Here is a 144,179-nt window from a genome sequence, read left to right as displayed (position 1 = left end):
GTCACTAGTAGCTAGATCCTATACCCAACCCACAAACAAAGAACCATCAAATTCTTTCGGAGGATGGCAATGCCTAGTCAAAAGCCAAATACCAAAATGTAACAAAATGTCTAATTTCAAAGAAGTTCACTGCCCATTACCACCACCACCCAATCCATTCTTTTGCAGTAGCTCAGGCCTTAACTTATGGCTGATTATCATCAGCTGGATTTTGAGTTTCATATATAAAATTTCTGCCTGAGAACAGTTACCTGGATAATGTTTATGATCTTGAGATGTCATCATTTTAAACACAAATTCTGCCACTGATCTCCAGTATCATTTTATCTTGCTGTTGCCTTAACTATACTTTACCACTAAGTTTTTCGAACGGACTAGTAATGTTCACTATAGTAGTATTTGACTTTCAATTGCTCTTCAACTACTATGTTTGCTTGATTCTTATGCTGTGAATCAAATCCCTATACTGGACTGAACTTTGATTATAATTTGTCCATAAACTGTTATGTATGCATCTGACATCAAATGGATTGACCTTACCCACCATGGTAACCACTTTGTCTATGAGCAATCTTTTCCATTCTAGTCAGTTTGTGAGAATATAAACAACATGCTCTTAAAATGTGAGGTGTCTGTTCAGAGAAGTTTGTGTACCTATATTGTAGAGTTTCATTCATTAAGAACCTGAGTTTCAAACTAGAGTAACAACAGTGGGTAACTTCTTTGATCAGCTGTTAATTTTGATCATTGATTCTTAATTATATATTTCTTAGTGGCCTATGTCTAAGGAAAACAGAAACTTATTATAACTATAGAGCTTCTTTATTATAATTCCCTCTGATTACAAGTGCTTTAATTTATGTCCTATGCTGTCAGATCCCTTTTTTGTGAGACCTAAAGCTATAACGTGAGTCTACTACGGAGACAAAAAAAAATATTATACTCAGAATATCTGATTCCAAGACTCCCACATAATTTCTATTTCAGACAGAAAAAAATGTTTTCAGATTAATTCTACATCATAGCCACAAGCAACAACAGCATATTCACACAGTATCTTGTTCAAATATATTAGAAATGTTCATAATATAATAATTTGCTGCAATAAAATAATAAACTATAGGAAATTATATGAGCAAGACATTTAAACATGCATACTAATAGCACAATTTGAAGTATACAAACAGATTTGTTTATTATTTAAGGGATTTATATTTTGCCTTTTCATCAATCAAAATGTAATTGTCATATACTCTCAAATTTAAAATATTACCAATATGTCCTAAAGCTGAATATATGGCACAATATATAATATAGCTAAACAGAGACTACAAATCTTTTTTGTATGTCAAAGCAACTGGATAAAATAATTTCTGCCTATCCAAAATCATAGAATCGGAAGAGGTCATTTTGGTCAAGGGGCTAAATCCCCTGCACCACTCAAAAATTCAATTAAAGCATCACTAACAAAAGATTCTCTACTTAAACAACTCTAGTAAAGAGGAACTTCAACATCTCAAATATATATTGAATAAATATTGACTCAAAAAAATTCACTACTACCCACTGTCAGGGTTCCGATGATATCAAACATAAGAAAAGCTTTCCTAAGATTCAACTGGAATATATCCTTTTGGTAACATATTTTGGTTTGGACAGATTATGCTCTCTGGACTGTCAGAGAACCAGTATTCTGTGTGTCACACTCTTTTCGATGCTTGAAAAGTGTATCACATCTTGCTTAATTATCATTTCTTAAAGCTCAACATTTTAGGCTTAGTTTTCAGTCTCCTGACCATTGTCTAGACCAGGGGTAGGGAAACTTGGTTCTTCTATCACTTATGGACTTCAATGCCCAGAATTCCTGAGTGAGCCATAAAAGGTTCTCCATCCCTGGCCTATTGGTTTTTCAGTTGTGGGGGAAATCAATTTTTGACTTGAATGGGACTGTTTAATATACAAATGCAGGACATATTCTATTTGTATATTAAACAATCCATTCAAGTCAAAAATTGATTTCCCCCACAACTGAAAAACCAGTAGGCCAGGGATTAGGAAACTTTTTATGGCTCACTCATTAATTCTGGGAGTTGAAGTCCATAAGTGATAGAAGAGCCAAGTTTCTCTACCCCTGGTCTAGATCAGGAATCTCCAATCCCCGGTCCGTGGACTGGCACTGGGCCACAGCATGCCACAAACCAGGCCGTGCAAATAAGTGAAGCCCCATCTGCAGGATGCAGGCAGCACGCAAAACCACGGCCCCTCCAGTCCACGGAAAAAAGGTGGATAAAAGGTTGGGGGCCACTGGTCTAGATGACAATGATCAGATCTTTGCATTTACATCAGTTTGTCTGAATCTTTTTTCAAAAGTAGTTTCCAGAAGTAGACACTATAATGAAGACAGAGCCTGAACAATGTAGAATACAGTGGGATCAGATCAAATTATCCATCAAAGGATATGACCTTAGATTTGGGTGGTATAGATATTTGTGATAGAATAAAGTCAAGGTTAATGCAGATTTCAAAAATAATTATGTTAGATATGCCATATTGAAAATATGGGATAGAAACAAATCCAGCCATTGCACAAAAATATCTCTGCATCTCTCAGTCCAAGAAGCACTCTATAGATGAACTTGTCCCAACTAATGAGCAGCAGCGTCTCTCTGTCTTTGAATCTTGAGTAAAATAAATTTAAATTTACCAACAAAGAAATAAAGGGAGACTAGTATAGCTATTTCAAGCTGTTTAGTGGAAGTAGTATGCAATATACCCATATTTGGGTAGACCAGGTTGCCCTGATAGACCGGTCTCACTGAAAAAACACTTGAGTAAGATACTTGATTTGGAGAACGAAAACCTCCAAAATTTATATTTTATTATGAAAATATCACGATAAAGACTCCACTTTGAGTTCAATTAACCATTAATCAGTGGAATAACTTGCCTCCAGAAGTTGTGGGTGCTCAACACTGGATGTTTTTAAGAAGAGACTGGACAGACATTTGCCTGAAATTGTAGGGTCTTTTGCTTCAGCAGGGGGAAGACCTCCAGGGTCCCTTCTAACTTGTTATTTTGTTATTCTTTAATAAGATGGCATGGCTTCCAGGTTTCAGCTTGCAAAAGGTGCTTGAAAGCATGTGGGAGCATAAGTATAACACATATCTGTAACACCAAAAAGCTGCTGCTCCCTTTCCCAGGATAGCAAGTGGCAAACTCAAAAAGGCACCAATGGGGTACTGGAAGATGCTTTGAAGCAGGCATGGACACAACTTTAATAATTCATTAACTCAAGTACCTATTTTTCAGGGATTCAGGGAAAAGATATTACTTTTTTCCAGAGATACTCTCTCTATTACAGCAGGAACACCCAAAACAACTTTTCACTCCAAAGCAGAGCACATCCCTAATCTCATGCTATACAATTCCTCTGAAAATAGGAAGCACCAAAGCAACAAATAACTAATACATGTACAATATTTAAGATAAATTCAAGTATAAGACCAGATAGAGGCTAAGTCAAAGGAAAATACAATGTACTAGAAGACACAATAGAAACTAAATTTCAAGAGGATATGTTTGACTACATAATATACTTATTGTATATTACTGTGCAGAATCTGATCTGGAATATGTATATGCCTCCAGTATATTAAGAATCATGACAAAATATAATCTCTATAATTTGGAAACAAAATATTTATTTGATAATATAATACTTCAAAACACATTATCAATACATTCACTTCTTTGTGTGGGTCAAATTAATTTAACTGTTTTTTTCAAGGTATGAAAAAAATTAACAAATACCCTAGATGATATTAAAAGAGGCATAATTATGTGGGCGCACAAGAAAAATGCCAAACAAATACCTGGTGTTTTATTAAGCATACCATACAATGGATTCTTTGTACCTTTTCATATTCAGTTAAATTCCAGTTTGTGACCCTAAATATAATGCATGTGGCTTGAAATTGATTTCTGTCTTGGTTGCTAAGTGACTGCTTTGATTTAGAAATCTTGTTCATTGACACTGATTACTCAGTAGCAGAACTCCTAGAATTAGAATTCAAGTGACATATATATTAAGGAATAGATTCATGTAAATTTAACAACAAGGAATATCTTTCTTGAGGGCTTTGACTATCATTCTATCCAGAAAATATTATGATTAAAGAATCTGAGCCCCTATATTTTGCCACAGAACAATTTAGTGACATCCTCTAGATTATTTAAATAGCAAATATGTTGAAGATCAGGAGTGCAATATCAATTCATAAATATAGTTAGGACATGTTCACTTTCATTGTACAAAAACAATTTCAGAGAAGATAGCAGTCACTGTTATTAAGCAAATAAAGTACCTATAACCACAAAGCAATTATTCTGCAAGGCAACATTTAATTACTTAAATGCCAAATGCAATTTTAAAAGCAAGCTTACAATCTTAGCCTCCACCGTGACAATCAATATATCACTTTCTGTATTTATATTTCTTACTACTATTACACAGTTATTGTACAATTTACAAAAATATTGTGAAATCTCAAATAATTAGAGGGTAATCCAGTTGGTATATTGTAGTTGTTCAGGTAGATCTTCAGTATGCAACAGTAATAGATATGAGTTTTAATATATATTGGACTTTTAAAACTTTTAGGATTACAGGCTGCCTTGAGCATGTAAGTAGGTGGCATGCAAATTATTGTACTGTTAAACAAAAAAATGGATAGGGTTTTCTTTTCAAGAACATATTTATCAAGTAACACATGTCATTCTTCAACTACTACAAATGTTACACAACATAGGGACAATAATACAAATTGCTTGTTAAGCACCCTATATGCCTTAAATGTAATACAGGTAGTTCTGGATTTATGACAACTGAGACCAACATTTGTGTTGCTAAGTGAGACATTTGTTAAGTGAGTTTTGCCCCATTTTACACTTTTCTTGCCACAGTTGTTAAGTGAATCATTGTACTTGTTAAATTAGTAACATGGTTGTTAAGTGAATCTGGCTTCCCCATTGACTTTGCTTCTCAGAAGATGGCAAGAAGTGATCACATGACCCCGGTACACTGCAACCGTCATAAAAATGAGTCCGTTGTGAAGCATCTGAATTTTGATCACGTAACCACAGGGGATGCTGTAACAATTTTAAGTGTGTAAAATGGTCATGTCAATTTTTCAGTGATGTTGTAACTTTGAACGGTCACTAAAACTGTTGTAAGTTGAGGACTACCTGTACAGATTTCTGTTTCCTTTCCCAGTAGACATTTAAAACTTCTAAGCAAAATTACTTACTTAAAAGATAGAGACAGCATGAAATTAATATTCTTTTGCTGATAGAAGTCATTCATCAGCAAAATAGAATGATTTTCAATAATTCTGCCTCCTACCAAATAAAATATCTTTCGATCAGTTTGAAGATATGTGAATTATTCTTCCTATTCTACCAACAAATACTTTCATCAGCAGAAGGATATCAACTGGATATTATTATCATGCTGTACCCATATTGATTCATATTTGCAAAGCTCTATTGATCAAACGATCTGATCCTATCGTTAATTGTTCAGAAATAAGATTGCAGTGCTGGTAACTGAAATGTTTCCTTTAAGGAAAAAGAATGGTGCAAATTGTAGTCAGTGACATACATTTAGCATTTCTGAAATTCCATAAACAAATTTCAACAGTGGTCAGAACAGTTCATGGCTATGCAAATGGACAATAACAATAGGTAATTTTCTAAGGTTGAGCTGCATATCCACCTTGCCCTGATGCCAGGATGGCCCAGTTACAGTTTGGGAGACATGAATGCAAAATATCATCATCAATTGACTCCAAACTCATCTCAACAACCATCTATCTCTTCTACTTCGAATGATAACAAGAAAAGTGGCATGTCCCAAACACTGCAATGAACTGTTGAAATGCCCATCCTGAGCAAGCAATTCCTGTGCTGAATTGGATATTGGATTATATAACTTTTGAGATGACATTCTGATGGTATAGGTCTATGATGCTATGACTATTGGATGCTTTTTACTTATGCAGATAGAAACCGTATGTTTGCAAATAACAATGATTGGTGTTTGCTTTCCCAGCATGAATGGGTGAAGGAGGGAAATTTATCAATGGGAGTCTGTGGTAACTGCTGTCCCGACAGAACATCTAACCAAATTTTGACATTTGGAGAGTGATTTCCCAAGTCAATTTCATTTCTAGCTGATATCAGCATGGAAGACAGACAGCTTAAGGCCACTGTAGAATTGCTCTCAATCTTTTCAGCAGCACTATGCAATAGCATTCTATAAAAATAGGGATCTTTTCAAAGAAAAGCATCAGTGATCATTAATTGTAAAAGTATACTGTATTGTCCCACAGGGGAACACCAAGGTTAATATCATATGACCACAGGGATATAAAGGGATCTAAATAAAGGGTTATATAATGCTTCTGTTCTCTAAGCTCAAATAACATTAGTGGAAAATTTAACTGAGGGGGCAAATGTAGTATAAATACTGCAATGCAATATATATGTGACTCAATGTTTCATTAACACTTCTGTCAGAAGCATTGAAAATAAGAAGTGGGAACTGTTCACTAAAGATAGTATTAAAGAAAATCTTCACAACACAACACCCTGGGGAAATCAAATAGCGACAAAATATTCAACATCAGCATAGCATTCCTTTCCATAAAAAGAACTAAAACAGTAATGTCCATTCCTTATTTAAATTGCATAAATGAGGGCATGATGAAGAATAATAGCTTCATGTAAGCTGTCTATGCAGATTCTCAGTCATACTGAGAAGTTCTAGAACTTCGAGAATAATTCTAGAACCGAAGAAGCTTCAGTTGAAAGCTTTTTCAGGATGAAAAGCAAAACATTTTCAAGGGGAAAAAAAACTCTTGAGAAAGTCCAGTTGTCTTTTGAATAGCACCTTTGGGACTTTCTTAAGCTCTTTTAAGTACATCAGAGCAACACCTTTCAAATACTGCCAAGTGAAGAAATGAGTGCAATAAAACATGTTTTAACACACAAAAAGCATTAATAGTTGACAAGGTGAGTGTTGCTTTGGGTAAGTATTAATATAATGATTATATATTTAATTTGCACCATAAGCTTTACAACACATTGATGAATACGATTTGTTCAAAAAGAACAGAAAGTATTAAAATAAAAATCATTCATTCACTGTTACTCTTGTGTTGGCTTTATACCAGCCTGACACATTCCAAAACTTGAGTCTAGTAATCCTAATTAAAGGTGAAAACTAGAACCATTTGAGAGCTTACTTTTGGGAACAGGGAAATCTCCTTTATTGATCCCATCCAGATTCAAGAAATGGAAAGGGGGGTGGGAATACTCCCCTCTTCAAACCAGGTGGTGACAGCTTAGTCAAACAGCTATACTCAAGTGTTCCACAACTCAGGTAAAAAGCTTAAGAAAGTAGTGATCCCAGGGGTGCATTCAGCAGGCTTGTATTATGTTGTGTTTAACACCAAGATTTTGCTCCACTGCTCAACTAAAGATACAGATGATGCAAACTGCAGATTGCAAACTACTGATTGCAAAAAAAAAAAAAGTCACTCAAATAATACTGACAGGAAACTTTAATTGCCCCAATATCTGTTGAGAAACAAACATATTCCTTTCCGGAAATTCCTGATTTGTGTTGCTGACAACCTTGTCCATCAGAGAGTGCAGGAAAGGACAAAAGGATCAGATATTCTTTACTTGATATTGACCAGTAGGAAAAACTGAATTGAGGAAATGGAATATGCAAAAACACTAAGAAATCATGCAATTCTGAAGTTCTTAATTTCAGGGGAAAGTAAAATTGTGTGTAGTTAAATATATATCCTGAACTATAATGAAACAAAATTTAATAATCCTAGAGCAATTAGAAGCAGGGTCTCATTAAAGGAGAATTGGGGGGACGGGACCCAAGAGTTTCTGAAAAGAAGATAGATATAAAAATCAAACCTCCAAATAATTCCAATAAGGACAGCAGATAAAACCAATTTAGTTATCTAAAAGGCTAGGGTGGGATAGAAACATATATAGATGCTGTAAAGAGGACAGATCCCAGATCTCTTCTAAGCTTACAGACAAGTAGCCAGACATATAGAAAGCAAAACTAAAGCTTCAAATTGTCTGACACATATTTAATTTTTGTCCCATTTTCTCACTATACTCTGTCACTTTTATTATTAGTCTTTGCAGATATTTTGTATTTGGTTAATAGAGTAATGTCATAGGACACCATAGGACAGATTATTGATGTTTCTTCTTCCAATTTCAAAAGCATAGTCATCCTCTTTCAATTTAGCTTCCCTTAATATAAATTCAGCATGTAGGGTGAATAAATAGAATAAATAGGAGAACATAGTTTTGCCTTATTTCTTTGTCAATGTGGAGCCAGTCTTTCACAACATTCTGTCTATTGTGTTTTCTCATGAAAAACCATGGGATGTTTTGGGATTCCCATTCTCAGTATGTTCAACAGCTGGCCATGATACACAATAACTGAAGGAATTTCTACAATGAATGAAGCATGAAGTGACTTCTTTTTGGTACTCTTGGCTTTCTAAATTATCCTGCATGCCTTGTGCTCCTTAGCTTTCTCTAAAGTCAACTTGAGAGAGTGTGATGGCTCACGAGGTTAGGATGCTGGACTGACAATTAGTAGGTTTATGTTTGAGACCCATTTGCTACCTTGGGATGGGGTGAGCTCCCCTCATATATTCTAGCTCCTGCTGATCCAGCAGTTCAAATTGCCCACTTTTGTGAGTAAGTAGATGGGTACCATTTCAGAGGGCAACTTAATGGGGACATGAAAGGAGCCCCAAACTGGCAGTCCCCAGGCAACAGTGATGTCACCGTTCAGTCCTTTCAGCCTGAAAGTGCTTCAGTGCTCCTGACACAACTGTAGTAGTAGTAACCTGATCATCTGCATACAAAATTAGAGATATTGTATGATAGCTTGTATACTCTGTTAAATTTCCTTTTTTGGTAAAGGAATATAGAATGGCAATCTGATGGCCACTGTGTCAGTGTCCAAATGTTCTAGCTTAACTTGGTTAGAATCTTTACTGATTTCTTTTCTAGTGCTTGCCATATTTCAGTGGAAATATTTGTACAATATCTAACTACCCAGATAGACCATTTTTAATCCACCTATTACTATTACTCCTGGATTATCACCCTTTAAAAACTGACAACATAGACAGGTTTTGTATGGGAGTGTATGAAATCCAGTTGCATTTCACTGAGAGATTAGGCTCAAAATGCTTACTGATATTAGTTAGATTTGCATCCTGACTTTAAGGAGTTCTATATCTGCTTTAAGTATATCTTTTTTAATTTTTTGTTATTTCAATTGTTTTTAAAGGTCATTATCTTATAATTTCTTATATACTAATGAACATTATTGTAAATATTATAAAATACTATCTTATTCTAATTAAGATTAGTTTAGGTTTAATTAATTCTTTGGTATATAATGTGTCTTAAGTTTCATTGGGTTTAATCTTATAAATTTTAGCTTACTAGCCTCTCTATAGTGTACATGTTGTCATTATCATTTAATATTATACGTCTATTAATAAATAGTGTATTCAGTCAACACTTGATAATTTTGTCATCAATGCTTATTTTACACTTTTATTGTTCAAAGACAGAAATGACTATCTATAATAATGAATCAGAAAAAGCTAAATATTGCATCAGTGTCTTAGAAACATGTTTCTATGACATTTCTCAAAACAAAAGCTTTTATTAAAAGAAGCAAAAAGTCAAATTAAGAATTAGTTAATTCAAAATTTAAAAATGAATACACAACACACTATTATATATATTTAAATGACAAAAGACATTGTTAACTACTAGAAGTGAAAACATTTCAGTTAAAAAATTGTGCCTTTAGGAGGATTTTTAAAAACGGATTAGACCAGTGATTCTCAACCTGTGGTCCCTGGGCCACGGGGGGACAATGTCATCACAGGGGTCTGTGAAGGCTTGAAGAATTGTTATAATTTAAATCTTGAGTTAGGTTTTGGTGGTCTGTGGCCATGGTCTGTGACCACAAAAGGTATTTAAAGGGGGTCCATGGTGAAGAAATGTTTGAAAAACCACTTGATTAGATAAATGCATCAGAAATTATGATGAATGTTACAAAATATGATTCAAGAAAAATAAGATGTTTACTATTATGATTTCAGTTTATCAATTTATCAATTTCAGTTTGTTTCAATTCATGCTCCATTCTTTCATAAAAAATATCACTTCTTGAAACTGTAAAAAGAGATCTTTTGTTTCTTGGAGATCTGAATGGAACTCTTTTCCCAAATCTTGACAAATCTGTTCATATAAAAGTAACTTTGCTAAACTCCCCAAAATGTTTTAGACTCTACTGTATACCAGTGCTTTCCCTTTCAGACATATGGAGATGAATACATCTTTTGGACATTTTTGCCTTTTTTGTCTTTTGCCATTGTTCAGTTCATTTTTAACCATTTTAAATCACATTTCACCTCTCTCCAGAGAAACACATAGGATTATAAGTTTACTTTTTTTTGTCTGCTGTTGTATAACTGTGCTAGCCATTAATTCTTGATCATTGTAATTATATGGTATTCTCTCTTCTGTATATCTATGAATAAAACAAGAATAAAACTTGGATTAGAAACAGTAAAGTTTTTGTCTCTTGATTTCTTTCCTGTTCCACTTGGAGCATCTTCAAATATCTTGGAATGTATTACATGAACAACTTCAATGAGTAGATCAACTATCATTTCAATAATCAAAAACATGGCAAATAAATAAGCATTATAGAAATGTATACATCAAATTGAGGGTACTATGGACTGTTTTGATAATATGAACTGGCGTTCCAGATTCTAAAATACATACAAATCAGCTGAATTACTTTGTCATCATTATTTAATAACAGATTGTATTAATTAGGCAATATAATAAATCAAACAGTCAAATTTTTCTTGAGGTTAAATTTAAAGCATACACAAATGAAAAGTTTGGGAGATACAGCAAGAAAGCTGGGAAGAACAGGCATTACAAACTTTCTGATACCTGTTTATTCTCTGCCTGATGCTAGGGGCTTGAAATTATTTTCCTTCTTGTATGTTTGTCCTAAAAGGCAAAAATTGCAACCTCTCATTGAGTCTTCCTTTTTAACAAGCACTGAAAAATCTTTCCTGATACCTCAAACGATCTTTCTGAGCTCATTCTATACAAAGCCATAATACTGTGCATGGCAATGATTGGCCTACACAGAAACAGGCAACCTGGCTCTTCAAACAAGTCTTGGAGCTTCTGCCTTCAAGTTGAACAAGAGGCATGCATAAGCGCACCAACGTGCCTACTGTCCCTGTCCTATTTTTTTTTTCTTATATGTATCCATTTCATGTATTCATAACCATGCTTATACTTATACCTGTTATCTTATAATTGCTTGACAAAATAAATAAATATGTTTAAATCTAAGGTACAATCAAATAACAAAAGAGAAATTGTTTTGTAAAGTCTAATTCAGAACACTGAGAATATTTTAATCTTATAGTGGGATCTGTGTATATACATAGTTCTAAAATCTGATGCTTACAGAACACACAAAAATGGTTCAGCAGCTGCTATGCTATGGCAGCTGTTTCTCTTGTTCCCTACTGTCATGCTGTCCCTGTTTATTTCAACCATTTGTCAATCCATCTGTTATTTCAAACTATATTTCAAAAGCTTCTGGATGGAGAGGCTATTCAAGTTACAAACTACCTTTGGAAAAGCATCTGTCCCATCTGAACATTATGATAATCAAATTAAGGTTCTCTTTTCATCTCAATCCCCTCAAGTAAGCAATTAAGCCACGATTCAGTTTTCCTTTTTCACAAGAATGTGTGAAATTATATTATATATATTATTCACTTCTAGGAAGAAACATCATCATATAATACTACCTGGTTTCACATATGCTTCTGATAACACCTCATGCTGTTAGCCTAAAAAAAACACCACACCAGAACCTTCAATAGGAAGACATTCAGTGAAAACCGAGCTACTGCAATAGATGCGACTTGCAAAACTGCATTAAATCTTGGCGAAAAAATCGATACGACCCAGTCTATGTTTATTCAGAGACCTTTCAAAAAAAAAAAAAAGACGAATAGATTCAGCCCATTTTTCAAGTATTAAGTACAACCGCTTTTGAGCGACACCAAAATCAGTTGGCTTTGAATACTATTCAAGACATCATTGGTAAGAGCAGCCTCTATGGCTTAAAGAGCAACAGGCTATAGGGGCTTTTTCATCCGTTTTGTACAGTAGTTTCCCCCGCTCAGAGCCACAAGCCAGCCTCGTACCGTCGGGGTACAAAGGACGCACGTTCCCCCTCAGCCTCTCTCTCTCTCTCTCTCTCTCAGCAACGTTACTGTTCCGGGCGGAGCTGGCCATCTCCAGCTTACCACATCTCTTTTCCCTGCGCTCAGCATCGCGGCGGCCGTCTGTCTACGCCCATCGCCTCTACTGCCTTTGCTCGGAGCCAGGCTGCCGGCTCACTCCTGGGAAGAGCTGCCCAGGGGCGATGGGCGGCAGGGACCACCATGCTGGAAGGCAGGGAACCCGCCGCTCACCCCTCCAGAGAGCTGCGCGGGAAGCCCACCGTTTAAGCTCCCCACGGGCGGCATCCTCCGTGGCAGAAAAGCCCGAGGCGAGGATCGCGGGATCGGGCATCCAGAGACGCTGGCGCTCGCCTCCTCGCTTGCTCTCCACTCCCGCGGCAGTATCAGGGGAGGGGGGCTGACGTGATGCGGCAAGGATGGACAGGCGGAGGCCTCTGGAGCGGGCGGCGCACTTCTCTCACGCGCTCAGGCGCCAGGAAAGCGCCGGCTCGCCGAACCGACCGGGCTCCGGTATCCCCACTATCGACTGACCGCAGCACCTCACGCCGGCGCCACCGCCGCGATCAGCCCAGATTCCCTCAAAGCAACAGAAGCAAGGGTTGACTTTGCCCACCCGGGCACGTCTCGTCTAATGGGAAAGGGATGAAAAGAGGGAGGGGACGCTATCGCATTCGGCCCCTCCGGATAACAAACCGCTACTCACCGCTTGGACAGCAGCTTCGCCTGGCAGCGGGTACAACAGCGTCCCGGCTCGGGCGAAGCCACGCCCCCAAACCCGTCCCTATCCCACGTCTCGCCACGCCCCTTTTTCCATTCCAACCAGTTCTCCAGAATATTACTCAGCGCTCTTTCGATTGGTAGAAGGGACGCGCTGCTTCTGCTCCGCCGGGAAGGTGTTTTCTTAGCCCCGCCTCTCCCCATGCGGATAAAGGAATGACAGCACAGGGGCGGGCTTCTTACGTTGATGCTATATAGACGACCCTAAACGAAGAAAGCTGATGATTCCGTTGAACAGGTTCCCATACGTGTGCATGTGCGTGTAATGTATGCTTGTGTCATATGACACATGCATACGCATACAGAGACCCAGATACCTATGCATATAAAAAAATATATCCCAGTCAGGTACACTTCCTCCTCTCGTTGAGCGAGAAATCAAAAAAATTGGCATGCACGTTCTAGTGCATTTAATATATTTCCATTTATCAACTTGGTCTGAGACTTGTTTTGTTAAGCTACATCCATTATTTAGCAACTGCTGCTTGAAAAACTTGCTTTGAATAAATAGGCACTGATCAGGTTGTATTTATTGTACTTATAAATCACACAGTGTATCACGAAGGATAGTCTTGTTCCAATTTAGACAATACAGAAACTGTTATTCACTCAGATAGCTCTAAGCCATGTACAACAAAAACATCGAGGCAATGCAACAATAAAATGACTTAATTATATAAAATATAACACAATTTACAATTAATCATAATAGTTCCATTTCTGGCACAGGGAGCTCCACAACATTCACATCCTCAAAGATTCCCTGAAGCAGTGCTATTTTTACAAGCTTCTTTCTGTAGTAAGCTTCCTTCTTGTACACTGCCCCCCCCCCCCGCCAAAAAAAGGGAATACTTAACAACACAATGTAACTCCAAGTCAATCACACTTCTGTGAAATCAAACTGTCCACTTAGATAGCAACACTGATTGACAATCAATTTCACATGCTGTTGTGCAAATGGAATAGACAACAGGTGGAAAGCATAGGCAGTTAGCAAGACATCCCCAAAAAAGGAGTGGTTCTGCAGGTGGTGACCACAGACCACTTCTCAGTTCCTATGCTTTCTGGCTGATGGTTTGGTCACTTTTGAATGCTGGCGGTGCTTTCACTCTAGTGGTAGCATGAGACAGAGTCTACAACCCACACAAGTGGCTCAGGTAGTACAGCTCATCCAGGATGGCACATCAATGTGAGCTGTGGCAAGGTTTGCTGTGTCTGTCAGTGTAGTGTCCAGAGCATGGAGGTGCTACCAGGAGACAGGCCAGTACATCAGGAGATGTGGAGGAGGCCGTAGGAGGGCAACAACCCAGCATCAGGACCGCTACCTCCGCCTTTGTGAAAGGAGAGACAGGAGGAGCACTGCCAGAGCCCTGCAAAATGACCTCCAGCAGGCCACAAATGTGCATGTGGCTGCTCAAACGGTCAGAAAGAGACTCTATGAGGGTGGTATGAGGGCCCGGCGTCCACAGGTGGGGGTTGTGCTTACAGCCCAACACCATGCAGGACGTTTGGCATTTGCCAGAGAAACCAAGATTGGCAAATTCGCCACTGACATCCTGTGCTCTTCACAGATGAAAGCAGGTTCACACTGAGCACACTGACAGACATGACAGGGTCTGGAGACACCATGAGAATGTTCTGCTGCCTGCAACATCCTCCAGCATGACCGTTTTGGCAGTGGGTCAGTAATGGTGTGGGGTGGCATTTCTTTAGGGGGCCGCACAGCCCTCCATGTGCTCACCAGAGGTAGCCTGACTGCCTTTAGGTACCAAGATGAGATCCTCAGACCCCTTGTGAGACCATATGCTGGTGCAGTTGGCCCTGGGTTCCTCCTAATGCAAGACAATGCTAGACCTCATGTGGCTGGAGTGTGTCAGCAGTTCCTGCAAGACGAAGGCATTGATGCTATGGACTGGCCCGCCCGTTCCCCGGATCTGAATCCAATTGAGCACATCTGGGACATCATGTCTCGCTCCATCCACCAACGCCACGTTTTACCACAGACTGTCCAGGAGTTGGGGGATGCTTTAGTCCAGGTGTGGGAGGAGATCCCTCAGGAGACCATCCGCCACCTTATCAGGAGCAAATGCCCAGGCGTTGTAGGGAGGTCATACAGGCAAGTGGAGGCCACACACACTACTGAGCCTCATTTTGACTTGTTTTAAGGACATTACATCAATGTTGGATCAGCCTGTAGTGTTTTTTTCCACTTTAATTTTGAGTGTAACTCCAAATCCAGACCTCCATGGGTTGCTAAATTTGATTTCTATTGATAATTTTTGTGTGACTTTGTTGTCACCACATTCAACTATGTAATGAACAAAGTATTTAATAAGAATATTTCATTCATTCAGATCTAGGATGTCTTATTTTTGTATTCCCTTTATTTTTTTTTGAGCAGTGTATTAAGCCACATAAGATTATTCTATTTTAATTCTGAATTTATAGTTCTGAATTTTAATTAAATTCTGAATTTCAAGTAATTTAAATTCTGAATTTTAATTTAATCCAGAATCAATTCTGTAATAAGCTTATTCAGTAATAAGTCACATAAGCTTATTCTGTAATAAGCTTTTTTCCAATAATATGCCACAAGATCTGCTACAGTAAGCATTTCTGCTATTTAAAAAAACCTGGCCTCTATAGTTTTTCCACCTTGTGCCACTACTTCTAAGTGTATTGGTGAGAAATACGTGCATTAACTATACCATGAGGGTTTGTACATTGAGCAATCTAAACACAACCGTTTTATTTATAACTCAATCCAATATGAAATTTAATAAAAATTAATGCATATACAACATTGAAGTAAGGTACTTCATTAGGTATATCATCATTTATAAGTTGGCCTATTTTTAAATTGTTTTTACAGTTAGGCCTTTAATTACATTTTGACTACTAGTAAAGCAGAGAATATAAACAGTTTTGACTAAATGTTATAGATTAAATCATAAAGACATTTTTTTCTTAAGTTGGCTGAATTGACACTATATACTAGGCTAAAATAAGGCTGGCTACATTTACCCCAGTATGATGCAAACTACTAGCTCAGTGATTAATGTATGATTTAGAGCAGAATTCCCCAACCTTTCTGGCTTTGCAGACCAGTGGGGGAGAGGGGGGATGGTTCTGTGTGAGTGGTGGGCAAGTGCAGGCAAACAACTGCATTTGCACAAGCAGCGGGCATGTGCTCCTGCCACTCGTGCAAATAAAGCAGGTATAAATGTGCTCACCCACTACTCACTCAAGTGGGGATGCACACGCATGGGCCAGCCTGCCACTCCCGGTTCCAAACTGTTCAAGGCCCAGTAATGGACCACAGCCTGGGGGCTGGGGACCCAATTTAGAGTGCTCTGCAAGCTCAACTTGCTAATTCTCCTATGCTTTATGAATATACAACACATATAACATATTGAAGTACAAACTACCTAACTGTATTTTAGCCTAGGAGCGTTACAATAGCTCAACAATTAGATGCTATGCTTGTCAGGTGGAAAGCAGACAGCCCAGGTTCAAGTGCTGCACAATCGGGTGAGCTCCCATTATTCACCATCATTATTTGCTCCTATTACTCACTTTCGAACTGCCAACCTAGCAGATAAATAGGCAATGCTGACAGGAAGATTACTGCATTCCATGCTTCCATGATGGTGGAAGCATCTCAATGCAGGCTCCCTTGGCTGAGAACCGAGATGAGCAATGCGTCCTTGAGTCAGTGACAACTAGAAAGGGGAAACCTTTTAGTCTAATGTGTTCTGGAAACTCAACTACTATGAGTATTTTACAGTTCAATAGTTTCTATAAATTCAGATAATGGGGTAAGTAAACCCCCATAGGGTTTTATGTATTGTATTAAATGAACAGTTTTATAATTTATGCATGTTGAATTACACAAAAATCCTAATCTTGATTAACTTAACAAAACCTGTATAAAGCGTGCATTGTGTGTGTATGTCTGTTAGCGAAAACTATAGCTAACAAAAATCCAGGCAATCTGAGCTTTTTGGTGCCATTTAGAAGACATCTGGGTTTTGCTGTTTTAGGCTCTCCAAATTCGTAACTAAGCTGGTTTAGCTAAATATTTCATCTACAAAACCAGTTCAAATGGAAGGAATGAACTTCAGATATTACATGAAAAAGATGAATGAAGGAGACTGAAAGTTTTTCTTGTCCAGAAGTATCTGTACATTTAGTATCCTAAATGTACTAGGATAAACAACATGCTTGGCCTCCTGCTAGGACATGCTTTAATGTAAAGCACATCCTATCTGTGCAGCCAGGAACAAGAAATTAGTCTGATGCATTCTGCTTGAAATTATGGAGAAATTATTGCATTCTTGAACTTGGCAGGAGGAAACCAAGGGGAAGGAACTGAACATGTCCTACAGGTATTAGATGATTATTTCTCAGTCATTGGGAGCTCAAAGGAGATTCATATTGTTAGGTTTTCCATCCTATCTGCCTCTTTTCTCTGATTCACAGGAAGAAAAAGGAAATGGTTTATCTCTGGTTTACAGAACAGTTTCGTGGCAAGGCAGGAAAAAAAAGAGTAGCTCAATGAAATGAGCGGGAAAAACACTAAGGATGGACTGTGGCGCCTACCACCATTACAGTACTATAATGTAGTTCTGTGCACTGCTGTGTTCAATTAATCCCCCCTTCCAGCCGAAATTACCTTTCTCGCCTCTTTTTGTTAAAAACGACGGCGGGAGGGGGGAGTATTTATTCATGCCACAAATTGAACAAGGGTGCTACCTGCCATGCTATTCTTCGGGTAAGAAAATTCAAGGCCGAGAATGGAAAAAGAAATACTGCCGGAAAGAGACCACCCGCTGCCAGGAACAAAATAGAGTGCCACCCACTAGCACTGTAGTTGGAAAAAAAAAAAAAGACAACGTCGTGTATGAGAAAATTCAAAATAATCCGAGCCCGCCTCGTAGCCAGGAGACAAGAGCCGATCCACCACACCCAACCGCCGTGGATCCGCCTCCCGTCTCAAACTAATGACGCCTCTGTGGGCGCAGTCAGATCGTCTTGTCCTCCGCCCAGCCGAGGTGTTTCTGGGTACCGCGAGAACTGCTCTGTCGGCGGGTCACTATGCCGGTAGGGCCGGGATGGCTGAGGAGTTGCGCGAATTAGGCTCAGCCCTTCGGCCATCTCTGACGAAATGGCACCCCGAGACCGTCCGGTAGTGGCACCTCAGGCCGCCATGCGCAAACGCGGGGCTCGAAAGCGCCTCAAGTTTCGGGCCGAAGACGTCTGCTTAGAGCGGAGTGAGTAGCGAGGCCTGGGCATCGGGTCCGATGGCGGCCATTGTCCCCTGATCAGCTGCCCTGAACAGTCGCTTTCTTTCCGCAGTGACCGTGGCCGACTATGCAAATTCGGATCCTGCTGTAGTGAAATCTGGGCGGGTGAAAAAGGCTGTGGCCAATGCGGTGCAACAGGAAGGTGAGTCTGGCCAAAAATGTTCGCGGAGGTTTAAACTGAACACTCGACTTGGTTTTCTGAGTTTACATAGCATTCAGAAGCATAAAGGAGCTATTGTGACATTCCATGACAGAACAGGTGAATTTGTGGCTCAGGACACACAAGGCTATTAATGGTGATGCAGCAGTAAAACCTATTACACTTTGATCTTTTTAAAAATACGTTTTGCGATATTTGTGAAGAGTCCTATAGCATCTCTGGAAAACACTCAGGCAGTATCTTTCTTATGCAAGAAAATTACTTTTAACAGAGAGTATGCTTGCAAACTTTTCTGTACTATGTTTTTAGTATTTTGATTGATGTTTATTTTTTGTGTCAGTCATATTTTACGCAGTCAGAGTTCTAGGTGGCAAATATATCATAACTGCCTGTCAGATGTTAAGTAGATGTTTCCTGTTTATTCAAACTTTCAAACTCTCTTCCAGGATTGAATTTGTTCAAATTCATATAGGATATACTTTGAAAACAATATACAAATTGAATAGTGAACTTGATTAACAATATTTCTGCATAAATGTATTCAAAATAATATTTAATATGTCTCTTAATTGGATAGCTGTAGCAAATAAAATCAAAATGAAAAAGGCGTTACAGCCTGAATTTGGATGTTTATTTGTAGCTTCTAATCTAAAAGGATTGTTTGAAACATTCAGCACAGAACTGTTTAAACATATTTAGATTACAAATCTGACTATCAATTCTATTTTAGTAATCTAATAAAACCTTACGCAAGGGTACATTTTTTAAGAACTCACTGCCACTATCCAGAAATAATTTAAGAATCTATATAAAATATTAGTCTAAATTAATCTTGTCTCGTATCTATTTTCCTAGTAACATTTATATGAAAGGTGGAGGTGTGTTTCTTTCCCTGTTCTCAGGGAATAATAAGCATTTATCAATATGTATAATAAGACAAATTGTTTCCGTTTAAAGGACAATGAAATAAATGTGTTTAATAACAACATGAACATTTGACTTTTCACAATCATATTTTTCCCTTAAAGGAATAAGTTTTCACATTTTTTCTTATTGTCTATCTATGAGCTATCTTCAACACTTATGGATGTAGAGAGTTCACTCTTTATTAACTTCTAAACTATCAGCAACATTTTCTTGCATCATGATAGCACTTAATTTTCAAGGATAAACGAGCAAGAACATTTGCTTGAGAGAAGTTCCCAAAATAACAGAGAATACAAAAAGGTCATTTAATAGTGAATGCATTAACATTAGCCTAAAAATGGTTTAGGACAGAGCTGTCAAACTCCCAGCCCACGGGCCGGATGTGTCACACACTGGCCATGCCCATGCTCAGTTTAGCGAAGGGAGGGGAAAGTCCTGATGCGTAACATGACGACGACGTGACAATGTGAGTTTGACGCCCCTGGCTTAGTATCTCTTGCTTCTGGATTGAAATACTCACACATCGTTGCTATAGCTCTTCACTTTCTACTCAAGAACAAACAGAAGTCAAAGCATGCAAACCAAAACAGAGTCTTTAACAGACACAACTAAATAGTTAGTTTTTTTATTAAAAGCATACAGAATAGTCCAAAATTAAGCAAAGGTTCTGAGAACCAGATCAGGGTTGTCATCCAGGTAACATCCACACAGATCCAAGCCAGAGATCAGACAATTTTTTTCAACAAAGCAAAATGAGTTAGGGCTGTTTCCTAAATCAGGCAATAGCCAACTGTCACTAATCAAGAAATCTACTCCTTTGCTTGGCAAGAAGCCTCATAGAATGGCTCTGCTCTCCTCTCAACTCACTGGGGTGCAGAAGCTGGGAAGTCTTACATTATCTAACTGTTCTAGCTGTCTAGGTGCTGCTCTTTATTAGCCTCATATGATTATTAGCTTTGTGTCTCATGAGCTTGACATTCCATAGGTTTTGCTGGAGCTTTTTCTTCAAAGTCAGAACCAGCGGCTAAGTCCTAGTCTAAGTACTCACTTTCCTCAAAATTATTTAACCTGGCTAGCGAAATCATGTTTGTGGTTCCACAGGTGGGTCTTGCAGCAACACCATGGCAAGGGCTTTTTCTGTGACAGGGCATTTGACCAGAGGTTTTCCTCTTGGGATTGATGGACAAACAGTTTGGAAAAAAATCATGAAACTTTTTTTTTATAAGATAATCACAGTGAGAGGATGCACAAAGATTTAAACTTGCTAAGATGACCAAATTGACTTGTTTGATTAGAGAAAAGATAATATCTCCATTTATTGCTGAGTGGAAATCCTTATGGATTTTTTGTATAAAAAAAAACTTAAAATAAGCTTTGATGATTAGACAGGATAATTATTGAAAGAAAAGAATCATATAACTTTAGAGAAAGCTAATCTCTAATTGCACATATAACTGCTATAAAGAAGTTCACTTTATATCTTTTCTTCTATTTCTTTTTACTTTTTTCTTTCTTACTTTATATTCATTTGTATTTTTAACCTTCATTTGTAAAACTTTTAATAAAATTATTTTTAAAAAATATGAAAGATTATATGGGCATCTTTAAAATAACACGAGCTCTTGATGCTGCAGTACATGAAATATTTCTATTCCTTATAATTCTACTATGTTTAAATTTCAAAGTCAATCCTCACATCTTAAAAAAATAAGTTGATTTTTACAAGTATTGGCCAAACAAAATAAAATCCTTACACTAATAATGTTGGAAGTCTTGACCACTGTAGGTCACTATAGAAAAATGAAAGTCTACCATAATCTTAATATAGGAAAAAATATCAAAATGTTAGGACTACTTTTTCAGAATTTTTCACCTACCCTATATCTTGCTAATTCAGCTTGTGCAAATCACTATATTTGAGGGTTTTTTTCTTGTCGTAGTCTAACATCCATCTTGATCTTCTTTTATCCAGACACATGTCTCCACTATCCATTGATTAATATACTTGTTTTCAGGTCACTGCCCTTTTTTCCACTTCCTTTACCAGAATGGCTGTTGGCTACCTTTCCTTATACACTCCCTTGGTCCCTTTCTAATTAGCCTGTCTCTGCTTTCCTCCAGAATTCAGATTCTTTATCATCTCTCTCTTTCTCAAGCCTCATCTGCCTAGTTTTCCTTCATATGTCTTATAAACCAATGCTTGTTCTATAACTTTTGTCCAGATCTTCTGCTTTTAATGTCCATGCCTTAATTTGTCTGGTTCTTGGGATAACTTACATTTTTTCACTCTCTTGTGAAACTTACCTTCTTAAATGAACCTTAACCACATGTTTCTTAATGCAGGCCATGCCACCAGGCCATTGCAAGCAGCTAGAGGTTTCCCTGCCACAGGAATGGAGTCATAATAGACAAAAAGATTGTGTTTCATATAAAGGAATGCCGGTTGTCCCACATGACAATCAAAATGACAGGATGACCTTCACTACCTTACTTTGTGCCTACTGGCCCCAAAAAGAATTTGGTCTTGGATCTTCCAATTGTATCTTTTCTGGTGGTTTGGTTTATCACCATGAATTTATTTTTACATTCTTGATTCTAGGACATCTGCTAAGTTTTATATCTCAAATTCTTCCATTTGTTTATGATTGTAGTGAAATCACTATGTGGTTTGGAAGCATCTTTTGTACCCACTGATGAAATACTATCTGTGGCAGAGTCCTATGACAGTGGTGATGAAATAGATTCTAAATATTTCACCACTGATGAATATTTCATGGCTGATAAAAAAAAGAAAAGCAAGAGGCATAAAGGTAAGATCTGTTGTTTTAATTGTTACTTTAACATAATTTCACTTTAACAATAAAATACTTTTATCTCTTCAAATAAAGTAATGCTGCTTTCTTTTGAAGCATGGCCAGTTACATTGTTTGTTTTTTTATTTCAGAAAGCTCCGAGAGTGTGGTAGGCAAAGAATATCCAATTGACATATGGTTGATGTTGGCATCCTACTTACGCCCAGAAGACACAGTGAGTTTTTCTCTAATTTGCAAAAGAACCTGGACTGTTACTTGTACAGCCGTATTCTGGACCAGACTTTATAGAAGGTATGGCAGTTTGTAGAATCTTTATTCTATACTGTATATATTTTAATAGCTATGGGGCTTTTTATAGATTATTTGTGGTGGACAGCCTAATGAATAGTGTGCATAGGAATTTGTGTATAAAAGATCAACGTTTCAATACTTAATGATATATTTTGTTCTGAGATACAATTTTCCCAGACTTGTCCAGTGATTCTTTTATATTCTTTTTGATCAGAACAGTAAGAGATGACATGCATCAAAATATTAGCGCTGTGCCTCACTTCAGATTTGATATAAAAAGGTATCTCATAGCATCTCTCTGCAGCTCCATAACCAAGGAACACTTTTCCTGGTATCACCAGTAATTGCCACACAACCACAGAAAGCAATGCAACTGCTTTAAGGTTGCTTGTTTGGAAAACTAATGTGTTTACATTCTGATACTGCAAAGTGCTTTTTTGTCTTTGAATCCAAAGCCTGCATATCTGTATAAAATATGCATATATAATTGGTAGTATGGATTACAAAATATACATATGGTATAAAAACAAAACTGCATTATTGTCAAAGAGAAATTGCTGGGATTCATAGGAAGGTACTTGAGAGCTTGTAAATTAATAATTGCTACAGTTCTTTGGGCTTGCAGAACTTCTGTGGCTATGAAATCAACTTCCATTATATAACCTAAGTAATTGCACTGATTTGCTCGAATCAGTTAAAACAGATTGTTTTAGATTGATGACTATGGCATGATAGAAAATGAGTCATATGGTCCTCCCTGGCATATAACATAAATGTACAGGAATGGTTTCCATTAGAATTGGCAATGCTATATTGATAAGACAGGACATTGTGCAGGATTTTTTCTATTTATGAAACTTTCCTTCTCTAATCCTTCAGCAGGAAATTGAATTCAAACTTGTCTTTCTTTTAGGTAAACACAGTAATTCCTAACCTCAGATTTTTAGCTGCAACCTGTGATCTATCGGATCATTATTTCAAAACTGTTTGCTTATGAGAGCCCTCAATGACTGAGCCTTAATTCAGAAAAATATTAAGAGATATGTCTATTTCAAAGTTGAACTACATGGCACAATCAAATATCAGTGGTTGACAAAGTTGATCAGAGGAAATATGTTGTAGTATTTTGTATTATGTCATAAAATATTTTTAAAATTTGCCAGATTTCAATTTTAAGAAAATTGTGGATCCTGGAGTTTAGACACATTCTATTAGTCCATTTGAGGTACCTTGGTACAAAATTATTGTGCTGTGATGCACTGTTTCACCTAATTAGAGGTTATGGGAATAAGAATTTTAGTAGGGTATAGATGGCCTAGAAATATCATTTAATCTATAGGAGAGTGCCTGAATGCAGCTGACAGAGCAAAAAATGAAGCATTTGATAAAAAATAAATTAATGGGGATTAGAGAAGAGGCATTCTGCTAGTTGGATCATTCAACCAGAGTATCTTTCTAATAATCTCTTTCCTATGAGAGTTCAGAAACTACACCTTGACTTTCTGGAGGACTGCACTGTTATTATTTTGTTTTCAAGGAATTAAGGATGGAAATGTTGGCAGGAGGTCTTTAGTCCTCCATCAATGCAATTTCAGTGCCACAATAACTGGCAGTATGGTTCCATAAGCATCACAGAGAGGGGCAGTTAAAAGTGAGAATTAAAACAATTTGCTTCCCAAATGCTTCTTGCTTATATTCCTATCCCTTACTTTGGAAAAAAAATGCCACCAAAGTCAGCTGTTATGCTTCCATATTTCAGTGGCATGATCTCAGAATGCATTGTGTGCATTTCATCCCTATCTTATTCTTACAAATTTAATTTTTCTTATTTAGGCATTACAATAGGAGTGCATCCCTCCCAATCCGTTTACAACCAGAATCAATGGAAAAGATGTACTGCCTTCGTGCTTGTGTAATTCGTTCGTTATACCATACGTATAGACCTTTTGTTTCCCGGATAGCCAGAAATCCAACTATCCCAGAGGCTACTCCAAGCAGTCTAAAAAATTCAAAAGTAAGTAACAATTTGAGAAGAAGAATTATTCCACTGCTATTAGCAGATTTCTTTTAAGCTAGTGACAAGCATGCAAGTGGGTCCACTTCCCAATACATATTTTAGACAGATGTTATCGTTACTAGGGGTGGCTTTTTAGACCTCCACAAGCTTGTTAATAATGTTTTAGGTTTATTATGCTTGGCTGTTTATTCTACCAATACAGAAATCAAAATGTTGAACCTTAAAATAGGTTTATTATTTTTGGTTTCATGTTTGCGTATCCATTAAGCAATAAGCTAAATAATGTCTAACATCTGGATCAAGCAATTTACATGTATTACAAAATAAATTCAGCTCATTTAGGTCGGTTTAGTTGACACCCAATCCAGCACAAAAAATAGATTTGCATCTTAAATGCTTTGTATTCACATCACAACGGCTTTGGTGTCCACAGTTAGTATCATACTAACAATTTGTATATCCTTTTGTGGGTAAAATTGGCATTAAAAAGGAAATTAAATGTAAAAAATCTGTATTGCAGTAACAGTCTGTGACAATGTCACAAATTTGGTGACATTCCAAAAACAAATGAAATTATTCAGTTGCTCCTTAAAATTGTTGAAATGCACATCTTCCATATGTGTATGGCACTATCTTTGTACACTATATAGTCAAAGAGCCTCTAATCTTAGACTTTGTTTTTATTCATTTAGAATCTCCTCCCATTTGTGGAGTTTACCATAAATATTGAGCATGCAAAGTAGGAAGAGACTGGTATTTTTCTTTTTGGTTACTGAATCCAGCTTTTTCCTATTTAATTTCCCTTTCTCTTTCTCAGTGTAGCTTCTGTGGGACACTGGAGCTGTTGTTGTGTCAGCAAAAGTTGCCCTTAAAGACAGATCCACTGTTTGGAGCAGCATACCAGTTGGTACACATCTGAAGGGTAGGACAGCTGGCATGTGGATTATCTATGTTTTAGGAAATTCTTAAGCTACTTTCCTCCTTTTAACTAATATTCCAGGTTTCACAGACAAGAGGGCTAATTCTACTAGCGGCATCCCTCTGAATCTAATGCAGGTAGTCCTCTTTAGTGACTGCCTCATTTAGCAACTATTCACAGTTATGACAGTAATAAAAAGGTAACTTTGTGACCAAGCCTTGCATTTATAACCTCCTCATGTCTGTAAAGGAGAGGAAAGCTGAAGTAAGATTATAAGCATAGTTGCAATTTCTCTTAGTGACCATTTTGCTTGTGTTCACTAAATATGTACCTGTAATAATTGGCTTAATAAAGATGAGATGCTTACTACTGTAGTAAAAAAAATTATATTGCTGTGCATGTCTAGACTTTCTTTTGGCAAAAGAAATAATATTCTATCTGTTGTTTTGTTAGCAAGATCTGCCTCTGCTTATTAATTTATTTAAACTTGTATGCCCTCAATTCCCAATGCCCCTGAGTGGCTCACAACACAAAGAAATTACAACAAAACCAATAAAAGGATAAAAGATTAAGCTTGGGTTATATTGGTATTTTCACTGTAGAACAACTTTTGTCCTAAGAGGTGATATGTTACTTTTCAAATGTAATGGATGTTTAATAAAGCTATGAATGGGCATCTTGTATGACAGTTCTTCATAAACATCTGGAATGTCTGCCCTATTCTGGTTCCAATAATATCTTGATTTTTTTCTTGATAAAGCAAATAATGAGTGGTTCTTAGCAATATTTTGAAATCATTATCTCTAGATTCAATTGTGGAAATATTCTTTGAAGTTCATCCATAGAGCTTTCTTTTTCTTTCCATTTATCTATGTTCAAAAGAGGAAGTGCACAGTTATAATGATACCCTATTTTTGAAATTGATGCCAATGTTATTTACTTTATCCTCAAAGTGATTTGTTAAAAGATAGAAACTCCAGATTTGATTGTTTTAATACATTTATGTTTAATAATCCAAGATCTTAATTGCTTTATTTCTGCATAATGCTGTGTCCACACAACTCTTTCTCTCTTGCTCAACTAGTGCCTGCTCTTCTGGTCTAAAAGGATTAACCAGCAGTCTTCACTGTGGGAATTCAGCTTCAAATTCCAAAGGCAGGTATGAAAGCTAAATATTTGTGTTAATGTCAAAATTTCATATTTCAGAATAGCTCACTGGTATTTATACCTCCTTGTTATACCTATGCATATAACAGAGTGCATCTTGTTTGGCAAGATTCATGTCTAGATTACAGGCCAAAAAAGATTCTGTTCATAATGGGGAATAGTGGGGAATTTGGGGCATTTTGTAAAAATGTAGTGCTGCCCAATATGTTCATTTTCCTTGCTGTTGATCAGGCTAGTGCTATTCTTACCAAGTTGGAACATTCTCCTAAAATTGTGGCACAAAATGTCATTTCTCCCAAACCCCTTCATAAGAGACAAAACAGCATGAAATAGCATGTAGTAAAATGGATATAAACTGCATAAAATTTGTTATTGTGAGGGGTCGGGTGTTAATATCAAACTTTTGTGCAATAGTTCCCATAGGTTTATTTCCTCTAAAAGTAAAGCCGATAGATAGAAATTATTTGTAGTTTACCTAAAATATATAAGGCTGTTGTTCATTAATTCAGTGTGCTGTTAATTTTACTATTACGTGTCATATTCAGACTACACTCTTATTCATCTGAAATCATATCCATAGCAAAAGCAAGGGCCCATGTTCAAACAAATATAGCAATCTCTATTATAGCCAAGGTTTTTATATTAAACTATTAAATGTCACATTATTTCTCCAAAGAAAATATAACATATGTAAGTCTGTCCTGATCTTTCAAAGACAGGCCTACAAATTATCCTGATTTGGTACCTAATTCTTCTCCAAGCATATAATTTGAAAGTTTGTAGAAATGGAATCAGTTTCTGGTTAACTAAATGAAATATTTCTCTTCAGTCTCCCAAGTTCAAGAATAAAAGTTTGAAACAACTTCAACCACCTGTCCGATATGCAGATGTCCACATGAACCCTGACCAAGACTGCTGTCTGTTGCAGATAACTACTCTCGACTTTATATATATTCCTATAGTAATGGGCATGACAGTTACATTGGTAAGTATTGTGCTTTCTTTGCTAATTTTCTGGTCTTTATATCAGGAATTTTGTTCCCTTAACCTTGACCAAATAGTTTCTAAATTTGAAGTATTGTACTGGTAGTTCTTAGATTACAGTTCTAATTGGGACCAGGATTTCCATCACTAAGCGAAGTGGTTGTTAAGAGAAACGCCATGTCAATGCACTGCTTAGCAATGACCCAATTGTGGTCATTAGGTGAGGACTGTGTGGTCATTAGACAAGGATCTCACACTTCTGCCCTGTGTGAACTGCCTCCACTTTAACTCCTCTGCCCCCCCAGTGCTCTGCAGGCACTGCTGCACCCAGCTGACCTTCACTGTCTTCCTCCAACTGCTGATGAACACCCACTTTAGCCCATGTGAGGCAGCTTCTGGCAGTGCTAGGACTTCTTCCCTAAGGCTGCTTGCTCGTTATCATAATGAGTTGGAAGGCTTATGAAGTGTTTTGAAACCTGCCAGGAGGCTGGCCGCAGAACAGAGCTTAAGGCAGCTCCATGGTACTGTTGAGGCTGAAGTAGAACTCCCAGAGGCCCACGGCAGCTGACTGAGACTGACAAAGACCCCAGGTCTCTTTTTCAGCCCTAATGCTGCTGCCTAAGGAGTGTCACTGCATAGGGCAGCCAAAAAGATAAGAGATGGGGGGCAGGTTTGGAGTTAAAGGGCTTTCGTGGTCATAAATGTGGGCAGACTGCCAAGTGCCTGAATTCTGATCATATCACAGCGTTGCTTCCCCCTATAACTTTGAATGGTTCCTGAACAAATGGTCATGAAGCTAGAACTACCTGTATTTTTGAAATAGAAAAGTCTTCAAGCAGGCACAGATAAGAAAAGTACAACTATATTGAATAGTCCAATAAGGAATGGCTACCATATGTGGTTTTATTACAGACCATTGTATAAAGTTTCAGGAAAAGCAAATACTGCCTGGAAGGAGTTGCTCAAAGATACAGTTCATTTTTAAAATATTTACAGACAAAATCAGTTTAAAACATTCAATAAAATTGCATTCAGTTTTGGAGTTAAGGAACCCTGTGTGATCCAAGTTATTGAATAGCTTCCTTTTTTTTTTCTTTTGCAGTTCACAATAAATGTGAGCACTGACATGCGGCACCACAGAGTGAAATTAATATTCCATGATTCTCCAGTATGGAGTGGCAAGAAACCCAGATTTGACCATGGGGTGCAGGTTGTAATGGACCCTGTGCACAGTGTGCATCTGTTTGATTGGTGGCATCCACAGTTTCCTTCTTCACACATCTGAAGACTCCCAAGTTTACATCATAAATTGTATTCTGTGCTATTTCCATAAACAACAAAATTTGATAAGCCAGTCTGTGTATATGTTTAATCACTTCTTGGGAAATAATTTCTGCTAATAAGATTAGAAAGAACTTCTGTAAAGCATTTTATTATATGAAAAATAATTCATCTGCAAAGTATTTGGTGCTAATGAAATTTGTCCTTTTGCTTTCTGATAACAAAACACAGCAGAAATGTATAACCAAAAGCCAACAAGGGTTTATCAAAAACAAACATGTCTGACAAATCTTACTGCATTCTTTGACAAAGTAATAATATTAGTGGACCAGAGAAATGCTGTGGATATAATTTACTTGGACTTCATTCATCATTTGATAAAGTAGACCGAATCTACTTCTTGATAAGATAGAAAAATGTGAGCAAGACAGCATCACTACCAGATGGATTCATAACTGGCTGACCAACCACTCATCGTGTAGTTGTTAATGGAGCTGCATCTACATGGAGGGAGGTGTGCAGTGGGGTACCTGAAGGATCTGTCTTAGGCCCAGTATTCTTTAATATCTTCGTCAATGATTTACATAAGATGGGGAGCTTTGCAGATGATACCAAGCTGGCAGGAATAACCAACACTCCAGAAGATAGGCTTAACATACAGAAGGATCTTGACAAACTTGAACATTGGGCCCTAGCTAACAAAATAATACTTAATGGTGAAAAAAAATAAGGTTCAGCATTTAGGCAAGAAAAACCAAATGCACAAGTATAGTATAGGTGGTACCTCCCTCAATATTACTAACTGCAAGATGGAACTTGGAGTCCTAATGGACAATCACTTAAATATGAGCCAGCAGGCTGCTGCAACTGCCAAAAAAAAAGCCAACACAGTCCTAATCAGCATTAACCGGGATAGAATCAAGATTACGTGAAGTGTTAACATCACTTTATAATGCCTTGGTAAGACCACACTTGGAATATAGCATCCAGTTTCGGTCGTCATGATATAAAGATGATGTTGAAACACTAAAAAGAGTACAGAGAAGAGCAACAAATATTATTAGGCTAAAATATGAATGGTTGCAGGAACTGGGTATGTCTAGTTTAATGAAGGCCTAGGAGTGACATGGTAGCAGGGTTGCAATATCTAAGGGGCTGCCACAAAGAAGAGGAAATCAACCTGTTTTCCAAAGCACCTGAAGGGAGAACAGGAACAATGGATGGAAACTAATCAAGGAGAGAATCTAGAACTAAGAAATTTCCTGACAGAACAACCAATCAGTGGGATGACTTGCCTCCAGAAGTTGTGGGTGCTCAATATTGGAGGTTTTTAAGAAGAGATTATTTGTCTTCTTAAAATTTATTAAGAAGATTAGATTATTATTAAGTTTCCTGCCTAAGCAGGGAGTTGGACTAGAAGACTTAAGGTTCCTTCCAATTCTTGGTCTGTGTAAATTGGCCCATTTTAGAGTGATCCAACTCTGAAATGTTCATTTTCACCACCTATGGGCCTATATAAATATTAGGCAGTTATAAGTTTTGAACTAGATTGGAACTGGAAGCTCTAGGTTGCCATGATGATATGGATGTGACCAAGCCCCAAAATATTCACATCGGACTGTTCCGTTTCAGTGTAAAGATTCTGGAAATTGGTCCAATCTGGGACATTCTTAATTACTCATCCCTCCTTTGTAGCTAATAACATTCACAATTCACATAATAGGTAGATATCTGTTTCACTTCCACATGCACATGTTCCACTCCTATAAAAGTGTTTTACTAGTTCCAAAGACTGTCATCATGAATTATATATTTATGGCAAAGAACTTTCAGATTGTTCATTTATTGATTACACCTTCACAGAATATAGGTAGTCCTTATTTAGCAACTGCCTAGTTTAGAGGCTGCAGTGACAATTGTGATAAAAAATAACTATGACTAAATCCATTTGAAGGTCTGTAAAGGAAAGGAAAGCTAAAGTTTTAAGCACAGACATTTCATTTACCAGCTGCTTTGCTTAATGACCAAGTTATTAGTCCCAGTTGTAGTCACCTAAACAAGGACTACCTATATAGAAAAAAACAATTGTGCTGATTCCCTTAAGCATTAATTTTGTAGGTATGCTGGAATAGATTAAATGTTTCATATTTAAAACAGATTAATAAAGATTAATGTTTATTTATTTAGTATATTTTTATCCTGTCTTTTTTATAAATAACAAGGTAGCAAACATACCTAATATTCCAGCCTCTTGTTTTCCCCACAACTGTCGTTCAATACGAAATGGGCAGCAAATAAATTTCATAAATAAATAAATTCTGTAAGGCGGGTTGGGCTGAGAATCACCCAAATAATTTTTGTGCCTAAGGGAGCAAACTCAGTTATCCCTTCATCCCAATATCAAACTGACACTCATTTACATGCAATTAATTTGATATCTATCATTATCATTATGAAGGTTTCTAGAAACAAAAAAAGCCTATTTGTAGTTGTAAAATGAAACAATAGGTAATGGGTAACCGGGTAAGGGACAGTCTGGTTATAGGAAGAAAGGAGATAAGCAAACTAAAAACAGGTGATCAAGTTAGCATAAAAGGAGAGATGAATAGGTGTTACCATTCCTAATTTAAGAGATTTTTTCCACCTGTGCACAGCTTCTTGCTGGACAACTTACCTTTGTCCTCTAAAAATAGCTCAGATTAAATTGTCAGTTTTAATACAATCTATATTATGTGATAATTGAGGTATAAAATGGCCTTTAATATTTCAAATAGGTTCCCTTTACACATCATTCTTTTAAAGCTTTTATATTCAATATCTCTTAGCTTGACTACAAATTTGTCTAATTTCAGCCATTAGTACTAGTGAACTTTCTGCCTGAAGTTTTTTTAGTTTTTTTTTTAAATCAGTATATATTCATGTCTTGAAATCTTTGTGGAAGATTTGGAATTTTTAGCCAATTTTTCGCACAGATAATTTTCTAGATTATATGGTACCACCAATGTATTTCTTTTTTAGACTCATACAAAACATCCTGATTCATAGAATCTGCTAAGCCATATTTTACTTAATCATAAGTTGCTAAATAAAGCCCAGTTGCATGGGCTTATTTGAAACTGCAAATGTTGGTCCACAAATCATAAGAGGCTACATTATACACTCCAAATTAAATCAGTAACAGGTCTTTGGTGCTCTCTGAGCTTAGTTGGTGTGTCCCGCCTCAATCTAGGTATTTTTTTAGGTATGTTGAAGGGATTGGAGCATAAGCAGAGTGCATATACAGTTTGTTTCTGGCCCAATCTTTGATTTCCTTGCTGAACTCCATTGTAACTTGTGCTGAGCTGGGAGATAAGCCAACTGCAGAGAAAAACTTCTAGGCGAGCTGCCAACCTTAGCCTAGCAAAGTAATTTACTTGAGAAATGCAAAATGCATCTATCTGCTTGTAACTAACTCAGAATGTCTTCTTCCCAGTAACTTAAAATGTGAGAAACGAAGCTTTGAACTAAAATGTATTTCTTTCCAATCCATCTAAGTAAGGTCCCTTTGTTTGTAGAGGCACTGAGAAAATTTCATGAGCTTTGCTTGATATGAAATAATGTTTCCATAGCAATGACAGTCTTTGCTAGCTGTGTAATCTATAAAAGTTCAAGAAAAAGTTTTTGTGCGCGCCTGCTTTTCTTTCTGCCTTGCTGTTTAAGGTGGGAGACTGAAAGGTTGCCCAGTTTTTGCTTTCTGATCAGAAAATAAAGCTGATTATCAGTAGCCTCGTGTTCAGAGTTTCATTGGATTTATTAGATTCTCAAAAAACCTTACAACCTAATCTAGATTTTTTTCCCTAACCTGTTCTAGGTAACATCACTAGCACTGATGATGTTACCTAGTTGGGGTAATGAAATGTCTGCAAGAAAATAATCAAGCTCAGAGAGCACCAAGGACCCCCTCATTTCAATCCTGAGTTACAAATATTCTTCTTTACACTATTCTTTAATTTTCTTTGTAGTAATAAAGACAGATTGGTTTTATGTCTAAGAGATCCAAGTGATCCAAAAAAATACATCATTTGATAACATGGAAGTGGCTACGCAGAATTATACGACTAGAAGCAAAGTTGTTGATTTGCCCAACAATGCATCAGCAGCAGTATCTTCTAGGAGAATAGCTGATGTCATCCTAAGAGTTTACAGGATCTTTAATATTACATTGCAAAAACTGCTAAAATCAGTCAGCTTTATTTGGCTGTCAAGCTAATTTAGAAAGCAGCAATGTGACTGATGATCTAACTATCTCTTTCATAAGCAAGTTCCACATTTAATATTTTTAACTTTCTCCTATTAACCATTACCCCATGAATATTAGTATTGTTCTCCAGTTACGTTCATTTATAGATCTTACACTGTGTTATCTTGCTAGTATTACCTTACTAGGGTTGAGAAAGAGTGACTGGCCCAAAGTCACCCATCTTACTTCCTGCCTAAGGCAAGACTAGAACTCATGATTTCAGGGTTCCTAATCCTCTTCCACTATACCAGGGGTGTCAAACTTAAGGCTTAGATCTGGCCCACAGAGCTGCCCTGGAAACAGCAAAGAACCAGCCTGCAGTGCCTCTGCCAGCAAAAACAGCACCTCACGTCACCCTCCCGGGCTCCGTTTTCAGCCACAATGGCCTCCTGCAGCCCTCTGCCAGCAAAAACAGAGCCCAGGGTGTCTGTTTTTGCTGGCAGAGGGCTGCAGGAGGCTGTTGCAGCCAAGAACAGAGCCCTAGTGGGCCACGTGCAGCCTCCCTGAGCTCTGTTTTCGCTGGCAGAGGGCTGCAGGAGGACATCATGGCTGAAAACGGATCCTCGATGAGTGATGTCAAGCTGGCCATGCCCACCCCAGCCATGCCCCCCCCAGCCTCCCGAGGTTTGATGCGGCCCTCAATGAAATCGAGTTTGACACCTCTGCACTACACCAAACTGGCTCTCCTATACCAAACTTTAAAGAAATACTAGTATAGGATTGTATCTATACTAGTATTTTATATATTATTTCTTCATATTTTAAGTTAGTGGATTTTGCCATTCTTAAATTAATAAACTTTGGGGAGGGGAAATAACATTTTTATTAAATAAGGAACTACTAGTTCTATAATTAGATGCAATTCAGGTAATTAAAATTAAACAATGCAAGTGTCCCTTTCTATTATTTAAGTTTATGTTCACAGGTAATTTTCTCATAGCATAATCTCATCTGCACCTAGATAATAATTTACCAGTGACTTGTAGATGCTATAATAAATCCAGTGTTTATTTAGGCATAATAGATGGAAGATAACCAGAGAACTATCCTCTCATAACAGAAGACAGGTTGGTGCTGTCGGCATTTGTAAAAGAGGACTGGGTTTTAGAATGAAGCCAAGTTATTGGATTACAACACTGAAGAAAGTGTTCTACCCTCTTCTAGCCATAATTGGCATTCCATGTAAGTAGGGGAAACAGCAGGAGTTGAAGGCTGCAAAATTGGAAGTGATGTTCAAGGTGATATCAACGGTGCAAATTAATGCACAATCAATATTGGGAGGGCATGAGTTGGGACACATGATCTAGGGAAGAGTTGGGACGGATGATCTAGGGAAGAAAAGACAACAGGAATAAAACAGGAGTTTTATTCCTGTCCACAGAAAGCTCCTGTGAAAGAAATTCCTTATTTTTGGATCCTGAACAGCCAGAATAGTTACCTATAAATTGCAATGTACTTTGATTCCAATTTGGAATTCAATCTGTATGTTCACTGACTATTTTCAGCTTAATTATGTAAACTGCATTCTAAGTTTACATCAAATATTCTGTAATGATAATGTCATGAGTATCTTTTAAAGAGAAAAGGAGTGGAAGAGTTGAATTCTGATCCTTACTAGAATCAATATTTCCAGTTGCTGATAACAAATTTCTGCAAGAAATTATTGAGCACTTGAAAATTCTGTTTTGATCTTTTTTATTGTAATTTGGATTGTGTGATCTTGCATGTATTGGCAGAAAAGCCCATGGTTAATTATTTATCTTGCAACACAATGCAAACAGGTATCAAAAATTAGCTTTTTGTTAAGAATATCATGGTTAAAAAAGGAAGGATTTTTGGCATTTTGTTCTGGAAGATTTTGAGAACAGTCCAGTAGTAGTTTAACTCATTTGCACTAATCTTGACTGTGACAAGGTCTTTGATAACCGAGTGAGCTGATGGAATAGGAACATACCCAATAAATAAGGAACAATGGAACTTTAGTAGCACAACTTCCACATGGGAGAGGAATATGGCATGCTGGAACTGAACTTAAGTAGACACTTGGAGAATAAACACTTTTATATGTTCTTATTTTATTTTTCAGCAAACGTTATGACGTTAGTGATCTTCAGTCAAAGAAACTGTTTTATTTCCACCTCCAGTCGCTACCTCCTCATGGCTATGTCATTGGCTGACACAGTGGTCCTTATTCTTGTGGTTGGCATTGAGATAATTGTAGAATGCTTTTGCATAAGTCCATTCTGGTACAGAGATCCTTGGTGCACCTTGCGGGATGTGTTCAACTATGGTGCAGTTAACACTTCTGTCTGGTTGATGGTTTCTTTCACCATTGAGCGTTTCATTGCAATCAACAATACCAAGCTCAGGATGAAAATCTCTTCTCCCAGAAAAATACTTCGTGTTATTGTTGTGATTCATGTTTGCTGTTATACTGTGGCCATCCCCCACTACTGGTCTAACTATTCAGAAATGGAGAATGGTACAGGACATGTCATTTGCAAATATAACCCTGAACTCCCCAGTGCATATGTGAAAGGACTTGTCTGGTTCCAGACTTCTGTGATCTATATTATTCCATACATCATTATCTTTACCTTAAACAGCCTCATTCTAAGGCAGTTAATCCACAATAACAAAGTACACAGTGTCACTTGGGCAGTCTTGCGCAGAACCACTCCTGCAACTCATTTTCGTAACTGGAAGAAATCAATCATCCTTTTGGTTATGGTTTCAATGACATATGCCTGTCTCTGCACCACCAGGTTTGTGACTCAAATAGTCATAAAAACCTCCTACTATGACATAGATAGGCAAGATTATTCCAAGACCATTAATGTTGTAGCAGATATTGGTACCATGCTGGAAATGACTAACACTGCTATCAATATGTATCTGTATGCTTGTACCCAGCCTGCTTTCCGAAAGGAGCTGATCCGATACTTGCAGGGTATTCTGTGTTACTGGCCAACAAAAAGAGAGCATCCAATGAATGTACTTTCAGTATTGAGTTAGATAGGCAGAAGTGGTACTATTTGGTTGAGCTACAAAACACTGGACGTTTATGCAGAATAAACTTGCAGAAATGCTGGACTATTCCCTTTTAATGATGATAAAGCTGCTAATTCAGCATTAAATTCCATAAATTTTGCCATCATGCTGTGAGGAAGTTAGCACTCACCCCTTTCCTAGAAAAATGAAATATCCTAGGAAATATTAAAAAGGCAGAATACTTCCCCTAAAAAAGTAAAAACTCAGAAGCAGAAACTCACCTCAGAAGCAGAAGCTCACCCCCACCTTTGCTAATGGACCATTACTCTGGCCTAGGCCAGTCTATTTTACATAACAAAGATCTACTCCAGGTAGAGCTATAATAGGAATTGCCCACTACATCATCATCCAGCAAGGCTCAACCAAGCCTGGGACTCAGGACAGCCTACAGAGTTGCCCCTGCATGGCCCAATGGGAGTCTGACAACCGATCAGAATACAAGCTCAAATTCAAATCCCAACAGAGGGTATAAAACCCAGGGACTCTCAGCATATCAGCCCTTTTCCTTCTTTTCCTTCACCCAACATCTTGAAGCATGTGATCATCCTTTTCACTTTGAAGCTCCAAGCTATGTTGTCTTGTCCACCATTAAACCATCTTTCCAAACAGCCTCCATGTTACCAGTGTCTTTTTCCCCACTTGGAACTGAACCCAGAAGGATAATTCCTCCAACAATTTGGCACCCCAGATGGGACTCCAAGCTAATCTAACCAATGGACCAGGCTGAGGTAAGATTCCCTTGCTGGCAAGCAGACCCATTGATTCTGTAGGTGAATTTTCCTGGACCTTGGCCATTTGGAAAACAGGTTTTAAAGGGGTTTTGAGTGTTGAGTTCAAAGGCTGCTTGTTAGGAAGATGAGTACCTCAAAATTCTAAATTGAAACCATGGGAAATGTGTGTATGCCTGCATGTGTGTGAGTGAGAGGGCCCTTCTCCCAAACACAACTGGATCTTGCTTCCTCTGTGCATTTCCTAACCACAGAAAGACCAAGAGTCTGGAGAGCATGGGGGGTTTGCCAGAGCACAGGACCTTTTGTTATGGAAGGAGGAAGAGTGTGTGTTTGAGAGAGTGGCTTCACCCTTGGACAGCAGCTGGATCTCATTACCCTATTAGACCTCTAGCTTCACCCCTGCCTGTTGCTAGCTCTGAGCAATGAGCAACAGAATTGGGAAAGCAAGGGGAGGCCATCAGAGTGTGGGACCTTCTGTATATAAGAGGGAAAAGCCAAACGGGTTATGATTGAATGGAGAAAGAAAGTTTTTGTTGTTGTTTTTTATTCAGTGTATCCCAAAAGCAAACCCCAGGATTTTAGGTAATTGTGAATTTAGGTAATTAGGAAGTTGTGAAGTAATAGGAGCACCAATACTTGCCTGCCAAGAGCAGCAAGTCCTCCCGGATTTGAGCTGTTCCAAATCCAAGAACCTGAGCCGGAAGAGGAGTGCCAGTACTTTCTGTGGGGACAGAAAGTTCTCCCAGACTGTCTTTTTTGGGGACAGTAAGTCCTCACAGACCGTTTTTCCCCCAGTCTGAAAACCGTGGCCGGAAAATTCCCTCGGAAGGGAGTGCACATACTTTGTAAAGGGAATCCAAGACATTCCATCCATTGGAGCCAGTAACTGGGTTTGGATCAAGCCTCCATTGAAAGTCATTACAGCAACCAGAGTGGGGCAGACCTTCCCAAGCCTGACTGACCACCCATACCACCAGGCCAAGCCTATACCACCTAGAGACATGAAGGAAAAGACCAGGGGTGGGATTCAATTTTTTTAACAACTGGTTCTGTGGGCATGGCTTAGTTGGTGGGCATGGCTTTGTGGTCATGTGACTGGCTGGGTGTGGCCAACTCAATATCACTCACATTGAGGCACACATCTCCTCACCTGGCCTCTCATGAGTGGGGATGCTGCAATAGTCGTAAGTGTGAAAAATGGTCATAAGTCACTTTTTTCAGTGCCATTGTAACTTTGAATAGTCATTCCACACAAGCAAAGTACCAGCAAAGGAGGGGGAAAAAACTCCAGAGACGTTCCTGTGACAGGAAGTCTAGTCCTGCCAAGAATGTAATAAGGGTTAACGGAGAGGCAGTTTCTGTAAGCAACACCAGAATGTTTCCTTCCTGTTTTCCTTACAGGATTAGGCCAGTAATTTCTTCTAACAATCGGTTCTCCAAACTGCTTAGAATGTTAACAACCAGTTCTAGCGAATAGGTGTGAACCTGTAGAATCCCACCCCTGGAAAAGACCCTGAGATGGACCAGTAAAAGGCTAAAAGACTCTTTTCAATCCCCAGAAGACAGAAAGATTATGGGGGGAAGGGGGGAAATTCATTGTAACGTGAAATTCATTGTAATGTTTTCATTCTTGTATCATTTATATTGTAATCAGTCTAATGTACTCATGTAAGGATTGTATTTGAGTGGCTGGCCCAGCAAGTTCTTAACACCTTGGACTTCTGTCTGGTGGGAGGGAAAATTGTCCAGCATGCTTGTATTGTCTGTATTGTAAAACTAGCTGCATACACAAGCACACACAGAGAGACACCTCATTCAGAAAGACAGAGGTTACCCCCTTCACCTACCTCCACACAAAGCTGCTCCTAGCTTCCTTTTTTTTAATGTGTTTTTTGTTTTTGTTTTTTCTGCTCTGTAGCATTAAGGCCCAAGCAGTCATATCTCCTTGCTAATTCCAGGCAATCCCCTCATTTGAAGAGATAGCAGAAAAGAGATCTGCAAACCCCAAGCCCTGACTGTGACTTACAAATTATGCTGCACAGGAGGATATGTTGCACGTTGTCTCATGAGTAGAAGTCCCAGGGCTCATTGTGTGTAATTTTAAAAATACTAAATAGCCTGGATTGCACACTGGCTAACCTCAATTTGGCCTCACAAATCCTGGAAGCTAAGAGCTAGGGCAGGTTCAGTAACCATAACCTTGGAAATGGGCAGCCTGTAATTTAAAGGCAAACCATGGCTGTGAAGAATATAGGGGCTTGTGCTTACAACCTGACTGTAAGCTCACAAAAAAGTATATCAAACATCTGAAAATTAATTGGCATGAAAAATTGGATATTGTAAAAAAAATAATTCCAGAACTTTTCCCAGGCTGCTAGACCTTCATGGTTGAAAGCTTTTGGGAGCTATTGAATGAATCCTTTTCTGTTGCCTTTTTATCAGTGCCTTCCCTTTGCATCAGAAAAATTAAAAGCACCCATCAAGTCTCCCTAATCTGATCGCCTTTTAAACTTTTGTCAAAACATGTGTTTTGGGGGAAAAATGAGGGCTTGTAGGAAGTTAGTACCCACCCCTCTCCTAGAAGAGGAGAGCCACCATTAAAACTATCTTTCCAAGCAATCTCCATATTTCCAGTGTCTTTCTACCCAGATGGATATTTATTCCAACATCCTGGCACACATTAAGAATGAAATTCCAACAACATCAGAGCAGGCATCAGACAACATGTATGTACCCATATACATATAGAATATATAAGTAACCATATACATATAACATATATATGTATGTATGTATATGTATTATATACACATATACATTAATCACAGTCTGTTTTGGATACATTGCAGAAAAAAAAAGTATTGAGAGTTAACAAGGTTGATACTAAATGGTACAAAGTTATTACAAAATGTAGTTGTTCTGCTTTGGTTACCACAAAACCTCTTCCTATAGCACATGTATTTGTTTTCTAGGCTGTTTTTTGTGACTAAGACAATATAAATTTCTTATATTAATTCTTACTAAAACTGGAACCTTCTTCTACATTTGAAAGAAATATTTTTTCACATAGAAGGAAGGAACTTTATTCCAAAAGTACCTTTTTTGCAGCAACAGCTTATCTTCTGTCTTGAGCAGTCTATAAATCAATTATTTATCTTCCCAGCCCTGAAACAGGGAATTTATCTCAAATCCGGGGAAGAAAAGAAATGGTGTCTATGTGGAGGAAAAGTTGCTGGGCTATCAGCCTGCAATCTGTAGATCTGTTGGGTACAGATAATCCCCAAATTACAATCACAATTTGGACCCAAACTTCCATCGCTAAGTAGTTGTTAAGTTCCATCGTAATTGTTAAGTGTGTCCATCATGTGACTGTGCCCAATTTTACAAAATTTTTATCACAGTCATTAAGGAAACCCAGCTTCCTTATTGACTTTGCTTGTCAGAAGCCAACTGGGAAAGCCACAACTGATGATCACATGATCTCAGAACACTGCAATTGTTGTAAATAGATGCAAGTTGATGCTGTAATAGTCGTAAGTGTGAGAACTGGTTGTAAGTCACTTTTTTCAGCACAAAATTGTTGTTAATTGAGTGATAAGAAGTCAAGGATAGCCTGTATTAGACCATTACAAAATGAACGATTAAGCTGACTTGATGCTGAAATCATGAAATCTATATGAAATCATAGTCTTACGTGAAGTGTAGGTGGAAAGTTCCATTGGTATAATTTGCACCAAGCTTTGTAAGGCATATTGAGATTTATGACCTCCCACAGCCCACAGTTTGAGAGGAGCAAATTATATACTGGCAGACTGAATGCAGCCTCCAAATTACTCTTTTGGTTTCCCTGAACTTAAAGCCACAGTAAAGAACTAAATGACTAAATCCTGGCAGTGAAAGTCAGAGCAGATTAAAAAAAAAGATAAAATAAGGTTTTATTTGCCAGTTTGTTTGCTTCAGTAAAATTAAACATCTCTAACATATTTTATTAATGCTGAATAAACTTGTATTAGAGAAAAATATGTTTGTGTAACCAGTTCTGTATACATTTAATTTCCTGTGTCACAGTAATTCATTATCTGATTTCTGATTTCCAAGAACAGGCATCTTAACAGAGGTTTTGCAATTTTCTTTGCCTTCTCATCTTGTATTGTTAATGCTGCAGAAGAGACAAGCCTGGAAGTGGAGCTTTTACAATAAATATTAGTCAAAGATATGCAAATATTAGTCAAACATATGCTAACAGATATGCATGCTAATTCCATAACTACACTTATGGTAGCATAGGAAATATTTTCCATATTAAAAAAAACACAAGGTTCTGCTATTCACTTCTAAACTGTCAATATGGTTTCTTGGACCAAATTCAAATATTTCACTTTCCTGCAACAAAGCACTCCTAGAAGTCACTCCTTGTAAAACAAGGAGATACTTAAAATTGTTTTCTTTTTCTTAATTTTAGCAGGATTATGGCAAATTCACCCAATATTTCAGTCCTGTTTGTCCCCTTTTTTTTTAATATTGGTCCAACTTCCAGGATGCCTTGGCGACAGCCTGTGGAGGCTGTCAGGATTAGGGAAGAGAGGGGAAGGCGCAACTACAGTCTGATTAAGGAGGATCTCTAGCTGCGCAGCCCCACATTCATGCCTTCCGCTCCTCTGCTCAGGTTGACTGACTTCTTTTGTTAGCCAAAGGAACTGAGCACCTCTGAGGCTGCAATATAAGACTACTTCTTACAGAGATTCACTGCCAACTCCCATACCTCTTGTACTGCAGACTGAAGTATTTTTTGAAGGCAGCTGAGCCACAATTGTCAATGTTCCCAGCACCACCCAAAGTTGGGTGTGTAAGTGTCTCTTTTCCTTCTGAAATTGGTCTGGTCTAGTATAGCAAGGGAGCTAGAACCCAAAACGATACGGTGAGAGGAACAAATAACTTGGGACTCAAACTTTTATCTGGAGGGCTAGGGTTTGTCCACCATGCCTCTCTAACCTGGGAGTACTCCAGGTATATTGAGAATGTGGCATTCACTCCCAGCTAGCATGACCATTATTATTTCCAAAAGACACCAAGGTGGGAAAGGTTAGTTTGTGGAGAAGGAGCTATATGGGGAACCAAGAAGCTCCACACCTTGAAAAGTTTACTTTCTGCCAAAGCTAGGGATTCAAGCATGATTCCAAAGAAAAGAAATTAAGTTGGTATCGAAGTGTTTAAGATAATGAGCTGAGTTTCTTCTTTGCAACTCTTTTCTCTGGCCATGATGATCCAATAATTGTGAGTACCATAATATCAATATAAAATACAGTGTTGCATTCATCATCTGCAAGTGTAGTTATAATTAAGTCATTTACATTCCTATCTATATTGGCATATGGATAGCAGTATAATAAAATGATTTGGATTACCTGTTTACATGTAACTATGTAAGTTATAGCATTTAATGTGGAAAATACTTCATGTAGTAGGCATATACAAGGAGAAAGTTACTGCTGCAGAGTTTAAGGAATCTGTAGGTTGTCTTCACCTTGTATCTGCTTACAGGGAGAGCTTAATTAATTAAGGCCCAGGGAAACAAAGACATTCTCCCTGGGTTTTGTCCCTAGACTGCAGTTTCCTGTTTTGGCAGCCATATGGTAGAACTGAGACATTTTGTAACTGCAAGCAACATGATAGTAGCTGTTGCCCTGCATCTTATAAACTCATTTTCCAGAGTAGACAAAGAAGCAATGACATATGTGGAGGCTTGGATTTTTCTAATAACTACCTTCTTGTGTATCAACAGTTTGAATTTTATTCTTTATAATATTGTGTCACAGAAAAATGGTCATATCAATTCTCAGATGCTCCTCCCACTAGAAGTAGCAGCAGTTCTTATATCTTGATTGTTGATGAAGAAGAGTACTCCTGAATATTTTATGTATTTCAAATACATTTAGAATATATGTTTATAATGGCCACATTCATAAACAAGCAACTTATGTTCAAGATTTGGGTTGTTCTTGGGATAGATCTGAATATAACCACGGGAAAAATAAGCTACATTATAGCAACAGCACTTAGATTTATATACCGCTTCACGGTGTTTTACAGCCCTCTCTAAGTGGTTTACAGAGTCAGCCTATTGTCCCCAACAATCTGGGTCCTCATTTTACCGACCTTGGAAGGATGGAAGGCTGAGTCAACCTTGAGCCAGTGAGAATCAAACTGCCCAACTGCTTGCAACAGCAGTCAGCAGAAGTAGCCTGCCATTCTAACCACTGTTCCACCTTGGCTCTTCTTTTAATTTACATTATATGCACAATCTTTTACTATGTAAAATCTTTCTCAGTTTGAATTTGAATGTTGGTAACCCAGTAGAAAACTCCTTGTTGATGTTTTGAGCCAAACATCATCAGACAACCTTCTTGCCTAGCAGTGTGTGGAATGGAGGATGGAATTATGCCCTGAAGCACTATGGCCGTGGTGGCGAACCTTTTTCGGCTCCCGTGCCAATAATTGTGTGCACACCCACTTGCGCACACTCGTGTGCCAGCACCCAGAAGGCAATGCATGCTGGAGGCCCCCACACCCCCTGTGCATGCGTACATGACCCCCCTCGTGCACCGCGCATCTGCGCGTGACTCCCTCCTCGCGTTCCACATGCATACCCCTCTGCCCTCTGTGCATGCACGCAAGATACCTGTCAATCAGCTGTCGGATGGCAGTGCATGTGCGCATGTGCAGTGGGGGCTCTTCTGGGCAACCTCTCATGTGCCGGGGAAAATGGCTCTGCGTGCCACTTCCGGCACGCATGGCATAGATTCGCCAACACAGCACTATGGTATGCAAGCTTATTGAATTAATCCAGATCCAGGTTGCTCAACATATAAGGAATCAAGCTAATCAGATTTTGGTCAGAAAAAAATAGAACCAATACCACGTTTCCCCGAAAATAAAACCCTGTCTTATATATTTTTTGCCACCAAAAAGGCACTAGGTCTTATTTCGGGGGATGTCATCCACTGACTAACCTCACTTACATGTGTCACCCCCAGCCTCCTTCTTGCTGTCAGAGGCCTTCAGGAAGTTCTTCTTCTGCAGCCTGCAAGTCTTTCATGGAGGCCCCTGCAGCCAATAACAGAGCTCTGGATCGATCCGGAATTTTGTTATCAGCTACAGGGGCCTTCAGGAAAGCCTTGCCAGCCTTGCCAGCTGCAGAAAAAATGGGCTGGCAAGGCAGGTGTCGGGATGTGCGAGGCCTGGCTGCAACTGTCCAAAGGTAAGTAGTAGGGCAGCTCCACACACACCTCATCCCCACCCTATCTTAATTTTGACCTGTGCACCCTGGAGTGGGCGGGATCTTAATTAGGGCTTATTTTGGGGATGAGGCTTATATTGGATGCATGTGTAAAAATCTAGCTAGGACATACTTTCAGGGTAGGTCATATTTTGGGGGAAATGGTATTAACATGAAGTAAGTTTAGTATTTGTTCCAGTATTTGATCATCTGACCAAATTAAGTGTGTTATGTGAACAGAGAGATTTGGCTGTTAGCACCACAAGTCTAAGCCTATTCACTAGTATGGCATTGTGCATATTTGTTACATAATCCAATGTGATACTTTCAAGACTTCTTCTGATGAGGTGGGAAAAAAATATGTTTAAAGTTTTTGAAAATCAGGCTAGTTTACAAAACACGATACTAGGGGTAATTTGAGTTGGTAAAACATCTCTTTTGTAATACTTTGGGACTTTTTATTCTAGCATGACGCCTTTCCTGGAGTTACTTAATAATCTCATCCATTTCATTGTGTGCTTTCACATAAATAGCCTCTTTCAATTATCCTAGCAACTACAGTACATCATGTGAAAGTGGATAAAATGGCAAGAAGCTACAGCGGACTGCCAATCACTGATATTTGTAAATTATACTTAATGGCCATGTTTTTTGCGTACTTTTTAATTATTTCATATGAATTTTCTCTCAATTTTCTAGTTTCTAAGTAACTCAGATGAATCACTCTAAAAGCAGAATTTACTGTAATATAAATTCAATTTATATTATAACAGCTTGGGTCCTGGAGTTGTGGGTGCACCATCAGTGAGGTTTCCAAGAAAATATTGGAGAACTGTTTGTCTGGGATGATATAAGGGCACCTGCCATAGGCAGGGGGGTTAGTCCAGAAGACCTCCAAGCAGGGGTGGGATTCAAATTTTTTAACAACTGGTTCTTTGGGCATGGCTAAGTTGGTGGGCATGGCTTGGTGGTCATGTTATTGGTTGGGTGTGGCCAACTCAATATCACTCACATCGAGCCACGCATCTCCTCGCCTGGCCTCTCATGACTGTGGGGATGCTGCAACAGTCGTAAGTGTGAAAAATGGTCATAAGTCACTTTATTCAGTGCCATTGTAACTTTGAATGGTCACTCCACACAAGCAAAGTACCAGCAAAGGAGGGGAAAAAAACTCCAGAGACATTCCTGAGACAGGAAGTCTAGTCCTGCCAAGAATGTAATAAGGGTTAACGGAGAGGCAGTTACAACACCAGAATGTAAGGAATGTCTTCCCTATAGGATTAGGCCAGTAAAGTAGAAAAAAACAAAAGATTTCTTCTAACAACCAGTTCTCCAAACTGCTTAGAATGTTAACAATCGGGTCTAGTGAATAGGTGCGAACTGGTAGAACCCCACCCCTGCCTCCAAGGTCCCTCCCAGCCCTAGGATTCTATTATTCAATTTAAGTTATATTTAGTTGTATCCTGTCCCTTCTATTTCTTGTAAATCTACTTTAAAAGTGTGATCCATGGCATGCTATTCAAACTTCAGATACATTTATTGAATCACAAAAGAATACATACTCTGGTGTATACAGTGATACCACTTCAGATATATTCTACATATAAAATCTGACCAAGTATTACAATAGCAATGCCCCAAAAGTAGATGATGAGGTTTCTCTGAACAACCTTCCTTGGCACATCAAGAACATCAACTCTTAGTTTCCCTGTCAAACATAATATCTTGGAAATAGAAGCTTTTCTTCAGCTTTTTTTATTATTGAAAAAATTACAAAGGAGAGGGGGGAAATTATAACAGCAGTGTCACAATGCAAGCTCCACCCCTGTGTGCAGGTATTGTGATATCACATGCATATAAAAAGGGGGGCAGATGTTAACAATGTGTCCAATCTTGTAGATGCCTCCAATTACCGTACAACAAAGGTAGGGATGTCAGTTTAGATTCATAGTGTCAACTGAATTAAGAACTTTTTAGCTATGCAACTTTATGTGCAATAAAATGCAACATCAGTTACTTTGCATTCCAGCTTTAATGTGCCTACCAAACATAACACTCAAACCTATTTATAAAAACAGTTGTGGAGTCCTGGGGGCTCTCCGTGTAACATCAGTTTTAGTGAATGGGATTTGCTCACCCAAAGAACACCAAAGAGTTAACAGTTCAACTCTGAGCTACATTTATTCTCTTCCATTATTATTCAATTGTCATTCAATTTACAGTTTTATCCCATTGTTACAGGATACTGTTCTTGCTAGCAGGATTATTATAGCAGGGAAAAGGCATTCAAAAATGACATTTTCTCACTGAGATAAATTGTGCAAATCTCTCTTTCTTTTTCCTGTCATACCAGCCAGTGGCACTTGAAATGTCACAAACTTGTGCAAACATCAGAGGTTGGTACTCAGTAATATTGTTAATAAGTGTCATAGTTATCTTGCTTCTGCCAAGCTCTGCATCACTTTATGAATGTTTTTTTTTTTCCTGATTGTTGAAAAATTGTTTTCCCCAGTCTGGCTTTCTCCAGATATTTTAGAACAATAACTAGAACTCCCAATCCATTCCAAACACAAAAATCTTGTCTTGTTAGAAAAGGTTATTTTAAATATGGAGCAATTCTCATCACATTAATCTGTATGGCTTTAAAAACCAGTTGTCTCTAAATCTGTTTCTCCTAAAGAACTTCAAACAGTTGTCCCGCTGCTATAGAAAAATCATTGGTTGTATCATAAGGGGCACTCGCCAGGCATGAATCCCTGAAGTTAGACGGATAAATAGCTAGCCTTTTAAATACATTCTAAAGCAGGGGTGTCAAACTCAATTTCATTGGACTGTGGTTCACCTTGGGCGGTTGGGCAGGTGTGGCCAACTGGGTGTACGTGGCCAGCTTGATGCCAGTCACTGGGAATGGCCAGCTTGACACCACTCCCTAAACTGCTGGCATGTTTCCTCTTTTTGCATTAGGTGGACTGGGCCAAAGCCACACTGGCCCAATGTTTCCTCTTTGCATTGGGTAGGCCGGGCCGAAGTGATGTGGGCCGGCCCCTTATATTTTCCAGGACAGCCCCACAGCCTGAATCTTACCACATCGTGGGCTGGATCCAGCTCACAGGCCTTGTTTGACACCCCTGTTCTAAAAAATATATGCATTCTTTGACATAATGCACTGTCCCAGTATCCTTTCTACAGAATTAATCTGTTCAGAGATAGCAATGTCCTTATTTTTTCTAATTCACGTGGTGTCATGTTATATGTTCAAATTCAGTGGCGTGATACAACCGGCATAACCAGTTCAGTGATCGTGCGCTTCGCTATTGCTATTACTAATCCCAAACTTTGGGTAAACACATCATGGTAAATCAGGCTCAAACAATAATATGTAAAGGGGAAAAGGCACTCTGGAACCTGTTGTCCAATTCCAGTTAAACATGAGTATAATTACAGGAGTTGCCAATCAGAGCTACACGTGCATTCACCTGCACTTCAGACATCTTTATCCCTTTGACTGCCAAATTTACCAGTTAGTCATGGAATGGGAACTACCAAGCAGAAATCTCAAAAGTTGCAGGCTGGAGTGAGAAGCTGAATAAAAGGCTGGGGGGGACTTCCCGGGTGGGAGGGTTTCATATTCTATAGCTCCCCCCAGGAAGTCTTTTCCTTAAGCCCCACTGATTTCAATCCTATTGGAGCAAATGCGAGAGCTGGGGTGGGGGGAAGAGATGAGCGAAGAGCTCTGGGGGCGGGAGAGACGCAACTTCTGGGAGATAGTTCAGTGTCACAGGAGAGGAGGCAGCGGGACGGGTCAGAAGGCTCCTTAGGAAGGAATAGCCCCACCGCCTTTCCCCACACATTCGAGGAAAGAGGGAGAAGAAACGGTCATCAGTGGGGCTGCTCTTTTAGTAACCGCTCTGGAAGCCTGTTGGGAAAGCTGCTCTAAAGTTGGCGGAGAGGCAAGAGGAGCCGGAGTCTGGTGCCGGAGCGAAGTGGGCCCACAGGCGGGCGGAGCTGAACGAGCTGCGGGGATGTCTCAATCAAAGCAAGAAGAAGCGGCGGAACGCGGGGGAGCCTCGAAACTGGGTGCCGCGTTTCGATCGAGCTTTTTCTTTTTCGTCAGGCCGGGCAAGGCTGCGCGCGGAGGTTTCGCCATCGGCCAACGGGAACGTTTCCCTTCAAACGTTCCCTAAGTGGATTATAGCCCGCTCTGGTGGGCTGCGCGTCGCGGGAAACGGCCGAGGCTAAAGTGGAAGTCGCCCTCTCGGTCTCTCGCCGAGAACGAAGTGAATGAGGAAAACGGGAGTCAAAGGCTCGCAAGGCGAAGTTCGGCGTTTCCCTCGGAGGCTGGAGTTCAAGGAAAGAGAAAGAGAGAGAGAGAGAGAGAGACCGACCGGCGGAAAGAGAACTGCTGCGTCGCGGCTGAGCAATCGGCGTGGGCATGACGGCTTAACTAGGAAACTAAGGCTGGGCTCGGAAGAGACGGCCGTTTCGATCCCGAGCTTCTCCCACAGTTGCAGGTTAGGCCGCTCTCTATTCTGCCCCCCGAAGTGCCCATAAATCTCGCGGGCCTTTTCGCTATTTTCTCTTCCAGGCTCTGGGCACGTGTCTGTGTTGAGATAGCATCCAATTAAAAGGGAGGCGCGTTAAGGCGAGGTCTGCGTTTCTCGGACAAAGGTCAGCTTGCGTCGGGGTTGGGCTCCTTAAAAGACCGGAGAGGCGTTTTCTTCTGTCGGGAGCAAAGGATTTGAGGTGGAGTTGCTGGGAAGTTTCCCGAAAGGGTGCTGAGGAAACCGCCTCTTTTCGGATTGCTCATTGCGCGAAGCGGGAGGGATGGATGCGGCGCTCCGGTTTGTGCTGAGGGAAGTTAACTAAATTCAGTAGCGGTTTCTCCAAGTAAGTGGTCATTTGAATTACTTTAGGTTTCCCGGCTCTACTACTTTTCCAAAACCTCGGAAAAGCTCCAAAATATACGACCTGTTTCTAAATACGTTAGCTTCCCTTCAACAGTTGCTCTCTCAGACTTAAAAATACCTGCTGTGGGGGCAGAGCATTTGTTTATCACGAATTGTTTAAGCTTTCATCTGGGAGCCTGGCTCATCAGAGTTACTTTTCTGACACATGCTTATTCACACCTCTAAGGATTGCAAGAGCAAGTAACTGTTGCTTGGCAGAGATGTCCAGCTGCCTTGATTTATATGGTTTCAGTGGACCTGTTAACAAAGTCCATCCAGGGGGCTTGCTTGTTGCCAGGATCTACTGTTGACTCTGAATGTTGACAGGTGTCATTCAGTGAGTCTGATCAAGTGCTTCGGGATAGATCTCCTGATAGTGACATTGATGCTTCTGTGGTGGCTCATTTTGAGAAGCTTATTCAGACAGAGCTTATTAAAAACCGATCTCAAGGAAGCAGTTAAACACATTGATATGCAAGTTGATTTGAGCAGGAGGAACTTTTATGATACATAAAGCCACTCTCTCTACCATTGGACTGCTTCTGGAAATTAATAGAAGTGCAAAATCCCTTTTAAAAGATAAAAAGAGGCTGGGTATATAGGGCCAGTTAACTATACCTCCAGAGGTATTAGAAGAAATATCCTTCTGGGTTCAGTTTAGGGGTGGGTTTCTCCCAGTTCTGTCCACCTCTGTAGAACCAGTAGCTTTGAAGAGCAGCAGACATAGAATCGGTTCTATGTCTGCTGATATTTTTGCCCACCTGCCCAAACAGGCTCTTTCCTGATCTTTATTTCCTGATTTTTCAACTTCAGCTGCTGAATGAAGCACAGCTGCAGTTATAAAAACAAGAAAAGAAGGCTGTTTCAAAGGCTGCTTCTCTGCAGGCAGCTGCTGCTGATGATTTATAGGCTCACAGCCTGCAGGGAAGCTCGTAACTCCCAAACCAGTAGTTAACCCTGTTGTATCCCACCCCTGGTTCAGTTCCAAGTGGGGAAAAAGACACTGGAAATATGGAGGCTGTTTGAAAGGTTGTTTAATGGTGGACAGCAGGACCACATGGCTTGAAGCTCCAAAGGATGATCACATGCTCCAAGGTGAAGGAAAAGAAAAGAAAAAGGCTGAGGTGCTAAGAGTGCCTGGGTTTTATAACCTTTGTTGGGATTTGAATTGGAGCTTGTATTCTGATTGGTTGTCAGACTCCCATGAGGCTGTGCAGGGGCAACTCTGTAGGCTGTCCTGAGTTCCAGGCTTGGTTGGGCCTTGCTGGAAGATGATGCACTGAAAGGGCTTTTGGCAATTGCTATAGCTTTACCTGGAGATCTTTGTTATGTAAAATATTCTGGCCCAGGCCTTAATGCCCCCCCCCCCATTAACAAAGGTGGGGGTGAGCTTCTGCTTCTGAGGTGAGTTTCTGCTCTTGAGTTTCTACTCTTTTTAGAGGAAATATTCTGCCTTTTTAATATTTCCCAGGATATTTCATTTTTCTAGGAGAGGGGTGGGTGCTAACTTCCTACAGAGGTAAGGATATAGCCAAATTCTGGCTTATATCAACAAGCAGTGGACCCCAAAACTGCATGTCATATTCCAGTAGAACTCTGGGAGCTCTTTTCCAAATTTTATATGCTTGTTCTCAGTAATAGCTTGTACCCAATCTAGTAGTCAACTCTCAATCCAACTGACTTTCTGTATGTACTGCAGAAATCGAGAAATCAACCAAATGAAAGGGCTTAAAATTTCCAGTAGCAATCTTATTTCAGCTGAAATGCTTAAATGTTAATGTGAGGGAAACCATTCTGGCGCTGCTATTCCCCTTTATTGTAAAAACAGTTTATTTTTTAAGTGATTGGAGCATAAGCAGACTTTATTTGTGTCAATATAATAAAGTGTTCAGTAAACGTAAGAACTCCACAATTGACAAAGTTATTCAAAAATAAAATGTTGAAGAAAAAGTTAATATCAAGTACAGGAAATCAGGTAGTTCAAATAAATATAGCTTTATTGCATGCTAATGCTCTCTACAAGAACTTGAACTACTAAAGGTCAAAGTATATTTGCAGTAGATAAGAGTCAAGAAAATTCAAGGTGGGGCTGGACTTGGATCTCCTGTGGGTGCAAAGGAGCTTGAGACTGTTTGACTCCTTCCTTGGGCTCAGCCTGGTCATCTCCTGTGGTTTAATGCCAATGGTCAACTTTTTAGCCCCACTGGAAATCTTTTTAACCTAGTGATACTATCATATTCTCTATTTGGCTTTAGGAGAACCTGAAGATTCAGTATTGCTTTCAGAGCTTAGCCTGTAATTAAATAATTAAAGCTGAAGATTATGGTAACTAGGGATATACAAGCAGTAGTGTCAATGAACAGACTAATTGCTGTAAATAAAAATAGGTGCTGACTGGCTGCTGGATTTCACTGCCTGAAGACTAGTACATTTGTCCTAAGATTTTTTTTTTTAATAAAGTTTTATTTGGGTTTTCACACATACAAAATACAAATAAAACATCTTTTTTAAAAATAGCATGGTCCCGGTTTGAACTTCTTTATACAGACACAAAACTCAATTTCATGCCCCTTTTTGTGTTCTATTCCATATCTTATACTATTCTACATTTTCTATATAATTTTTCCCCTCTTTTAATTTTCTCAATTTTATTTTGATTATCTCATCTCAATTCAAATCATATTTATACTTTTGTCTGTTCTGTTTCAATTTCATATTATCTTTTCTCATTAAACAAATTTTCTCCTGTAGTTACTAATTGGAGTATGACACCTTTATATCTTTTAATTACATCCATTCAACTCTTATTTAAACTTCAATATATACCTTAAGGTTATGACCTTCAATATAATACATAACTTCCAATCAAATTCTGCTTGGTACATTCCTATAATACACACTATATTCTTTTTTAAAAAAAGATTATAAATATATGTAATTATAAACCCTCATTCCATTCCAATTCAGTTCTATCATTAATAATCATTAAAATCTTAACATCTTCAAGACTTCTTTTCAATTAAATATACTTCCTTAAAGACACATATAATCTCCATAAATAATTTTTCCCTTATTTCTCTTCACATATGTTTTGTAAATCATTAAATATTCATTTTGTTACATTTATTTATTGACAAGCATTCCACTGAATTACGATAGCTATTTTATCAAACATTTTAATCATACATTGTTTCATATTTTCTGAAATTATTTCTAATATAACAATACTATCTTATGTACCTTTGCAGAATCCCTTTTTCCATTAAATTTTCACCCATTATCTCTAAATAGGCCCTGTTTCTCTATATTTTGTTTCTGTCCTTTAGAACTTCTTTTCCTTTCTTTCTTCCCTCTCTTCTTCTCCCTCCCCTTTTTACCCCCTTGTCTCTCTACTTCTAATTCTCTCTTCTGCATTTCCCTCTTCTGTTGCTTTCTGATTTTATACTTATTTTTCACTCTATTTTTTTGGAGTTGTTTTTCCCAATCTTAAACTTTCCATTCTCTTTCCCCCCTTTCCTTTTTTCCCCACACCTAAGATTACTTGTTCATTAAAGATGGCTTCTTCTTTGTCCCAATCTTCTTGTTCTGCAGGCATTTCTTGTTGTTTCTCATAATTCCAAATCTCCATTTCTAAAACCTGAAATACGAAGCCAAAAGAACATCTCCCTTCTTGTGCATCTTCTTTGTACTTTTTAAGTTCCATTTTCAGTTCTTCTAAAAGTGGAGCCATTTTAAACAGTTTTAAACAACCACCCGATTGATTTTAGTCATTCAAATACAATAACCAAAAATCCAGAAATCATCAAGTAATCCAAATAGTTCCAAGATATTTCTTCTTATTTCTTTTTCCACTTTCTCTTCCTGGGGTTTTTGTTGTGATATTTCAGTTAAAATGTATCTTTTGGAAGTCTTGTTGAGATTTTGCTGTAAATTCGTTTTAATTCCAGGCAGTCTCCTCCCTTCCAGATCCTGCCCTTTTATTCTTTTTCTCTCCTTTCCTGTTTTCAAAAGCTTTTGATTATCCAGAAATCTTTATTATCCCTTTGACTTTTTATTTTCAGCATTAAATGCCCATTAATGTCAAAGTGGATTTTTTCCCAATTTCTTGCTTAAGTCTCTTGCTGTCAGTATAGGAAAAGGAGAAAAAAAACACCCAAATCTTTTCCCTTTTCTCTCTCCTTCGCAGCTTAAAAATCTTCTTAGGGAACAATGTTATTGTTTTGTTTAATAGTTTCAATTCCAGGGTACCTTATTTGTTGCTTTTGCTGTTTGACCCGGTCAACCAAAACTTTCTCTTCTTATCTTCCTCCTGCACATTCTTTTCCAGTTGAGTTCTTCTTTGTGGTGGCCATTTCTGACCACCGCTACAACCGCCTTCGGGAAAGGGAGTAATGGCCAGCTGGGGAGGAGAGATGCGGCTCTCCTGAACCCTGCAGGCAGTCTCCCTCCTCTTCACCACCTCTACGGGGTGGCTTAGCCCCGAAACCAGCCGGCTCGGGGCACTCCAGCGGCGAGCACGGATCGAAGGCTCACAGAAACGAGGTTTCGGTCTGTCGCCAAAGAAGCTCAAACCGGACGTCCTCCTGAGATTGTTTTTATAGACAAGGAGATAAGATTGTCAAATGGCCCTGAAGCCTTTTATGGTCAAATTGCTAGGTGGAGCTCAATTATACTAAGCCCAACTTTGCATCATTTGAGTCTCTATTTCTGAGTGCTCTGTTTCAACCAACAAGACATATACCTTATGCTGGAAGCAGAACTACTGAGAGTTGATAGAAGAGTGAAGTTTTTCATGTTGAAATACTGATGGAAATTATAATTTTACCCATTAGTTCTAGCCAGATGCATAACTACCTATGTACTCAACAGCCAGCTAGGTTAAGACACTGTCTGAATATTTTACAGTAGTCTCTAAGCCCATATATTTCTATCTGCTGTATGCTCTCTGGTGGGCTATTCAGCAATATAACATTATGTCGCTGTCCTTGAAGACTGACAACAGACAGAAGTATTGAATGCATTCATTTTTTCTTCCATAAGCTTTTCCATGAGGAGTTGTTTATTTTATTTATTTATTATATTTTTACAGTGCTTGTCTCCCAGCAATTCTGGGCAGTTCACAAATAAAAAGCATAAACAAAAAGCAATAAAACAATACAATAATAAAAACAAGAAGTAAAACCAGGCAACAACCAGTAGGAAACCCACACTACCTAAAAGAGAGTTTCAGTTGTCCTCATCCAAGGCCTGGGTTTTGAGATCCTCTGAAAATACCGTGAGGGTGGAGGCCGTCCAGATCTCAGGAGAACCTCAACATATATCAGCTTTACAATATTTCCAATGCAGAAACATATGACATTTCTAGAATTCATCAGAACATTCTAGTGGAACTTCTGCCTCATTTGTAAATGGGATATTTTATTATATTTCTGTTAGATTTTAAATATGTCTTATTTACGCAATGAAGCATGAAAGATGTTGGACTGTAATAAAGAATTGTCTTGTGGGACTTCTCAAGTAGCAGTTAACATTGGAAGAGCCAAGTTGTTCTTTTGAAACAGCTACTTGAAAAAGCTGCAGAACAAATCTAAAGGGATCAATTCTTCAACCGCCTATGAAGCCTAAGACATATACAGGAGGAAAGAGTTTTTGTTTGGCCTTAGCAAATCTCTGTGTATTATTCCTTCTGGTCTTTTTTTAATCAAAGCATAAACCTGAACATGTTTATTTAGTATAAATCCAATTCCACCAAGTAAAAGTCACTCCCATTTCAAGAATCCTTTTCAACCTGACTGAAGGCCTGGCTTTCAACAGTTGCTACTTTGGCCAGCCCTTGAAATAGGTTGTATCAGGAAACAGGCAGGGTGGATGAGATTTGGCTGCTCCTCTTAGAAACTTCAGTGCCTTTCCATTTCCCTGCATTATCCTTCTCAAACAGGCTGCCTGGGCTGAGTAATGGTAGTATCCCTTAGTACTCGGCCTATTCCTATTGGATGGCTAAATCCAGAACACAATGGTGTTGGCTCATTGCTTTGTCTCTCTCCAGTGCCTGCATGAAACTATAAAGAGATGTTTTGTTGCATATTTTTATTTAATGGGCTGGCAGTAGGAAGGATGAAAAGGCTGCTGATGTTCAAATCCATGTAGCATTTGGCAAAGCGATATATGATGTTGACTCGGTATAATAAGGATATTACTCGATTAGGTATATGGAGGTTTTTCTTATGATTGCGTTATTTTTCTCAATAATTTAATGTTGCTTTTGGCAAAAGCTATTGGAAAATATGAAGGTTTAAGTATGATTATAGGAAGATGTCCAATAGTTGGCATTAATGTATTTAACCTTAAAATACAACAGGGTTTGAAACAGCCTAAGGCAGTGAGACTTTTGGTGATTTATCTTTCTCTTTATTGCAGCTGATGCTAATGTTGTTCTTTTAATATATGATAAAAATCAGTCAAACAGGAGAAGTAATATACTAATTTAAAATAATTTCTCAAACTATTAGTAGTAAGTAGCTGAAATAATCAGATGCCTCTTCTTTGAGCCATTTCCACAAAGGCCACTAGATTGGAAGGATGTAACTCTTTCCAATAAGCTTGCAGGCTACTTGTCAACATAAATGTCATCTGAATTCAGTTTCCTGCTCCTTATAGTTCAAGAAGATCCTTCTAAATAAGAATCTGAGGTTGAAATCTTGACCATCTGGGGTCCAGCAGCATGATATTGCTCCCAATTTATAGGGATTGTTTGAAGGTTCTTCAGATTAAAGGCCCTCAGGTTTAAATCCTGTAATTCAGGTCTAACTCAGTTTTCTTGATACTAACAAGCAACAGTACTGTAAATTTTATACTTTCAGCAACTCCTGACTTTGCCTGGGTTAAAAGGTAAGAGTTGAACTGTGGCTAGCACTCTGATGGATGACCACTGTCAGGGCTTCATATCAGATTATCACAATTAAACTCTTCCTAAGAAATTTAGCACAGTAGATTTATTGCAGAAAATTAAGAAGCCAATGCACACACATCTGTCTGTAATAGCAATTCAGAATCCTTCCTTCTAAAGAAGGAAGTTTAAAACCTGGGTCTCTTTTTTTCACCTTTGTGAGTCAGCAATCATGTTATTGCTCATTTCCTTTTCTTGGGGGGTTTCTACTATGTATCCTTTACAAAGTGGCTTGTTTTGGTGTGAGAATTAGAGATTCCTGCTTTAACTTCAATCTTTATTCAAAGAATGCCGGAGATACAGGGTAGCCTGGGCAGTAGAAAGAAGCAAAGAGGAGGAGAGAAAATGGCATCGAATACTTCATGAGCAGCTCCTCCTTAATAAACTCAGAGAAAATCATCACATCACATTAAATCATTGTGGTGGTTTTTTTTTAAGAGGCAGACTTTCTGTTCCATAAAACCACCTCCCAGCAATCAATAAATCACGGAGGCCTGTTGTATCAAGGGCAGTTTTATGTAATCAAACCTTCCTAGAGAATGAACAGACCAGATTTCTCTCTCTTGCTTCAAAGACTGGAACTATATATAGTCTAAATCAGGGGTGTCCAACCTTGGCAACTTTAAGACTTGTGGACTTCAACTCCCAGAATTCCTCAGCCAGCTTTGCTGGCTGAGGAATTCTGGGAGTTGAAGTCCACAAGTCTTAAAGTTGCCAAGGTTGGACACCCCTGGTCTAAATGAAGTTCAGAGGTTTTTTATCTTTGCTAAACCTCTGTAGAAACTCTTAAGACTCTTAATATCCGACATGGAATCCCCAAAATACCTCTTTTGCTTTCTTTCTAACTTGAAAAAATAATAATGCACTATACCACTGGTTCAGTTTAGCCTTTCTAATTGCCCAATAACCTGAATGGAGGAAAAACTCCAATCATGGATTCAGCAGTGACTGATCCTGAATCTCCTTGGCTAGCAGGCTCCTACAAATCTTTTGTCACTGCTTTCTGGGAATATTGCCATTTGGGAAATGTCTATGGAGATTCTCAGTCATTCAGAGAATGGTTGTCACAAAGGTGTTTTTTCAAAGGCCCAGTCCAGTTGCGTTCGAAAAAAAGCACCTTTGGGACATGCCAGTTGGAAAACCAGCATTTCTGTGCTGTGTTATCCCATTTGATATCCTTCTGTTCCAGGAAACATGGTGAGTCAATGACTTGCATATTGAGAGCTAGATATCCCTGATACTTCCAGCAGTACCAATGGTGGTATTCTACCAGTTCAGCCCAGTTCTGCTGACCCGGTAGCACTGATGATCATCAGAGACCGAACCCATTCTCTCCGCTCCTCTGCTGTTGGGCCCACCCACCCACCTGTGCTCCTATACTCACCTTTGCTTTTGAAGTACAGCTGCTTTGCATGGCACAGCAGAGTGCTGCGTGGCAGCTGCTGAAGCGACCAGGAGAGTGCAGGCTTGCAGGAAGTGAGTTGGAACGCCCTATGCCTGCGCAAATGCTTCTGCGCCTGCACAAAGTGTGTGTTTGATGCACGCACGCAAAGTGTGTGCACACATGCAAAGCGCGCCCACCAAGCCACGCCCACCGAACCGGTGGTAAAAAAAAATTGATTCCCACCACTGAGTGGTACCCAGAATGGGTCAAGGAAGACACTGTGCAGGATTAAGTATCCATGTCTCAGCCTTAACATCAAGATAATTAGGCTCTGTTAGGACCTGTGCCTTGCTTCCATCTCAACTTTCCTAATCAGAATTTGGTGCTGATAACGTTTATATTCCTCCCTCTATCTCTTAGCCCCATATTCCAGAAATCTGGTCAATAGCATCAGGCTAGAAACAAGGAGACCATGAGTTTTAATCTGGCCTTAGGCACAAAGCCAGCTCAATGACCTTGAGCTTGGCTCTTTCAGCTCTTGGAAGGAGGCAATGCCAAGCCAATTCTAAAAAATACTTTGGGAACTTGTCCAGGCAGTGTCTGAGAATTAGACCAACTCCCTTGTGTGCTCCTTTGGACTCCCCGTGCAAGGGCCCTTTTCAGAAGACCAAGAGAAGCCCCCCCCCGCCTCATCTCCAGGTGAAGAATATTCCATAGGGCAGGTGCAATAGCAAAGACTTTTTTCCTAAACCCCGTCAGTTGGAATTTTCTTCATGTTTAATGAAATGCACTCAACTACCCTGTTTCTCCAACAATACGGCCTCCCCCAATAGGAAGTCCCAGCATGTTTTATAGGCATGAAATGAAATTAAGCCCCTCCCCCCAAATTTAGGCCTATATTAAAACATGTGAAATGGGGGGGAATGGTGGTGGGGGGCTTGCCATTATGAAGTACTTTTGTTGCACACCTGGATATGGTGCTGCCTGCGTTGACCCCGATATGAAGTGCCCCACCAATGCCGAGGTCAACATCCAAGCCATCGCTGCCCTGCCCGCCCGAAGATGCAAGCGGGGGGGGGGGGAATTAAGTCACCCCCGAAAAGACGGCCTAGCCATTTTTTCGGGGCTCAAAAAAAAATAAGACCCGGCCTTATTATATGAGAAACACGGTACCTTCTAACCCATAAAACCCAGGAAATGTTCATGGGATCAATCATCAACAAGCAGTCAATATCTTATAATATCTAGCTGTCGTTCAACACTCTTTATGGGTATATCATCTTGACTTGTATTATTGCTGATAAAATTATTTTAAGGAGTGTGTTTATTCATTGCTTGAACCAATAAAGACAATTTACTGCAGAGCTTTATTTATTTGATGGTTTGCCAGTGAATGACTGAGTACACTAATTGTAATATATACTAGAATATGGTTTTAACTCAAAAGAGGATATTAAAAACTTGGCTTATCTCTTCTAATAACAGAGTTTAACTGCATTGGCAGAGGAATACTCAAAATAATAGAATTCTTTACTGTAAAACAATTAACAGATTATTTCTCTGTTGCAAGCTCGGTTACACAAACCTATTTTGGATGGTGAAGTCCTTAGTGTTCTCTGAGTTTGATTGTTTGCTTGCAGGTATTTCATTAGCCAATTGGGAAAAACCATCAGTATGAGGCAGAGTGGGGTTTTCCCCCTGTTTATATACAGCAGTTTGCCCTGCCAGTATATGCAATATTTTCTCCTTGATAGTTCCTTGATTAGGGTATTGGGTTTTTTGCTTAATTGTCTGCTTATCTGGTGTTAACTGATGTAGGGGATGTGTTCTGATCTTTTTGTTTCCTTAGAATTTTTTAGTCTCTCTTGGATGGATGGAATGAATGGAATCTGTTTGAATATAATTAGATTCAATATGTATTTTTATAGACAAACATACTGAGCCACCTATAAATTAGACGAACAACTGCTGGAAGAACTTGACTTTGAGGTAACACAGCAGAGAAATACTTTGAATAGCCTTGAAACCACAGTACTAGATTTCCTGTCTGAAAACCAAGGGTTGTGTTGATTTCTCACAATATAAGCTGGCAGCAGTTCAGTTTAAGCAAATTAGCATTGGCTTGAAATACTGTACTGAAATCCATCTGATAAAAATATTTTCATCAGAATTAAACTGCTGCTAACTACATTGACTGATTTAACCTCAGGAAGTCAGGAAACAAACAGTTTATCAAACTTCCAAATGACTGGGTTCACAATTTCTTCACAGTCCTCAATGCAGCCTATCGCAAATCCAGTTGGTTCAATTATAGCTGAAGAAGGTCCAGTCCGAGACTGTCGTTATATAGGATATCTTAGGGCTTGATTCTCTCGCCTGTTTAACATTTACATGAGGCCATTGGGTGATGTCATTCATAAGCACGGAGTTGGCAATTATACATTTCTTCCCATCTATACCTGAGTTGCCAAATATACATCTCAGCCCTTGACTGCTCAAGTGTTGTGACTCAGTGCCAGATGGAATGGGAGGAACAGACATAGACTGAAATTTAATAAGACTGGTTGTTAATATTGAAGCATCTTAGATCTGGAGCAGTGTCTCTCAACCTTGGCAACTTGAAGATGTGTGTGGACTTCAACTCCCAGAATTCCAAGGCAGCAAGGGGGATTTAATATTCAGACCTAATAGTATATTGGGTCATCCTTCGGCTGTGCAGTGGCTCAGTGGTTAAGATGCTGGGTTTGTCAGCTGAAAAGCCAGCAGCCCAGGTTCGAGACCCAAGTGCCATGCAATGGGGTGAGCTCCCACCCTTGCCCTAACGTTTGCCAACCTAGCAGTTCAAATGCAAATGAGAGTAGATAAACAGGTACTACTTGGGTGGGAAGGTAAGTACTCTGTGATGTCATGCTGTCCACATGACTGCTGAAATCCGGAGAGCGCTGGGTTAATGGCCTTGAAATGGAGAAAAGCATCCCCCCCCCATAGTTGGCATTGACTAGCGGAGTAAAATCGCAGGGACTTCTTTTTTTTTACCTAGATCGACAAGTCTTTCTTGATAAGTAGCTAGCTGCCATGGGTTTTGCACAAATCTGTCTTATGCACCAATTGTACCCATTCCTGGATCAATAGAATCTACACATAATTGTACATTATTGTCACTTCTCATCTGATTGCACTTTATATGGGACTGTATTTGGCAACTATACTTGGTTCAGAATAGAGCAGTGTAGATGGGTATGGGGATACCTGAATCCATGTAACATTTCTACTCATGAGCTGTTCCAGTTACCAGTACAATTCAAGGTGCTTTAAAGCCTTCCAGAGCGTGGTTTGTTATGCAACTGCCCATCTCCAAATAACTCTACCAATAGAAGATCTAGCTAGATCCAGCTCTCAAACAAAGTCATCTCAAGACCCAGGAAATGTGCCTTCTCTCCTATGGGGCAAAGAAAAAATATCTGCTGCAAATTTCCCATAGGCATCCAGCAAGGGCATCCAGCCAGTAAATGCTCAGCTCCATCCAGTCACCCTGATTCTACCCAAATAGGGACTGCAGAATCATAAAAAGGGAGCTTAGTAGACAGGATTAGATTAAAAGAATGGTGAGTTGAGTGGACCGGTAATTTGAAATCTCATTAGCACAGCTGTTTTTGCAAGAGTCCCTTAATAAAATATGCTTATGAATGGTTGCCTGGCCAGACTAAATTTCCTGACATACTCTTTTTTGTAGAACTGAGACCTCTTATCAAGCCTTTTTTTCTTCAGAGCAGCCTTAGACTTTAGAGCTTGCCAGGGCATGACAATAAATCTCTAGAAACTCAATATTTCAAAGCTAGCAGCAGAAAAGGCAAAGACTTGGATAAATAATCTGTTTTGTAGATGCAAGAAGCTCTTTGAATATTTAAAGGACTTTCGTTAGCAGCTTCTCTATAGTCTTCTTGACACTTCTGTAATATTAAACTGCCTGACAAGACTGTCAATAAAATCTCATTATTTGACTTGAATCATTTTTACATTTCCTGGTTTCTTTATCAATTGTACCTTTTATATTAACAAAGATAAATGTTACAATTTACAGTCAACTGATGTTAAATTTTTGGGACCTGATTTACCTCCAGTACAGATGTGTTGGCAATACAGTTAGTGAGTAAGTAGGCATGATTGTGTTATATAAGGACATTGAGAAGATGTTTATAACATCTTCTTAATTTTTTTTCCAGATGACATGGTGAGAACTGAATGCTTGCAGACTCACTAGCTTCTAACACATTCTTTCCAAAGTATCCATTGTCATGAGGTGTTCCCTGAAACGATCACTTGCAACAGCCTTTTCTCTCTTTGTGTTCCTACTCATCATGAATCTGGCTTCTTGGCACCATGAAGATCTTGTGATGGTAAGTATAATAACAACACATTTGCTGAGAGAGAGAGAGAATAACACACATTTTGTTGAGTTCTTGCTCTGTTAGAAGTCCCAAAATTGTTTCATAAATTTTGAGTATTTCTAAGAAACCATTTTAACTACATTAAGTTCTCTTTTGGATGCAAGTTCTCTCTTTATTTTCATGCTGATTTGTTCACTGTTTTATGGTAAACATGAGGATAGAGATAAACAGCCTAGAAATTAGTAGCCCCTTATTAAAACTTTGGCAGATAATCAAGCAGAATGTCAGTGCTGATCTGTACAAAGAAATAATGATGAAAGTGACAATTTGCTGCCTAATTTTCTCCCGACACTTTCTGAGGTAAGGAAAGCACAATGTAGTGCTGTCCTGTTTTTTGAAAGAACTGGTGTTCCATCCAGATTGTGGCCACTATGGGAAGACAGGCCTCTGCCCATTTCTTCAAAGGTCATATGTACCGTACATCTATCCCATTCGATTTATATTTGATCTGTTAACTCTTAAAAAAGCAATTATACAAAGTATGCATTATTATTATTACTCTAAAATGCAGTATTTTAATTAAAATGTATGTCACAAAAATTGTGTGCCTTCAAGTCAGATTTTTACTCCTGAGAACTGCATGAACAAGTCCCAGCTGTTTTATTGGCTAGATTTTTTTCAGAAGTAGTTTATTATTGCCTGCTTTCTAGGGCTGAGAGAGAATGAATGGCTGAAGGTCATCCAGCTGGCTTTGTTCCTAAGATGGGACTAGAACTCAGAGCCTCTCAGTTTCTAGCCTGATACCCTAGCCACTACAACAAACTGATTACACAAAACTTAGGAATGCAAAAATTCAATCAGCATCTTAGTCTAAAAACTACAGATCTAGTTGATACTCTTAAAAATATAAATTGAATGAAATTCATCTATCTTCAACCTTGCCATGGTACATCTACCTTCAACCTTGCCATGGCAGGAGTATTCAGAACCGGAGGGTGAAGCAGTGGCATGTATAGGGACCTCTACTTCAAAATTAAAATGTATTTCTAGTTCCTAAGATGAGTATTCTTACTTCAGATACCAGGCTTACCTGATAAAGGATACTTTTCATTATATAGCTGCCAAACTAATATTTTATTGGCATACATGGAAGAAGAGTTATCTGCATTAAGTGGGATGGAAAGCAGATTTCTTTTACCTAAAATGAAGCACTCCTGCAGAATGCAACAAAAAGCATCATTACGGTGCACATCCTATGAATCTTGACTCACCATTTCAGGACTTGCAGGTATTGGGAATACACTGAAAGAAGGGGACCATTGGCCTATAGTTGTATTTGTAAGATACAGTAAATGGGTAGGTGCCAACATGGAATCTTCAACCAATAAAGATCTGTCCTCCTTTAGCCTAATTTTATATCATTTATATCATTTTCTCCCTCAATCCAGGCAGAAATGAATGCAAAGAAAATTTTGAATGACACCAGGTATATCCCTATCTCACAAATAAAAAGCAGAAGCAGCGGACATAAGTCTGATCCTTGATGTTCAGAGTCAATCAATGCCCTTGTTCGCCAAATACTTGTAATCAGATGAGATACATTTAGGCAAGAAAAACCAAATGCACAGTTATAGTATAGGTGGTTCCTGGCTCAATAGTACTAATTGTGAGATTGATCTTGGAGTCCTAGTGAAGGTCCCAGGCTGCATTAAGAGAGGGATAGAATCAAGATCACCTCAAGTGTTAATACCACTTTATAATACCTTGGTAAGACCATACTTGGAATATTCCATTCAGCTTCAGTTGCCACAATGTAAAAAAGATATTGAAACTCTAGAAAGGGTGCAGAGAAGAGCAACAAAGATGATTAGGGGACTGGAGGCTAAAACACATAAAGAACGGTTGCTGGAATTGTGTATGTCTAGTTTAATGAAAAGAAGGGCTAGAAGTGACATGATAGGGGTGTTCTAATACCTAAGGGATTGCTCCAAAGAAGAAGGAGTCAAGCTATTCTCCAAAGCACCTGAAGGCAGAACAAGGAAGCAATAGATGGAAACTAATCAAGGAGAGAACCAACCTAGAACTAAGAAGACATTTTCCGACCGTTAGAACAATTAATCAGTGGAACAACTTGCCCCCAGAAGTTTTGGATGCTCCAACACTGGAAATTTTAAAGAAGAGATTGGATAACCATTTGTCTGAAATTGTATAAAATTTCCTTTCCTGTCTGAACGGGGTTAGACTAGAAGACCTCCAAAGTCCCTTCCAACTCTGTTATTCTGAGTTTCCCTTTCTTTAAAAAAAGGTTTATTAAACTTTGGAAATTCAGAGACACTTTTTGTGTTTTAGTTTGAGTGGTCGGATTTTCTTATCAAAAAGAAATTATATTGCAACCCTGTAAATGAGAGACAATGACAAGTTCCTGCTTTTCTGAAATCATTTCATAGCCATAGGAAGCTACTGCATTGATTTGGTGAAAGTTTACTATTATTGTCTGTTTCTGCACAGAATGATATTCAGAAATGGGCTCAAACAGTGGGCCTGCCTCATATTGCGACTGACTGGACCGTTTATAGTCTCCGAATGTTTATCAATGCCACCAACACACTGAATATCTCTTATGACTACCTTGCTGGGTTGCCTCCACTCAAGAAAAGTAAGTACCAGCAAAAAGTAGATCAAATACAGGTAATTCTTGAGTTATGACCACAAGTGGGACCAGAATTTCCATCCTAAGGTAGTGCAGTCATAAAAGGAGTCATCACATGACCAGATCCAATTTTATAACCATTTTTACCACAGGCATTTAAGTGAATCAGCATGGATATTAAGCAAATCGCGCAGTCATTAAGCAAATTCTGCTTCTTCAGTTGACTTTCCTTATGGAAAGCCAGCTGGAAAGGTTACAAATCGCAATCGTGTCATTAAGACCATAGTAAGTGCAAGCTGGTTACCAAGAGCCTGAATTGCAACCATGTGATGGTGCAACAATTGTAACTTCGAGGACTAGCTCCAAAGATAAATGGAATTCAGTTTAGAACAGGGGTGTCAAACTCACATCGTCATGGCAGCATCACATGACCTATCAGGACTTTTTTCCTCTTTGCTAAACCGGGCGTCAGCATGGCCAGCACGTGACACATCTGGCCCATAGGCTGGGAGTTTGACAGTCCTGTTTTAGAACATCCAAACAGGCAGGCCTTTGTGATGGCTAATATTTTAAAAGGAAAAAGAAATCTCTATTCCTACCCTAAGTCAAAAAGTACTCCAAGAGAGCAGTAATCTTCATGCCAATTTATCTCTATAAATAGGATGACTCTGCAGTTAATAGAGTAAATAGAGCTGGTACCCAGCTCTGGGTAATAGAGCTGGTAGAGCAGAATGTATAATGGCAGATCTTTCTTCCTCATTCCTATTTCCAAGTAGAGAAGAAATGAGACTCAGGCTGTCTTCTTATTCTCAAGAGGATGCAGTTGGCTGGTGAGTCTCATTTCCAGCTCAATGGTTTATTTGGTATTTTGTCTCCCCTCTCCTTTAGCAATCAGAATTTTGGTTATATCTCATAATAGTTAAGGAGAGGAAAGGATGCAAGCACAGGAGTAGGCATGTACTAAAAATTTCATGTATCCTCTTTTGGTATGTGTGATGCCTTTGAGTCAGTGTTGACTCTTGAAGTCTGCCTGGACATTTCCCTGTAGTCTTCTTGGCAGCATTTTTGGAAATGTTTGGAATTCCTTCTTTCATAGGGATGAGAGAAATTAATTAAATCAAAAGTCACTCAGCTGGCTTTGTGCCTAAGGCAGGGCTGTCTTAATGCATGGGCCTGATGGGCACTTGCCCGTGGGCCCCCACGAGCATAGGGGCCCCATATTAATCTCTGTGTGTTAACCCTTCAGTGCACCTTGTATCATATAAATACAGCAACTTATTTATTACATTTTACTGCATTTTTTATTAATACTAACATGTAAATATGTGTTTAATTTTATTGATCATTTACATTTTTATTCCTGTGAGTAGTTGTTGTAGGGGCCCCAGTACACTGCTTTGCCCGGGGCCCATAATGCTGTTAAGATGGCCCTGGCAAGATTAGAACCCACAGTCTCTGGTTTCTAGCCGAGTGCCTTGACCACTACACCAAACTAGCTTTTATATGTTTCCTATTGCCTAAGAAATATAAAAGGAACAGGGTACAATGTCTAAGAGCGATCAGCAGTACTTCTGGATTGTGTGTCTATGTTGTGAGCACCTGGCCAAATATGCCTTTTATGGAGCCATTGCCACCTACACTGCTGATGGAAATGAGAAATATGCAGCTATTGGTGTTTGATCAGCTTCATCCTCCCCCATGTTTCTGCTGCTTGCTTTACTGTACTTTTATCGTGGAGGGCCATTTTTCCCTTCTCTCTTTGGTTCTGATTTGACTTTGCCAACAAACCAATAGCTGCATATTTGTAAACTAGATGAAATTTTTCAAGGCATTTTAACGAAATTCGCTGATGTTCCAGCTAGCTATAGTTTTTTCTTGGAATATTTAAAAGCAAAATATGACCTAATATGTTTGAAATTAGCAGATTTATTACATTGCAGGATTCTTGTTTCTTTTAAAGAGGCCCAGGCTTTCCAGTCAGGCTCCATGTATAGATCAGAGGAGTCCCATAACAGGCATGTCCCATAACAGACATGTCTTGTTGGAAAGGCTGACTTAGACAATTTAATTCATTTAGCAATGCATGAAAGTAATAAAAGAACACAGTAAGAACATAATAAAACCTGCTGCATAAGGTAGTAACTTTTTTTGAAAACATATCTGAAGGCAGTTATCTCTCCTTTTCTATTCATTGCCTCTACACCTGGACATGGAATTTGCTAAATATTTTAAAACCACTAAAACTAGAGTTGTTACTGTCTCTTGTAATAATTTCCATCACTGCAAAATTACTTACTTGTTTGTTCTAAACCTAGTGACAATCGTTTTTAATTAGTGTCTTGGGTTTCTTGTTGATTGATGCATGTATCAGCTATATAAGGCTGCAAATATACCGTGTTTCTCACAAAATAAGGCTGGGCCTTATTTTATTTTTTTTGAGCCCCGAAAAAATGGCTAGGACGTCTTTTCGGGGGTGAATTAATTTCTCCCCCCCCCCCGTGCACCAGCACCGTTTCCAACAACAGCATCTGAGTCGCTCCCACTTTCCCCCCGTCCCCGTAACAGGGGAAAAAAGATTTTGAGGTACCTGGGAGTGCCGCGCGCTGCGTTTTGGTTTAATCCCGAGCAGCTGGGTGGGCGTGAGAAGAGCCGAGTGAGTGTCTCTGCTGCTGCTACCCTTGGTGCTCCAGCCTCGGGCTCTGCAAGTTTGCAAAAACTCCCGGTGTGCAGCCCGTTCCTGCATTCCAAGCGCCCAGACCGAGCTGCAGCTGTCCCTCTCTCACCAGCGCCGTCTCCAATAACAGCGGCAGCAGCGGCGGGAACGGTGGAAGTTACGGAGGCGGCTCCCCCATCCAAGAAGCGGCTAAAACACTTCCACAGTTCCCACCGCTGCTGCCGCTGTTATTGGAGACGGCGCTGGCGAGAGAGGGACAGCTGCAGCTCGGCCTGGGCGCTTGGAATGCAGGAATGGGCTGCGCACCGGGACTTTTGCAAACTTGCAGAGCTTGAGGCTGGAGCACCAAAGGTAGCAGCAGCAGAGACGCTTGCTTGGCTCTTCTCACGCCCACCCAGCCTCTCGGGATTAAACCAAAACTCAGCGCGCGGCGCTCCCAGGTACCTCAAAATGTTTTTTTTTCCTGTTGTTACGGGGATGGGGGAAAAGCGGGAGCGACTCAGATGCTGTTGTTGGAGACGGCGCTGGCGACAGAGGTGCCAGCACCGGTGGGAACCATGGAAGCTATAGAGGCCTGAGAAGCGGCTGAAACACTGCCGGACATCCACGCTGATGCCACCCACCTGCTGACCCGGGTAAGGGAGGAGTAAGGGAGCCCTCCGTGCTCCACCATGGTGTTAGGAGCGGCTGATGGTGAGGCGTAGCTGCCCGCGGGGCACTCCTAATGGCAAGTTCCCCCCCCGCCTTCCCCCCCAATTTCGCATGTTTTAAACTAGGCCTAAATTTGGGGGGAGGGGCTTAATTTCATTTTATTCCTAGAAAACATGCTGGGTCTTCCTATTGGGGGGGCATATTGTTGGAGAAACCCAGTACAGAACAAATAGGTAAATGACTTCACACCCTGGGAAGCGGGATTCAAACTTACAAGGTGCATTCATCTTTTTCTTTTCACTGTAGAGTTTCTGACATTAGGACTCTGTTCTATCAAGCGGATGAGAGAGGCCTATCTCCTGGATACTCTGACATCCATCTTTGAACAATCTTCTCAAGACGAGCTGAAGGAAATGGTGGTAGTGGTACATTTAACAGATCCAGACCGTAAATGGAATTCTCAAATGGCGCTGGAAATTGCCAGAAGGTTTCCTGATCAGCTCCATCAGGGAAACCTAGTAGTTATCCACACGCCTCTTGAATATTACCCTCCCTTGGAAGGCCTAAAAAGGAATTTTAATGATCCTGAGGATCGGGTGCGCTTTCGATCAAAACAGAATGTTGATTATGCTTACCTCATGAACTTTGCATCCAACCTCTCCACCTACTACCTCATGATTGAGGATGATGTCCATTGTACCAAACACTTCCTCACAGTAATCAAAAGAAATCTGGCATCCATGGAGGGCACCTCTTGGGTCACTCTGGAATTTTCCAAACTTGGTTACATTGCCAAACTCTATCATTCTACTGACATCCCCAGGCTTGCTCGATTCCTCATGCTCTTTTACCAAGAGATGCCTTGTGATTGGCTTTTTGTGCATTTCCGTCTCCTGCTTACGCAAAAGGAGGAAATTCGTTTCAGGAAATCCCTTTTCCAACACATTGGTCACTATTCCTCCTTCCAGGGCACTCGAAATAGACTGAAAGATGAAGACTTTGAAGAGGATTTCTCTAAATTCCCTGACAATCCCCCAGCAGATATAATAACCGATATTGGAACACTTCAGAATTATATACCCAGTAAGGCTTACAGTAGTGTGATAGGCTACTTTTGGGGCAAGGCCCCTTCTGTTGGCAACTCCTTCACACTTATCTTTAAACAGGCTGCCCCCATCTTCCGCATCCAAATCTATACAGGCTCTCAAGCGTACCCAGATAGCTATCTCCATGAAGGGCTTGTAGCATTGGGCACTCATAAATTGCATACACCAAGAGCAAGGTGTGCTAACTATGTCACCATTGGGCACTTTGCCAAAGGAAATTTTGACAAGCAGAGCCTAGAGAATACTACTACCTCTGACCCACATTGTGTGCACATTTTGGTAACTAAAACTCAGGCTGAGACGTTGATAATAAATAACATAAGCATCTGGATAAAGCCTAAAGCCTGACTCCATTTGAATGATCAGGATCTCTCGCAGTATAAGAACATTGCTTGCAGACAGATCCTTTCTGGATGCAAGAATCCAAGATGCAGTGGAAGAAGTCAATTCTGTGTTCTCAGTCCTAAAGATGACATATTTGTGATTTATTATCTTACAGCATCAGAGCCTACTAACAAAGTTCTTCAAAAGATGGCTACAACTTGCATTGTCTTCTGCTTGTCAGAGACCCTCCTTTTCCAATTGAGTGTTTCCTGGATTATTTTGTATCAATCTCTTTTTCATTGTCCTCACAACAGGAGAGGTTTGTGGCTCTATATGAAAAAACAATAAGATAGGACCCGATCCATGGCCTGTTAGGAACCGGACTGCATAGCTGGAGTGATCAGCGAGTGAGTGAAATTGCACATGTGTGGGATCTAGTTTGTGTTCTCCATGTGTTCTCCATGGAGGGAGCCCCTCCATTCCCAGTTCTTGGAAAAATTGTTTTCCACAAAATTGGTCCCTGGTGCCAAAAAGGTTGGGGACCACTGAGATAGGAAGCTGAAATAAGCTCAGCTGACAGTATAGGAAACAGCTATGTTTCAAAAACAACTTCCTGTGTTTCTGCTATTCAAGCTTACTATCTTTAAAAATGATAGTTTGGAAAGATGAAGGTGATGTGATAAAAGTTCCTAGAAGCATAATGTGTAACTTTAGATCTGTTGCCTTCTAAATCAAATTCAAGGATGTGCTCTTTGGCTTCAGAGATAGCTTGTTCTAGCTCCATCACTGTTAGTACTTGAATTGAGAAGCCACATAAAGAAAAATGATTGTGTTTGTGTGCAGGGGTTTTCAATAAGGATTTAAATATATCTATAGGAGTGTTTAGGGCCAATGAGTCACTTCTGTAGTTTTCATCCTTGCGACATGGCCTTGCAAATGACAGGGCAATAAGTGATTCAGGTGAGTAACTGTTCAGTTAGAGTTAGATGAAGTAATTTTTGCAGAAGTGCAATCTTTTTTTTTTTCTAAAACCATAAGAATATTTTGTACATCAGCACTGCTGAAGAAATATTTTTAGATATTTTTCTTAACAAAATGTGTCCAAACACATATTTAATGAATCTTTCTAATTTAAAATTATGATTGCATAGTATGTTTTACATAAAATGCTGACTGATGAATGTAATTTAAACAGCTGTCCCATAATCTAATATAGCTTTTCCCAACCTTGGTCCTCCAGAACTCATATCATTCTGCAGAAGGAATAGCCTTAAAGATAGGAAGAAGAATTGTTACCAAAACAATGGTCAGATAAAAAAGGCCTCAATCTCAGTCAAGGAAGTAACTTGAGAAAATATCTCACACAAGCCCTTCTCTAGTTCAGTGATCCCCAACCTTTTTTACGCCGCGGCCCGGTACCGGCATCAGCTGGGCACCACGGCCCGGTACCAGCATCAGCTGGGCGCCGCCATCTTTTTTTGATGAAAAAGTGCTTCCGGTGACCTCACCAGAAGCACTTTTTCATCAAAAAAAGATGGCGCCAGCGCTCGGAAAAGCTCACCGGAAGTGCTGGCGCCGCCATCTTTTTTTGATGAAAACGTGCTTCCAGTGAGCTTTCTACCCGGAAAAGCTCACCGGAAGCACTTTTTCATCAAAAAAAGATGGCGGCGCCAGCAAGCCAGCGGCCCGGTAGGACTTGTTCCGCGGCCCGGTGGTTGGGGACCCCTGCTCTAGTTCACATAGCGATAGAAGGAGGGAGAATGATGCACATTCAGACTTGCAAGATTCTGTTGTTATACCTTTACAATAAAATAATACTGACCTATATCCCATTTCTAGAAATGGGGGGGGGGGCTTTAAAGTTTAATATATTTTGGGCGGTTAATAGTTAATAGCTTTTTTGAACTGGTATTTAGTCGATTTGATTGATTTGTATATTTGAGATATTTGTTAAGAGAATGTGATGTAAAATGGTAATATACAATATACAAGTATGGCATGCAGAACCTATGGCACGCGCAGAGCCATCTCTGCAGGCACGTGAGCCGTCGCCCCAGCTCAGTTCCACTGCACATGCGCACGCACCTCCCGCCAGCCAGCTGATTTTCAGGTATCTGCCGTGCATGCATGGGGGGGCGCATGGGGGAGATGCGTGCGCATGTGAAGGGGTGGGAGGAGCGGGGGGAGGTCCCATGCACATGTGCAGGGGGTGGGGTGAGCACAGGGGGATCCTGCATGCATGCGTAGGGTGGGGAGCGTGCATTGCATTATGGGTGCAGGCATGCGTGTGCACTGTCATGCACGCACACATTTTGGCACGTGACAACGAAAAGGTTAGCCATCACTGGTACAGATGAAATATGTATAACCATTTGTGGATCCGCAATGCAAAGGATTAAAATTATTAGATTTGTGTGAGATACAAGCTGTTAACTGTTAACCCCCCAAAATATATTAAACTTCAAAGCCCCCTGTTAATATTATTATAATCTTATTATATTTAACTTGCAGAAATTCCACAAGTGGTTTCCAGACGTATCCAAACCATTGCCTCTAATCAACACAGTTAATTTTGCCCTCTGCCAATTCCATCAGTTTCAAAATCCATTTGTCCAGTGTTGGCAATTCCCTTTTCTTTCTAATATTTGGTACACATGATCTTGCAGCTGACACTGTATACAAAAATAATTAGGGTGGAGGTCATATATTTACTGTTAATTTTATGTTTGTTGCATAAACCTTTTTTCCATTTTTTCCTTTTTATTTTTCTGTATCTTGTTTGTAATTCTTGCTTTGTTGTTTTTCTTTGTACGGTGCAGTATTGGTATTTTATTTTTGGAAAAATAAATTTTAAAAAATGTAAAGGTTTCAGATCAGCATAAGCTGTGACATTGTCATCTGGAATGTAAATTTACTCTGTGGTCCAAGCCCAAATCAAAGCAGCTGTTTACAGCAGAATCAACTAACCCAACCTTAAGTGGTAGCTATTCTACTGAGCACTTTCAAATCTCCATTTTATTCAGCTTTTCTAATTTTCTTTAAACAAACACACTGGAAACCATTTAACAACAATTCTGATTTCTCCATAAGAATTACAAAATCCTCCTGGATAGTTTGCATCCATGTTTTTAAAAACTATTGAAGATTTACAGGAAATCATATACTAAATTGATTTCCGTTTCATATATTCTGGATTTTAATTCTGGATTCCTTTTTTATTATGTGATTTTGTTCCTTGTACTCTGTTCGCATGTTTAAATAAAAATATAACCAAATATTTATACAGATTATGTCACATGGTAATGTATTGTAACATGGTATAGGTTAGCTATTTAAAGTGTAACCTATTATAAAATGTATATAATCCAACTAATATGAGTAACTATGGAACACCTTTGGTCAAGTTATGCTGTCTATTCTGATTTTTTTTTTTTTTTTGCTTGCTTAATATAAACCAAGTTCTAATCTATTGGAATAAGGTGACATTCACTAAATCTCAGAAGCATATTTTTTTTCTTCTTGCTTTTGCATATCTGGAAAATTCTTAACATGGCCATTTACTTCCTGGGTAGGCAATTAACATGCAGATAGATCTGTCCTAAAATAAAATTAAGTAACAACAATGTAAATTATGCTGCTTGTATTAACATTTGTAATGCAGCTTTTACAAAGTACTGAAAATTAGGATCTCTGTAATGGAGAAGAGCTCCCTGGAAGTAGCTACATGATATATTAACACATAGTTTGGATTGTACATTTATATTCATTATATATCCCCTTTCAGGTAAGTAACGTTATGCAGAGTGAAGAAAAGGAATAAGAAATAATATTCTAAATAAATTAATAACATTCTAAATAAATTAAAACATTCTGAATTACAGAATGTACCTAAAGCTGAAGAGTTCAGATAAGAAAGTAGGACTGTACAGTGCATAAGATTGGACTTGATTCCAATCAATTGCTTCAGATCTCAAAGGACTTCTTGTCATCAAATTACTAAAGCAGTTGTGGGAAGAAATATCCATCTAGTCCAATTTCAAGTCAGGAGAAAGGCTCTGGAGACAAAATAGAGGCTGATTGGAAAGCGGGTCCATTTATTGATGAACAGGACCACATGTTTATGGTTCTGGGTGCAGCTAACCATATGGAATTGAGAGTGGGGGTTTTATACCTTCTCTTGGGCTTTGCACTTAAGCTTCCTGTTCCTGTGCAAGAACATGTATTCAGTTGGATGTTGTTAGACATCCATGGGGCATGTAGGGGTCATAGCTGGCTCTATAGGTTGTCTGAGCTAAGTTTGGTTGAAGTTTCTGAGGGTCATGCAATGTCCTTAGGAGATTGTGCAATGTAGTGAGCTCTCTGTCTTAGTGGGTTAATTTTATGTCCTGAAGGGTCATGTCTTAATCCCTTCACCCTGGAGCTGAAGGTCTTTTGTTTTGTAGATAGGTTGGCCCAGTCTTTTTTAATGGGCACAAAATATCTGCTGGGGGCGGAAGCTGGGGCTCTGAGTTTCTGTCTCTTAAGATTTTTTATTTCTCTTTTAGAGGAAATATTTTACCTTGCCTTCTTTAATATTACTCAAAATATTTCATTCTTCTAGGAGCAGGGGTGGGGTGGTTTAGTTTCCCACACAGCCATATCTTTTCCCAGGCTCACATGGCTATTGCTAGGAGGCTTTTGCAGCAGCCAATCCTGAAAACAGATGTGACCACTTTTATAAGTTGCCAAGAGGTATTGCATCTGCATTTTCACTCTGCTTTTCAGCATCAAATCTGAATGCACAAATGCAAGTGAAAACCATTCATAAAATGGGTGGAACTTAAAAGTTCAAAATTGTACTTTTTCTGTTTGAGTTTGTCAGTAAAAAATAAAACCTCTTTGTGCAGTATTCTGATCTGAATTTAATTACTATCATCTGCATTATTAATCTTCAATCTGGTAATAAAATATTGCTGCAAAACGTGACTTCTATTCTTCTTCCTGACAAAGCGCACAAGAATTTCCCTTGGTACATTTCTTAACTTTACAAACAACAAGTTGATTCCATACTCTTTTTCAAGTTCTGTTTTTACATCATCATCATCATCATTCTCCCCTTCCAAAAAAAGTTCGTTGAAGATTGAACAATGTTTTCTCTGATGTCTTTTCCGGGATCCTCTGAAATTGCTGTAAATCTCAAGCATTTCTTTTTCAATCCTGGTAATGCCACATTGTCTAAACCTTTTCCTGTCTTTCTATTTATTATTTTATTTCACTTTCAAAAATTTCCATTTTGTCATTAATTTAACTTCTCCAGTAACTTTATTTTATTTTATTTATGTACATCCCGCCTGTATTATTTGTACTAGTAACTCAAGGCAGTGAACATATCCAACATACATTTCTCCAATTTTCCTCACAACAACCACCTTGTGAGGTGAGTTGCGCTGAGAGACGGTGGCTGGCCAAACTCACCCAGCCAGCTTTCATGGCTAAGGCAGTACTTGAACTCTTGGTCTCCTGGTTTTGTGCCTTAACCATTAGACCAGCTGGCTCTCTTGTGATAGTTTCTTTAATTTGCTTTGTAAGTTTTTCCATCTTTACAGATTTTTCTTCTATTCTCACTTGAAAAGCAACCAGCTCACTTTTAATAGATTTAACAGATTCAGATTCTTCCTTCCCCGTTTCTTCAGACATCTGTTATATCCTCCTTGCTGTTTGTTGCTCCAACAATCCTCTCCCTCCCTCACCCTTGCAGCTTTTCTAGTGGTTGCCATTCTTTTACTTATAATTAAAAAGTAAAAGTCAATTACAAAGATGAAAATGAAAGGCAAGTTTCTCCCCCCCCCACCATCTTTTACCTTTTTGTTTTGTTGCTTTCAAAGACCTTTTTTTTGACAGTATCTGAAAGTAATTAAGAAAGTGAACATTTGGTCAAACTGAATGTCTTTTAAAAGGCTGCACTTAACATATGTGAGCACACTGTTTCTTTCTCAATCCCATTCAATCTACTCATGAGAAAACCACAGGACTTCCATCCCACAGTCTCAGCACAAGGTGAAGAAGTCCAGAGTGCAAGTGGGCAATCACTTGGTCTCTCCTTTATCCAGAAAAGCTTTGTTGGCCAGAAATCACTATTAGTTTCATTCACTACTTTCAACTCTATCTTCACTCCTTCAGAGACATCTAATCTGTCATAGAACCTCACCTGGAAGCCCAACAAGCTCCATGAAGATCTTGAGGTGATGAGTGTACATAACACAGAGACGCATGGCCATCACTGTCCATGCTGTTACATTTGAACCAGTTGAAGCTTCAAGTATTCCTCAAGGACAGATCAATGTAAAGACTGTAGTAGTTGAGCCACAAGTTGATTAGGGCATGAATGACTGTACATATTGTTCTATAGTATGTTAATAATATATACCTGAGTTTCACTTTGTGTGTTTGTTTATTTATCATGTTTGAATATTGATATAATCAAGGAATAACTCCAGGGAAATCCAGGGTTCAACTAAACAAACTAGTGGCCATGACACAAGTAAAGAAAAGTTACAGCTTTGATCACACTGTTGCAATCATCATTTTGACTTTTTGAACCCACGTATAGACTTTCACCCCTTCACCCTTAAACAACTTCCCAAGTTAAATTGACAAGGTTGCTGTTTGATCGTTTTTAGATGTCTGAGGTAATGAATGGGATTTATGTCTAACTCATACCATTCCATGCACATTGGCCAAATAGACTGCCAGAACTGCCATAACGTTCAAGTACCAAGAGTATCCTTTCTTTCATCAACCAGCAGTACATGTAGTAGTTTTCTGAATTCTTGTCACCATTTTTTCATTTTTGCACCTAGCATCTGTTGAATGCTCACTGAAATGCTATTAATACACATGGTCCTGCCAACGTAGCAATGTAGATAAAACATTTACAGTGATGATCTAAAATGAGAAATATTAAAATACCAAATCAAGGCATTTAAAGCAGGGCTGAAATATTTCATAAAAACACAACTTACTATTAGCCTCTCACATAAAATTTATTCCAGTGGGCCAACATGTATTAGAGAAAGGGGCTTTAGAAGGCAAGGGGCATTTCTCTTCTCATACTGGCAAAGAAGCATTGAAATTTTAAAAAAAGTAGGGGCAGGGCCTGAGATGACACTAGTGTTCCAACTAGGACCCCCCATAGCTGTACTAGGGCTGCAGGTCCCTGAACCCATGATTCCCCAGCTGGACCCTTCAAGTTATGGAGAATCTGAAAGATGGTGCTGCTATCCTTTTTTAAAAAAACTAAAATATGAGATACCAATAAATTTTCCCAATATTGTATGTTTAATTTTCTCCTGAATTAGCAAGCTAGATCAATCATTTAATACGCGATGCAGGTACCATGCAGTTGCCATAACAAATATCTGAAACAAATATCAAGATGGATATATTAGTTCAACCTCCAACTGCCTTGGGGTTTTGTTTAAGCTAGAATATAATATCAATTTAAGAAGCAAATTTCCTCTTTCCAGAAGAAAATTTTTCTGGTGTAATAAAAAAGAAAGAAATCAGAATATTTAGGAACAAAGTAGTTCCCCTCCCCATTATTTTTATGTAGTTCCGTTGTTTCTTTTCAATACTTACAAAGACTCTACCGTTTTATATGAAGTCAGCTATATGTTGCTTTATTACATCTTTATTCCCTTAGGAGATTTTGATATACCAAGAGAAATAACTTTCTTTGCCCATGATTGAAACCCAAGGTAAAACTTACTTAATTAATAAATGTATACTCCATCTTCACAAAGTATATAAAGCAAATAAAAAAACCAATACAGTACATCAAATGCTGATCACCTGAAGCTATAATTTATGTTAGCCATGGTTTGTAGTTTCTGGAAAGAATCAACATATTAAATTAAATAAACCACATTATTGAAACCTAATAAAGGGGGAGGGCCAAAGGAAAATATGAAGCTTATTTCACAAATAGGCTCATGCCTGCTTACCTCCGCAGCTACTACTCCTAAACAACAGCCCACAAAAGTCCATCTGTACAAATTAAAGAAATATGCAATTGCATGGGAGCAGCCCTATAATAAATAAAAGAATCATTATGCAAATGTCTCCCTCAGCATTAACTAAAGTAACCCAAATACACAACATAAATATCTCTCAAGATGTTGACTTGTGGAAGGGCTTCCTATGTATACTATATATCTGGTCAGCAGATGGTTTCTCATCCTCTCTGCATGTCCTGATAATTCCTTTGAAAGAAAAGTAGGACCCAATTTAAAGCACCATATTTGGACTATTTGCGATTTGATATTGATAGTTTCAAATTGAATTTAACTATATATGTTGAAAAGCAATTAAGTTGTAAAGCTGGTACGCACAACTAAAATAAACCTTAAACGATATTCCAATGATAACATAAACACCTTTTGGGGGGTTAATTTAATTTTGACTAAATCTTGGCATTTATGTGGACAAATCCATGATATGTGGTAACACATATCAGAAGTGGTTTGTCATTGCCTTCTTCCCAGGGTTGAGAGAAAGTGACTGGCCCAAGGTAACCCAGCTTGTTTCTGTGTCTAAGGTATTAGAACTTCTGTTATGCCAGTTCTAACTCAACTTCTTAACCATTAGACAGAATTGGCTCTTTTAATAATTGTTGTGTATGTCAGCCTTTGAGTCAGTACTGATGAATAAGATGCTAAACTTTCTAAGAGATTCAACATTCTATTTGGCAGACAAGCATATGAGAATTTTAAAAATGCAAATATTAATTACTTACATTATTAAGCGTCCAAAGTAGGAGAGCAATAAAGGTCCTATTTAAAAGTTATCAGTAAATTACTCTCTATAAATCTTTGTCTAAGGATTACAGTGATTATATAGCATGCAGATGAGCAAACATCCTTACTACATTATTGACATATCCAACTTTTCCTTGCTGACAGAGGTTCTCATCCAGAATTTCCTCAGATTCAGGGGACTTGATTCGCCTACAGCAAGCTTTTGGCCATGAGTCATGGGGCTGTTTTTCTTTGAAAAATTCAGCATTTTTAAAATCTCCAGATCCTAAAATTCCACAACACTGAAACTAAAAAAGAAAAAAGTATAGAAATAAAATCTTAGCCCCCTAAAGTTATTTAAGTTAATTTCTTTCAGATTCTTTTTGCTATTTGAATTTCTAAATTTTTGCAACCATTTCTGTCTACAATTCCTGGAATTATTTATTTTATTTTGCTGATATATTTACAAGAATTCAAGAGTAGTGACATTAGGCTGTCAATAAATAATATCATGTACTGATAATCTCATAAAAATGTCCGGTAGTAATGATAAATGATGATAAAGTATTTAGAAAAGATAATTTACTTAATTCTTTTTTTTTAGAGTAGACAACATCTTTGGATATCATTTATCTTCCTATATCAGGTTAATTCTTATAAGAAACAAGATGTAGAAATAAGCAGAAGATATGAAACTAATTACTCTTGTAAATTATAGGCAGCAACTGCCAGTCAGTTACCTCAAGCCCCAGGGTATGTATTCCAAAGGAGGAGAGGAGGGTGAAAAAGGAAAGAACAGTCAGAATTACACGATTTGTCAATAACTACTTTAACAGCAGAGCTTCTAATCTTAACAGTGTTTACTAAACGAGGCTACCTATATGTATATATAATCAAAGTTTAACTAAATTTAAGAATGGCTTCAATATATATATATATATAGAGAGAGAGAGAGAAAGGCAAATATAGAAATGCATGCGCACACACACACCAGAGGTGGTATTCAGCAGGTTCTGACCAGTTCTGGAGAACCAATAGCAGAAATTTTGAGTAGCTTGAAGAACCGGCAAATACCACCTCTGACTAGAGATTGGGCGTTGGTTCTTACCTGATACGCCTCTTCTCGTGGAACTGCGTAGAGCATCCAGAGAATGGGAGGTGCTCCAGTCTTCATTTCTCACAGGCTAAGTTATAATTAGGGAATGCTCCTCCTTCCTCCACGTGACCCCTCCTTGCGTTTCCCAGTTTCGCGAAGACGAGAGGACAAAAACACCCTCTAATCTTAACTATAGTACAAACTCAACTATATACAACAACGTCATTGGCCGAAACAGGATTCCCCACCAGACGGACCAAAAAAGGGTGGGGCTGGATGCTCTACGCAGTTCCACGAGAAGAGGCGTATCAGGTAAGAACCAACGCCCATTCTCCGTAGAACTGCTGCGAGCATCCAGAGAGTGGGACATACCAAAGCATGTGTGTCCTACGGGCGGGACTCCGTCTGGATCGGAATCTCCTGGGTATCTCTCGCCACCTGTTGCAGGACTCGCCTGCCAAAGGATGCTTCAGCTGAAGCGTAGGTATCAATTTTATAGTGGCGTATGAAGGGTGACGGGGAAGCCCAGGTGGCAGCCCGGCAAATGTCAAGAATGGAAGCCTGAGTGGCCCAAGCAACTGATGTAGCAGCACTCCTGGTAGAGTGAGCGGTTATTCCACTAGGGACCGGAAGAGCCTGAACCAAATAGGCCTTGGATATGGTGGCTCTAATCCAACGGCCCACTGTGGACGGGGATACCTTACAACCTAACGTCTTTGGCTGAAAGGACTGAAACAGAGACTCCGATTTCCTGATGGACCGTGTGCGATAGATGTAAATACGCAACGCCCTACGAACATCGAGGGTGTGCCACTGTCTTTCCCTTTCATGCAAAGGCTTTGGACAGAAATTAGGGAGGACCAACTCCTGTGCCCTGTGGAATGCTGAATTGATTTTTGGTAGAAAGGAAGGGTCTGGTCTCAAAACCACCCGATCAGGATGAAAAATACACAGATCTTTTCTCACGGATAGAGCTGCAATTTCAGATATCCTTCTAGCTGAGATTATTGCCACCAGAAAAACTACTTTAAAGGTAAGAAATTGAAGTGTTGCCTCTCTGAGAGGCTCAAATGGAGGCTTAGTCAAGGCCAAGAGAACCTTGTTAAGGTCCCATGTCGGGTATCTGTGCACCACTGGAGGACGCAAGTTGGAAGCCCCTTTAAGAAAGGCCTTAATCCGAGGGTGGTGGGAAAGAGGACCGAATGAGCCGCCAGCCACCACCGTTGAGAGAGCTGCGACCTGCCTCCTCAAGGTATTGGGTGATAAGCCCCCATCTAGGCCGTCTTGCAGAAAGGCCAGGATCTGGGCAATGGAAGGAGAACGTGGATCGACGAATGATTTGTGACACCACTTACAAAAACTGTTCCAGGTTGCATCATAGATACGAGTAGTAGAAGGTCTCCTGGCAGCCAAAATGGTATTAATGACCTGGGCCGACAAGCCCTCCTCAATTAGTCTTTCCCGCTCAACCTCCAAACGGCTAACTGAAGCCATTGCGGCTCTGGATGAAGGAGTGGGCCTTGTGACAGAGAGATCTGCTCTGGTGGAATCCTCCACGGCGGGGCTATCGACAGATTGCGCAGGTCCGCAAACCACGGTCTCCTGGGCCAATACGGAGCCACCAATACGACCTCTGCTCTCTCGAATATTAGTTTCCGAATCACCCTGGGAATCAACGGAAATGGAGGGAAGGCGTACAGCAGCCCGGGAGGCCACGGGCAACACAGGGCATCGTGGTCCTCCGCACCGTTGGAGGGATAACGGGAAAAGAACCGTGGTGTTTGCGCGTTGAGTGGCGAAGCAAAGAGGTCTACCAAAGGCTGGCCGAACATGGCTGCTGCCTCCCTGAACAGGCGTGGGTGTAGACGCCACTCTGCTTGGTCCAGCGTGGCCCTGCTGAGCCAGTCAGCTTGGATGTTGGAGGTTCCGGAGATGTGCTCCGCTCTGATGGACAGCAGGTGTGCTTCTGCCCACCGACACAGTCGCTCGGCCTCCCTCATGAGGAGAATGGAGTGGGTACCCCCTTGACGATTGATGTGGGCCTTGGTCGTAGTGTTGTCCGTAAGGACCAGGACATGGCGCCCTCTCACCTGAGGAATGAAAGCTCGGAGGGCCAAGTACACTGCGCGAAGCTCTAACCAGTTGATGTTTCGGTTTTGCTCCGCAAGAGACCAAACTCCCTGGGCCGATAGCGATTGCAGGTGAGCCCCCCATCCAGAAAGACTTGCGTCCGTCGTGAGAGTGATCCTTTGAGGCTCCTTGAACAGATGTCCTGAGTTGACAGATGGACGAGTCCACCAAAGGAGAGAGGCGAGGACCCTTGGAGGTACTTTCACCACCAGGCCTGATGTGCTCCTTCCTGAATGCTGGTATGGTAGGAGGAACCACTGCAAGGATCTGGAATGCAAGCGAGCCCAAGGGATAATAGAGATGCAAGAAACCAGCTTTCCCAGCAGCTTGGATAGACTGAGCAAAGATGCCTTCCCCGTTTGCCGGATAGCCCTGATAGCTGCGTGGATACTAATGAGCCTCTCCTGAGAGAGAAAAACTCTCCCTTCCACAGAATCAATCACAGCCCCCAGGTGGGCTATACGCGTGGAAGGACTAAGCTGACTTTTCTCCCAATTGACTAAAAAACCGTGGGCCTGGAGAACCGAGAGGGTAGTGTTAGTATCACTCTCGGCCTGATGTCGGGAAGGGGATGCGACAAGGATATCGTCAAGATAGCAATGGATACGTATGGGGACCTGTCTAAGGTGCGCTGCTATAGCCGCCAACACGTTAGTGAAGGATCTCGGGGCCGAGACGAGACCAAAGGGGAGGGCCACATACTGAAAATGCTGATTGTTATAGCAAAATCTCAGATATTTAGAATACGAGGGATGGATGGGAATATGGAGATAAGCCTCGGAGAGGTCGACAGACGTAAGCCAATCTCCTTCTCTGATGCTTTGCAAAATAGACTGTAAAGTCTGCATTTTGAACTTACGGTGAATAACAAAGCGATTGAGTCTCTTAAGGTCTAAAATGGGTCTCCAACCGCCGGAATGCTTAGGCACCAAGAATAGAAGGGAATAGAAACCCCTTCCTCGTTGTGAAGTTGGTACAGGTTGGATGGCCTTAATATCAGACAGATGTTTGATTGCAGAGACCATGAGGGCCCGCTTAGTAGGATCCCTGGAAATGGGTGAAATCCTGAAATGTTTAGGCGGGGAAGTACGAAACTGTAGGACCAGGCCAAAACGCACGGAGCTTCTGACCCAAGCATCTGAAGTGGATTCCTCCCATTGGTCGGCAAAATGCCTGAGGCGGCCGCCTATGGGATAAAGACCTGTAATCCTATCTAGGTCGGCGGGACGCCCTGCCCCCAGCCCCCCTAAAGGGCCTTCTGTAGCTGCCCCCTCTTCTGCTTCTGTCTCCCGAATCACTCCGGTCCTGGTAGGATGACCGGAATGACGGGGAACCCTGAAACCTAGGGGTGAATGATGGCTGGAAGGGGGAACGAAAGGAGCCCCTCCGAAAGGGCTGGGATCCCCTAGATTCCTGTCTACGAAAAAGCGAGGGCAAGAACTTTTTCTTGTTCCGAGTTTCCAGCAGTAAAGGTTCAAGCGCGGGCCCGAACAGTTTTCCCTTTGAGACAGGGGCTGAAGCCAACTTGGACTTATTTTTTATGTCAGCTTGCCAGTGCCGAAGCCAAAGTAATCTCCCGGCAGTTACATGGGAAGAGATGGCTCGGGATGAAAACTTAACAGAGTGAAAGGTGGCGTCGGCTGCAAATTCTGCCGCCGCCGTGATTTTTGCAATATCCTGATGGGCCCTGGTGTTATCTGGGGGGATATGCTGCTTCAGCTGTCTAAGCCACCTAATGGAAGACCGGGTGAAGAAGGAGGCGGCAGTGGCTGACCGAATGGCCCAAGCATCAGATTGGTGCGCTCGTCGGAGCGCCATCTCTGCTCGCTTGTCCTCTGGCTTCAACGCTTCCAGTGCATCGGTAGGGTTGGAGGAAGAGGCTAGTCTTACAATTGGGTCATCCACCTCCAGGGTATCCAACATAGCGGAGAAATCCGGGTCAAGATTAAATAACCTCTTGTCCTGACTAGAGGGGGCGGGGGAAGGGCCCACCGAAGCCAACTGTCTGGCAACCAAATCTGAAAAGATCGGGGGGGTCGGAATAGTGTCAGCCTCTACCACCGGCTGCCTGAACATTAGGTCATCTGGATCCTCTGGGTTCGATGGAGGAGGGTCGGAGGGAGACTGGGAAGTCAGACCTGAAGCGTTTTTTGCTTTGAAAAGTAAAGACTTAAATAAATGAGGTTTGAAAAGACCAACAGTAGGAGATTGTTCAGGAAGAATGCCCTCATCTTCTGACATCTCCCCTTCCATAGGCTCTGTCTCAAAAAAAGGCTCGGAATACTGTAAGGACCCTCTATCAGAGCCTTCGTCCTCCTCGAAGGGCTCAAAGTCCGCTGCCTCCTCCTCGCGGGTGTCCTCCCCCTCTGGGAATGGGGCATCCATATGGGAAGGTACCTGACCATGCTGAGACGCTGGTCCGGAGAGAGACCTTCCGGATAAGGAGCCAACCTCGGGAGTCCTTTCACGGTTGTCCGGTCTGGACAGCTGTTGCATTCCTTCGGCTATCCCTTGACGGATGGCAGACTGCATCCATTCCTTAACACTATCCAGGATGATGACTGCAACAGGATCTTCAGGGCGAAGGCCTGCAGCGGTTGGCGTGAAGGTCGCCTCGGGCGCACGGGTGGGCTGGCAGCCCTGGGTGTTACCGCACCTGGAGGGGGAAGATTGACTTGGCAGAGGGGGGGGTGGAGGTAGAAGGTAAGGCAGGTGTAACAGAGTGTGATTCTCTAGCCCGTTTGCTAAACTCTTTCTCTAGGGCCTTATGGCGTCTTAATGCGTCTCTTTGAGCGGTACTGGAAGAGTCCTTGTCCCTTTTGCGAAGGTAGTGCGTTTTAGATTTGGCCTTCAAAGAAGAGCCAGTAGGATTAGCCTCTGCCATGCTAACAAACAAATAATTGTCAATAAGAAAGGCGGTTGGCACGCCCAGGAGTTCGGCCTACAATGCAAGCCGGTTTTCCCAAGGTTGGGTCACGTCCCCCTTTTGGAATAAAAAATTTTTTATTCTCTTAATTCTAATTCTTAACTTATGTAACTATTTATTAATTACTAGAATTATTCTTATTAATCAAATTCATATATATATATATATATATATATATATATATATATATATATATATATATATTATAAAGGAAGAAAAATCTATCTAAAGCTACTAACTATATAAACAAAAATTATTTACTATGTCTTAAGTTGTGGGCTAGGCCCAAAGGAAAATGAGGCCAATTAAATTTTAGCAGCAAAAAAAGGCCTTCTACCTCAAACCTCAAATCCAAATAAATTAAATGAACGCTGAGGCCAAACTATGAAAATATATATATATAAAGAGTGAACAAATAGTGAACAAATAGGCCTCCTAGGCAGCCCCCCAACAACAATGGGGAGTATGTGCCAGCGCCTCTAAAAGAGCTGCGGGCAAGGAAAGAAGCCAACAATAAAATTAAGAAAAGCAACAGGGCACGGAGCCACAGTACTCTCTAAAAGTAAAAAAATTGGTCCACGCGGCCTGACGGTCCCGCTAAGGGCCTGCAAAGACCATGCAGCTCAACGAAAAGAAAAATAAAATTCGTTTTATTCTTTTTTTGAATGAATTAAAAATGGCGCCGGCCACGAGGCGAGCTCAAAATGGCCGCCCGGCACTGAGCGCGCGTTTCAGAGGCGCACCAGCCCTAATCAGAAACCAAGAAATCCAAAATCACTAATAAAGGGCTGGGAGAGGAAGCGTTGCTTCCTCTAAGGCGTTCTGGGGGGAAGACGCAATCAGCGTGCTAAAAATAGCGCAGGCTATTCAAGCGGCTGAGCCCAGCACGCTTGAAACGGCAGAGGAAAAGGGGGAGGAGGGGTGGGGGGGGGGGGGCGAAAGGCTCCGTTACCTTATCTCCCTCCTGAGAGCGAAAAAGCTCTTGAACTAAATTTAGAGCAAATACCAAGGCACAGGGACAAGGAGAAAATAGTATTAATCAAACCTGACACAACGAAAACGAAAGAAACCTGAAACGGCCAAGGAACAGTAAATTAGCAGCCTGTATTTCTCAAAGGCTAAGCGAAAACTGGGAAACGCAAGGAGGGGTCACGTGGAGGAAGGAGGAGCGTTCCCTAATTATAACTTAGCCTGTGAGAAATGAAGACTGGAGCACCTCCCACTCTCTGGATGCTCGCAGCAGTTCTACGGAGAATTTACAGTATCCTTCCCCTGCCACGCTCACCAAACCATGCCCACAGAACTGGTAATAAAAAAAATTGAATCCCAGCACTGACACACACATACATACACACAGACACCCTATGGGTGGTATGTATCCTGCTCAATCTCTGTTCCCCTACCAGAGGAGTTTAAGCCTTCTGCATATTATCTTAACTGTTCCTGGGATCTGTTGGAACCACTCTCCCAGCCTAGGCCTCAAAGTCTCTAATTTGCCTACTGGAATACACAGACATGTAATTTTAAAAAGAGCAATGTTTTCAAATATATTAAGTATTTCTATACAAAATATATTTCTATAAATAGAGGTGATCTGTTACAAGTTTTTGCTGATATAACTTAAAAATAGAGACTAAATGTAAAAAAAAATTAAACAAAATTAAACAAAAAATAGAGACTAAATGTAAAAAAAAAAATTAACTGGACCCTAAACGAATGTACAACTGAACCCATGCATGCAACCTTCTACAATGTTGTTACAAATCTGGGACTGGAATAACTAGTAACCAACAATACTAGACTTAACAACTGCCTCGATCTCATCTTCTGCAATAGTTTGAATTTAATTTATGGAATACAAACTAAAGAACCCTTTTCCAACAGTGACCATAATATGATTGACTTTTGTCTCAACATACGCCCACACAAAAATCATCACAATGACGTAATCCCCAATTATTACTTCAAAAAAGGCAACTATGATCTTATAGACAACGATCTCTCATCCCTTGATTGGCAATCTCTATTCACTGGATGCAATACTGTTGAAGACCATTACAACATATTTTTACTTGAAGTCAAAAGAGTCATCAAACTATATGTATCAATAACAACACCCCCCAAAAAAACAAAAAACAGATTACCCATAACAATAAGGAAACTTCAATCCAAAAAGAGATCACTCTGGTGGAAAAACAAATCTGGTCACGTTGCCAACTTCAAAAGCAGACACAAAAATTTATGCCACCAGATAAAGACTGAATGCACCAATTATCACATTAAACAAGAGGAAAACCTTCTACGCACCAATTCCATCTGCGTTTTTTACAATTTTGTAAACAACAAACTAAAAGACTCAAGGTCCATCCCACCCCATAGAACCTAAAGGTAAAGAGTGCAACGACGATACCATTAAAGCCAACATCTTTAACACATTCTTTGGCTCAGTATTTGTAAACAGCAATGGATCATGCCCAATATTTCTTAGCCGAATCACAGAAAACTACAATGATCTAATACATATTGATTTTACAGAAGACAATGTTGAAAAAGCACTACGCAATCTAAAACCATCTCTATCTATTGGACCGGATGGAATATGTGTCTACTTCTTAAAAAAGCTATCCACTGCCATAGCCGAACCTCTAAGCATAATCTTTGGAAAATCTTTCAGGACCAGGTCCTTGCCTAACCTATGGTAACAAGCCACAGTCATCCCCATCTTCAAAAAGGGAGATCCCAGCCTAGTTGAAAATTACAGACCAATCTCTTTATGCTGCGTCACCTGTAAAGTCATGGAATCAATTATTAACCAATACATTATCCTCCACTTAGAGACAAACAACCTACTCTCTAATAAACAATTTGGTTTCAGAAAAAAACTATCCTGTAATCTGCAACTCTTACACTGCAAAAACATATGGACTACATAACATGATCAGGGCAAAACAATAGATTCAATCTACATAGACTTCTGTAAAGCCTTTGATTCAGTGGTACACAACAAACTACTCCTAAAACTAAAATCTTATGGTACCTCTGGACAACTGCATAACTGGATAGAAGCATTCCTGTCAAACAGACAACAAATGGTCAAAATTGGGAGTGTCCTTTCAAATTCTGTACCTGCCAATAGTAGTGTCCCCCAAGGCAATGTCCTAGGACCAACTCTCTTCATACTCTACATAAATGACCTCTGTGATCATATTAAGAGCAACTGCATTATCTTCGCTGATGATGTAAAGCTGTTCAATACCACAGACAATACTGCTACCCTTCAAAAAGATCTTGACAATGTATCAGAATGGTCAAACAAGCGGCAACTTCAAATCTCAACAAATAAATGCTTTGTCTTACATATTGGCAAAAAAAAACAGAAAAAAAATACAAGGTGAATAGTCAAGACCTTGTTGATGATCCAAGCTCTGTAAAGGACCTTGGAATACTCACCTCTAATTGCTAGAGCCCACTGTAACTACATAGCCAAAAAGGCATTAAGAGTTGTTAACCTAATCCTACGTAGCTTTTTCTCTGGTAATATTACACTAATAACTAGAGCATACAAAACATTTGCTAGACCAATACTCGAACACAGCTCATCAGTCTGGAACCCACATTACATATCTGATATTAGCACAGTTGAGAAAGTCCAGAAATATTTTACAAGAAGAGTTCTCCACTCCTCTACTCATTGTAGAATACCTTATGCCACCAGACTTGAAATTCTAGACCTAGAAAACCTTGAATTACACCATTTTTGGTCTGATCTAAGTATGGTATATAAAATCATACATTGCAATGACTTACCTGTCAATGAATAGTTCAGCTTCAACCATAACAACACAAGAGCACACAATCGATACAAGCTCAAAGTTAACTGCACCAAACTTGCTTACAAGAAATACGACTTCAGCAACAGAGTGGTCAATGTCTGGAATACTCTACCTGACTCTGTGGTTTCTTCCCCGAACCCCCAAAACTTTAACCTTAGACTGTCTACTATTGACCTCACCCCTTTCCTAAAAGGTCTGTAGGGGGTGTGCATAAGCGCACCAACGTGCCTACCATCCCTGTCCTATTGTTTCTTTTATTTTTCTTATATGTACCCATTTCATGTATTCATAACTATGTATATACTTATACCTATTATCTTGTAAGCGATTGACAAATCAAATAAATAAATAAATAAATAAAATCTTCTGTTTTAAGAATCAAAGGATTCTTTAAGATTACTTTGTGCTATGTTAATTTTTAAGCCATTATATACAATAGTATCAAGTACCATGTATCCAAAGAAAGACTTTAGTTTTTCATTATTTTGTTATGTTACACCTAACAACAAAAAAGATTTAACTTGTTTTGTTCCCATTTGTATGTCCTTGGAAAAATAGATTTAAAGCTACAGTTTTATTAAATATTAAAAACTCTTGTACAATCTTTCCAGTTTCCTCAAAAATGTTCAACTAAATGATAACATGCATCAGTTTGATTACATCTCTTTCAAAATAGTATGCAAATTTTCAATTTATCTGATTAAGGAAATGGCCAATACTTGTCCATTTTCTGATATAGATATAAAAGAAATTTAATGTCATGAAGAGTTCAAATTGAATCATAACATTTATATTAATTTCTCTTTCAATGCTATTTTAAGGCTTTTGAGAGAACAGAATGCATTGGATACAAGACTTTTGTATAATATTTAAGTGGTATACTCATTTTACATATTGTGGTTATATACCATTTTGCAAATACTCTTAATATGCGTGACTGACAAACTCTCATGACCTTAAGATAAAATCATTGCTCTTGATTACCATGATCATGAAGCCATTTAAAGCTTTAGAGTATACATTAGTGCCATCGTCTCCCTCATACTTCTGGGCCAGCTGATTTACAAGGTATCTGTCACGGATCTGAAAAAAGTGTAGAATTTATCTTATTACCAAGTACAAAGCCTCAAGTGGTTATGCTAGACATGGTAGGCATGTGAAGTTTTATGTCAGCAATCATATTTTCTAAGTATTCTTTTACCAGTTATACATTAGAAATCCAATGAAGGGGCATTTCCCCCCCCCTCAAGATTCATCCACAAGGCCAGTGTATGACAAATCCAATAAGCAATCTATTTCCCCTAGTAAGTGTGATTCTATTGATTCAAAGATATGTCTACACGGAAAAGGCTTATGTTTGTATGAAGAGAGTTCTAAAAGCATTAGAAGAACTGTTTTGGAGGCTTTAGGATAGCAAAGGAAGCAACAAGAATAAGAAATTTCAGATAAGTAGTCTAATCCCTGACTCATTATTACCTTTGCTGCAAAGAAATAAAGGAGTAGAATGATCAGAAGCTTCACAATGGAGATCACCAGGACCAGTTTGACGAGCTGTAAAGTGAAAATAACATGCAGAATTAGGCCCATCTCTTCTATACATACACAAAAGACTCCAACTTGCAGGTCATATTCTCCACATGGAGAACAATCAAGTCCCCAAGATGGCAATGAGATGGACCCTCCCACCCACAATGCCAAATGACCAGGAGGATGCCTCAAAATGCTTGTTGAAGAACATTCATGGAAGATTTAAGGACTCTAAGCATCACACGGGGAGAAACTGAAGGACTTGCTCAAGACCAAAACTGCTGGAGATACTGTGCTGTCCAATATGCTACATAGCATGGGAGGATCTCATGCTAATGCTTCCATACAAAATGTTAGAACTGGATGTCATGTATCAACCTAATCAGGAAGTCTCTATTAATGACAATATGCTTTATTCCTAAATTTCATTTTCTTGTAATAATTTATGCTGCATCTAGCAGAATTATGCAGGACTAAATCACAGCTCTCACAACTACCAGACTGCATTATTCTTAGCCATTGCACATAATGTTTCAAAGCCATGATATGAATTCCAAACTTAGAAATCTCTTGTAATGCATGTTTGTAATGTTGAGTCTTTATACCAGTGGAATCCTTTCACTTACATTCTTCAACAGCTTTATATCTTCAGCAACTGTTGCATATATGCCCAAATAGCTCAGCCATGAGACCAGTAGACCCATAAGGAGGAGGATAGAAGCTGCTATATTTAAGAAATAGTTTGGATGGATATCCAGAATTCTTTTAGGGTCAATGATTGCCCAGATAGCCACAATAATAAGGCAGAGTGACCCAATCTGAAAAAATACAGAATAACCATTCAATGTAAAAGTCCTCTTTAATACTCTTTAAAAATTCTAGTAGTGTTTAACTTAGCTAACAGATTTTCTGATGAGAAAATAGTATTCCCGTAGAAATCCAGTTCCAAGGGGAAGACTGACTCATAAGGCAAGGGTGGTTAGATACTAATTTTGGTCAAGATTAACAAGAGGTCTATGAGGCTGCCATCTGGATACCAAAGCACACCTTTAATAGACATTACAAGTCTCACATATCAGCATTCTGTGGAAAATCTTTTGGCAATTTAAAGCTTCAAGGATCAGTGGGACAAGGCAGTATTGGAAGAATATTAACTGTAGATCCCACTCCAGGTAGACAGTTTTTCAACATACCTAGCTATTTTCCTTCAGAAAAACCCCCCAGAAATTACCTATTGTATAGCAGGTTACTGTTTTTCTTTAGTCAAAGAGGCTAGCTAGTCCCATGCAAACTCCCTGCAGATTGCTGGTGAATTCATAGAGTTTGTGGTAGACCACCAGGTGAATTTCTGCCGACCAATGCTGATTTACAGAACACAGATTGAGAATTTAAAAAATCTGAGAATTTACTTAGGGCTTTCCTAGACATATAAAATTACACATAAAACAGAAAATAAAATGACAAAAAAGAACAAATGGCAGACACCATTCAATGTGAGCAAATGTAAAATGATGCAACTTAATGCTAAAAAGGGGGTATGATTGAGCATATAAAATTATATGTGTGGATAAAGTGGACAAGAATAAGCTATTTTCCCCTCTTAAAATACTAGAACTAGACATAAGCCTATGAAACGGAATCTTGGAAGAATCAGGCAAAAAATTTTTTTTTACACAACGTGTAATTAAATTTTGGAATTTGCTGCCACAAGAATGATGTTGGCTACCAGTTTGAATAGCCTTAAAAACTGGGTTGGACAAATTCATGGGAGTCATGGGAATCTGTGTGTATTAGCACTGATGGCAGTGTGACTGTTTCTGAAGACTATTTGCTTGGAAATTAGTGGTGCTTCCTTCTTTAGTTGGTTGGCATCTATGACAACAAATTGCTGGATCAAATAGGCTGGAATCTAATCCAGTGGGCACTGCTTATGTTGAAGTACAGTCTATCAGAATTTTCCTGAATTTCATTATTTGATTATAAGAATTTAAAATTTATAAGCATACCTGTCCCGCCCCCCCACTGTATACACAGTGTTGAGGAATGTTGCACAATAAGGAAGCATTTCAGATTTTAGCAAATTAGATAACTGACCATCCACCTGAGATAATGCACGAGGCTTAAGCAGTTCTCATTTAGGTAATGAGCCAAGTTTGAAGGGGGATTTATTTTAAGCACAGTCCTATAATACTTACAAACACCAGAACACAGAAGAAAAACATCAGGTATTTCATGCAAAGTACAGTATCCATTTTAGTTGAGTTGTTTGAATTTCAGCAGAAATAAGTAACGGTCTCTGGAGAGAAAGGAGAGAGATCAATATGGGTTTGTCTTAGCTCTATCTTAAACCAGATATATACTGGTAATATGAGTATTACCTTGCTCATAAATTGCCCAGAATGAACCTGTATTCTTAACTGAACATCTATTCTGATTGTTTAAAATTGTCTTGGTTGTTTAAAATTGGCTAACATTTATCTGAATTAGGTGGTATTTAACTATTCTGAAAACTGAATATGTTACCTGAAATTTTGGCAATCTATACATCTAATATCTTTAGACATTTCAAAATTACAAAGGTTCCTAATGATTGTATGGCAAGGGCAATTTAGAAGCTTATTGTATGCTTCAAATCTTGTAAATAATGGCACAGATATATAAAGATCAGTTCTAAAAGCATATTAGAGCTACATGAAAAGTTAACTTATTTACTGGGGACTTCTGGCTCTGTTAAAATCTCTTTGTAATTCCTCTCTGGACAAGGAGAGGATTTGAAATTACCCATAAGTGCTCCAGACAGTTGCATCTTGCAAGGAGACCACAAAACAGAGCTTTATATCTGTTTGAAGCTCTGGGAGACAAAGGAAAACAATCTTCACTACATTTGGTGACTTCAAAATGACCCCAGGTTCACATATTTCCTTTTCTATTTTTTTTTAAAAAATTGCTTATTAACTGCTTTTCAGCTGTTAGGGTTATTTAGCAGTGTTGGCTCAGTGGTTTGAATGCAGTACTGCAGGCTACTTCTGCTGACTGCCGGTTGCCAGCAGTTCAATTCTCACCAGCTCAAGGATGAATCCGCCTTCCATCCTTATGAGGTCGATAAACTGAGCACCCAAATTATTGGGGACAATATGCTAACACTGTAAATTCTTAGAGAGGGCTGTAAAGCACTGTGAAGCACTTATAAATCTAAGTGCTATTTCTATTGCTATTCGAAACCATTGGAATTACAAATGTTATTGGACATTAGGTGAGTTTCCTTCAATCCTTACCAAAGGAAGCTTTAAATACAAGTTTAAAAATAGTTTTAATAAACAGCAAAAGGATGATTAGAGCATTGATTTTGGAAAATTAAAAAGAAACCAAGAATCCAAATGTATTTGAAATAAGATTTTCAGATTCATTATAAGAATTCTGGCCATAGGAAAATGCTGTTGTTTTGAATTCTTTAAAAAAAAAACATGTTAGGATGGGACTTTGAAGATTGGACATGAGGGGGAACCAAAAGGAACTGAAGAAGGAAAAGAACATTTAAATTTGACTTACTAATACAGAATGGAGCAAAATACTTCTACACTGCATGTATTGATGGATATTTGTGATCCAGAAGTTAATTTTAAGAGTGTTTGCCATTATAGATATAGCTGTTTTTAAAAGTTGTTATGGAAGAAGAACAAGTTTTACCACACAGGGCTAAGATTGATCTAAAAGTGATCTAAAAATGGCAGACTATAAGAATTATATAAAAAAGATGCTACACTTGATATACAAATGAAACCAGATAAAATCTTAAAAATTAAAAGGCTACTCAAATAACAAACCAAAAGACTGACCTAGATAATTTTTCTAAACTGAATTTACAAAGGAGACTTGTTAAAGTTTTGAAGAGTTTTGTGAGAAGAAACAAAGAAAATAAATGAAAATAAATCAAATTCTAAGACATTATTTGAGGGGGTTAAGGATCAAGATTATTTAAAGTGAAATAGTTTATTTGATCAAAGTTAAAATAGGTATGTTGTTATCTCTAGCAACCCTTAATGCACGGCTGTCAAACTCATGGCCTGCAGACCAGATGCGTCACGCACTGACCACGACCCCGCCCAGTTTAGCGAAGGGGGAAAAAGTCCCGATATGTTACATGATACTGTCTGACAACACGAGTTTGACACCCCTGCCTTAATGGGCTTTTGTTCACCAGGACTTTAAGAGTTTGTAGATAACATATGATAAGCTACAGAAAGAAGAAATTTTTTGTTGCATTTTAAGAGAAGGTATAAGTTACAAAAATTGTTTTACCGCATATAACTGAGAAATCAGTTCCTTAAATATTTTTTCTTTCCTTCTTCCTACTTTCTTTCCTTTCCTGCACTTTCTCTTTTTTACTTTATTTCTTTAGTTTGTATTCTTTAATTGTAACATTTACTAAAATTATAATTAAGTTAACCACTTTACTGAATGCAGCAAGCAGACACTTTTGTATACTATATATACAATGGAATATCCTGGAAAACAGTTTTGCAGACTATTTGCTCATTTTCTGGGTGAAAACAGTATGAAGTAAGAATATGAAGTTTATGATTGGCTTGAATTATGTTGCAGTTAAATAGAACAATGGTAAATCTAAGTACTTGGAAGTGGAAACTTGTATAAAAAGACTAATTCTTTTTTAAAAGGAACCAAAAGCTTTAAATATAAAATTATTGATGGACATAGGTAGAAGGAAATGTAATGATTGAAAAATAGAAAATGTCATGATTAGGGAGAAAAAAACCAGATATAGGCCTGTTATAACATCCTCTTATAGGGAATGTTAAGGTTCTCCAACCTTTTTGATGCAGAGATTCATCTGAAATTTTGAAAGCAGGTTATGGGCACTGTCACAAAATGGTAGTCATGATGGCTGTGGTCAATTACAAAAAAGCCACAGACCAAAAGCAAACAAAGCATTAGGTTGTAGCAAACTACCTATTGACGCCTCTGGAGCCCATGTGGTACCCAGAGAAATTGTTGGAAATGCAGGTGTGCTTGAAGTTGGTGTTTGCTTTCTCATTTTAAAATTATTTTTTTAAAAAACTAAATGGAAATAAGGCAGGTGAGAAAAAAATGCTAACAAATTGTCATAGTACAGTACATCTTAAGACCTAGGTGATATGTTCTGTTTAGATATGTAAATATTCAAATATGAAAGAGCAAATATATTCGGTGTTAATTGGGGATGGGGAGGTAGATAGAACTGTTATGGGATCATAATAGCAACATTTCTGACTCATTTGTAACTAGGTATTTGTTTGATAAGCAGGATAAGTATATACGGTAAGTTATATTTATTGCTATTTGAAAAAATCATCTATGTCAGGAGTGTCAAACTTGATTTCATTGAGGGCCACATCAGGTTTGTGTTTAACCAAAGCTGGGGTGGGTGTGACCAGGTTGGATGTGGCCATCTTGACATCACTTGTGTTGGGGGACACCTGTGGTGGCCCGAGTGCCCTGCCAGCAAAAGCGGGCTCCCGAGCATGGCTTCGTTTTTGGCTGCAACAGCTTCCTACAACTCTCTGCCAATGAAAACAGAGCACAGGGAGCCACGTATGGTCCTCACAAACTCTAGATGGGATGGCCTCCTGCAATCCGTGGGGGACTGCTGGAAATAGCAAAAGACTGGCCTGTGTTGCCTCTGCCAGTGAAAATGGAGCTCAGGAGGGCCACGCAGCTCTTCCAAGCTCCATTTTTCGTATGCTAGCGAGGATTGTACATCTAATCAGACTATAGGGGAAAAAAACTTGTCTGTGTCAAAAGTTCTGCCTGGGAATAATAAAACACTGTCTAGGGAAAGCCATTTGCCTTATCTACCTCTCTGGCACATAGCACCTCTTATGTTGACTCCCATATTCCAAGTTCTGTCCATTTCTCTTTTTTCTGGACTTCCTAATTTCATTAGCAAAAATTCTGGTGCAAACAGTGATAGTCATCAAGGAGATGGACTGGAGACAAAGGATGAGTGTCACTGCATTGGTTTGGTTGAAGAAGTGCAAAGACAGCACTCACCATCTCATTCTTCCTGATACCATAACATAACATCTCAGAAGTTATTCGGGGTGACAGCACCAGCCTGAACTGAACAGGGCATCATTTTCAGGCATTTAGGGCATTTTCTAACAAACATTATTGCTGTTTCAGCCAAACTAAGACTGTTGGCAGATATACTGTGGTTCAGTGTACTGATGATATGGAAAAATTGGGTGAATTATAAACCCTGATTAACCACGGATGAATATAGCACTATAGCACTTAGACTTATATGTCGCTTCATAGTGTTTTACAACCCTCTAAGCAGTTTACAGAATCAGGTGCTTACAGAGTCAGCACGTTATGAGAATTCATTGTTGGGAGTTACCCACAATTCAAATATAGCCTTCAGAGGTCTGTCTTGCGATTTTCCATGATTCTCCCTCTCTTGCTGCTTGCCCCCTTACCCTCCTACCACTGTCGTTGTCACCATTATGTTTATAGTGTAGTTGCTAACACCACTGCTCAAACCCTGAGATGTTAGGAGCCATTCTGGCAGTTGCTGTGAGGACTCTATGCTCCAACTAGGGCTCAGAGCAGCTGCCAACACCTGCCAGTTCTGCAAGTTCTAGAGGACTCTATGGTTCTATGATTAACCATAAAGTTGCCTCAGAGCGACTGCCAGAGTGGCTGATTGCACTTGCAGGGCCTAAGCATCAGAGTTGACAGCCCCATATTAAGAGTGAAAGAAGTGAGAGATTGCATAATCATCATCATCATTTGGGAGGGAAAAAAATCAATCAGCTAGAAAGGAGGGAGAAGGAAAAGCTTCTTTTTAGGCCATTGATCAAGTGCATCTGAAGTGATCAACTTGTGTACTGCATAGAACATGAGACAATGAGACATGGCAATATAATCTGGTCTGATTCTAGGGACTTTTCTGGGAGCTTTTTGTTCATCCTGTTTCATGAAATCATAAAGCATGAGGAAAAGTGGAACATTCAAAAACTTAAAAGAGTTTTGTAGCATTGTTTGATGTTAGCCAATTTTGTAAGCCCAACTTACCACTTAGCAGTTCACCACCTGATTACATATAGGTAGTCCTCAACTTATAACCATTTGTTTAGTGACTGTTTGAAGTTATGATGCACTGAAAAAAAATGACTTATGACCATTTTCACATTTATGACCATTATAGCATCTCCATAGTCACATGATCAAAATTCAATACACTTGGCAATCTGACATGTATTATTGAGAGTTTTGGGGTACCAGTGTCATATGATTATCTTTTGCAATCCTCTGACAAGCCAAGTCAATGGGGAAACTAGATAAAGTTAACAATCATGTTAATAATTTAACTGGTGATTCACTTAACAACTGTGACAAGAAAGGTCATAAAATAAGGCAAAACTCACTTAACTGTCTTGCTTAGAAACATAAACTTTGGGCTCAGCTGTCGTCAGTCGAGGACTTCTATGTTTGTGATAAATTATATTTAGTTCTGTTTTTATTTGGCATGTTTAAACTCAGTTTAAAAAAACACACAGTTGAAACAAGTTATTGATTGGTGCAATATATTAATCCAGCACTGAATCTTCTCAAAAGTGCTTATTTAATTGGCTGCATGATTAAATCCTCATCACCTTACATGCCAAGTATTTTGTACAATTTTAATTCCCTTGAAATTAGTTCTTTAAAAATAAATTATAGATGTTATTGACCTCCTTAGATTTTGAGGTGCAATATTCTTCATTATACTTCTTCACTCATGTATTTTGTTTACATGAATGTAAATATAAACCTATATATGCAAACAAGATAGAGGTAGTCCTTGTTTAGTGACCACAATTGGGACCAGCAACTCCATTAAACAAAGTGGTTGCTAAGTTAAACTGCAGTTTTGCTTATGATCTTACTTTAGCTTTCCTTTCATTTCCAGACCTGTAAAACTCTTAAACGCGAGGATTGTTCAGTTATTTTTTTCATCACCATTGTAACTGTACAAGGCACTAAGCAAGGACTACTTGTATTCATAAGCCATATATTCTAATATAACCTACGTTAAAGTACTGCTGGTAAAAGCTGTCCACACTATATCAAAATTGTACCATACCTTAAAAATATCTTCAGGGTTGTTCAATTTCTCCTATCGTGTATCTCAATTGTGGCCTAATTTAAGTAGAAATTTGCAAGGATAGAGCATACATAAAAACCCAAATAATTTGATAATTGTGAATTTATTGGAGCTATCTTCTTAGAATAGTTTATCCAAAAATCTTCGTTATTATTGAATCCCATTGTGCTATTGACATGTAATTGTCCATGCAAGACAGTAAATTCAATTCTTACTTAAAATGACAAAAATCCTGGGGCTGTACTACTTTAGAGTACAGATAGGAACTCTCAAGATTTCAAATTTTTTTCACATGGAGAATGCATTTAAACTCTGTCTTCTCTATTAAGATAATTTAGCGTTGTATAATTAAATGCTTATCTAAAATGGTGCAGCCCAGCCATGGTTGACTTCAAGACAATGCAAAAAGCACAGAAAGTTGATACATGTATACATTCTTACAGAAGACGCATTTTAAAATATAACAATAAGACACAGGTGCCATTGGAGGGCAGTAATTTAATTTTAAGCTTCAGAAAGCCTGTTCTGTGTTGCCAGATTTTTTGCAACTAGTATCACATAAATAAGATCTATAATAAGGCTGTTCAGTGGTTTAAATCACTAGTCCCCAACCTTTCTGTTATCAGAGACTGGTTTCATGGAAGACTATTTTTCCACAGACCGGGGGTGGGGTAGGGTTTTATGCGCAACCTAGATCCCACACATGTGCACTCTGCTTGCTTGCCCACTTGTGGGACCCGGTTCCTAGCAGGCCTGAGATTGGGGACCCTTGCTTCAGATTACTAGGAATAAAGTTCTTTTAGTGTGCATTTGGGTATGCATGTAGCAACTACAGACCAAGTAAGTCTTTTCTCAACATCATGTTACCATTATGGAGGACAGCCATGCAATTGTAGGAAGACATGGCTGCTTTAACAAATTGCCAACAGTTGCTATATGAACACCCCCAGGCATTCCAAGACATGTTTTTCCATTGGCATGTGAAATGCTGCACATCCCTAACTCTTTCTCCAAACCAGTTAACAAGTTCATATAGCATTTTGTCTTGTTAAAGTTCATCCTCATGTTTAGTCTAAAACAGGTAACATATTTATATTCTTTGTATAATTACTTTGGAAAAAATAGTAAATTCATTTAAAACAGACAAAAGTGGAAAACACACTAGCTTCAGATAAGACTGATAGGAGGGACAATCGTGGTGTTGTGCAGATAGGGTAAGGAACTTTAGACATGCAAATTACACCATCTGATCACAAACATTTCATCCACTGTTACATACATGAACAGCATATAAGACTTATTTTCCGAAGATTAAAAAAGCTCAAGAAAACAGATTTCTTGCCAAAAATAATCCTTGAAACTTTTGTCAACATAGTATATCCTTTTAAATATTCAGTAAAGAACTATTATGATCTCCCTTAATATTTCATTCTCACTACGGAGAGTTATATTAACATTACAAGAATATTAAGAGGAAATTAAGTATTTCTTCTATGCTTTGCATCTCTTTCTGATTATCTGGAAGAAAACACAACACTGCTCACTGCAGATGTGTTACCAGCACATATTCTGCTAGTGCATTCCATAGGTTTTCATATTACATGGTTTGTTGTATCCCCAGGGACATAATCTGCATTACACTAAAAAAGGCCACAGATCCATATGTTGCTTGATCCTTAAGATAAGGAATATCTATGGAGTTTGCAGGCATTTTATATTTATTTTACAGTGATAATTCCTATTCATAATCCTTTAAATATTGTGAAAAATACAGTAACATCTACATGTACACATCCAATGAAAAGTCTTCAAATGAGGCTTCATTTTGCTTCTCCTTTTAAAGGTAAAACTTTTAAAGTTCAACAGAAACAGAAGAAATCATTGGTACTGCCTATAGTCTCCAAAGGGAGAGGCTTGTAACTGAGATGGGTCTTCAGAAAGCTGAGGACCTGTAATTAAAAAAAAAAACAGCAATTGTTTATCGCTCTGCAGTATATTGCTGCACTGAATATGTTTCTATTAGGGTCAAGGGAGAAAGTTAGAGTTCTTAGGGTATGATTGTTCCATACTAATGTGCAATTGGGAAGGCACCAACAGTTAAGAAACTATTGTCATGTTAGAGCTATAACTGACAACTCTATGAAACCACTATTGCACAACATTTTGAAGCCTGTTATGTGAACGTATTAAAAGTTTGCAGATAATTTTAAGTACCAAATGTTTTATTTTGAATGCTTCCAAGTTATTGCAGTGAAAATAAATCCCATAATATTTAATGGAACTTTTAAAAGAAGTAAAATTGTTCTTCAGTAAGAGAATTAAATATCAGATTTTACAGCATATGAAACTAAGCAATTGTCTTACCATTTGGAAATTGAGCAGATGCAAATCTTGTTAACAGAATACCTGCTCCTTCAATTAAAGCTAGGAGAATTCCTCCCATAGCTGCAGACCCAACCATGGCAATTGGTCCATCTAATAAAAGGGTTTTAAAAAATAGAAAAAGGATTTAGAATAATCTTTAAAATCATTCTATAATAATAATCAGATTACATCAGGGGTAGGATTCAGCCAGTTCGGGCGAACTGGATGTTAATTTTACATTCAGTTCACCGAACCGATAGTTCCGACAACCAGCTGGCCCTGCCCACCCTGCCCCACCCCTCCCAGAAGTTCCCACGAGGCCCGTCTGGCTCCCAGGTAAGTGTAGGGAGGCTTCTTGGGAGCAAAAACAGGGTGTGGGAGTGGAGCCAGACCCCCCTCGTGCCCCATTTTGGCTTCCTGGAGGCTCCAGGGAAGTTTTCTAGGCCCAAAATGGTGCATGGGGGGTGTCCGCCACCCATTCCCCCACACTCCATTTTGGCTGCCAGGAGGCTCCAGGGAGAAAGAAAGGAAGAAAGGAAGAGAAAGGAAGGAAGGAAAAAAAGAGAAAGAAAGAGGGAGAGAAAGAAAGGGAGGGAAGGGAGAAGAATAAAAGAAAGAGGGAGGAAAGGGAAGGAAGGGAGAAAGAAAGAAAGAGGGAGTGAGGGAAGGGAAGGGAAGGGAGAAAGAGGGAAGGAAAAGTGAATGAGATAGGGAGGGGAGGGAGGGATAGAGGGAGGGAGAGAAAAAGGAGAGGAAGAAAGGACCACAAACCCTGGCACTAGACACAGCTTCAGAGGATGCTTTGAAACAGCATAGCAATCCAGGGCTGGAAGGGACTTCAGAGGTCATCTTGTCGAACCCCGTCTCCAGCAGGAGACATCTGGGTTATTTTGGTGCCTCACCCAGTCACATGACCACCAAGCCATGCCCACCCCTGGATCACATGTTGTGTTGGAAATGTCAACAACAACAACAATAATAATCACAATAATAATTCATTCAATGTATAACCACCCAGTTCTCAGCCCTTTACAATTGTTAAACATTTAAAAACAGAACAATACAAAAACACAAAACATCATGAAACAAAAGAATAAAAATAGCAATAAAATAAATCCAGAGGGGGCTAGAAAGGAAGAAAAGGATATGTCATTCTTTCTGCTTTGGTGAAAATGGGAACGTAAGGCTAAAAAACATTGACAATTAAAATGTAGATTCTTCATAGCAGGTGTGTACAACCTGCAACCCAAAGGTCACATATATCACTCTAAAACTTTAGGTACAACTTCCCTCCATCCTTTCAAGAAATTCGAATGTTGTAGAAAATTAAGAATAATAGAATATGCATTGATACATTTTAATTATCTGTCAGAAAGTTTTTTAAAAATGTTCATTCACAATTTGTCATAGGTAGTAGCTCTACATAGTCCTTACTTCTTGAAGCTAAAATGGCCCCTGTTAAAGCACCACTGGAAATAGAATTCCAGGGATCTTCTTTTCCTCTTGCTTTCACCAGGCTACAGTCGATCATGGAGAAGAGACCACCCCAGATAGCGAAGCTACCTATTTGAATGAAAAATAATTCAAAATTTATAACCAAGTTTTAGTGGTCATTTTTAAATTTGGATCCTAGCAAAAGAATCTAGAGAAATTTTATTTTAAGTTCAAAAAGAAGCAAAATCTATGGTTATAAAAAAACAAATAAAATATTCAAGAATTTAACATAAAAATAAAGTATAATTAATGCCCACCAAAGCTCCTTAGGGATATTCCAATAGGCAAGAACATTTGATTAAAATCTGCATCTCCTTAATTTCTCAAAGCAGTTCACTTAATAAATAAGATTTTTTTTTTCTTTCAAGCTATTCTGGACTCCTGGTGATTATATGGACAAGACCATTTAGTTTCAGTTGCTTGCCACTTTCCCCTTCTAAAGCTGAGAGTAATTGGCTCAAAAACCACCCACGTGGCTTCTGTACCCACAACATGTTTATAACTCTGGTCTCACCACTCCTGGCCCAGGTCTTAACCTCTAGGCCAGGCTAGTTCACAGTTCATACATTAAATGATAACAATCTACCCTCTTTTTAAGATAACTGTTTTGTTCTCTGATGGGAATTGAACACAGACATATTTTCTCACAAATGTGTGTGTATACACATACACACACACACACACACACACACACACACGTATATATACATACATATATACAATATACATACAAGGATACTTGTTGAAAGTATTGATTCTAAATAACTTCATTTCTTTACTTAGACAGGAGAGGAGAAATCTACTCTCTAGCCAGGCAAAAAAAGTTTCTCAAATCTTGAAAGATAATTATCAAGTGTTCTTTTTTCCCTGCTTAGATAGACAGGGCACTTGAAAGAGGTGGTATTCCTTCTCCACCTAGGAAGGAAACACTAAACTAAAAAATATATTGACAAATGTAATATGAGTGTTACCTTTTCCTGATTTAAAAGAAAATAGGCTTTGTTCCCTTCTTTCCATTGTCAAAAGCACAGGGCAGATAATGGCATAGCTATAGTAGCCCTTCAGTTATATACTATATTAAAGAAAAGTAAAAATCATGTCCCTCAAGAAATGTTATCACTTTTCTTTTTAAAACACAGAAGAAAATAATAATATACAATAATAATTACCTCCCAACTGTGGTGCTCTGGTTTTAATAGCTGTCAAACTACCCCGCAACCGGTAATTTACACCCTGGAACAGGTAAAAATACACTATCAAAGTAATACCAAAGGTTTTTATTCAATTTACAATCTACAGAGTTTAATCTATGATCTTGAGACTGATAAACTAAGCCAAGGGTGTCAAACTCATGTTGTTATGGCGGCGTCACATGATGTATCAGGATTTTTTTCACTTTTTTAAAATGGGTGTGTGGCTAGCGTATAACGCATCCGGCCCGCGGGTTGGGAGTTTGACAACCCTGTGCTAAGCTAAAATTCTACTCATCACCATGCTGGGACAGGCGGCAACGGCTGTAAAGAGTTCTTCCAAAAGTAAAAAGGTTTTTTTAACTTTATATTTTTAACCCATATCTGACTTTTTGTAAAATCACATATATTAGACAGGCTACCAATTTTGTTTTAGCTACATGTGATCTCATGCAATTTCCACTTTTGCAGAGCATGGGTGCCTGAAGTCATGTGACTTCACAGCCCCAGAACGTTTCACTCTCGGTGCGAAAAGCATTTGCAAGCTGACAGGATGCTGAAAGCAATGTGATATCGTTTCCATCGTCCCATTGGCTTGCAAATGCTTTTGTGCTGAGAATGAAAGGTTCTGGGTGCTGTGATCTGGGGCAACTTCAGGCACCCACCCGCTTTTGGACAGAATTGGTGCCTGAAGTCATGCAAGATCACCCCCAAAAACATTTCATTCTCAGCACAAAAAGCATTTTGAAGCCGAACGGTAGGGTGGAAAAGAAATCATCCTGCTCTCTTCTCCCTCAAAGTTAACTGCAGCAGAGAGGAGACAGATCTTTGCAAGATAGCATAGCTGATGGATATAAGTTTTATGAGGTCTGTTTTAATTAGTTGTTTTGTTTTAATTATATTGTGGTTTTGATTCTTGCTTGCTGCCCAAAGTTCTTTCTGGTAGATGAATGGCTATATGTGCTTGGTTGTTTAATTAATTAATTAATTGATTGATTGATTGATTGATTAATAATAAATAAATAAATAAATAAATAAATAAATAAATAAAGATACATTCTTCAACTCTGGAGGTTTTTAAGAAGAGGCTGAGCAGCCACTTCTCAAGTGTGGGTTAATTGGTTTTCCTGCACACTGTATAGAGTTGGATTACATGATACTTGTGGATCCTTTCACAATTATATGATTATGATTTCAGAAAAATAGACATTTTTTAAAAAAATGTGCTTCACATCGTATATATAAATATAATAACACATATAATTTTATATATTCAAAAAGAAAAAAAATAGTTGCACTGAATTCATTATTTCCAAACCTCTGTTTTTAAATACTATAGAAAAAGTAATCATAAACTTGTCTCTGTAAATTATTTTAACTCACCACTGGGGAATTTCTGAATCCTTTGATTGCTTGAAAGATGCCTCCACCGATGGCTCCCATTGTGAAAGCACCACCACAATCATCCACTATTCTCCAGGGGCTAAATATATATATATAAATCTTGTAACTTGATCACAGCAAACAATTCCTCAGATACTTCAGCTTCAATGTATTATGTCCACTAGCTTCCTAACAAATACACACACCCCAAAAAATCAAAACAAAAAACAACAGACAGTATATGTTTCAAGGTATTTTTCATTTTGGACCCTCTGCTATAGGCTTGAGGCTAGGTAACAAAACCTTTCAACATTATATGTTACATAAAAGATCGTGTCAGAAGGAAATCAACACAGAAATCATCTGAAAGGCCTAGGATTGCTGATTAAAAAAAAATCATAAAAAAAGATTATTGTGCTTTATCAAATAACATCTATGATAGAAAAAGACATGTGTGATTGAACTTTTATACCACACAAATATTTGGGAAAACTCTGGGAAACAATGACAAATACGGGAGCCTGGCGTGTTATGGTCCATGGAGTCTCGAAGAACCGGACAGTACTTAGCACAACCACCAGCACACAGATAAACATGATGTGCTAAAGGAACACTGGGGTATCTGCCCTGTACCACTGCTGAGGGGAAGAGCATTGCAACATGCTCTAATAAAGGCCCATTTATATTTTTGGTTTACCAATGTATGATGATAGGAAACTTTATGGGAATTGATCAATAGTGCTGCACTGATCAGGTTGGTTAGCTGCTGGGAATTGTACAGTAATTCTGCAGCACCTGAAGACCGCAGGCTCTCCTGCCTCCCGTAGAGCAGGGGTCTCCAACCTTGGCCACTTTAAGACTTGTGGACTTCAACTCCCAGAATTCCTCAGCCAGCTTTGCTGGCTGAGGAATTCTGGGAGTTGAAGTCCACAAGTCTTAAAGTGGCCAAGGTTGGAGACCCCTGCCGTAGAAGATGGAGTAGAAATTGGACGGATGTTTACAGATGACCTGTTTACCAAACCGGCAAAGAGTCACCCAGGGCACATCCAATCGAAAGCCTCGCGCAGCCATTTCATTCCACGTGCCTTCTCTCAGCTAAAAGTCGCTTCTCGGTCAAAGGCCACCCTTGCCACTTTCAAAGGATCCCTTGCCGATCCACTTTCAAAGGAACCGCGCCGGCTCCAAGCCGTCCCGCCCCGACTATATACCCCGAGTCCTTTGCCCTCTATCAGGAACGAACAGCTGATTCACCCAATCCACATCCCCAAAGCGACCGGACATACGCCGCGGCAGGAGAAAGGACAAGGGCGCGGGGCCCAAGGACGGAGCTGGCTGCCGCTCGGGAGAAGAAGAGGAAAAAAAAAAAAGCAGGCAGGGAGAGACCGGAGCAACGGCCTCGGCCATTGCTTACCAAGGCTCGCGCGCGTATTCCTCCATCTTCGTCCCGGTTTCCACACGGCGGCGTGACGCGCAGTCAGACGTTTTACCGGCTTGTGAATCAGGCGGCTTTCGGGCCCCGGCGACGCCAGGCGCAGCCATTGGCTGCCAGTCCTTGAAGGGGCCGGCTCAACTAACGAGGCTCGGTTCCGGAGCTGAGCGGCGCACACACGTGTTGTCCTCCGATTGCACCGGGGACGCCAGGCCGAAGGGAAATTCAGGCGGAAAATTAGTTTGATTCGGGTGATTTGGGATCTCTATGCTATAAATGAGCGGACGGGGGGGTGGGAGGGATTCCCCAAAAGTGGAGGTTTTTTTTAGCATCAAGGCAAAAGAGTAACTCACTGTTAAGTGATCTGCGTTGATCGATTCGGTATACTCGATTCCATGGGTATTTTAAATGTTGACGATGGACATGCTGAGGATAAAACGAAATGACAAAAAAGTCAAGGTTTTATCCGGAGTTTAAATGACGTCTCCCTACCATTTCCTGACTCTTTTGGCTCACATGTGAAGGGGTGAAGTCTCTTTACTGCACAGTACTGTAGGTTCCTCTGAATGGCTTAGGATTGCTGCTAAGAAGAAAAAGAAAAGAAAATAAGATTATTGAGCTTTGTCAAAATCCAAGGTATAAAAGGACATGTGTGATTGATTAACTTCTGTACCATATGGATAATTGTGCAAACTCTGGGAGACTGGAAAATATGGGAGACTGGCATATTAGGGTGCTTTGAGTTGCGAAGAGACGGACACTACTTAGCAACTACATAACCTCCACCACACAGATAAAGATGTTGCGCTAAACTAAAGAAACACTATGGTATATCTGCACTGTAACAGTGCAATGTATCTAACGAAGAGCTTAAGATGGAAAAATTATAAAGCTGCAAAGTCTTCCTCCTGCCTCTTTCTGCCCCTCTGCACACCCTTTCCCCCATATCTTTCTGCTGTCCCTGATCCCTGTCTATTTACACGTCTATTTACACGTCTATTTACACGTGAATTGGACCAGCCTAAGACTACTAAACCTAAATATGGCCATGTTTCCAATGCCAATATAGCCTTTTAATCCCATCACAAGGAGAACAATGAAAAGCCCTCAATGAAAGTTCATCTAGGAAGCAAGAGGCGAGAAATGTACATACAGTGATGACATTTGAAGAGCAGTCTCTGTGTTGGAGAGAGATCCTTGAAGGTATCTGAAGATTGGATCTTTTATGGCTGAATAGGATTGCTCTATACATGCCAAAACTAGGACTGAACAGCAGAGAGCCAGGGAAAGAGCTTTCCTCCTGAGCATGGACATGTGTGTAAATTTTTCTACCTCTGTCACAAAGGCTTTATTTTGGAGATTGATCATGCATATCAAATGAATTCAGACTATACATTGTAAAAGGAGAGCCAAGTTAGTGTATGGTGGCAAAAAAGAATAGCATTTCTTCTGGTAATACCTCTTCTTAATAACAATTTCATTAAGATTTAAATGTGGGTGACGCAGGGAGGAAGGGAAGGGAAAATAGTGTAGTCCTAAACTTACAACCACAATTGAGCCCAAAATTGCTAAGCAAGCCATTTGTTAAGTGAATTTGCCCCATTTTATGACCTTTCTTGCCACAGTTGTTAAATTAATCACTTCAGTTAAGTTAGTAACATGATTGTTAAATGATTCCCCATTGGCTTTGCTTATCAGAAGATCACAAAAGGAAATCACATGACCTCAGGATACTGTCTGCAACCGTTATAAATATGGATTCCTAAGTGTGAAAACTGGTCATAACTCATTTTTTTTCAATGCTGTTGTAACTTTGAATGGTCACTAAATGAACTGTTGTAAATCAAGGACCACCTATAGTTGGTTATACAGGTTATATGTGAGACAGATTGCATCTACCTTATTAATTAAGAATTTTCCCCTCTTCAGTCCAATTTAAATCCTACATCAATCAAGCCACTTCATGCATCTGATATAATGAGCTATAGCTCAAGAAGACCTATGCCTTTTAATAAAATAGTTGGAAATATTGCTTCCAGACTCCTGATGTTTTTGTCAGGAAAAGATACAAACTGTATCACTACATTTCCTTGTCATCGTGTTGAACAAGTACTAAATACTGAAACTAAAAGCAAAGTAACAATGCCACACCTCAAACACCTATCTAGTTCAACAAAAGTAAAGGATTAAAGGCCACTGAGGCTTTTATTTACAGTAACACAAAATTGAAGTATTACACTATATTTACATTATATAATATTTTACATCTCATGTAATAATAGTGACTGTCAGCAGATGGAGGCATTGTTCATAAAAATTATGTTTAGGAAAGGTCTGAGGGGGATGGGAGAAAAACCTAGGTAAAAAAGGAATGTATTTTGACTTTACTTTGGCAATTATTAGATTGCACTAAAATTCACAGGGTTTGGTAATGTGCACTTTGAAAACACATTTTTAAATTGTGTAAGCATGCAATGATAATTAATTAGATATGTTCATTCAATCGTGTTTCTTAATGGCATAACCCAGTTTTGATTGTATAAGCATTTTTGGAATTACATTTTTTATATTTTGACATCAGTCTATTATTTCTTTCAAATATCATTAATACTGTAATAAATTATGATGCAAACCAACCATCCCCAAAGTGATACTCTCCAATATGCTATTGGCTAGCTCATTTTGAAGTTGAACAGATCTGAAAACAGTAACTTGGTTAAAATGTAATGCAAATATCAAACAACGAGCAAGCATTAGCTTTTCAGCATCATTTCTAACATGAATGATAGCTGTTATAAAGCAGGCAAAAGAAGATGGAGAAGGTGAGTTGCAAAAAAAGCAGAACAAGAGGTACAAACCCTCCATATTCTTTGCATAATAAAATGTATGAAATATTTGAGCCAGAATTCCCGAACCTGGAATGCTCATGAATGGAGTACTTGTTCAATACCTTGGTGGAATACCATTTTGTGAAAATAAATTTAAATAAATTTAAAACCTGACCATTTTCATTAATGCTATTGTGGCATTTAGTGACTTTTTGAAATAAAAGCCAAGGAATAAAAACTTTCCACCAGTAGTTCCAGAACTACCACCCCTACTGTCCCTGCATTTTGCTACCAATGTAACATCTTCAAAGAACATTTCAGGCAGGGACTGAAAGATCTAAACTGTTTTTACTGAAAATCCCCCAGATTGGAATGGAAGATACCAGAGGTGGTATTCAGCAGGTCCTGACCAGTTCTGGCAAACCGGTAATGGAAATTTTGAGTAGTTTGGAGAACCAGCAAATACCAGCTCTGACTGGAGATTTTATAGTATCCTTCCCCTGCCACGCCCACCAAGCCGCGCACACAGAACCGGTGGTAAAAATATTTGAATCCCATTACTGGAAGATACATCTTATTATACTTGGCTCTCCACTTACTAGCAGTTGTAGATAGGCAATCCAACTCTAAGCAAATGTATTTGAAAGAAAATCTGATGGGCTTTCTTTCTAGCTTTAAACTGCATATTGATGAAGATTGTGGACTTGTTTAATGACCTATTCATCAGAAGTGTACTGTGTACTACTACAATAATAATTTTCTATTCATTTTGTATAAGATTCAAAAAAATATCAAATTGAAAACTATTTTCAATGGACAAATAGCAACTGAATCATTAAATTAAGAAAGCTTCAGGCATATTCTGATTTTACATATTATTATTGAGAGAAGTGAAATAAGACACTGCATTGCCACCAAGGAGATGCATTTGTTTGTAGATGTGTGAGCATTTGATATACACACTTAAAAAGATTTTGTTTTCATTTCTGCATCCACCCAGCGAGCCAGCACTTAGAGAATTTTGTTTTGCTTTTCTTTTTAGAAAATGTGCAAGTTTCTCTTTCATTGCCTTTAAAAACCTAAAAGTTCAAGACTAAATTTGGTCATGCAGCACTTCAAGATTCTCTGGAATGTCCTCAAGTTTCAAACTCCTCTGATAGATATCAGCTCCACCTCCTGTTTCGTATGATTGGCTTTCCTCTGCTTGGCTGAACTGTTGTCACTTTTCATTGGTCAGTTTCTCTACATCTGCATAGTCATTATAATCCAAGCTGTAAAGGGGGTTTTGTTTCTTACATATAACATTTCAACACCTCTACAGTACCAGAAAAAAGAACTTGGTTTTGCAGAAATCCCAACTGTTTTTTTAAACTTGCTTTTTAATATATACACAAATACATATATACATATATAGAGTGTACTCTTGCAACCTGCCAAGATGTCGAAAGTAGCAAAATACCGACGGCAAGTCAGTGAAGATCCAGATATTGACAACTTATTATCCACTTTGTCTGCAGAAGAGATGGAGGAGCTAGAAAAAGAACTGGATTCATCTGATACAGATGGGAGCATTCCAGTAGGCCACGAGCAGAGAGATAAAACTGACAAGCAATTGAGTGGCAAGTGCAATCGAGAGGAAACACTCAGCTACCGTGAAAAGGAGACCAAGAAATTTATTCCAAAGGAACAGTCAACGGATGTAAGTTGCTTTTTGGGAAAGGTGCATTAGTATAAGGGGAAGTGGAGTAATGCTAGCTGTAAACTATGGCTAGAATTATACAGTTTGCTAAGTTAAAACATCAGATTTTAGGGAGTTTTGCAATGTGTAAACCTAGCCGGAAAGTCAAAAGGAAAATATTACTTTTCCATAGTAAGATGCAACTCACATCCTGTTTTTCATAAACTTGATCAGTGTAATCAAGTTTATTAAGCTGCCTTAAAGTATATATTTATTGGTTTTCATTGACACAAATATTTTCCTAAAGTTTTGCTGAATAAAACAGTTAATGGGTTTACACTTCTTACTAAATCATGTTTGTTTATCATGTTTATTGAGTCAATCACAATGATTAAGTTCATTTACTGTGTAAAGTCAAAATGATACAACATTATTAACATGAGTAAATGCTATCACAGAGCAGGTTTTTAGTTTCTTGAACTTGGAGATAATTGTCTCACTTAGGGAAGTGAAAGTTGTTCCCCATTAGGTTGGGTTGAAGCCCCAAAACTGTTTCTGGTTCTAGCTTTACAATATTGGGAGTCCAGTCTTAATGCTCTGTGGCTGTGTTGATAATATCTGAGAGTTTAGTTACTGCAAGAGATAAGATGGAGAAGGTCACCCCACATTTCCTGGGTTTGTGAAAGTCATAATTTACTTTAATGATAAATTAATTGAACAAGCTTAAGTAGACTTGTGCCACAATGGTAAGCCTTAAAGTATGGTTTGGAAACCACAAAACTACCACTAGGTTCATATGACTAGGTCAGAATCAAACAAATCACACTATGGATTGGTGGCATGAGTTAACCCAATGATTGGGATTTGTAAAAACATGGTTTACAGTTTAGCATGTTGGGCATGCTAAATTTCCAAATGTCTATTCTGACATTTAATAAATTATTAATAAACAAATCCATTTTACTCTTTTTTCCTTTTATAGCAGCTAACAGCAAAACACTATAAGGGATGTGTTTACATAGTATGCAAAGCCAAATTGTGTTTTGTTTGAAGTTTAGCATTTCATGTGAATTCCATTGTTTAAAAACTATGGGATAGAGTGATACCATTTCCAATCCTTTTAAAGTCTTGAAAAAAAGTGAGATAAGTACCCATGTGATTGTACAATATGTTTATTTATTATAGAATTATGGTTAACTAAATAGCTTGCATTTGCAGACCACCTGAACATAAGCTGTTACATGGTCTGGGTTCATATCAATAGACAAATGCATTTTAGAGTAGTGGTTTGTTCAAATCCAGTCTATATATCATGCCACCTGACAAGGGATTATGAGAGGTAAGCTCTATGCTATGTTTATAAATGTGCCAAACCATATTTTGTTTACCTATGATAACTACATAAATCACAGTTGACTAAATTCTTTCAAAACATTTACCATACTGTAGCTTATTAACCATACATTTTTGACATAGTTTTTTATGCGAACTCAGGGTTTACGTTATGTTCCTTGCGTGGTGAGGCTAGATCAATGGACTTTGTCTTGCCAGCAGCAACCACATTTGCTTGCCCAGCACTAAGTAGAAATGTAGATGGGGAGGAACTGAAGCTATCCAGTACTAAAGAGATCCCTTGAGGAAAAAAAAGAACCTTAATTTGCAACAAGCAAGGCTGGTTCTGTCCATAAGCATAATGAAGCAGAGGCTTCATGTGGTGGATTAGGAACACAAGCCCAAATGGCGCAAGCTAAAAAAAATATATCTAAGGGCAGCTTTTTTTTTTTGCTTGAGGCACAGAATAAAGGTAGTCCTTGATGTACCGTATATGCCGGCGTATAAGACGACCCGGCGTATAAGACGACCCCCCAACATTTCCACTCAAAATATAGTTTGTTATATACTCGCCCCTCTTCCGCACGCCTTCCACTTTTGCACTTTTTTTTTTTTGAGGCACTTTTGTGCACCGTGGAACGAATCCGTGAAGCCGAAAGGAGCAGCCAGCCTTCTCCAGCTCCCAAGGAAGCAGGCTCGCACCGCCCAGGCTCCGCTGAGGTATCCGGCTGGGGCTGTCAGGAGTTGTTACCGCTGGCGCGCTCCAGCGGCTCGTCCTGCCCTCGGGAAGGAAAGGCAAAAAGGAAGAGCCGCGGCGGCGCTTTGCAATGGCAGCAGCGGCTCCTGGTTTTGCCTTTCCCTTCCCGAGGCAACGCGGGACTGGAGCCGCGCCAGCAGTAACAACTCCTGACAGCCCCAGCCGGATACCTCAGCGGAGCTCGGGCGGTGCGAGCCTCGTTTCCTTGGGAGCTGGGAGAAGGCTGGCTGCTCCTTTCGGCTTCACGGGATTCGTTTCCACGGTGCGCAAAAGTGCCTCAGCCGCTGGCAGCCGCAGTGCTTCCCAATTACTATTTGCCGGCGTATAAGACGACCCGGCATATAAGACGACCCCCCCAATTGGAGGCATGTTTTTCAGGGCAAAAAAGTCGTCTTATACGCCGGCAAATACGGTACAATAGTTCATTTAGTGACCGTTCAAAGTTACAATGGCACTGAAAAAATGACTTATGACCATTTTTCACACTTATGACAATTGCAGTATCACGATGGTCATGTGTTTACATTCGGATGCTTGGCAACTGGTTCATATTTATGTCAGTTGCAGTGTCCCAAGTTCATGTGATTAGTTTTTGTGACCTTCTGGCAAGCAAAGACAATGGGGAAGCCAGATTCACTTAACAACCATGTTTCTAATTTAACAACGACACTGATTCACTTAACAAATGTGTCAAGAAAAGTTGTAAAATGGGGTAAAACTCACTTAACAAATTTCTGACATAGCAACATAAATTCTGGACTCAATTGTGGTCCTAAGTTGAGGACTACCTGTATGTTGTCAATATATATATTCTGAGCTACAAACTTGCCAACCACGTGTTAATCTAACATAGTTTGAATTCATCCCATGTGTTAATGATTCAGTATTCTTTATGATACCTATCAAACTGACCATAGCCTTAACAAGTTAGCCCCAACAGGAAAGGCTCATCAAATTAGACACATTTTAAATGTTGTACAATCTTCTCTGGTGTGACTAGTACTGTATGAAATCAGATTAGCTGAATAAATCATGGTTGAGTTAACCAAGAGGGATCAATAGATGCATACACCAAATGATGAAAAAGAAGTGGCCTATATATTTTATCTCAGATGTAGATGTCTAAGTCCTGCAAAGTTCTGCCAGCTTGTCTTGCAAGTGGGTGAGTGGATGCAGTTGTCACCAAGTAAAATTTGGCACAGCAATAGGAAGAATAACTTCTTTGCAGATGGTATGGGTCCCCCCCCCCCAAGTGTGGTACAAGAAATAACACTTGGTTGACTTCTTCCAAAAGCATATTAAAATCTCAGCATTTATCAGAAATACATTATGCAAAAATGATTTCCTTTATTTCTCTAAAATCTGCTGGAATGTTAATGTATTTTAGAAAGCTCATCTCCTTACAGCTCTATTTTACTTTGACTTATTGCCATGTTTGGATAATATGCTAAGTTACCATACTTGATGAAAGAGATCATGCCTTCTTCCAGTTTCACTACACATCTTCCCATTCCCACAGCTATTTAACCGAAGGCAGAGGCTTACTGATGATTTGGTATATTATGCAAATGTAAAGTAACAACTTTAGTTGGCAGGAACTAGGAAGATAATTTCAAATTCAGTTCTTGCTAACAACCTGTCCCAACTCAAGTGTTTATAGAGTGGATGGGGATTTGAAAAATATGCATGCCAGTTTATTTCATTTTGCTGGTTGATTGGAAAGAAGGCTAGGACAATAATAACAGAATTAAGGTATTTCAGTAGAATGGTCTTTCTTGAAGATCATTGTTTCTGTCTCATTCTAGAGATCAGCAGGAAGCATCTTGAACTTGAATGTTGGTGAAAACAGCAGGAGGCAAAGTAGACCGTACGTTTGCCTTTCAGAACTTGTAATTCGCTAAGCTGAACTGAAGCTATGCATGTTATGTGTTATGTATGCCATGTATGATAGCTAGCAAGTGGCTTGATTTTTGCCATTTTGGGAAGCAGTGATAATAACATGTTTTTTAAGCTTTTAGTACTCAGAGGTTAGTGAATCGTCTTTGCTTTGGTGAGTCACACACTCTTTGATTCTTGCATAGGAAAGATCTCCAGAAAACTTCAGGCTTGCACAGATTTATGGCATGTTTCTCTTTATTTCAATCTTATCTAGCCTGGTGACTTGGCATTAAGGATTTGGTGCCCCCAAAACATTTAGGGATCACCAACTAGGAATAGGTTGCTTTATTTGTTAGTGAACAGTTGTTCTCTGGAGCAGAACTGTGCAAGAACTGTGCAAGAACACAAGTAGTTCAATCTGAATTTAAACATAGTGGCCAAGAATTAGCTTCTACTTAATGATTGAAGCAATGTAGAACCCTCTGACAAATTGAGAAAATGGACATCTCTGAACATCTTTTGATTAACAAATCCAAATAAATTACCTCATGTCATGTATTTTGTTTTTAACATTATACAATGGGTCGGAGTGTAACAAAATATATTGCTTTCTCAAGCTAAGATACAGATCTCTATTATTAACATTTGGACATGTTAAAACACTGTTCAGTGTCAGGCCTCTTTGCTATCTTACTTACTCTGAAGTTCTGTTCTGTAATACTGAACTGTGGGAAACAAACTCTCCAGGGTAGTAAATCTGGTCTTTTAGATCACCTTACAGTAAAATGATATTGCTGAGCTGACTCTCTTCTCTTTCTGTCTCTAGAGAGAAAGAGAAAAAATATCCCGTTCATTCGTTTTCTCTTCCTCAGGCTTGTTAGGAGCTGATGGATTAACACATCTGAAAACAGCAGTAGGAAGGCTACAAGGGCCAAGTTTGTTATAACACCACATAGCACTGCACCATATGGGGAGAACAAATCACTTGATCCCAGAAGTTCTCTATATTCTTCCATAAGGAAAGACTGATGCCTTTTCATTCTCATGTTTCATTATGTCGTTCCAGAATGTATAATGCAACTGAAACCGTTAAGAGAATTGACATTCTATATAAGTAACTTTATCTGTTTGTTACCTTGTCTTCAGGAATTCAACAGAGCATATGCACTGTACTCTGCCCTCATATTTTTCCCTGTGACAGTATGACAACCACCCTGTAAAATAGATTGGGCTGAGAAAAAGGTGACTACCCACACTGAGCTTCTGTGCTAAGTGTGGACTAGAATCTAAATCTTTCCGTACCAATTCAACCCTTAACCTCTAGAATACTGGCTGTCATTTTTATAACAATTTTCTCAAGTCTGAGTGCTTTTCTATAAGATGCTACCAATTTGCTTACATAAGCTATGCAATCATATGATATTTGTGCAGATATTGTGCTTAAATTTAGCCATTTATTGCTGCAGTTACAAGACCTTGTGCAAATAGAGAATTTCTAAGCTGCAATTGTCTCGGCTGTGCAATGCTGGCTTTAATTAGATAGTTCAAATGGATCTTTGGAGGGAATATCTGACATACTTCATCTTCCAGCTCTTGCCAGCTTGCCAGAAACAGGAAACTAGATGCAAAACTTGTAGCTTAGTATCCTTTATTATATTTGTTTTTTTGGAGGTGGAAGGGATTTAATTTTCAGCATAAAATTGAATGCATTCTCTTATTCTCAGGGGTGGGATTCTACAGATTCGCACCTATTCTCTAGAACCGGTTGTTAACATTCTAAGCAGTTCGGAGAACCGGTTGTTAGAAGAAATTACTGGCCTAATCCTGTAAGGAAGGCAGGAAGGAAACATTCTGGTGTTGCTTACAGAAACTGCCTCTCCATTAACCTTTATTACATTCTTGGCAGGACTAGACTTCCTGTCTCAGGAACTTCTCTGGAGTTTTTTTTCCCCTCCTTTGCTGGTACTTTGCTTGTGTGGAGTGACCATTTAAAGTTGCTATGGCACTGAAAAAAGTTACTTATGACCATTTTTCACACTTACGACTGTTGCAGCATCCACACAGTCATGAGAGGCCAGGCGAGGAGATGCATGCCTCAATGTGAGTGATGTTGAGTTGGCCACACCCAGCCAGTCACATCACCAGAAAGCCACGCCCACCAACTAAGCCATGCCCACAGAACCGGTTGTTAAAAAAATTGAATCCCACCCCTGCTTATTACAGATTGGCACAGAGTGGTTAAGACATCTGAGCTAACTTATTCACCAGAAGATTCAGTTATAGATTCTGTATGGACATAATGGTAACAGAGGTGCTCATAGCATCCTGATCACTTTAATATTTCATACAACTTTGTCAATTTCTGCTCCATTTCAAACAAGAAGCTAGTAAGCTTGGTGAGAAAAGGCTGGTCTTCTGAAGGTGCTCTAAAATCAGTCCTGGGTGGTATGAACCTGATCAAGACTGAAACTTTAATGACATTATTTTTGGATTCTCCCCAGTTATGTGCTATTGCTTACACAAATACACATCAGTTATAAAGAGTCAGAAATAACCTCTGAGATAGCTTTATTAGCACTTGATTATTTGAGCTTCTATCATGGTCATCTAGAGTCTTGACCGTATCTAGTTATTTTAATGCCTCAAGGGAATGCAGTCTTATGAGTCGATTCAGAGCTATGTTGATTATTCTGCATAGAATAATTAATGTATAAAAACAGTACTGTAAATATGTAAGATAAATGTTGATACTGCACAAAGTTAATAACAGTAGGGAAAGCAGACGTTTAAGGATGAGATTCAATATACACAGCCACTTGTTTTTAATTCATGTTAATTTCTCTTTATGCCAAATAATTTGATTCCTCTACTTAAAGTCAACACTGCCTATCCTACAAAATCTAGGCTTTAAAAGTGGGACCAGATAAATTAGTAGAGGTACAGTAGATCTATCAACAATCAGTAGTCATAAATAATTCTAAATGGCATTGCCAGGTTTAGAGACATTATCTCTCTGAATAGCAGTTGCTGGAAATAAGGAATTGAGTGCGTGCCTCTACCGCACAACCAACAGAAGCTATGAAAAAGATAACACTACCACACATCAAAAACATCTCAGAAAACAACAGGCTACTATACACAGCATTACCACAGCACACAAACCAACTAAACCTCTAAATTAAACCAAAGACCCAGTACAGTAGTCCTTGTCTTACAACAGTTCATTTAGTGACTGTTCGAAGTTTCAACGGCACTGCAAAAATTATTTATGACCGTTTTTCACAGTTACTATCTTTGCAACGTCCCTATGATCATGTGATCAAAATTCAAATTCTTGGCAAGTGGTTCATATTAATGACTGTTGCTGTGTCCCAAGGTCATGTGATCACCTTTTGCAACTACAAGCAAGCCAGATTCACTTAACAAGTGGATTACTAACATAACAATTGCAGTGATTCACTTAACAACTGAGGCAAGAAAAGTCATAAATGTCTCACTCAACAACATAAATTCTGGGCTCAGTTGTGATTATAAGTTGAGGATTACCTGTGGTAAAGATTGAGTTGAAAGGCAACATCTAGACCATAATGAGCTCTACAGCTGAAAAAGAGAGTGAATTCTTGGATCTCCTAGCCAAAATACACTTTCCAAGCAATATACCTACTGGCTCTCTAATATGTTTCAACACGTTTTGATTTAATACTGACAGCTTTTTCAGTATAAGCAACTAGGTGTCAAAGCAGAAGATAAAGCAGATTCTATAAATTGGAGTAGGCATATATTTTACTCCCTTATTTCAAGTTCTCTGTTGGATTTATGGCCAGCTTAATTTGTCTAAGCTTAAAATTTTTGTTATCAACTGGTTCCAACCATAAAACCTCTGAAGCACATATGTTCATGAATCTGATGAACTTTGTACTGTTCAAAGAAAAAGAAGTGGATTCTACCCTGAATCGCAAAACTAAATTATATTTAGAGGTATTCTAACTAGATAACATCACTTTTTCTCTAAATGTTAAGACAACCATAGGTGACCAGTAAGCTGTTTATAAACAACCCAAAATAGAAATGAGTGTCCCTGTGATACTTTCACACTCAAGGAGCCAAAAAAATAAGCTCAGAAGGCATTAGTTAACCTTTATTTTCTGATCCTACCAAAAGGTCAAAGCCCTCAAGCCCCTCATAACCAAAAGGTCAAAGCCCTCTCCCCAGTTTCAGGTGAGTGTTATTCTATAATTGTGGGAAATTGCCGGCCTATAAAAAAAAGCTATAACTGCAAATAAACCTCATACCAAACTATATGTTTCTGCCATTTGCATATAACAAAACCCCAGGGGCTATTTCTTGGGGAAGAGGTAGACATCTGTGGCAACTGAAAGAACAAAAGTTTCATACTTTCCCATCCAACTGCTTTTCCCTTTCCCCACACCCTAGATTCCAAACACATATAGTCACTCAGTTGATACTCAGCAGGACTTCATTACTAAAGCCTTAACCTGTAAATGAAGAACATGGTTTGAATGCACAGCATGGTAATCCATACTTAATCAAACCACGGTTTACTATTAATGCAATTGTCTGGGGTTGCACAAATATACTGAACTACAAATCAGCCAACTGCATTTTAGTCTAGTGCATTGGTTGATAATGTCAGCAATAGAGCCATTTCACCATACTTCTACAAATACATGTCTATGCTGCAATTCAGGCAGTAGAATGGAATGCTGCATTCTTATTCTGCCCTGAACTTGAATTCTTATTCATTGAGATGTCAGCCAGAACACCATATGGCCAAAGAGAAGGCAGGGTATGAACTCCATACGAGGAGGCAAATATTGTTTCTCTATTGCTTTTTTTTATTCTTTCCCAGGTAAGCTCTCACAAGTATTTCTAAGATTGCTGTCCAAATTTGTCCATAGTAATTCTATGCTTCGGGTAGTCAATAGTACACTGAGATATGGATATCACTCTCTGTCTTCCATGTGATTAGTTAATGGACTAGCTTAAAATAATGTTTGCGGAAAGAAAGACCAAGACTTGAACAAAGTAGAAATGTATTGTATGGCTATTCTTTATCTCCCAGCTTATCAAGCATGTAGTAAATCCAGTCATCATTTTTAAGGAACATGTCCTTATGATGTCAACTCTGTCTTATCCCCCATCTGCTATGGATACAACCTAGAATTTTTAGTTCATAGTTTTTAGTATGAAAATTGTATTCTTCAGATACAACACTTGTTGTAGGGCTAAGAATTCCATGGTCTCAAATCTAGGGATTATATAATCAGGGGCAGGGATCTATCCATCTCTTATTGGGCACCTAAGGTCTACTGAGATCATGGCCTCTCCCTCTCCAGGTTGCTGGCCACTGTGACTTTATTTGTCTTTATTTTTTTCTGAAAGGTCTTGGGAGCAAAGCCAATTTACTATTAGCTCTATTGCTTTATATGCATTTTCTCTTGAATGACTACAGCTCTGACTTCACTCTGCTCTTCAGAGGTCCTTTTTCCTTGACATAACATGGTTCTCTAGGTTAACTGTTGGGGTGTGAGGATAATTGAAGGTCTGCTTCACATTGCTTTTGAAGGGCTGAAGGCTGGAAGCAGTAACAACATGGAAGTGCCTTTAAATTGCACAGCTCTTGGATTTAAGTCTTTGTGACAAAGGCAAACCATATCAATATTTCAGAAGTGCACATATGTAGATTTAGAAGGGAAATGGGGAAAAGTCTGCTAAATTGGCTCTAAAGAGTTCTGAAAAATCTGTCCCCCACTGTACTGCAGTTAAGGACTCGGGACTGAAATCCAGGGTCCTTTAACTTGGGGGTAGGGGGCTGGGAGACCCAACAATGCAGTCCAGGAATAGTAAGTAATAGATATTGTGCCAGATGGATCCCCTCTCCTAACTGCAGGCTGCAGCTCAGAAGAGTTGATATTGCTCACTGCTACTTGCTAGCTATTGAAGTAGAGGTGGAAATTGAGGGAGTAGTCCTCTCTAAAAAAATACTTGATTAGAAGCCAAGGAATGGTCAGTATCATTTGGGAAAGAACAAAATGAGGAAAATTAAGGATGAAATGGTGCATTTTGGAGGAGAGCATAGATGGATAGGTACGTTCCCATGCAAGAGCATTCCTTTTCAAAGATGTGACCATACCTGGACAATTCATTGCAGGTCTCACTTGACCATATTTATTTTTCCTTATGATAAAACAGAGAGCCAGAATTGCCTTAGAGTTGGATCTAGAACATTAACTTTAAAAATCTCAATGTTAAAGCAATGAACTCAATGTTAACTTGCTGTTGCCAACATTGCACTGTGTCTGATCAAAAAGTCCAAAGACATGAGTCAACTGCAGCCTGGGAATTGCCTTGCTCTGGTAGAAAGGGCCATAAAAGGAAGCTTCTCAAAGAAAATGTAGAACTAAGAAGTCTGAACTTCTAGCAACAACATATAGATCTGAAATCTGCTACTAGTAAAAAAGTTAAAGTCCTTCAAGTCAGGTTTGACTCTTGATTTTTCTTCACAGTGATGGGAAAGTGGCTTGCCATTCTTTTTTGTTGTTGTTGCAAGTTTTTATTTTTATTTTTCTGTCTATTCTACATCTCAGGCATTTCCTGGAGAAATCCCATCCAAATATTAACCAAGACCATCCTTATTTACCTTCTGAGTGCTACCAAACCAGGAATTGTCACCTGCTGAGACATTTATTAATTAGGTCACATTCTAAAATTGTCTGGTGAGGCATTTCTATATTATTAAATAACTGCTAAAGTAAACATAGGCCTCAATCTGGAGTCTTAGCCTACATTTGCAGGGGCAGAGTCTCTGTTCCCATTTTCATTTGAACAGTCATGTTATCCTGCTATGTGGTATATGCTCACAAAGATGTATCACTGTGCTTTCACATCTACTTTAGTTTCATAACACAGCCAGTCATATTATGAACTCAGTTACACACTGCTTTAAAGTTGTTTGGTTGGTTTTGGCTTTGTATGTTACATAAAACCAATCAATATTGGATTATTCAACAATAATGATTAAAAAAAAGGTGGCTTGGTTCATTTTGAACCCAGCCATTACTAAATTTCTAAGCCATGGCTTATGATTTAGTGTGATGTGAAAACCTAGCCAGTTGAGGCAAAATCATCACGGCACAGTTAAAAGTAAACTTGCCTTAGTTCAATGGTGAACCCCAGTGCTTTCTCACCAAGATCAAAGAAATTTCCCAAGCTCTGTCTTGCTATTTGACTGACTTCCTTATTGGCAAACCCTAATCTTTCTTTCCCTGTCACTGTTATAATTATTGGGGCATTCTGTTAGTCCGATCTTAAAGGAATGTATATTCATTCTGTCTGTCTTCTATAAAAGCTGATATAATATAAAGTTGTCACTTTTCTTTGTAATCTTGTTAATTATCTAATTGGGCCATTTGGCTGACAGAGAGAACATAATATAAATTGACACACCTCCGCAAAAGATGACAAAGGTCTAGCTTTATCACCAGATGCATACTCTATTGAACATTCTATTTATCATGCCCTTGTAAATCTGGACTTTCTGTGATAAGAAGTGCCAAACTTTGAATTGGAAGGCTCTAAATTGTGTGGAGCAAGTGAAGGTGCATCCTTCCTGTCTCCAACTCGATAAAGTAACTGCTGCTGGATCCAAGGAAACTGCAGTATATACTTGCTTTAATTGGTTGTAGATGCCTTTACATCCCGCATAGCATTTCTGGGTTTCAAATCCAAAATAATATATACAGCCCTATTCTATCACAGACCATGTGCAAATGGAACCAAAGTTGCAAGTTTTGCTGAACATCTTCTTTTTGTATGTAAATACAACCAATTCTGCACTGTATTTAAATATTCAGCTTTGCATACTAAGATGCTGGGCTTGTCGATCAGAAAGGTGGGCAGTTCGGTTGTTCGAATCCCTAGCACCACGTAACAGAGTGAGCTCCCGTTACTTGTCCCAGCTTCTGCCAACCTAGCAGTTCGAAAGCATGTAAAAATGCAAGTAGAAAAATAGGGACCACTTTGGGAAGGTAACAGTGTTTTGTGCACCTTCAGTGTTTCTTCATGCTGGCATTTAGTCATGGAGACATCTTCGGACAGTGCTGGCTCTTCGGATTTGTAATGGAGATGAGCACCACCCCCTAGAGCCAGGAACGGCTAGCACTTATGTATGAGGGGAACCTTTACTTTTACCTTACAGTGTATCATAATAGGTATTTATTGAAGATAAGACACAAGAGAGCTGCTAGATGTTACACACGTGATATCCCAAAAGTGATTGGGGAGCATGCCTTTTCTACATGGTATTGAATCCAGGATTCTACATATTGTATTTTCTTATCACAGCATCTGAATGGTTTACAGGGTGTAATTGAGTATCACTCAACATGTTAGGAAATGTTGACACCTTTCAGTTGAAAGAAGTAGACAGCAGTATGTAGAAAACTGACACTACATGTATAACCTTTTTGCATTTGTTACTAGCTGATCTATTATGAGAGCATATAGCAACAGCAATAGCTTTTAAGTTTATATAGTGCCCCATAGCACTTTACAGTGTTTTCTAGGCCCTTACAATATAAGCATTATTTGCATATTGCCCACAACAATGTGGGTCCCTCGGAAGGATGGAAGGCTGAGTCAACCTGAAGCCCTGTCAGGATCGAATGTCAGACTGTGGGTAGAGTTTGCCTGCAATACACCACTGCTCCATCAGGGCTCTATTTTTTTTGCAGCCCTTTTGTAAATGACTTCTCATGAAGTCCAATAAATTCTAAATATTATTTTTTGTTGCATAAGGAGTCAATAAATTCTAAATATTTTTGTTGTTGTGTAAGTTGTAATTTGAGGTCCACTGACACTCTTGCTATAGTAGTTAATATGGTCTCCCGTTGTCTGTACTTAGAACAGGGGTCTTCAAACTTGACAGCTGTAAGACTTGTGGGCTTCAACTCCCAGAATTCCTCCTCCAGTCATGTTAGCTCAGGAATTCTGGGAGTTGAAGTCCACAAGTCTTAAACTTGCCAAGTTTGAAGACCCTTGACTCAGATCCTAACACTGACCATCCAAGCCAAGGTGACAGAACCACATCAAAACTTTCTAAACAAAGAATTTATTTTCTGAAAATATTTTCCAGATATATGAATGGGAATTCTTCTCAAAATGTAAATTAATCTAGGATTAATATTCATTTTGAGAACATTCATCTTTCTTCATAGGGTGAAGTTTAATAATTTCCATCTATTGATATCTGAAGAAACCTCGATATTTCATTTCTATTACATTGTCATGCCCTTGTCAGAATCTGATTCGGAGGGGGAGGCCGAGCAGCTGACAGGGAGTGAGACTGTGACTCCGTTGGCTGTGGAAGAGACTGGGGAAGGACACAGTCTGGCTGGGCAGAGCAGGGGAGAGGTAGAGCAAGGCAGAGGGAATTCAGAGGAAGATCCAGGCCCACCCCCTCTTCATCCTAGGGCACGCAGGGAGGAACGGAGAAGGGAGAATCGTGAGTTACATGGCTTAGGGCCCTGATTCTCTTCATTAGCTGGGAACACAGTGTTTAAAAAGGGAGTTTGCGCACAGCAACTTGTTGGAAACAAATTGTGTACTATCTTGTTTTGTCGAGGCTTATCTGGGTTCCTGGCGTCTTCCCAACTGTGTGTGTTTTGTTGGCCTTTGAAGTCTGCAATTCCTTATCCTGCCCTGTCCAGTTAATTGCTGCAGCGTGGTTTGTGTGGATTTTTATTTACAGTTTATATGTACTTTGTTTTCGGACTGAATTTCCTCCACTTAAAAACTGTTCTTGGGGCTCTTCTGGTTTGAGCTTCTTCAGCGACAGACCGAAACCACGTCTCTGCATGGTTTCGATCCGCGATCGCCGCTGGAGCGCCCCGAGCCAGCTGGTTTGGGGGCTAAGCCACCCCATAGAGGTGGTGAAGAGGGGGGAGACCACCAGCAGGGTTGAGGAGAGCCGCATCTCTCCTCCCCAGCTGGCCATTACTCCCCTTCCCGAAGGCGGTTGTAGCGGTGGTCAGAAATGGCCACCACAAAGAAGAACTCAACTGGAAAAGAATGTGCAGGAGGAAGATAAGAAGAGAAAGTTTTGGTTGACCGGGTCAAACAGCAAAAGCAACAAATAAGGTACCCTGGAATTGAAACTATTAAAAAAAACAATAACATTGTTCCCTAAGAAAAAATTTTAAGCTGCGAAGGAGAGAGAAAAGAGAAAAGATTTGGGTTTTTTTTTTCTCCTTTTCCTATACTGACAGCTAAGAGACTTAAGCAAGAAATTGGAAAACAATCCACTTTGACATTAATGGGCATTTAATGCTGAAAATAAAAAGTCAAAGGGATAATAAAGATTTCTGGATAATCAAAAGCTTTTGAAAACAGGAAAGGAGAGAAAAAGAATAAAAGGGCAGGATCTGGAAGGGAGGAGACTGCCTGGAATTAAAACGAACTTACAGCAAAATCTCAACAAGACTTTCAAAAGATACATTTTAACTGAAATATCGCAACAAAAACCCCAGGAAGAGAAAGTGGAAAAAGAAATAAGAAGAAATAACTTGGAACTATTTGGATTACTTGGTGATCTCTGGATTCTTGGTTATTGCATTTGAATGACTAAAATCAATCGGGTGGTTGTTTAAAACTGTTTAAAATGGCTCCACTTTTAGAAGAACTGAAAATGGAACTTAAAAAGTACAAAGAAGATGCACAAGAAGGGAGAGGTTCTTTTGGCTTCGTATTTCAGGTTTTAGAAATGGAGATTTGGAATTATGAGAAACAACAAGAAATGCCTGCAGAACAAGAAGCTTGCGACAAAGAAGAAGCCATCTTTAATGAACAAGTAATCTTAGGTGGGGGAAAAAAAGGAAAGGGGGGAAAGAGAATGGAAAGTTTAAGATTGGGAAAAACAACCCCCAAAAAGAATAGACTGAAAAATAAGTATAAAATCAGAAAGCAACAGAAGAGGGAAATGCAGAAGAGAGAATTAGAAGTAGAGAGACAAGGGGGTAAAAGGGGAGGGAGAAGAAGAGAGGGAAGAAAGAAAGGAAAAGAAGTTCTAAAGGACAGAAACAAAATATAGAGAAACAGGGCCTATTTAGAGATAATGGGTGAAAATCTAATGGAAAAAGGGATTCTGCAAAGGTACATAAGATAGTATTGTTAGAAATAGAAATAATTTCAGAAAATATGAAACAATGTATAATTAAAATGTTTGATAAAATAGTTATCGTAACTTAGTGGGATGCTTGTCAATAAATAAATGTAACAAAATGAATACTTAATGATTTACAAAACATATGTGAAGAGAAATAAGGGAAAAATTAATTATGGAGATTATATGTGTCTTTAAGGAAGTATGATATTTAATTGATAAGAAATGTTAAAGATGTTAAGATTTTAATGATTATTAATGATAGAACTGAATTGGAATGGAATGAGGGTTTATAATTACATATATTTATAATCCTTTTTTTTAAAGAATATAATGTGTATTATAAGAATGTACCAAGCAGAATTCGATTGGAAGTTATGTATTATGTATTATATTGAAGGTCATAACCTTAAGGTATATATTGAAGTTTAAATAAGAGTTGAATGGATATAATTAAAAGATATAAAGGTGTCATACTCCAATTAGTAACTACAGGAGAAAATTTGTTTAATGAGAAAAGATAATATGAAATTGAAACAGGCAAAAGTATAAATATAATGATTTGAATTGAGATGAGATAATCAAAATAAAATTGAGAAAATTAAAAGAGGGGAAAAACTATATAGAAAATGTAGAATAGTATAAGATATGGAATAGAACACAAAAATGAGCATGAAATTGAGTTTGTGTCTGTATAAAGAAGTTCAACCCAGGACCATGCTATTTTCAAAAAAGATGTTTTACTTGTATTTTGTGTGTGTGAAAACCCAAATAAAACTTTATTAAAAACAACAACTGTTCTTGGGAGAGTTTTTTCTCCAGCCGAAGGTAACTGGACATAGGGGGCAAAGTTGGTGGTATTAAAGGGACTTTTCTTACTTATGTGACTATGTTGCCTTTGTGCCACACCCCTTTGGGTCATCACATACATACAGCTGAGTTTTGGTATACACACATCTAAATTTTTAATGAATTTGGTACAAATATGGAATTGATATTCATTAAATGCATTAATGAGTAAGCAAATTTTCATCAAATGACATCAGTTCCAATTTGGACCAGTTAATAGTGTATCCTACTATTTTATTGAAGGCATCTCTCATCTGCATCAGAATTGCCATAGTACAGATAGTCCTCAACTTACAACAGTTCTCTTAGTGACTATTCAAAGTTACAACAGCACTGGAAAAAGTGAATTATGACCGTTTTTCACATTTACAATCATTGCGGCATCCCTATGGTCACGTGATCAGAATTCAGATGCTTGGCAACTGACTCATATTTATGACGACTGCACTGTCCCTGGGTCATTCTGACAAGCAAAGTCAATGGGGAAGCCAGATTCATTTTACAACTGTGTTACTAACATAACAACTGCAGTGATTCACTGAACTAATGTCTTACTTAGCAACACAAATTTTGGACTCAATTATGGTCATAAGCCAAAAGAATCTCATTTGCAAATAAGAATGTCATTTGCATTTGTATTCAACTGAGTTATGCACTACTCCATAGAACTCCCTATCTTGTCTAATAGCACAGGCCAAGGTTTCCATGCAGATATTAAAGAGCAAGGGTTAAAGTGGACACCCTTCTCTAACTTATCTAAATAGTGGTAATAGGAGAAAACATACCATTAACTTTTATTTTAGATGTGGGTGACCTATATAATACCTTGATACATTTTATGAATGCCAGGGAAACATTTTTTGAACCATTTAATGATAAAATTACAAATTTTCCTTTATTCAAGTCTTTTAAATCTACAACTACAGCCAGTCCTCAACTTATAACTGGTTGCTTAGCAAGCATTTGAAGTTACAACAGAGTTTGAAAAATCTAATTACAACCCAGATTTGAAGTTCCAATGTCCACCCCTCCCATGGTCACATGACTTCATTTTGGGCGTTAAGCAACTAGTCTGCATTTAGGGCAGTTTGTAGCACCCCACAGTCATGTGATCACATTTACAATGTTCTTGCTGGAAACTGGTATTTACATCCAGTTTTGGGCAAACCCACTTCATAGTGAATAATGGATTCACTTAACAACAGCAGATTCATTATTATTACCTTTATTGTCAAAGTACAACATATGTACAATGAGATTGGCTGAGCCTCCCTTCGTGCACCCCACCCCCAACACAACTCACAGTGAGGACAGAAGTCCCTAATCCAGTCCCAATCTTATGTGACTATGTGACCTTGTTGCACAATGCACCGGCCCCGCAAGTCTATCATACTATGTTGACATGAAGTTATTTTCCATTCAGAAGTCTGACAGCCCACGGGTAGAAACTGTTCTTCAGCCTGTTGGTGCAGCTGGCTATGCTTCTATACTAGGAGAGTGAAGAAGTGCTGACCAGGATGTGAGTTATCCCTAAGAATTTTCCTCACTCTTCTAAGGCAGTGAGCCCTAGTGATGTCATCTAGTGGTATCAGGGAACAGCCCACGATGTTTTGTGCTGTGTTCACCACCCTCTGTAATGTCTTTCATCCGTGGCTGTCAAGCCAGCATACCACACTGTAATGCAATATGTGAGGACGCTTTCTAATTGAGAAAGTCCAGAAATATTTCACAAGAAGAGTTCTCCACTCCTCTACTCGTTGTAGAATACCTTATGCCACCAGACTTGAAATTCTAGAACTAGAAAACCTTGAATTACGCCGTCTTCGGTCTGATTTAAGCATGGTATATAAAATCATACATTGCAATGTCCTACCTGTCAATGAATACTTCAGCTTCAACCATAACAACACAAGAGCACACAATAGATACAAACTCAAAGTTAACCGCACCAAACTTGATTGCAGGAAATACGACTTCAGCAATAGAGTGGTCAATGTCTGGAATACTCTACCCGACTCTGTAGTTTCTTCCCCAAACCCCAAAAACTTTCACCTTAGACTGTCTACTATTGACCTCACCCCTTTCCTAAGAGGTCTGTAGGGGGCGTGCATAAGCGCACCAACGTGCCTACCGTCCCTGTCCTATTGTTTCTCTTATTCTTCTTTTATTTTTCTTATATATACCCATTTCATGTATTCACAACTATGTATACACTTATACTTATTATCTTGTAAACAATTGGCAAATCAAATAAATAAATAAAATAAAATAAATAAATTGTGGACCAGTAAAAGGAGGTCATCAGTTGTTGTTCCACTTTATTCTTTCACAAGACACTAAGGAAATGGAGTCTCTGTTGGGCCTTTCTGGCCATCTGGGTTGTGTTGATTTTCCAGGTAAGATCTTTGCTGAGGTAGACTCCCAGGAATCATTCACTTAATAATTGCTGCAAAAGTCAGGCAAGGTCACATGGTGACCCACTTTGCAACTATCGCAGCTTACTACCAAAATTGCAGGCTTGATTACATTCATAAGTCAAGGACCAACTATAATAAGTCTTGGACATCATCTAGATAAAAAACAAGGAGACTGTTTCTGATATTCAAAACAGAAAACATCTACCTGCTTCTATTACCAATAGGTACGCTTAAAATGAAAATATTGCAAGGAATGCCAGAAAATGCAGGTACAATGCCATCTTGACAGAAGTTATTTTGAGAAGAATCACCACCTTGACTCTGTAAGTCACCTGAAGCAGGTACTTTGTAAGTGCTTTCCCCAGAACTGCATTACACAGAGCAGGTTGATAAACTCCAGTATTCTGTGCTTTCTGAAATCCATTTTGCTAGAGGCCCTCTCTGTTCAGCAAATATTTAATCTAAAAAGCACCCCATTGAAGAAGCTGATATTCTTTATGCGGATTATCACTTGAAGGCTATATTTACTCTCTCATAGATTTTGGTCTGAGAAGCCAGATAAATATTTTAATTTTTTTCAGTTGTAATTTCTAATACAATAAAGGATAATAAATACAACACACATAATCCAAAACTCTTTGGGACCTTCTATCACTTTTAAGAATATAAAGAGATCCTAAGACCAACATGTTTGAGAGCCATTGCATTAGGATATATTTTTGTGCTGGATCCTTCAGAGCAAAAGGAAGCTGCACACACGAGATACTGTAAGCTGATATATTGATTCTGGTCAAGTTATGCAGCTCTGTGGGACTAAACTCTCCATTTCTCATGCATGGGTATTTTTTCTTTCTTTATCACGCAGTGTAACCTAATCTTTAGGAAAAATTGTACGCTGTGTGAAATATATGGTTTGCATAGTAGGAATCTCTAGGCAGAGGCAAAAGTTTTAAAACCATCTCCCCTAGCAATATGTTTTCTAAAATCCCTCAAGAAGAGTTTTGTTTTAAATCCATTGGCACCACTGAAGTGTTTTGCTTTGAAGAAAAAATGTTGGAAACAAGGCTGGAGGAAAGAGTTAAACAACATTGGAAGTTTTTAAGAAGAGATTGGACAACCATTTGTTTGAAATGATAGAAGGTTTCCTGCCTGAGCAAGTGGTTGGACTAGAAGATCTCCAAGGTCCCTTCCACCTCTGTTCTGTTCTTTTCTGTTCTGTTTTCTTTGCAAGTGGCAATATCAGTTAAGCGTCACACTAAACCTGAATGTCCTAGTTTGGTTTGGTTGCATGAACCCAGCTGCTGTGGTTTGTAAAGCATGATTTGTGCTTTTTCAATAAACCACTGTTATGCAAAACATGATTAGCATGATGTATCAATCCAATAGTTTTTATTCACATTTATTAGAAAACAGGTACTATTTATTAACTTTTGACTGTTAACTGTTCTTGAAACAAATCCATAATTTATATTCTTTTCCAACTTCTGCAAAGTTTGCAGCTCTTTTAAATAAATGTATTGGTATAGGCTAATAATATCTAAATCATTTGTTCTCTGGGTCCAAATCCATCAGAGTAGCTGCACTCAAAGAACACCAAGGCAGGATTAATGCATCATTGTTTAGATTCCAAAACAAGACATTTCCAAAGTTGCCTTTTCCTTTTAAGGGAACATTGCAGTGGAGTTAAAGTTCAGCAATTGCCAGCAATTACCAACAGTACTCGTACTTTCGTATGTTTAAGGAGAAACTAGCTCCATTTTAGTTTGTCAAAACATCTGTGATTAATCCTAAAGGACTGCTTCTTTTTAAAGGAAGTGCAGGGGCAAAGAATGGAAAGTTTGTGCCAAGAGTTATAAGACATGGTGAACCTGGAAGACATTTTCTGCATTCTCAACATGGCATCACATATAGGATTGCAAACATGAACAAGGCTTTAGTGTTATAATTCTGGGTTGTTTATAAATTGACCAAATTCAAAAGCATCCTTCAATCTTTAAGTATGGTATTTAGATAGCCTAGGAATCAAGCTTGTTATATATAATATATTATAACAATAGTTGTATTTGTTCATTCATTCATTTAACTTGTATACTACTAATTCCCACAGGATACCCTGCGGTTAATGTTGCTGAACAGATTTTTAAAAATCTATAATAAATGTTCTTAAAACAGAGAAATATTAAAAATTAAACAAAATCAGCCATAATAAGAACACCTTAATAATATATACATTCAGATTAAATGGCACCAATCAGCCTACTAAAGCTTCATTGGAAGAGCTGAGTTTGAACATATTCATTGGAAGAGCTGAGTTTGAAGGGTCAAAATTACAATTGCAACACAAATTTATCTGTCTATCCATCTCTTTCTCTATCTTACTATTGTGTAAATTATGTGCAGATATTAAAAACAAATCCCAATACTTGCTAAGATTTTTAAAGAATCAAATAATAACTGGAAAGTGCAGACCAAAGAGGAGCTGTATTCTAAAGCTGCTTATATCAACCAGTGATCAACGAAAGAGAAAATAGCAAATGATCTAAAAAATGGAAAGCTAACTCCATTTGGTAATTGTGATTTATACAATGAAAGTCTCATAGGGGAGCCTAGATATATATCAGTATTCTGTAAATTAATTTAAAATAGTGTTGAAAGTCCTCTCAAAATGTAATCTTATTCTTAGATTAATCTTAATTACATTTATTTTATCCCTAAACTCAAAGAAATTCTAGGCTATCTATCTCTGTTTTCTTTCCCTTATATCATAATGGGTAAGTTCTGGTTTACTGTTTGAGATTTCTTGGGGATTTTTATATCAATCTTATTCTTCTCAAAAGCATTGATATGGCAGTGGCCTGATGTGGTAATGAAATAAGATGTTCTAACATACTTTAACTCAGATCATCTTATGAATTTTATGTTCTTACCCCTACTCCAGTAGTATTATTATTTGCAGGCATTCCAATTATATAGGCAAGAAATTTAAAATAATGGGAAAAGAGGTTCAAAGTTTAAGAAAAGTAAAGTCAAAATGTGCTTAAGAAACTTCGAAGATTTTCGGAGCATGAAAAAAATTACAGTGGCTGGATTTTGATTGTTCAGTGTCATGCAAGAGTTTTAGTTAAAATCTGATTTTTATTCAAATTTGACAGCCCTTTATTACATATAAATCCTGCCTGAATTTGATGCACAATAGTTTTAAGAATCAGCTACAGTATAATCTAAAAGACAAAGTACCTCAGGGGAAAAAATATTGAATCAGTACAGTGTAACTATTTCTTTCCTTGCTTTGGGCAATGCAATGTGGATGGCAAGACAGGTCTTGAATAGCCAAGACTCCTTGCAACTTAATTATTAAATTAACAAAAAACACATTTCTAGATTCACACATTGTACCATATGATAATGTTAACTGACAATGGAATAGGCTAGTCAAGGTGAAACTATGTAATTATAGGTTATATTGACACAATCAATCAACCTACCATAACTTTATGGTCCAGTGTTATCATGTGAATTTAGAAAACTAGGTTAATTGAGAAAACCAGAGCTAAATAAAAAGTATAACACAGTAACTGCCCTTTTCCTTTTTCTTGAACATCAAGAAGGATTGGACTGCAAATTGGGGAGAGGGAGAAAAGGATGGTGGTGTAATGGTCTAGTAAGGCTATATTTGCACTTCAAATATGTAAATAACCATTAGACTGCAGCAAAGAGAGGAAAAAATATTTAGTGATCCTCTGGATGTTTTACTTCAGGTACATGAAATCATAAACTGTCTACCCTGGAATATTTTGTTTGTTGTTCCTAACCATGAGCAACTCTAGATACTTGCAGTGCAAATAAGGCTAAGTAATCTCAAACTAATTACAGAGATTCTTCTTTTCCAAAAATGGAACTTGTTTATTTTGGTATATAAACAACAGCTTAAGGCAAACTCTATTGAATCATGTGATCTGTTATTTCAACTTCTTTAGGACAGATGGCCTTTTCTGTAGATTTTCTTGAACCAGAAGGTAAAGAATCATTGCCTCCTGTTAATGCCAATAATGAAAATCCATATAAGCCTGGGAGATTCAAGTCTAATACTTTAGTTAAGCTATTGTTACAAGGGAATGGACAACTAGATGTTATGTTTAATACGTCGTGATTCCACTCCAAAGGGCAAGTTTATTGACCAGAGAATTTGGCTTAATCCATCCTAAACAACTGTCTCATGAGAGTTCTCTCTAATTTTCAACAGAAATAGCAAAACATAATTTAAGTTCATAAATGGAAAATAGTCTTTGTAATTTATTTGCTGATTCTTTTAACAAAATAATGGTTCTTATGTATCTATTGTATAATTTATGTGCCTGGTTTGTGGAATTTTATTGGATATTGACAACACTGACAAGTTTTGACATTCTGCTGTTTTCCAACTGCCTCTGCCATCATTTTAGTTTTTGTTTAACATTCATTAAGCAGCACAGTAGTTTTGCAGGAATATGAATACAATATGCCAATGGTTCTTAAACAGGAGATAATTAAGCCCAAGTGGTTAATTTGGGTAAATCCTGAGGGTCACAGAGCAATGTATAATTGCTTCTTTGTGAGTCAAGGATCCAGTTTGGGACTCCCATGAGACACTTGTATAAAAGTCTGGATGTAAAGGAATTATTGAGTATTGGGGAAAAGGTTAATTGTGCCAATTTAAGGACCACTGCAATATGCAATAAATAAATAAATAATCTTTGTAAAAGATTATTGTTTTGTGGGAATTTTTCTCAATTCTCCATTGCATTTTGTCATCTGAGAAGCACTTGCCACCTTTCCTGTGTTATTTTATAAACAAATGAAATGAAGTTATATTATGTAATCCAGAGCAGCTGATATTAGAGCGACGGCTGTAATTCTAGTAAATGAAGGCAAACATACATGTTCCAGCATAATGTTGCAGGATCACCATGCCCAGAGCTTTAGCCTTCTGAGTTTTCTGATTTGTGCTGGAGTACATCCTCTGAACCTCAGAAGACAAAATCTCTGGTCTAGTCTTCAGAGCTTTTGGACCTGTGCTAGAGGCCATCCTCATGAGAATGGGCTCCAGCACAAGTCTAAAAGCTCAGAAGATTAAACTTCTGGTCCTGGTGACCGACCCAGATTGGATCCGTAATTCCAGTGGCAGACTGAATTCCTATTTACTAAACTGGCTAACCTCATTTTCTACTCTATCTATTCATTTGATCTTTTGAGGGGGGGTGTCCACTTATAAAACTGATCACAGAAAGGATGCACATTGTGTGTTTAATCGTGCTTCTCCTCAAAATTCTGGCTGTCATGGTAAAAAGCAGAAAGTGCAGGCAGCAATACCAATGCACAAGGTAAAGCAGTAGGATCAGAAGGCTCCAGAGTTCAATAGTGATGCCCCTTGAGCCCTTAAAGTCTTTGGCAAGCGATCCATATGTTATTCTTCCAGTTTTAAAACATGCTGCCAATTAGTCACAACATTCTTGACTAATGCCAATTATTTATTTTGGCCCAGCTCTTTCTGGTTGTGGAACATTATGCTCATTTGAGGGGGTACCTTATGCCCAAGTATTTTGATCTAAGGATCAAAATAGAACACAGCTTGTGCAGCTGTATTTCCTCAGTTACATCAAGCCCAAAATGGGAAGTGCAAAATTAAATTTTAACAGTAAATGAACCAAGGGGCTTCCTCAGATAAAATACTCAGTTTCTGTTCTGACCCAAACCTGGTTCCAAGAGAGCAAACACAAGACAAAGGCAGCAGTATAACCTTTTTATGTTTCAGCTAAAAATCCTGTTTCTTCACAGATAAAAGGCTGCTTTCAACTAATTAGTTCCGACAAGAAAGAGCCTTGCCAAGTTTTTTCAAGTCTGACAAAAAACAACAGATAAGAAATAGTTTACAAGAGTCTTCAAATACCAACTGTAATGTCCACAAGGCTGAGTTCAAAATGTCTTTGCCTTCTGCAAAGTATGTTAGTTCACAGCTGGCTTTTATCATCTTGAACGTGGGGCCATTACCATGCAGCCTTACTCCTGAGTTGCCCGTGCTGTTGTAATTGCTCTTTCCTCTGAGCAATCTTTCGTGCACGCGCACTTGGCACAGGCTCCTCGAGAACCTCCTCATCACTGCTGCCAGCCTGCACAATCTCTGAAGGCAGCAGTCCACTCCCTAATGGTCCTGGCCCCTCATCTGAGTCCTCGCTCTCCTCAGACCCTCCGCACCTGCTGCCAGCTACATACTTATTTGTTTATTTAGCGACTGTTGCAGAAAATATACACCAAGACTAATCTTGGAATGCACACAAAATATTCTCTAAATCACTGACTTTCAGCATAAATAATTTTGTAATTTTGGAGAATATGTTTTTGTAAGTGGTGTGGGGCACCTTTCAACTCTAAATATATCATTTCTGCAAAGTATTGAGTTATTGCCCATGATTGTCCACTGTTGCTTGATTATCTGTGGTTGCCTGTATATCTTGCAATTCTTGCAGATTCACTGGAGTTAGTTCCTCTAGGATAACATTTCTCAGCCTTACCAATTTCTTTACTTGGACTTGGACTCCTAGAATTCCCTAGTCAGTAAGGGGAATCCTGGGGGTTGATGTCCAAATATTAGCAATATCTTCAAATTGTTAAGAACCAATATTGAGAAACACTGTTGTAGAGGTTTCAGAAAAGCAGCAGAAAGCCTAGTGAGTGCTAAGTCTAATGAGTATAGTTTGATCAACTGTGTGATTGATCAGCTATGTGATCAATAACACTATGGAAATTGACTATGTAGGATTGTAAAACAAAAGCCTTTTAATTCTTACTTGATAAATGGAGGAAGAGCAGCAAAATAAACAGACAGACATAGGAAGAATAACACTTATATGGTTACAGTGAGTAAAGACAATGAGAAAAGTTCACAGCAGGATGGTTCAATCTGGGGAAGATTATTGTGCATGGTGGTGTCATAGATGACATTTTAAGAAAGAGAATTGTACTTTTTTTTTTGAGGCAAAAGAAATCATTGCTAGGGGAAAGCCTGTTTTACTTATTGTTATGACTTATAGAGTATATAAACTGCCCTACAAAAACACTTGCAATTCAGCTTTGCAGAATTAATAAAAACAATGCAGGAATATTTGGTCCCAAACTTATTGATAGTAAAGCAGAGGTGGTATTCTGCAGGTTCTGACCAGTTCTGGAGAACCAGTAGAAGAAATTTTGAGTAGTTTGGAGAACTGGCAAATACCACCTCTGACTGGATCCCTCCATCTATTCTCTGCCTCCCAAGTCCCAGCTGATCAACTGGGTCTTCTTTAGTTGCCCTGCACAGGAAAACGGAGCTGGAAAGCAGGTTAGTGGGGTGGGGAGGGAATGGAGATTTTGCAGTATCCTTCCTCTGCTATGCTCACCAAACCACGCCATGTCCACCAAGCCATGCCCACAGAACTGGTAATAAAAAAAAATTGAATCCCACCACTGTGACGTAAAGCATTTTAAATTTCATTAAAATGGAAGAACCGGCAGCTAAAGTTTAAATATTTCTGAACATGGCATATTTGATGAACATGGCTAAATGATGCATTCTGAGATCAACTATTTTGTGGAATTCTGAAAGAAACATCTAAAAAACTCAACAAATCTAAGATTTTCAGGACATTTAATTTTTAAAAGAGCAGCAAATTGTGATACAGTATCCATGAAAACTACTGGTAAAGTTACAGTAAAGCTTTAGTCAGAAATTAAATCAAATGTGAATAAACTTGGCAATAGCATATAGACAGACAATAACAAGTAAAAATTAGCTGTGTTATCATTGTGGCAATTATTTACGCATACAAGCTGCATGCAGATTTAAACGAAAAATCTGCAGAAAATGAAATAAACTGGAATATATTGATGAGCCTCTCATACAAAACAACAAACCATTTTCTAAAAATAAGCAACCAGAATATTAATTAAAAGGAGTGCAGTAGTGTATGGCATAAAGTATTTGATAATGAAAACGAATCTGGGAAAATAACCCTAAAAAGCTACAGCATAAAAGATGAAATGAGACCAACAATGTGGCTCATCCCAGAAACAGTAGTCAAAATATATCATAGCAATCAAACACTGGTTCTGCATTCTCAGGAAAATCACAGCATGAATTTGAGCAGCATTTCAGAGATGCTAAATTAAATCCATCAGTGTACTGAAGAAAGGATTGTCCCCAAGCATTTTATCTGAAACTCACCTACCATAGTTAAGCAGAATAACTTAGATCCTACAAATCTTAATGAACACCTACCACCACCACCAGCATATCAGGTTAAAAAGTCATCACATGTAGTTTGCCCCTTGCAAGAATATGGTTTTATTCCATCATCCTGACAATTTTTCAAATACCTTCCCTCAATATCTTAGCATTTAGTATCCATCATATTTATACCAGGGGTGGGATTCTACAGGTTCGCACCTATTCTCTAGAACCGGTTGTTAACATTCTAAGCAGTTTGGAGAACCGGTTGTTAAAAGAAATTACTGGCCTAATCCTGTAAGGAAGGCAGGAAGGAAACATTCTGGTGTTGCTTACAGAAACTGCCTCTTCGTTGACCCTTATTACATTCTTGGCAGGACTAAACTTCCTGTCTCAGCAACTTCTCTGGAGGTTTTTTTTCCCCTCCTTTGCTGGTACTTTGCTTGTGTGGAATGACCATTCAAAGTTGCAATGGCACTGAAAAAAGTGACTTATGACCATTTTTCACACTTACGACTGTTGCAGAACCCCCACAGTCAGGAGAGGCCAGGCGAGGAGATATGTGCCCCAATGTGAGTGTTGAGTTGGCCACACCAAGCCAGTCACATGACCACCAAGCCACGCCCACCAACTAAACCACACCCACAGAACCGGTTGTTAAAAAATTTGAATCCCACCCCTGATTTATACAGATAGTCCTTGACTTGCAACTACAATTGGGCCCAGAATTTCTGATGCTAAGCAAGGAATTGTTAGGCAAATTATGCCCAATTTTATGACATTTTCTGCTATGTTTGTTAAGCGAATCACTGAGGCTAAGTGAATCATGTGATCATTCAGTGAATCCAGCTTCCCTTGTTGCCTCTGCTTGTAGGAAGACTGTAAGAAGGTCACAAATGGCAGTCACATGACTCCACAACCATTGAAAAATACATGCCAGTTATGAAGCACCTAAATTTTGATCATGTGACTGTGGGGATGTTGTGATGGTTATAAGTGTGAGGACTGATCATAAGACACTTTTTAAACTGTTGTAATTTCAAATGGTTTCTAAACACTGTAAATTTAAAATGCTGTTATAATCTCAAATGATTGCTAAACATGGTTGTAAGGTTGTATCAACTTCTACCTTTCTCCCAATTCATAACTGAGTGGAACTTCAGCATAAAGCATCCCAATTGCAATAACTGGTATAGTTTGCCCAATAGCTACCAATTCTAGACTTCTTCTGTGACACTCTGTGCTAACAACTCCACTGTTGTATGCAGTTTTTATTTTAACTAAGCATCTGTATAACTAGCTTTAACTAATATTTGGAAGTGGCAATAATATTAGCTCTGGTTTTCATTGACTGGCTGCTGGTTTTTATTCTACTAAATCTTTATTACTGCATTTATATCTTGTTTTTTTTCTGTGAGCTCAAAATGACATGCATAAGATCATTCTTTCTTACCAAGTTTTGTTGTTATTCTCCCCACTCACAAGGAAGCAAAGGCAACGGAGAAGAAGAAAGAGGCAAAGATTCTTGAAGACAAACGTAAGGAGCCTTACAGCAGAGATCTGAAAAAAAGTAGAACTCATGATCTGATAAAGGAAGGGAAAGAAGAAGAACAGGTCCAGAAGGGAAAGGATGAAACAGACAGCAATAACAAAATGGGACAAGCCAAAGAGAAAACCGGTAAGGATGAAAAAAGGTTTTCCAGAGAGAAAGAAAAATCCATGGCGGCAAATAAAAGTGTAACAGGCCAAGTGAGAAGGGAAGAAAGGGGTAAACTGCTAAAGAGCAGGTCAGTAGATGATACAGGAAGAGAAGAGAGGACAGCAGAACATAAGAAAGTGCCTGGGTGGGACAGAAAGACTGAAGATAAAAAAGAATGTGAAAAAATAGGAGAAAAAAAATCAGCTTTAAAGCCAGTCTCAAAGAGAGATGATAAAAGAGAACCCCTCAAAGCAGGAGAAAAAAGTTCAACTACAAAGCCAGGCTCAAAAGTTGACAATGAAGAGAAACTCTTAAAGGATAGTAAAGGAATTCCAGAGACAAAGGTACCAATTTTAGAGCAAGAGGACATGATCCAAGAGCCTTCGGATAGCAGCCCCTCTAAATCTGCAGAAAGTTCTTCAGGCCAGAGCAAGGAGGATGAAGCCACCAGCATCTTTGATGAACCCTTGGAAAAGATCAAGAATAATGACCCAGAGATGGTAGAAGTTAACGTCAACAATTCTGATTGCATCAACAATGAGATCCTGGTACGCTTTGCTGAGGCCTTGGAATTCAACACGGTGGTCAAGGTCTTTGCTCTGGCCAACACGCATGCTGACGATCATGTTGCATTTGCCATTGCCATCATGCTAAAGTCCAATAAGACACTGACAAGCATAAACCTAGATTCCAATCATATCACAGGACAAGGAATCCTGGCCATCTTTCGTGCGCTGCTGCAGAACAACATTCTGACGGAGCTGCGCTTTCACAATCAGAGACATATTTGTGGAGGGAAGACCGAGATGGAGATAGCCAAGTTGCTGAAAGAGAACACCACATTGCTGAAACTGGGTTACCATTTTGAATTAGCTGGCCCACGCATGACGGTCACAAACCTGCTAAGCAGGAATATGGACAAACAGAGACAGAAACGCTTACAAGAGCAAAAACAGGCCCAGGAAAAGACAGAGAAGAAGGACTTCCTTGAGGTGCCAAAGGCACGCTGCTTGCCAGTTGGCTTACCAAAGATTTCTCCAAAACCATCCCCCAAAACCTCTCCCTGGTCTTCCCCTAAAGTTCCCCCTAAGAAATCTGGCACCCCAGATGCTCCTCCTCCCCCACCCCCACCTCTAGCCCCTCCACCTCCCTTGATTAATGAAAACTTACGCTTGTCCCTTTCTCCGGCCACTCAGAGGAAGATGGCGGAGAAAGCACTTCCTTCCCAGGAGAAGAATTCCAGAGATCAACTTCTGGCTGCCATTCGCTCTAGCAACAAGAAGCAGTTGAAAAAGGTACATCATTACAGCACTAGGCTATAATGTACACATTGACAGAACCTTGTGGTTTATATTCCATATTTTATGGACAGTGTTATATATACCTCTAGCCAGAGTTCAACAATACAGTTATAAAAAAGACAATAGCTTCTTGCTACATGTGAATCAAGAAACAATCAGGGTGGTCAGGCTGGGATGCAGCACTTGACAGTTATTGCAAGGTTCAGTAAAGCTACCACTTTGATAATGCTAGTTATGTTAATGCTTACTTGCACATAGTCACCTCACATTTCTGTGTCTAAGGATTGGAACATTTTTCCATCATTTTTGCAAGGGCTACATTCCTTAGGTAGTTACTAACATCTCCTGGTGGAGTTTCACACACAAAAGGCCTCCATTTAGCAACACTGTGGGAAGAGGAATAGCTAAAACATCACCTGTGTTTATCCACTTATTAAGATCATCAGACACCACTATCTTCTGGAGATAAGACAGACAGAAACTGAGACATGATGTCAGGAACTTTTAGGTTTCTGCATCTGCCTTTAAATTTACTATTCTCAACAGACAAACCCTTTTTGACAAAGCTATTTTAGGACTAATCTAAATTAGGATGTGCTTTTTAATAATAAGGCTTTCTAAGATGGGAGGGAGTCACAAAGGGATGATGGAAGGGAATGAAAGAGGAGATATTAATTCGCTTGTTTGTCTGATGAACTGCTGTAACCTTGAGTTGCTATTTGGATCTCCATTAGATGCCTCTAATTTGAGAATGTGTACTAAATTCATGTCTTATTTTGGCAGGTGGAGGTTCCCAAGTTACTTCAATAGTAGGGAGAGGAATCTTGGACAGTGGAGATTGCCAAGGCTGAATCATTGTGTTTGTCTTTCGGGTGGCTGTTTACATAAGAAGAACGCAACAGAGCAACAGCCTGCCCTGTGTTAGTTCCAGATGAACTGTGTTCTCTATGGGATTAATTTGGATACAAGAATTAAATGGATTGCCAAAAGGCGTTGTTATCAGGAAGAAGTAATATTTATTTTTAGTCCTTTTTAATAACAAAACTTGTTTTTCTCCTGAAAAGAAGGATCTGCAGATACGGTATATTTGGGCTTTTTGTCTAGTTTTCCTTGTGGGAGCTCAGAAAGTAAAGGGGCAAATGTGATCAACCTTGAAGAAGTCTGAATTTCGGGTATTTCTGCTTATCTCATCATTTCCCAGGCAGCAACACCGTAATCGCTTGCCACTAGGAACATCTAAAGAGCTACACTGGAGCAGTAGCATCATGAGAAGGTGTCCAGCATACTGTCGGTACAAGAAGACTCTAAATGGAGCTATGTCACATTTGTGCCCATTGCGGCTTGATTGAAATGGCAATGTCATGTTCTGTTTTGCCTGTATACTGAAGCAGGAGGGTGGGGGAGAAATCATGGAGGCAAAACTCATTGTTCAATGTCTTTGTGATTTCAGGGATTCCATTTCTCTGATAGCAAAAATCAAACACAGGTTCCTATAGGTGATGGCTTTTTTGGTGGAAAGAAATGGGTATGTGCTCCACATTTGATTGCTAAAGACTTGTCATGGTGGCATGATGTAGCCGTATGCAAAGGCAGATGAATGAACTGCATTACTGCTGGGTCTGGGGCTCTGCTGCTTCTGCTTCTGAAGTAAACGACAGTTTCCCAATTCATTTTAGATTTTACAATACTTAATCTTAGAATTCATATAGGAGAAAAAGAACAAGCTTAGCTGTCAGTGGGAGGTAATGGAAAAGGCAAGCAGTCCACATATATAACCAGCTGAACTTTGGAAACTCATATTTGAAAAATTCAGGAGCATCTTTAGGGCTTGGGACAAACAATCAGTTTGAGCTTTAATTAATTAAGTGAGCAATAACTTAGAAGATCACATCAAATATCTGTCAAGACATTTATTTACTATAGACATGGGAATAAATTTGGGGACCCGAAGGTTTTTGTAACACTTTTTAAAACTATGCTGATTTGTGGAAAGAAACACTCTCACAGAAGAGACATTGTTTTTGAAATGTCCATCAATAAGCCATATTATGTGGACTATGAGAATGCTATGTGCTCCATCTACTCTGTGTCAGCTTCCTTTCCTTGCAATCTCGGTCTTCTTTCCCTCTAAATGAATCCCAGTTTCATTGATTATATTTTTAGCATAATAACTGTCAAATGCTGATAATATGTGGCTACCTAGCATCACAGTGTGGTTGGATCATATGGGCGTATACACCCTCATAAGTCCTGATGAAGGGAGTACCCATAATATCATGACATGTTCCATTACTGGAAGTTTTTAAGAAGAGGTTGGACAACCACTTATTCAAAATGATATAGGGCAGGGGGTTCAACTAAAAAACCTCTAAGCTCCCTTCCATTTCTGTTACAGTAGAGGAATGGCAGCAATGGTTTTAGAACATTGTTGAATCTGTTTTCAGTCTCAAGAAGTAGCATGTTTTTCCCACGTGGTCTTCCCCCGTCTAGCTCTTCTGTTTTTGCTGGCTACACATCCCCATTCATTGGTCATGCTAAATATGACAGTGTAGCCCAACACTTCTACAGGATAGCAGGTTTGTGGGATCAGTTTTGAATGAAATAGATACCATAAACAGCATGAACTGAACAGGAAGCACCAAATACTTGACCTGAAAAAGAATGTAATAGACAACAATATTAAAGGGACTTTTTTTTTGTCCTATGAAGGGTAATGAAGAAAGAGCAACTCCATCATCAAACCAGTATAGCTACCCGGTAGGCTCAATAATTTCCTGTATCTAAATCCAAGTATTGAATTCAATTAATTTCTGGCTTGGGTTGTAAATTAAAACATATTTTTGCATTTAAGTGACTTTAAGAGGTTAATATGTTTCATGGCTCACACAAAATGCCAAAGTGTATCTGAATTGAGACAATGCAGGGTTGTGTGCAAGTGTATGCAATTACACGTTTTTCATCTTCTTTCCAAATAAGGAAAGCACTGAAGAAATCTCAGCAGCCTGATAGAAAGCAGCAAGAATTCGTAGCTATTAACAAAAGTACAGTTCCCTCCCCCAGATTGCACGTCTTTGTATTTTCAAAAACAAGTGGCATACCTACCCAGATATGTTGGTTCCCATTTTCCAGCATCTCCAGCCAGAATGACCAGGCTAACTTACGGAGATCATGACAACTTAACAACGACCTTCTTGTTCTGACCAAATGAACAAACGGACAAGCAGTCCTTGTTCACATTTGTGAAATATCTGAAGAGATGTTATGTACCCTTCAATTCTCTTTTAACAGGCAGAGGATAGAGGAAAGGTATGCTTGATGAAGAGAAAGGTTTATATTTTCATCAAATTTGCAAAAATAATGGACGAAAAAAGAAAACCAAGAGACAAACCACCTGAGCATGATCTCAAAATGCAGACATTGTTGCCATTTTCAACTCTGTTTCTCTTGAATTTTGCATTATGTATAGCATTACCTGCACTTTCATTAATAAAGCTCACAAAATGGCCCCACTGTGAGTAATGAAACATTCTGGGTTCAAAGGCTGTGAAACCCTTCAGATGTGCTAGTTTGTACAGAAAGTACAAACTTGATTGATGTGTGAGCTGGACCCCTTAGCGTACCTAAAACCCTTCAATGGAATCATTTCCCAACCTGTCTCCCAACTGTTTACAATTATAGCTGTTTCACAATGGGTAATATGGTTATGATTGTTCTGATCACTGAAGCCAGATTTCTTATTTTAGATTTTCCATTTCCTGGGTCATTTTGGTTCTAAAACCTGAGAAAAGAAAAAGGTTGCTCTAACTACTGACCAGAGTATAGAATTTTATATGTACATGTTTTATTGTGATAAATTATCTAGATCTTTTTTTAAAAAAAAGATGCAGAAGTATAATAACCAGGAACTCAGGATTTGATGATGCCTTTTAATTTAATTTAAAGCTGCTCAAAATTTAGCCACAATATGTTAATGCTAGCATTAGAATTAAAAAGTAGAAACTTTATATACGTAGATTATAGTAAGTGTTTGTACAGGATATTGTCACAGAAAAGATGAAGTAGGAGAAATCCTTATATCCCTGTAGAAATTGCAGTGCATGGGCAAATCACAAGGGCAAACTGATTAGGATAAGGGACTTTTGGTGTATCTCCTCAGGAGATGAGCACTGATGGTTATAAATTGTTCTCTGCACAGAATTTTAAGAAAAGCCACTGGAGTGGAACGTTCCTTTTTGCATATAAACAAGAACCCCTCCGTGT

General features: G+C 38.9%; 7 protein-coding genes across 17 annotated transcripts in view; 4 read left to right on the top strand and 3 right to left on the bottom strand.

Moving 5' to 3' along the window:
* Window positions 1–13,193, bottom strand: part of PPFIA4 (PPFI scaffold protein A4) — a 111,148-nt gene extending 97,955 nt beyond the window's left edge. For 4 of the 6 annotated variants that reach the window (XM_087959515.1, XM_026680870.2, XM_087959519.1 and 1 more), the window contains exon 1: window positions 13,126–13,193. The gene's annotated coding sequence lies outside the window, so the exon portion shown is untranslated. Of the gene's footprint in view, window positions 1–11,100; window positions 11,220–12,682; window positions 13,095–13,125 lie in introns of those variants that run through there. The other 2 variants (XM_087959518.1, XM_087959516.1) reach the window with 2 other exon arrangements.
* Window positions 13,194–18,261: 5,068 nt separating this feature from the next.
* Window positions 18,262–29,137, top strand: TMEM183A (transmembrane protein 183A). Of its 2 annotated transcripts, none has more exons than XM_026680917.2 (8): window positions 18,262–18,472; window positions 18,558–18,647; window positions 22,244–22,402; window positions 22,537–22,696; window positions 24,530–24,710; window positions 26,717–26,791; window positions 27,638–27,784; window positions 28,886–29,137. In XM_026680917.2, exons 1-8 carry the CDS (start codon window positions 18,367–18,369, stop codon window positions 29,066–29,068), a joined length of 1,101 nt encoding a protein of 366 aa, XP_026536702.1. In that variant the 5' UTR covers window positions 18,262–18,366; the 3' UTR covers window positions 29,069–29,137. The 2 variants fall into 2 exon arrangements, with proteins under 2 accessions (XP_026536702.1, XP_026536701.1); XM_026680916.2 differs by having other exon boundaries at window positions 27,629–27,784.
* Window positions 29,138–34,452: 5,315 nt separating this feature from the next.
* On the top strand, window positions 34,453–36,358 carry LOC148131142 (putative G protein-coupled receptor 139). The gene is made up of 2 exons (XM_087958964.1): window positions 34,453–34,525; window positions 35,430–36,358. The coding sequence occupies exons 1-2, from the start codon at window positions 34,453–34,455 to the stop codon at window positions 36,356–36,358; spliced, it is 1,002 nt and encodes a 333-aa protein (XP_087815090.1).
* A 5,368-nt stretch (window positions 36,359–41,726) lies between these two features.
* On the top strand, window positions 41,727–70,853 carry LOC113420809 (alpha-1,6-mannosyl-glycoprotein 4-beta-N-acetylglucosaminyltransferase-like). Of its 3 annotated transcripts, none has more exons than XM_026680914.2 (4): window positions 41,727–41,971; window positions 61,901–62,074; window positions 64,574–64,721; window positions 68,347–70,853. In XM_026680914.2, exons 2-4 carry the CDS (start codon window positions 61,973–61,975, stop codon window positions 69,492–69,494), a joined length of 1,398 nt encoding a protein of 465 aa, XP_026536699.1. In that variant the 5' UTR covers window positions 41,727–41,971; window positions 61,901–61,972; the 3' UTR covers window positions 69,495–70,853. The 3 variants fall into 3 exon arrangements, with proteins under 3 accessions (XP_026536699.1, XP_087815640.1, XP_026536698.1); XM_087959514.1 differs by having other exon boundaries at window positions 41,968–42,399; XM_026680913.2 differs by lacking the exon at window positions 41,727–41,971 and adding an exon at window positions 49,124–49,288.
* Window positions 70,854–71,217: 364 nt separating this feature from the next.
* LOC113420795 (tetraspanin-18-like) lies at window positions 71,218–92,048 on the bottom strand. The gene is made up of 6 exons (XM_026680883.2): window positions 91,952–92,048; window positions 90,383–90,574; window positions 89,706–89,780; window positions 89,214–89,312; window positions 78,373–78,552; window positions 71,218–77,536 (listed from the first exon to the last, which is right to left on the bottom strand). The coding sequence occupies exons 1-6, from the start codon at window positions 92,006–92,008 to the stop codon at window positions 77,357–77,359; spliced, it is 783 nt and encodes a 260-aa protein (XP_026536668.1). The 5' UTR covers window positions 92,009–92,048; the 3' UTR covers window positions 71,218–77,356.
* Window positions 92,049–97,989: 5,941 nt separating this feature from the next.
* TIMM17A (translocase of inner mitochondrial membrane 17A) lies at window positions 97,990–105,907 on the bottom strand. The gene is made up of 6 exons (XM_026680866.2): window positions 105,745–105,907; window positions 104,334–104,433; window positions 102,930–102,993; window positions 101,701–101,829; window positions 100,267–100,377; window positions 97,990–99,851 (listed from the first exon to the last, which is right to left on the bottom strand). Exons 1-6 carry the CDS (start codon window positions 105,870–105,872, stop codon window positions 99,781–99,783), a joined length of 603 nt encoding a protein of 200 aa, XP_026536651.1. The 5' UTR covers window positions 105,873–105,907; the 3' UTR covers window positions 97,990–99,780.
* A 3,901-nt stretch (window positions 105,908–109,808) lies between these two features.
* Window positions 109,809–143,424, top strand: LMOD1 (leiomodin 1). Of its 3 annotated transcripts, XM_087959512.1 has the most exons (4): window positions 109,863–110,289; window positions 114,163–114,246; window positions 138,405–139,913; window positions 140,703–143,424. In XM_087959512.1, exons 1-4 carry the CDS (start codon window positions 110,029–110,031, stop codon window positions 140,727–140,729), a joined length of 1,881 nt encoding a protein of 626 aa, XP_087815638.1. In that variant the 5' UTR covers window positions 109,863–110,028; the 3' UTR covers window positions 140,730–143,424. The 3 variants fall into 3 exon arrangements, with proteins under 3 accessions (XP_026536638.1, XP_087815638.1, XP_087815639.1); XM_026680853.2 differs by lacking the exon at window positions 114,163–114,246 and having other exon boundaries at window positions 109,809–110,289; XM_087959513.1 differs by lacking the exon at window positions 114,163–114,246 and having other exon boundaries at window positions 109,863–110,310; window positions 138,429–139,913.
* The last annotated feature ends 755 nt before the right edge of the window (window positions 143,425–144,179 follow it).

This window comes from Notechis scutatus, chromosome 3, assembly GCF_049901735.1.
Source record: "Notechis scutatus isolate UNSWTSFEM ecotype Mainland chromosome 3, rNotScu1.2, whole genome shotgun sequence".
In the NCBI taxonomy this organism is placed as follows: domain Eukaryota; kingdom Metazoa; phylum Chordata; class Lepidosauria; order Squamata; family Elapidae; genus Notechis; species Notechis scutatus.
Note: the sequence above shows the minus strand (reverse complement) of the source record. Positions and strands in the feature narration are given on the sequence as shown.

What these genes read in the sequence shown, in the direction of transcription:
- TMEM183A (XM_026680916.2), top strand. Translation starts at nt 18,367, where the DNA reads ATGGCACCCCGAGACCGTCCGGTAGTGGCACCTCAGGCCGCCATGCGC. An exon ending in GAAAAGCAAGAGGCATAAAG is followed by an intron (nt 22,403 to 22,536) that starts GTAAGATCTGTT and finishes TTTTTATTTCAG; the next exon opens with AAAGCTCCGAGAGTGTGGTA. An exon ending in TGGACCAGACTTTATAGAAG is followed by an intron (nt 22,697 to 24,529) that starts GTATGGCAGTTT and finishes TTTCTTATTTAG; the next exon opens with GCATTACAATAGGAGTGCAT.
- LOC148131142 (XM_087958964.1), top strand. Translation starts at nt 34,453, where the DNA reads ATGAAGCCAAGTTATTGGATTACAACACTGAAGAAAGTGTTCTACCCT. An exon ending in AGCCATAATTGGCATTCCAT is followed by an intron (nt 34,526 to 35,429) that starts GTAAGTAGGGGA and finishes TTTATTTTTCAG; the next exon opens with CAAACGTTATGACGTTAGTG.
- LOC113420809 (XM_026680914.2), top strand. Translation starts at nt 61,973, where the DNA reads ATGAGGTGTTCCCTGAAACGATCACTTGCAACAGCCTTTTCTCTCTTT. An exon ending in ACCATGAAGATCTTGTGATG is followed by an intron (nt 62,075 to 64,573) that starts GTAAGTATAATA and finishes GTTTCTGCACAG; the next exon opens with AATGATATTCAGAAATGGGC. An exon ending in GTTGCCTCCACTCAAGAAAA is followed by an intron (nt 64,722 to 68,346) that starts GTAAGTACCAGC and finishes TTTTCACTGTAG; the next exon opens with AGTTTCTGACATTAGGACTC.
- LOC113420795 (XM_026680883.2), bottom strand. Translation starts at nt 92,008, where the DNA reads ATGGATACTGTACTTTGCATGAAATACCTGATGTTTTTCTTCTGTGTT. An exon ending in TTTATTTCTTTGCAGCAAAG is followed by an intron (nt 89,313 to 89,705) that starts GTAATAATGAGT and finishes CACTTTTTTCAG; the next exon opens with ATCCGTGACAGATACCTTGT. An exon ending in TTGGATATGTCAATAATGTA is followed by an intron (nt 77,537 to 78,372) that starts GTAAGGATGTTT and finishes TATTTATTATAG; the next exon opens with GGCTGCTCCCATGCAATTGC.
- TIMM17A (XM_026680866.2), bottom strand. Translation starts at nt 105,872, where the DNA reads ATGGCTGCGCCTGGCGTCGCCGGGGCCCGAAAGCCGCCTGATTCACAA. An exon ending in GAATACGCGCGCGAGCCTTG is followed by an intron (nt 104,434 to 105,744) that starts GTAAGCAATGGC and finishes ATATATATTTAG; the next exon opens with CCCCTGGAGAATAGTGGATG. An exon ending in GATTCAGAAATTCCCCAGTG is followed by an intron (nt 102,994 to 104,333) that starts GTGAGTTAAAAT and finishes TACCTGTTCCAG; the next exon opens with GGTGTAAATTACCGGTTGCG.
- LMOD1 (XM_087959512.1), top strand. Translation starts at nt 110,029, where the DNA reads ATGTCGAAAGTAGCAAAATACCGACGGCAAGTCAGTGAAGATCCAGAT. An exon ending in CAAAGGAACAGTCAACGGAT is followed by an intron (nt 110,290 to 114,162) that starts GTAAGTTGCTTT and finishes GTCTCATTCTAG; the next exon opens with AGATCAGCAGGAAGCATCTT. An exon ending in ACAAGAAGCAGTTGAAAAAG is followed by an intron (nt 139,914 to 140,702) that starts GTACATCATTAC and finishes TTATTTTGGCAG; the next exon opens with GTGGAGGTTCCCAAGTTACT.